Genomic DNA, 144,179 nt, shown 5'->3' with positions numbered 1-144,179 from the left:
GGGGGGAATCTGTCTTGTCTTGTCATCGCCTCCATGGGGTAAGTCAGGCCGTTCTTCCGTTACCTGACGGATGGTCCTGTCCCACATTGGTGTGGAGATAAAGTTGAGTCCTGGCTTGTCCAAGTATAAGTCCTGGCTCTATGTCTATGTACTGTCCAGTCTTGTTTTAGTGTCGTGTTAAAGCTGAGTCCTGGCTTTACGAAAGATAAGTCTCGGCTCTAAGTTGATGTACAGTTCCCAGTCTGTCTCCGAGGTCCAGCCTCTGAGTTACCAGCCTCCAGCCTCAAGACTCAAGCCTCAAGAGCCAAGACCCCAAGCCTGTCTCCAAGCCTCAAGCCTCGACCACAAGCCTGTCTCCCAGCCTCTAGCCTCATGACCACAAGCCTGTCTCCAAGCCTGTGGCCTCAAGACCCCAAACCTCAAGCCTCAAGCCCCCAGCTTCCAGTCCTGCAGTCTTGTCATGTCCTTGCCTGGTTCTGGGGTCCGAGCCCGAGGCAAGATCCAGGTTCTGGGTCCTCGTCCAGTCTCTGGCTTGGGGTTCAAGTCCGGGCTCCTAGTTCATAGCTCCTTGTCCGGGTTCCCGGTGTCTAGTCCATCTCCTAGCCCAAGTCTGCATTCTTGTCCCTGCTCCTTGTCTATATCCAGTCACGTCCCTACTCTAGTCAATCCTGTTCCTTGTATTTCAGTGTCTGTGTCTTGCATTTGGATCTGTTCCCAACGCCCCCATTGTGACAGAACGAACTAGCCAACCATGGACCCAGCGACACAGACACTAGAGAAGAACTCTCGCCATCCAGGATTCCCTCGTGCCGAAACCTCCATACCACCCGCCCGGATCGCAGTTAATCTTGGCAAACCTGTTCAGTCACCAGGAGGCTCCTTAGGGGGAGGGGCGGAGGATACTGTCACAGTCCGGTCCATGAAGTCCGCATTCCGGTTCACGGTCCAGGTCCGTGGACTCAGGACTCCGGGTCTTCCAGCTGTCCTTTATTTTGGTTGGGTTAATCATAAGCACCTGATTCCTATCTTGGGGGTTGGAATATGTGGCCTTGGGGTCGAGTGTGGGCTGCTAGTTTGTCTTGTCAAGATTTCGTGGGAGCAACCTGCCGATGGAGGGCTGGAGTGGCCACTTGTCATCTTTGGGCTGTGTTGGAGAACCATCGTTTCATGGAGCCTTGCTGTCAGTAGTCGCAGGTGTCTTTGTGGTATGGATTCGGCTGTTTCCCGGACCAGCTGAGTGGCTGCCAGCCACTCTGAGCTAGGTAGGGATCCAGCTGTTTCCGTAGCCAGCTGAGGTTGCTGGCCGAACTGCGACTTGGAGCAACCCCGCTGCAGAGATGGAACTGTCTGTCGTTCTTTGGTATTTGTCTCTTCTTGTCCTCGCCTCCGTGGGGTAAGTCAGGCGGTTCTGCCGTTGCCCTGTGGGGGGATCTGTCTTGTCCTAGAGTGCTTAAGGAAGTAGCCCAAGAAATAGTGGATGCATTAATGATAATTTTTCAAAACTCGTTAGATTCTGGACTAGTTCCTGAGGATTGGAGGGTGGCTAATGTAACCCCACTTTTTAAAAAAGGAGGGAGAGAGAAACTGGGGAATTATAGGCCGGTTAGCCTAACGTCGGTGGTGGGGAAACTGCTGGAGTCAGTTATCAAGGATGTGATAACAGCACATTTGGAAAGCGGTGAAATGATCGGACAAAGTCAGCATGGATTTGTGAAAGGAAAATCATGTCTGACGAATCTCATAGAATTTTTTGAGGATGTAACTAGTAGAGTGGATAGGGGAGAACCAGTGGATGTGGTATATTTGGATTTTCAAAAGGCTTTTGACAAGGTCCCACACAGGAGATTAGTGTGCAAACTTAAAGCACACGGTATTGGGGGTAAGGTATTGGTGTGGGTGGAGAATTGGTTAGCAGACAGGAAGCAAAGAGTGGGAATAAACGGGACCTTTTCAGAATGGCAGGCGGTAACTAGTGGGGTACCGCAAGGCTCAGTGCTGGGACCCCAGTTGTTTACAATATATATTAATGACTTGGATGAGGGAATTAAATGCAGCATCTCCAAGTTTGCGGATGACACGAAGCTGGGTGGCAGTGTTAGCAGTGAGGAGGATGCTAAGAGGATGCAGGGTGACTTGGATAGGTTGGGTGAGTGGGCAAACTCATGGCAGATGCAATTTAATGTGGATAAATGTGAAGTTATCCACTTTGGTGGCAAAAATAGGAAAACAGATTATTATCTGAATGGTGGCCGATTAGGAAAAGGGGAGGTGCAACGAGACCTGGGTGTCATTATACACCAGTCATTGAAAGTGGGCATGCAGGTACAGCAGGTGGTGAAAAAGGCGAACGGTATGCTGGCATTTATAGCGAGAGGATTCGAGTACAGGAGCAGGGAGGTACTACTGCAGTTGTACAAGGCCTTGGTGAGACCACACCTGGAGTATTGTGCGCAGTTTTGGTCCCCTAATCTGAGGAAAGACATCTTTGCCATAGAGGGAGTACAAAGAAGGTTCACCAGATTGATTCCTGGGATGGCAGGTCTTTCATATGAAGAAAGACTGGATGAACTGAGCTTGTACTCGTTGGAATTTAGAAGATTGAGGGGGGATCTGATTGAAACGTATAAGATCCTAAAGGGATTGGACAGGCTAGATGCGGAAGATTGTTCCCGATGTTGGGGAGGTCCAGAACGAGGGGTCACAGTTTGAGGATAGAGGGGAAGCCTTTTAGGACCGAGATTAGGAAAAACTTCTTCACACAGAGAGTGGTGAATCTGTGGAATTCTCTGCCACAGCAAACTGTTGAGGCCAGTTCATTGGCTATGTTTAAGAGGGAGTTAGATATGGCCCTTGTGGCTACAGGGGTCAGGGGGTATGGAGGGAAGGCTGGGGCGGGGTTCTGCGTTGGATGATCAGCCATGATCATAATAAATGGCGGTGCAGGCTCGAAGGGCCGAATGGCCTACTCCTGCACCTATTTTCTATGTTTCTATGTTTCTATGTCTTGTCTTTGCCTCTGTTGGATAAGTCAGGCCGTTCTTCCGTTACCCAACGGATGGTCCTGTCCCACACTGGTGTGGAGATAAAGTTGAGTCCCGGCTTGTCCAAGTATAAGTCCTGGCTCTATGTCTATGTACTGTCCAGTCTTGTTTTAGTGTCGTGTTAAAGCTGAGTCCTGGCTTTACGAAAGATAAGTCTCGGCTCTAAGTTGATGTACAGTTCCCAGTCTGTCTCCGAGCTCCAGCCTCTGAGTTACCAGCCTCCAGACTCAAAACTCAAGAGCCAAGACCCCAAGCCTGTCTCCAAAGCTCAAGCTTCAATACCCCAAACCTTTCTCCAAGCCACAAGCCTCAAGACCCCAAGCCTGTCTCCAAGCCTCTAACCTCGACCCCAAGCCTGTCTCCAAGCCTAAAGCCTCAAGACCCCAAGCCTCTCTCCAAGCCTCAAGCCTCAAGACTCCAAGCCTGTCTCCAAGCCACAAGTCTCAAGACCACAAGCCTGTCTCCAAGCCTCAAGCTTCAAGACCCCAAACTTGTCTCCAAGCCACAAGCCTCAAGACCCCAAGCCTCTCCAAGCCTCAAGCTTCAGGACCCCAAACCTGTCTCCAAGCCTCTAGCCTCAAGACACCAAGCCTCTAGCCTCAAGATCCCAAGCCTGTCTCCAAGACTCTAGCCTCAAGACCCCAAGCCTGACTCCAAACCTCTAGCCTCAAGACCCCAAGGCTGCCTCCAAGCCTCTAGCCTCAAGACCCCAAGCCTGTCTCCAAGCCTCTAGCCTCATGACCCCAAGCCTGTCTCCAAGCCTATAGCCTCAAGACCCCAAGCCTGTCTCCCAGCCTCTAGCCTCAAGACCCCAAGCCTGTCTCCCAGCCTCTAGCCTCAAGACCCCAAGCCTGTCTCCCAGCCTCTAGCCTCAAGACCCCAAGCCTGTCTCCCAGCCTCTGGCCTTAAGACCCCAAGCCTGCCTCCCAGCCTCTAGCCTCAAGACCCCAAGCCTGTCTCCCAGCCTCTGGCCTCAAGACCCCAAGCCTGTCTCCCAGCCTCTGGCCTCAAGACCCCAAGCCTGTCTCCCAGCCTCTGGCCTTAAGACCCCAAGCCTGCCTCCAAGCCTCAAGCCTCAAGACCCCAGCTTCCAGTCCTGCAGTCTTGTCATGTCCTTGCCTGGTTCTGGGGTCCGAGCCCGAGGCAAGATCCAGGTTCTGGGTCCTTGTCCAGTCTCTGGCTTGGGGTTCAAGTCCGGGCTCCTAGTTCATAGCTCCTTGTCTGGGTTCCCTGTGTCTAGTCCATCTCCTAGCCCAAGTCTGCATTCTTGTCCCTGCTCCTTGTCTATATCCAGTCACGTCCCTACTCTAGTCAATCCTGTTCCTTGTATTTCAGTGTCTGTGTCTTGCATTTGGATCTGTTCCCAACGCCCCCATTGTGACAGAACGAACTAGCCAACCATGGACCCAGCGACACAGACACTAGAGAAGAACTCTCGCCATCCAGGATTCCCTCGTGCCGAAACCTCCATACCACCCGCCCGGATCGCAGTTAATCTTGGCAAACCTGTTCAGTCGCCAGGAGGCTCCTTGGGGGGAGGGGCGGAGGATACTGTCACAGTCCGGTCCATGAAGTCCGCATTCCGGTTCACGGTCCAGGTCCGTGGACTCAGGACTCCGGGTCTTCCAGCTGTCCTTTATTTTGGTTGGGTTAATCATAAGCACCTGATTCCTATCTTGGGGGTTGGAATATGTGGCCTTGGGGTCGAGTGTGGGCTGCTAGTTTGTCTTGTCAAGATTTCGTGGGAGCAACCTGCCGGTGGAGGGCTGAGGTGGCCACTTGTCATCTTTGGGCCGTGTTGGAGAACCATCGCTTCATCGGGCCTTGCTGTCAGTAGTCGGATCTGTCTTTGCGGTATGGATTCGGCTGTTTCCCAGACCAGCTGAGTGGCTGCCAGCCACTCTGAGCTAGGTAGGGATCCAGCTGTTTCCGTAGCCAGCTGAGGTTGCTGGCCGAACTGCGACTTGGAGCAACCCCGCTGCAGAGATGGAACTGTCTGTCATTCTTCGGTGTTTGTCTCTTCACGTCCTCATCTCTGTGGGGTAAGTCAGGCCATTCTGCCGTTGCCCTGCAGGGGAACCAGTTTTGTCTTGTTTTTGCCTCTGTTGGGTAAGTCAGGCCGTTCTGCCGTTACCCGACGGATGGTCCTTTCCCACCTTGGTGTGGAGATAAAGTTGAGTCCCGGCTTGTCCAAGTATAAGTCCCGGCTCTATGTCTATGTACTGTCTAGTCTCATTTAGCGTTGTGTTAAAGATGAGTCCTGGCATTTCGAAGGATAAGACCCAGCTCTATGCTGATGTACAGTTCCATGTCTGTCTCCAAGCTCCAGCCTCTGAGTTACCAGCCTCCAGCCACAAGCCTCAAGCCTCAAGACCCCAAGCCTGTCTCCAAGCCTCTAGCCTCAAGACTCCAAGCTTGTCTCCAAGCCTCAAGACCCCAAGCCTGTCTCCAAGCCTTTAGCCTCAAGACCCCAAGCCTGTCTCCAAGCCTCTAGCCTCAAGACCCCAAGCCTTTCTCCAAGCCTCTAGCCTCAAGACCCCAAGCCTGTCTCCAAGCCTCTGGCCTCAAGACCCCAAGCTTGTCTCCAAGCCTCTAGCCTCAAGACCTCAGCCTCCAGTCCTGCAGTCATGTCATGTCCTTGCCTGGCTCTGGGGCCCGAGCCCGAGGCAAGACTCAGGTTCTGGGTCCTTGTCCAGTCTCTGGCTCAGGGTTCAAGCCCGGGCTCCTAGTTCATAGTTCCTTGTCCTGTGTCTGGTCCATGTCCTAGCCCAAGTCTGCGTTCTTGTCCCTGCTCCTTGTCTGTATCCTGTCACGTCCCGACTCTAATCAGTCCTGTTCGTTGTACTTCAGTGTCTGTGTCTTGCATTTAGGTCTGCTACCACCGCACCCCTGTGACACATACAAGATGAAGGAGGAGAGATTTAAGAGACCAGAGGTATAACTTCTTTACACAGTGCAGTGAGTACCTGAAATGAGCTGTGAGAGGAAGTGGTTAACTTGTGTACAAATGGCATTAGGATAGGTACATGGAGGGGAGGAGCTTGAAGTGTTAGGGGCTGAATATGCATTTAGACTAGCAGGGGGGATGTTGTCATTGGCATGGACCAATTGGGCTGAAAGACTTTGATGTTTTAGAAAAGGAAGAGAGGAAGGTAAGAGAGAGGGGGAGAGAACTTGCACTACTAATCAGGGATAACATCACAACTGCACTCAGAGGGGACATAATAGAGTGCTCTTCAAATAAGTCCGAGTTAAAATAGGAAGGGTGCAATCACTCTGGGAACCTCCAGGATACTGAGGAATAGATATGAAGACAGATTAAGGAAAGCTGTAAATGCAATAGCGTTGTTGTCATGTGGTCTTCAACTTCCCTAATATAATAAGGGACCTTCTTAGTGCAATCGGGCAGAATTTGTTAGGTGCATCCAGAAGGGATTCTTCAATCAATATGTAGGAAGTCCAACAAGAGAAGGGGTTGTAATCGACCTGGTGTTGGGTAATGAGCCTGGCCAGGTGACTGACCTTTTAATGGGTAAGCAGTTAGAGAAGAGTGACCACAACTCCTTTAAGTTTTAAGAGAGCTATAGACAAGGATAAGTATGGACCTTGCATTAGAGTATTAAATTGGAACGGGGAAAATTACAAGAGCATTAGACAGGAACTTGGGAGAGTTAATTAGGAGCAACTCTTTTTGGGCAAGTCCACATCTGACCAGAGTATAGGACAATATGTTCCATTCAGAACGAAATGCAGGGATGGCAAGGTAAGAGAACCTTGGATGTTGTTCCTGCGTCCTTCTTCGTGACATTAGTTACTCATCAGCTAGGATTCAATAAACTTGATGTGACTCCCCTTCACCCTAATAGAAACATGCTGCATCTGTACTCTTGGTATGACCCTCTTAAAAGCTACCCTATTGTCAACTGTTTCTTTGCTTTTTCTTAGAGTTGCCCAGATGACCTCCACTAGATCCTATACCTCAAAGTTGTCCCTGTTCCAGTTCAGGACTTCAGCCTGTGAAGCTATTCTATTTTTTTTTTGGCAACAACTTTAAAACTAATTGTAATTGAGCACTAGACCCAAAGATCTTCCCAGCCGCCACATTCATTATTTGGCCCACATCGTTCACTAAGATCGTTCTGTGTTGTTCCTTCCTCAAAATAATACATGAGGAATCTGCATTTAATGCATGACATAAATTCTGCCCCACACTCTGGGTGGCCCAGTCAATGCCAGGAAAACCAATCTCTCACTCGCACTTTCCTATTACTCTCACAACTGCGTGCAATTTTTCGACACATCTGATCCTCAAGTTCCCACTGATTGTTATAGGTCTATAATACCAGCCTATCAAAATGACCATCCTCCTTTTTATTTCCAAATATTACACAAATGACTCCATTAGATGACGCCTGAAGAATATCCTCTCTCAGCTCTGCTGTCCTCCTTTATCAAAGCGGACACACGCCCTCCACACTTGCCTGTTCCTGTCTTGCTGAAAGCGTTAATGTACCAGTCCTCCCTTCTTCCACGTTTCTGTTATTGCTCTAACATCCCGGTCCCTGGAGGTAACCCATGCCCTCAGTTCATCCCCCTGCCTGCCTGCCTATGTGCATTGAAATAGATGAAAATTAAAGCAGTGATTCTATCTGCCCACTTACTGTAAAGTATCACAACTGTTAGGCACACCCACTTTGGCTGTTGCAAATTTCTTGTTTTTCCATTGACTCTGCTCTCTCATGTCCCAATGCACAGCCTATCAAATTCAAACACTTGCTGATGGGCAAAACAAATTTCACTGCCAGAATATTGAACCCCTCTGGTAGATCATGCAAACCTATTGATTCCTGGAGTCACCAGCATGTGGCATGGGAGCAACCCAGAGATCACTAACCTCAAGATCTTGCAGTTCAATTTCTTACAGAACTCACTATACTCATTCTGAAGGATTTTGTCCTTTGTTCCCCCGATGCCATTTGTACCAATGACCTCAGATTATTTACCTTCCCCCTTGAGAATTTTCTGCAACCACTCAAATATCCTTGACCCTGGCAACCAGGAGACAACACGTCAATCCGGTATCTCTTCTGCAGCCACAGAACCTCCTGTCTGTCCCCCTCACTAGCAAATCTCCTATTGCTTTACCCTTTCCAACTGTTCCCTTTACTTCTGAGCATCAGTCAGTCTCAGTACCAGAGACCTGACTATTGCTGCTGGCCCCCTATAACAGCATTCTCCTGAACAGTATCCATGGGGTACAATTTGTTGGGGGAAGTGGCCATTTTGTCTTGGGAGGTCACCCATCTGAAGCTTGTACCTTGGGTGTGACCAGCTCACTAAAGCTCTCATCTAGAATCTCCTCAGCTCCATAGGGGAGCCTGAGTACATCCACCTGCAGCTTCATTTCCTTACCCAATCTGTCGGGAATTAGACCTAGGTACACTTTCCACAGATGGACTCAGGGAGACCATGAAGTTCACTGATTTCTTACATTTGCAGGAGTAGAATTCCACTGCCCTAACTACCATCATGCCTTCACTGAACCAAAGAAAAATGATCAATAACAAAAGAAAACATTATTTCTGCCTTCTCATTGAAGCCTTTGCTTTATAAAGAGTTTCTGTCACCTTCCAAACATCAGACACTTCATGCTGAAGCCTGTTACACCACAGCCTCAGCACATCCCAATCTAACACTGACCCACTCAACAATGGCCACTCTTCTTGACACCAACTTCTTTATATTGGCTGGTATTAAACATTTAAATCAAGAAATCAACTACCAACTAATGGTTTACAAAACTACCTGATTTAGGCTCCTGTTCAAGTCCTGACTCCTGAGCAACATATACAAGCTGGAGGAATTCAGTAGGTCAGGCAGCATCTATGGAAATGGATAAACAGTTGACCTTTTGGGCCGAGACCCAACACTGGGACTAGAAAGGAAGGGGAAAGATGCTAGAATAAGAAGATGGAGGGACGGGAAGGAGGACAATTTGGAAAGTGATGGTTGAAGCCGGGGGTGTGGAAGAGGGGGACGAAGGAAGAAGCTAGGAGGTAATGGGTGGATAATGCAAAGGACTGGAAAAGAAGGAATCTGATAGGGGAGGAGAGTGGACCAAGAGAGGTAATTTGATGAATGCCTACAAGATGACTTTTTTAGGGCAGCTTGTGCTTGAGCCTACTCAGGGAAAGGCTATCTTAGATTGGCCGTTATATAATAACCCAGATCTTATTAGGGAGGTTAATGTAAAGGAACATAATTCTGCTCCTGCGTCTTATGGTCTTATGGACCATGGGAGAAAGGGAAGGAGAAGGGGCACCAGGGGAAGGTGATAGGCAGGTGAGGAGAAGAGGTAAGAGTACAGAGTGAGGAATATAAAAAAAAGGGAGGGAAAAGGGGAACAACATTTATTGGAAGTTGAGAAATTGATGTTCATGCCATGTGATTGGATGGTACCTAGATGGAATATGAGATGTTGATCCTCCACTCTGAGAGTGGCCTCATCATGGCAGAAGAAGAGGGCCTACACGTCAGAACAGGAAAGCGGATAGGAATTAAAATGGTTGCCCACTGGGAACATCTACTGTTTGCGAATGGAACAAGAAGACCCCCAATCGACATTGTAAATCAATGTAAAGGAGGCCATATCAGGAGCACTGGCTACAGCAGACAACCCCAACAGATTCACACGTGAGTTATTGCCTCACCTGAAAAAGCTGTTGGAACACTGAATGGAGGTGAGTGAGGAGGTGAGTAGGCAGGTTTAGCACTTCTGCCATTTGCAAGGGTAAGTGCCAGGAAGGATGTCAGTGGGGAGAGACGAATAGACAGGTGAATCATGGAGGGAGCGATTCCTTGATTCCTACCCAAAGCAGAGAGTGTTGGTGGGGAGGTAAAGAGGGAAAGATGTGTTTGGTGTTAGGGTCATGTTGAAGATGGCAGATGTTGCAGAGAATGATGTATTGGATCTGGACTCTCATGGAAGTCTATCCCTGTAAAGCAACCGGAAGATGAGGTGTGTATGAATGCCCAGGAAAAGTAGCACACAAAATGCTGAAGAATCTCAGCAGGTCAGTCCTGGCTCCTGTTTAATGAAATTCACCAGCAAGTCTTGATATTTACTGTACCTATTTTAAACTTTCTAAATTTTGCACTTCTAGCTCTCCATTTGTATTTTGTCCCTTCAAGAAATAGTCCCCGGGTGGTCTATGGCAGGGGTCCCCAACCTTTTTTGCACCGCGGACCGGTTTAATATTGACAATATTCTTGCGGACCGGCCGACCGGTGGAGTGGGGAGGTGTTCAAGTAGGGTTAAACTCACCTCAACATGTCTTTTACAGTTAGGGTTGCCAACTTTCTCACTCCCAAATAAGGGACAAAAGTAGCAAACAAATCCCGGGACACTTTACCCCAGGAGAGACTACCATGACCATGAATCCTTGCGCGGGCACCTGTGTGCATATGCGTGACATGCGCATGTGCGTACGTGCCAATTCTTCCCCCCACAAATCGGTTTTGCCTTCATCTTCCCGACTATACTGTACATACATTATTTCTACTTTATATAGGCTGTGTACTTATCATACCATTCCTGCTTTTACTATATGTTAGTATTATTTATTTTTGGTTTTATGCGTTATTTGGTACGATTTGTTAGGTTATTTTTTGGGTCTGGGAACGCACAAAAAATTTTTCTCATATAAATTAATGGTAATTGCTTCTTCACTTCACGCCATTTCGACATGAAAGGTTTCATAGGAACGCTCTACCTTAGCGGGGGAAATACGGGACAAGGGCGGTCCCGGATGGGATAAACCAATTTAACCCAATATACGGGATGTCCCGGCAAATACGGGACAGTTGGCAACCCTATGTTCAAGTTCAACAGTGTGTGACAGGTAGCACATGTTTTGCGGCCCGGTGGTTGGGGACCGTTGGTCTATTGCTTATTTGTACCCATGTCGTCTTCCCACCACTCCAATCAAACTCATTCCACCTCACAATCCACTGTAACAATGTCACTCTTTCCCTCTGCATTGACAGTTTCTTTGATAAATAACACACCTTGTTTTCCTTTTTTGCTCATTTGTTTAGAACATCAGATGTTTTGGAATATTCACTTCCAAACCTGCTCATTCGGCAAACACTTCTCTGAAATAGCTATTAACGGTAATGAACTGTACTGTATATCTATACTATCCTTTGGCCTTAACAGTCACATACTTAGAAATACTGATTGCAATATTTCAACAGTAAACCCAACTGTCTTCCTCAGGCACAAGTTAATCAACTGACAACCGGAGACACCTCCTTATATACCCTCTCGAGTGAGCACAGCATGGACGGGGCTTAATACTCGATCCTGATTGGCTGAAACAGAATTTCCTACTCCTGATTGGTTAGTTTGAATTGACCTAGTTCTGATTGGTCAAATTTTTAGGCCGAACTCTTTTTAGGAATGTGTGGTGCCAGGCTGGAGCTATCTCTACACTCTTAGAACATACATTTAGGTCCTCCTAATGCCCCATCTCTGGTGATTCCTTCATCTTTCTCTTGTAAATATTCTCATTCTTGCCAAGGATGTTGGCCTCATTAAACCTTGGTCTGCTTGTTCAGCGATCCCATTTCATTCTGCTCGCAAGTTTTTCAAGGCACTCTTACGTTCTACTATCCTGGTCTTCAATGGCCAGCTCGTCTCACCAATATATACTTTCTGGCACGCTACCAGAGGTATGGAGTACACAACTCCCTAACACAGTTTCTTAGGTCTTCTAAGTGCCACTTTCCTTAGTCTTTTCCTCATTGTATAATAGGACACCATACTTTTGGCAAATTCACCTTAGCTTTCCAGTTAAGCTGCCACTGTCTGACACAATAACCATTCTGTCTAGAGGTTGTCTTTGTTGTGGTGTTGTGTTGCACTCCATTCCTTTCTAATTTATGCAACAATTATTTCTCAATCCGGTAGCACTGTAATTGGTGGGCCCTAGAATCTGTTTCTGTGCTGTGCAACTCCATGACTTAATGATCTTTTATAATATTTGCCACGTTCATTTGCTTATACTCTCAGCCTCTTTTGATTACATTCAAACATCTGTCCACCAAACATTCTAATTCCAGACACTAAGCAATTATCAACAACAGATCACTTGCTATACCAGATGAAACAACACACTGGACCACTGTTACACCACCATCAAGAATGCCTACCGTGCTATTCCACACCCTCACTTTGGGAAGTCTGATCATCTGGCTGTACTTCTACTCTCTGAGTATAGGCAGAGCTGAAGACTGTAGCACCAGTACTGAGGACTAAGAAGGTATGGAGAAGGGAAGCATAGGAGTGCTTACAGAATCACTGGACTGGATTGTATTCACAGATTCATCTTCAAATCTGGATGAGTATGCTGCAGTTGTTACCGACTTCATTAAAACCTGTGTGGATGAGTTTGTGCCTACAAAGACTTACTGTACATTCCCAAACCAAAAGCTGTCGATGAACCAGGAGGTACGTCATCTGCTGAAGGTTAGATCTGTGGAATTTAAGGCTGGTGACCCAGGTCTGTACCAGAAAACCAGGTATGATTTGCAGAGGGCTATTTCAAGAGTGAAGAGACAATTTTGAACGAGCTTGGAGTCAACATCAGATGTGCGACAACTCTGACAGTGTTTGCAAGACGTCACTTCCTAGAAAGCGAAACCCAATAGCGTGAATGGCAGCGATGCTTCACTACCAGATGAACTCAATGCCTTCTATGCCCACCTTGAAAGGGAGAATATAACTACACCTACAAAGATCCCTGCTGTACCCGGTGACCCTGTGATCTCTGTCTCAGAGGCCGATGTTAGACTGTCTTTAAAGAAAGTGAACGCTCACAAGGTGAAAGGTCCCGATGGAGTACCTAGTAAGACTCTGAAACCTGTGCCAACCAATTAGCGGGAGTATTCAAGGACATTTTCAAACTCACACTGCTACAGGCAAAATTTCCCACTTGCTTCAAAAAGGCAACAATTATACCAGTGCCTAAGAAAAATAATGTGAGCTGCCTTAATGACTATCACGTGGTAGCAGTCACATCAACAGTGATGAAATACTTTGAGAGGTTGGTCATGACTAGACTGAACTCCTTCCTCAGCAAAGACCTGGACCAATTGCAATTTGCCTATCGCCACAACAGGTCAACGGCAGATGCAATCTCAACGGCTTCTCACATGGCCTTAGACCACCTGGACAACACAAACACCTATGTCAGGATGCTGTTCATTGACTATAGCTCAGCATTTAATACAATCATTCCCACAATCCTGATTGAGAAGTTGCAGAACCTGTGCCTCTGTACTTCCATCTGCAATTGGATCCACGACTTCCTAACCGGAAGACCACAATCTGTGCGAATTGGTGATAACATCTCCTCCTTGCTGACGATCAACACTGCTGCACCTCAGGGGAGTGTGCTTAGCCCACTGCTCTACTCTCTCAATCCCCACGAGTTTGTGGCTGGGCATAGCTCAAATACTATCTATAAATTTGCTGATGCTATAACCATTGTTGGTGGAATCTCAGATGGTGACAAGAGGGTGTACAGGAGCGATATGCCAAATGGTATCACAGCAATAACCTTGCACTCAACATCAGTAAGATGAAGGAGCTGATTGTGGACTTCAGGAAGGGTAAGACAAAGGAACACATACAAATCCTCATAGAGGGATCAGAAGTGGAGAGAATGAGTAGTTTTAAGTTCCTGGGTGTCAAGATCTCTGAGGACCTAACCTGGTCCCAACATATCGATGCTGTTATAAAGAAGGCAAGACATCGACTATACTTTATTAGAAGTTTGAAGAGATTTGGTATGTCAACAAATACACTCCAAAACTTCTATAGACGTACCCTAGAGAACTTTCTGACAGGCTACATCACTTTCTGGTATGGAGGGGCTACTGCACAGGACCAAAAGAAGCTGCAGAGGGTTGTAAATTTAGGCTACATCCACACTACGCCGGATAATTTTGAAAACGAAGCTTTTTCTCTTCATTTTGACCCTCCGTCCACACTAAAACGGCGTTTTCATCCCCCGAAAACGGAGATTTTCAGAAACAGTCTCCAGAGTGAATAAATCTGAAAATGCCTAATATCCGTTGTAGTGTGTATGGGGTAAACAGAGAGATTTAAAAACGCTGTCATGACAACACCACAACAACAATGATTTTTCTGCTTCTGCTTGGTACTGCGCAAGCACTGCCGTATGGCTGTTATAATGTGCAGTCGGTGTGAACAGCGTGAGAGTTAAATTGAGCTTTTTTGACTATTTAAAAACGCTGTCATGACGTGCCAGAACAGATGGCGGCAGTGCGGCATTTTGTAGTTTTCTTGAACGCAACCCACCACATAACCTAACAATTTCAGAACAGACGGCAACGCGACTGAAGCCAGAAGAGTTAGAAATGTACTCACCAAATACTTTGACCCATAGCTTACTGAATAAATAGGTATACTCACTTTGCCCTGTTTTCTGTCCTTGCTTGTATGACGGTGGTTTACCTATTTATGCAAGTACTTCTCTGACAATAGATGTGTAACAGCCTAATGTAACATTGTATGGAAATATAAGATAACACTGATGCAGACATGCTTTATACATTTAACAAGGTGCTTTATTAATGCAACAGAGTTAGTCAGTTTTTCAATGTTTGTCATCAGCCGGGTCATACTTTCCGTGAACTCCCTGTCGGTTGCCTCCATATGCTCCAGTATTCGTTTTTTTTCTAGTTTTGTCCTCCTGCGCGAGAGCCAAGAGCAATTCCTTTAAAGCTTTTTCACTCTGTAACTGGACAAATGCATAGCAAATATATCATTTCCTCTTCGCTTGTTTTCTGTGTGTCCTGCGCATGCCCAGTAGGAGGAGACTCGCTCAAATATCCGCCTAATGTGCACGGAGATATTTTGAAAAATGCTTGGTGTGGATGCCTGTCGTTTTTACTTGAAACCGGCATTTTCACAATTATCCGACATAGTGTAGACGTAGCCTTAGTTGGTTCCATCTTGGGTACTAGCCAACATAGTACCCAGGACATCTTCAAGGAGCGGTGCCCCAGGGAGGCAGCATCCATTATTAAGGACCTCCAGCACCCATGCCATGCCCTTTTCTCACTGTTACCATCAGATAGAAGGTATAGAAGCCTAAAGAAACACACTTAGCGATTCAGGAACAGCTTCTTCCCCTCTGCCATCCAATTCCTAAATGAACATTGAGCCAGTGAACACTACCTCACTTTTTTTAAAATATATAGTATTTCTGGTTTTTGCATGATTTTTAATCTACTCAACATATGTATATTCTAATTGATTTATTTATTACTATTATTATTATTATTATTTTCTTCTGCTTCTATGTTATGTATTGCATTGAACTGTTGCTGCCAAGTTAACAAATTTCACGTTACATGCTGGTGATAATAAACCTGATTCTGATTCCGATCATTTTGGGGTTAGCTCATAGTGCTCTCAATGATGAAGCATATCGCCCATTTTAAAAACAAAGCTTTATTTTGAGTAATGAAATGGGACTGAAGGTTGTGGTTCTGTGGAATGCTCTGCCTCAGAAGGCAGTGGAGGCCAATTCTCTGGATTCTTTCAAGAAAGAGTTAGATAGAGCTCTTAAAGATAGCAGAGTCAAGGGATATGGGGAGAAGGCAAGAAGGGTACTGATTGTGGATGATCAGCCTTGATCACAGTGAATGGCGGTGCTGGCTCAAAGGGCTGAATGGCCTACTCCTGCACCTATTGTCTATTGACTAATAGTAACCATTTATTTGCTCTCATTATTAAGTGGAGGTTCTATAGGTACTAGTTTGTAAATCCATTGGATTAAAGATTATGGCAGCCAAGGGTTAAGGCTACATTGGCTGGCTATCAGTACGCTTGAATCCCAGGTGGTGGTGGTGGTGGTGGTGGTTGTGGGGGGGGGGGGGGGGGGAAGAGAGAGAGAGAGAGAGAGAGAGAGAGAGAGAGAGAGAGAGAGAGAGAGAGAGAGAGAGAGAGAGAGAGAGAGAGAGAGAGAGAGAGAGAGAGAGAGAGAGAGAGAGAGAGAGAGAGAGAGACTGAGACTGAAGTGGGTCTATAGTTCACAGATTTTAATGCAAACAGGATTTTAAGGTAAAGGAAAACATTAAATGATAGGCCAAATGGGGCCATTAACTAACGGAAAACTAGATGCCAACACTGCGGCTGAAAGGAATATCTAAATATAAAATAAATACTACTAGTTTTCAGCGTCAGTCAACTCAATAGTCCACTTTCTCAGGCAAGGCCAAATGCAAGCAGGCACCGTAAATTGCTGTGCTTTGCTCGAGTCTTGATAGCACTGCAACGAAAAGAAGGGAGTTAAATACTGATGAAATAGTAATTAGCTGACGTGCATTCATTAGAGCATTTGCTGAATCTGCTGTGCAGCCAAGTCTGTGGTTATGACACTGTACTCTCTTGGAATGGGCACGACATACAGTCACAGAAAGACGACCCTCAGCCCATCTAGTCCATGCTGAACCTGTGTTATTATGTGTGTACATAATAAAGAACTTCAGTTCCCAGTGTGCAATGCAGGCGGTTCACAGGGAACTGCGGGTGACTCTGGTGAACTGTGAGTGTGTGTTAAAGTGTGGAGCTAGAAGCCGTGATTGATAATAAATGTGCTAGTGTTTGAAAATGCACACAGCTTGTCTTTTATCAAGAACAAACATGATGTCAGAAGTCAGCATGAGGTCTAAATATGAATCGTAACGGAATACCACGAAAGAGTAAGAAAGAGGAGTTGGTTCTGATGGAGAGAAACTGCTGGCAAGATAGCATGCTTTTAAAGTTCATCAAGAGAGAGACTCAGACGAGAGAAGACTGAGAAATTCTGTTATGGATAACCTAAGTCCACCCGCAGCTAAGCAGTTTACCGGCATTCTAGCTGGTAATTGGAAATGCTTCCAGCAGCGATTCAATATATACTTAGCAGAAAGCGGAGCCGGAGGGGCAGAGGTAAAATTGAAAGTGTCTGTCTTTGGACATCTACAACAGCTTTCCAATTAATGACACAGACTTTAAATTGATCACTCCGATGACAAAATTTGAGGAGTATTTTGTCCCAAGTAAAAACATGACATTTGAAAAATATTAATTATTTTCCTGTGATCAGAAACAAGGTATTAGCTTTGACCAATATTTAGCTGAGGTTCACACACTGAGTAAGTCCTGTGAATTTGGAGATTTGAGAGGCTCATTAGTCAGAGACAAAATACTTTATGGAATCCCAGATAATGGGCTCAGAGAAAGCTTGCTCTGTGAAAAAGATTTAATGCTAGAAAAGGCTGTGAATATGTGCTGGGCAGTGGAGACCACATGAGCACAAGCTAAGGAGCTGCATAGAGCAGAAACAGTGCATGCTGTGCAAACAGAATTGCAGCTGCTCTATGAGTTCCTCAAGGGGCTGCTGCTGAGGTCCCACGCTCCTCATATATGGCAGTGGTTCCCAACCACCGGGCCGCAAAGCATGTGCTACCAGGCCGCAAGGAAACGATATGATTTGGTGATATGAAACGATATGAGTCAGCTGCACCTTTCCTCATTCCCTGTCATGCCCACTGTTGAACTTGAACGCATGCAAGGTCATTACGTCCGCAAGATTATTACCCACACGTCATCCATGCCAGCCCGGGAAGAAGATCAACTCCTCGAGCTTGCAAATGACAGTGGGCTGAAAAGTACTGTATGTTTGACATAACATCTCTGCCGGCATTCTGGATCAAAGTCAGGGCTGAATATCCTGAGATAGCCACGAAAGCACTGAAAACGTTGCTTCCATTTCCAACATCATATCTGTGAAACGGGGTTTTCTGCAATGAATGCAACGAAAACTAAATTGCGGAATAGACTAGACATAAGGAACCCCCTTCGAGTATCGCTGTATCTCATCACCCCTCGACGGGACCGTCTTGTTGCAGGGAAACAAGCCCAAGGCTCGCACTAATTCAGCGATATTGGTGTGTTGCAATGATTTTACATGTTCATACGAGGAAAATATGCGCTGTGTTTAATATCCAAACGTTACTTGAAATGTTATGATGCTATTGGCTTATAAGTGACTTATAGTTTCATCTATATTCCGGTCGTGTTTAACACCCCCTCCCCCCCCCCCCATCGGCCGGTCCGCAAGAATATTGTCGATATTAAACCGGTCAGCAGTGCAAAAAAAGGTTGGGGATCCCGGATACACGGGCACCCAGTTCAGTAGGGGTCGGGGCCTGAGGAGGATCCCTTGGTGGGCTTGGTCCTGGCCCTGGCCAAGATGGCCAATCATGGGGCAGCAGAAAGTAGAGAGCACTGCTCGAGCCAAATGCCTGCCCCTTTTCCGAGGATACGTTCGTGCCTGGCTGTCCTTGGAGCGGGAGCACGCGGTCGCAATGGGCACACTGGGGTCTTCCAGGAGCGATGGGCCCCTCCAGGGTATTGACTATTTTATAGACGGTAGTAACTATATTTTAATTTGAGAATACTTACTGTCTTGTAAATATTTAATGTCTGTACCTTGTGTATATGTGATGTAAGTAAACTTCTGTAGTTTTGTTAATAAAGCAGAGGGGCAGAGCTCAAGGTGTTTCCCAAGGCAATGGCATAGAAAAAGAGATAGGCTCAAACAGCAAATGTAGCAAATATGGAGGCAGGCACATCCCAAAGATGTGTTCTGTTTATAGAAAATCCTGTAATAATTGTGGGAAGAAGAATCATTTTGTCAGGTGCTGCAAAGCTGGGGGCTACCACGAGAAAGGTGCACACAGTTGATAAGGAAATAGGGGAAGTCTTTGTAAATCCTCGGCAGACTGCTGGTGCTGGTAAAACAGAATGGATTGTGTCAGTGACTGTGAATGAGACAGTAATTCCATTCAAGTTTTGACACCGGAGCCCAGATGAATCTGTTGTCTCCGAATGATTATAAGACGCTCAAAGTAAAGAGCAAGAATTACCCAATGAAATTAAAAGTGACAGGTTATACTGGAAAGAACATACCATTAAAAGGGGGCTGTAGAGTGATCTTCAATCACAAGGGACAACACCTAAAGGTGCAGCAACTGATTGTTGAAAAGCAAATACAGTCAAGGTCTGACTGCATGCGAAAGGCTCAACCTGGTGGAAAGACATTTTGCAGTGGCCTCACAAACCAAAGGTGACCAGGCAACATTCAATAGAGTACGCAGATGCACTTGAGGGGCTCGGACGCTTATGCAATGTAACTCAAGAAACTCGTAACAGCACCCAGGAGAGATCCAGTGATGTTATGAAAGAGAAGCACAGAACTCCAACTTCCATAGACATCTGTACCAGTTACACCAGCATGACAGTCAGATTGTCAGTGCTGTACAGAGTGATCATGATGAAGAAGACATCAGACTTACTTCCACATTTTTAAGAGTGATTTTTGGGTTTAGGACATACACATTTAGCAATTGACCTTGGCTACCGATATTCACATCTGAAAATATATTATGCATTTAATTTGGAGTGTAGTTCTGAACAATGGGTTCCTAAAAGTTGTGAATTCCAGTCCAGACAATGCTGATTAAAATTCGTTTGGATGTCTGTGGTGTGGATGTGAATCAGGAGGTGTGAAGGTTGAATGTAGTTTCAAAGAAAGCATTGTCCATAAATTGTAAATTTAGAGATATCATTTGATGTTTGATACATAAAATATGGAGCCCCACGTTGGGCCAGCAGACCTTTTCACCGAAAGCGTCTCCATATGATGCCTGCCATACCTTGTTTTGTCGAATAAAGAAGCTGTTTTGTATCTGCCAGTAATTTTCTCTGGTGACCTCGTTCACGCAACAACATACATCATGCAGCTCTGGGTCGAAATCTGTCTCTCATCGACTTCCAGATAAAGACTGGAAGTCAAAAATATTTCCACAACCCTCTCCAAAGTTGAAGAGGAAAAATAAAAAGGATGATGGGGAGACCACACAGACCCAAATGTTAGAACGACAGCAACAGTTCAACACAAACTAACAGGAGGAGTTGCTATCTATCATACACAGCAAGCAGAAGGAGCTCTGTGAGTTGAGACTGAACCAGTTGGAACTTGTGCAAAGACTCACTGATCATATGGATGTAGTCCATTATGAGGCACGTGGAACAAATTATGATCACACAGTAAGAACAAGAACAGAAATAAACAGGATCTTAGCAGAAGGATGTGAAAGAATTGTACATTTTGATCAGAGTTCTCAGAAAGACTCTAATATTAACACGGCAAGTGAAAGCAATATACCTGTGGAAACAGAAGTCTAAAAGGGATAATTAAGTCACCACAGAGATGGATTGAGAATGGCCAAGTGAATGGGGGACTGTATTTGCTCATTACAATTGAAATTAATGTAAATACCTGTGTTGGAAAACTCATTACAATTAACATTAATGTAAATAATTTATTGGAAAACATTATTGTTTCTTGCAGGTTTGAGGACATAGTATTATGGTTTTTTTTGCTTTAAAGGGGCAAGATGTATTATTATGCGTGAACACAATAAAGAAATTCTGTGCCCAGTGAGCAATGCGGGCAGTTCACCAGGAATCGGGATTGAGATTGATAAACTTGGATCACGCACTAAAGTGTGATTATTAATAAATGTGCCAGTGTTTGAAAACTCAATGCAAACTTTGTTTTTTTTTATCAAGAGCCAGGATAACAGAACCATTAATCTGCCTAGTCCCAGCGATCTGCACCCGGACTGTAGCTCTCCATACCCCTCCCATCAAAGTACCTATCCAAATTTAGAGTCATAGAGAAGTACAGCATAGAAACCGACCCTTTGGCCCATCTAGTCCATGCCGAAACCATTTAAACTGTCTACTCCCACCAACTTGCACCAGGACCATAGCCCTCCATACCTCTACAATCCATGTACCTATCCAAACTTCTCTTAAACATTGAAATCGAGCTCGCATGGACCACATGCTGGCAGCTCATTCCACACTCTCATGATCTCTGAGCGAAGAGGTTTCCCTCCATGTTCCTCTTAAACTTCTCATCTTTCACCCTTAAGCCATGGCCTTTGATTGTAGTCCTACCCAAACAGAGTGGGAAAAAGCCTGCTTGTATTTACATTACCTATATCCCTCATAATTTTGTATACTTCTATCAAATCTCCTCTTGTTCTTCTACGTTCTGAAGAATGCAGTCCTAACCTATTCAATCTTTCCTTATAATTCAGGTTCTCCAGACCCAGTAACATCCTTGTAAATTCTCTCTGCACTCTTTCAACCTTGTTTACATCCTTCCTGTAGGTAGGTGAGCAGAAATGCACACAATACTCCAAACAGGCCCCACCAATGTCTCATATAACTTCAACATAACATCCCATTTTCTGTATTCAGTATGTTGTTTTATGAAGGCCAATGTGGCAAAAACTTTCCTTACAACCCTATCTACCCGTGACACCACTTTCAGTGAACCTATATTCTCAGAGCCCTTTGTTCTACCATACTCCTCAATGCCCTACCATTCACTGTGCAAGACCTACCCTCGTTGGTGCTACCAAAGGGCAAAACCTCACACTTGTCTGCGTTAAATTCCATCTGTCATTTTTCAGCCCATTTTTCCAACTAATGCAGATCCCTCTGCAAGCCATGATAGCTTTTCTAACCATCCACTACACCCCCAATCTTGTTGTCATCCACAAATTTGCTGATCCAGTTGACCACATTATCATTGATATAGAGGACAAACACCAAAGGACCCAGCACTGATCCCTGCAGCACACCAGTAGTCACAGGCCTCCAGTCAGAGAGGCAATCATCTACTACCACTCCACTGGCTTTTTGGGAGAAGCGATGTCTAATCTAATTTACTGCATCATCTTGAATGCCAATTGACTGAACTTTCCTGACCAAACTCCTAAGGGGGACTTTGTCAAATGCCTTGCTAAAATCCACATAGACAGCATCCACCACCTTGCCTTCTGATAGCTTCCTTGAAAGTGGCTAGTGGTCGTTAGACATGACCTGCCACACAAAAAAAGCCATGCTGACTATCCTTAATCAGTCCATGTCTATCCAAATACTTATATATCCTGTCCCTCAGAATATCTTCTAATTCTGTTAAATGCTGAAATTGAACCCACATCTACCACTTGCACTGGCAGCTTGTTCAACACTCCCATAACACTGAGTGAAGAAGTTCCCACTCAGGTCCCCATAAATGTTTCACCTTTCACCCTTAACTCATGATCTCAGTGAAAATACTTGCTTGCATTTACCCTATCTATACCCCTCATGATTTTGTATACCTCTATCAAATCTCCTCTCAGTTTTCTCCATTCTAGGGAATGAAGTCCTAATCTTTGCCTTTAACTCAGGTCAAGTTCAATCAATGTCACAGTAACCTTTTCAGCATTCTTTCTACTGGAATAGCATCTTTCCTATAATAACATGAAGAAAAACCATACACAATACTCCAAGTGCAAACTCACCAATGTCTTATATAATTGCAACATAACTTCCCAACTCCGATACACAATGTCTTCACTGATGAAGGCTAATATGACAAATGCCTCCTCCACCACCCTATCTGCCTGTGATACCACTTTCTGCAAACTATGCCCACACATTCCTTGGTACTTCTGTTCCGAAACACCACACAAGGCCCTAACTCTATTGTATTGTAAAACTCCTACCCTGGTTTGATCCCAAAACTGTAATACCTCACACTTATCTGGATGCACAAGTCACATTCCCAGCTGATCAACAACTGCCTATAATATTTCACAGACTTCACAATCTGAGGCAACTCCTATTTTAGTATCATCCACAAACTTATGAACCATGCATTGTACATTCACAGTCAAATTGTTTATGACTTAGCACTGACCTCTGTGACACATCACTTTCCACAGCCCTTCAGTCAGATAAACAATCCTTGACAAGCACACACTCCTTCCTACCGCTGAGTCAATTATGCATCCAATTCTCTTTCTCCCCCTGTACCTCATGCACTCTAACTTTCCATACTAGACTGCCATGAAGGACCTTGTTAAAGGCCTTGCTAAGGGATAGTAGGCAGGATAGGCAAAGAAGAATCAGTGGATGTTGCTTATTTGGATTCTCAGAAGGCCTTTGACAAGGTGCAACACTGAGTCAGCTTAACAAGAGCCCATGTTAGTAACAGGAAAGATACTAGTATAGACAGAAGATTGCCTGAGTGGCAGGAGGGAAAGGAGTGGGTATAAACGGGCCTTTTCTGGTTGGCTGCTAACTGACTAGTGGTGTTCCACAAAGGTCGATGCTGACACCGCTTCTTTTTATAGTGTAGGTCAATGATTTGGATGATGGAATTGATGCCTTCATGGCCAAGTTGCAGATGATATGAAGAAGGATTCAAAGTTCAATATTCAAAGTAAATTTATTATTAAAGAACATATGTCACCACATACTAATTGAAGATTGATTTTTTTGCAGACATTCACAATAAAAGCAAAGAAGCACAATAATATCAATGAAAAGCTGCATGCAACAAAATGGACAAAAACTAATGTGCAAATACAACAAATCATGCAAATAGTAAAAAAGGTAATTAAACTAAATAATAATAAATAGTGAAGGCGTGAGTTGTCGAGTAGTTGAAAGTGAGTACGTAGGTTGTGTAATCAGTTCAGAGTTTGTGTGAGTAAAGGTATCCATGCTGGTTCAGAAGTATGATGGTTAAGGTGTAATATCTGTTCATAAAGCTGGTGGTCTGGGACTTCAGTCTCCTGTACCTCCTTCCGATGACAGCAGCAAGAAGAGAGCATGCACTGGATTGTGGGGTCATTGATGATGTGCTGCTTTCCTGCGACAGTGCTCCTTGCAGATGTGCTCAGGAAGTTTTGAGGAAGCAGGGAGTCTGTAGAAGACAGATTAAGAGAATGGGCAAAGTAGAGGCAGATGGAATACAGTGCAGGGAAGTGTATGGTCATGCACTTTGGTAAAAGGAATAAAGGTAAAGGCTATTTCGTAAATGGGGAGCAAGTTCAGAAATCAGAGGTGCAAAAAGACTTGGGAGTCTTAATGGAGGATTCCCTAATGATTAACTTGCAGGCTGAGATGGTGGTGAGGAAGACAAACGCAATGTTATCATTCATTTTGAGAGGACTAGAATATGAAAGCAAGGATGTAATGCTGAGGTTTTATCAGGCATTGGTTGGACCACATTTGGAGAGGTGTGAGTAGTTTTGGGCCCATTATCTGACAAAAGATGTGCTGGCATTGGTGAGGATCCAGAGGTGGTTCATGAGAATGATTCCAGGAATGAAAGTGTTAACATATGAGGAGTGTTTGATGCTTCTGGGCCTGTGTTCACTGGAATTTAGAAGAAAGAGGAGGGATCCCTTCGAAACCTATAAAATATTGAAAAGCCTAGACTGAGTGGACGTGGAGAGGGAGTTTCCAACTGTGGGGGTGGGGCTCTAAGACCAGAAGGCACCGACTCAGAATAGACAACAGAGCAGACGTGAGGTGAAATTTCTTTAGCCACAGGGTGCTAAATCTGTGGAATTCCCTACTGCAGATGTAGACCTAATGTAGGTGAAAGGGATTAAAGTAGATGGGGAAAATGTTTGCACAGTAATTGGTGGGCCCTATGCTCTTTCCATGCTGTACAACTCCATGACTTTACGACGTTGTATAATATTTGCCACGTACATTTGCTTATACTTTATGCCCTTTTCTGACATATTCAAACATCTGCCAACCAAACATTTTAATGCCAGAGTTCATTTTGGGGTTAGCTTATTATGCTCTCAATGAAAAAGCAAATCACCTGTTTTAAAAATAAAGTTTTATTTTGATAAAACAATACAATGGGACTAATAGTAATCATTTATTTGCTCTCATTGTTAAGTAGAACGTCTATTGTTATATATCTAAATCAATTGGATTAAAGGTTATGTTTGCCAAGCGTGAAGATTACATTGCCTGGAAATACACAATGTGCTTTTCTTAAGCAACACACACAAGATGCTGGAGGAACTCAGCAGGCCAGCAGCATCTACAGAAAAAAGTACAGTTGACGTTTCAGGCCAAAACCCTCTGGTAGGATTGGAGAAAAAATGACGAGGAGCAGATTTAAAACTGGGGTCGTAGGCTGGCAGGTGATAGGTGAAACCTGGAGGGGGAGAGATGAAGTAAAGGGTTGGGAAGTTGATTGGTGAGATGAGGTGAGAGAGGGAAAAGAGGATGGGAAATGGAGAAGGGGGGGCGGGTTGGGGGGGAACATTACCAGAAGTTTGAAAAATTGATATTCATGCCATCAGGTTGGAGGTTACCCAAACAGAATATAAGCTGTTGTTCCTCTAACCCAAGTGTGGCCTCATCACAACAGTGGAGGTGGCCATGAATGGACATATTGGAATGGGAATGGGAAGTGGAATTCAAATGGGTGGCCACTGGAAGATCCGCTTGTCCTGGTGGTTGGAGCGTGGATGCTCAGCAAAGCAGTCTCCCAATCTATGTCGGGTCTCACTGATGTATAGGAGGCCGCACTGGGAGCATCGAGCACAGTAAACGACCCCAGAAGGCTCACAGGTGAAGTGTTGCCTCACCTGGAAGGACTGTTTAGGGCCCTGGACTATAGTGAGGGTGGAGGTGTAGGGGCAGGGATAGCACTCCTTCCAAATGCTCTGCTCTCCATTTCCCCTGTACTAATCCTAACCCCAAACAGCAGGTAAGGGAGGTGCTGTAGTAGTCTGGCAGATCAATCTCTACCTTGCTGAGGCCCAGCACCAACTCTCAGAAACCTCCATTTACCTACCCCTTGAACAGGACCCCACTAAGGAACACCAAGCCATCGTCTCCCACACCATCATCAACCTCATTGACTCTGGGGATCTCCCATCCACCACCACCAATCTCATAGTTCCCGCACCTCCCATTTCTACCTCCTACCCAAGATCCACAAACTCACTTGACCAGGTAGACCCATTGTTTCAGCTCGTTCCTGCCCCACTGAACTCATATCAGCATACCTCGACTCTGTTTTATCCCCCCCCCTAGTTCAGTCCCTTCCTACCTACGTCTGCGACACCTCACATGCTCTTGATCTTTTCAAGGATTTCAAGTTCCCGGGACCCCACCATCTCATTTTTACTGTAGATGTCCAGTCCCTATACACCTCCATCCCGCACCAGGAAGGCCTCAAAGCTCCATTTTTTTTCTGGACACCAGACCTAACCATTTCCCCTCCACCACCACTTTCCTCTGCCTAGCAGAACTTGTTCTCACTCTCAATAATTTCTCCTTTGGCTCCTACCACCTCCTTCAAACAAAAGGGGCAGCCATGGGCACTCACATGGGTCCCGGTTATGCCTGCCTGTTTGTCAGCTACGTGGAAGTCTATATTCCAAGCCTACACTGGTGACCACCCCACACTTCCCCTACCCTACATTGACGACTGCGTTGGTGCTGCTTCCTGCACCCATGCTGAACTCATTGACTTCATCCACTTTGCCTCCAACTTCCACACTGCCCTCAAATTCACCTGGTCCATTTCCAACACCTCCCTTCCCTCTCTCTATCTCACTGTCTCTATCTCCGGAGACTCTCACAGCTACTTAGACTTCACTTCGTCCCACCCTACTCCTTGTAAAAATGTCATCCCCTTTTCTCAATTCCTCTGTTAAAATTAACATTGGGTTTATGTACCTCAAGGATGAGATTGAAGAATATTTGCATCTATTTAATTTACTAATTATGTTTACTTACACTTCTTAAGTATGCCAGATTATAATTCTAAATAAAATTCTTCAGGATTACGTAAAAGATCAATAATACTTACATCAAGCTGAAAGATGATTCTCAAAAACCACTCAACAAGGGCAGTTAAGAATGTGTTAAATTCAGTCTGTGAGAGAGGTGGAGCCAGTGAAGTTATAAATTCATTACGAGTTAAGGACTTGTTCATTTCAGTCCAACAGTTTAGCAGCAGAGAGGAAGAGCCAAAGTGGTTTAAAAGTTCATTGACACGGTAAAGTGTTTACTTTTCCTTACATCCACTAAATTGGTAAACTAAATTGTTTTATTATTGTCACATGTAAATAGATACAGTGAAAAAACTGTCTTGCAAATCATCAGTACAAATCAGTTCGTTGTGGTAGTTAAATTTGATCTGGAACAACCCTCTTCCATCGATCCGATTAACTAGAGAGTTGAAATCTGCTATCTCGGATGTAGAGTGTGCTCGTACTTTGCGATGAGGGAATGTGTTAATCGTTTGCAAGTGTGAGAAGACATTATGTTTGAAGACATTGCTTGGCAAAAAGATAATATTTGTGTTTCCTTATGAAAGTAGAGGTATCGGAGGTGTCATATTGGGTGTTAGATAGAGAGATAGATAGACATACTTTATTGATCCCGAGGGAAATTGGGTTTCGTTACAGCTGCACCAACCAAGAATAGAGCATAAATATAGCAATACAAAAACCACAAACAATCAAACAACAATATGCAAACTATGCCTGATGGAAATAAGTCCAAGACCAGCCTATTGGCTCAGGGTGTCTGACCCTCCATGCAAGGAGCTGCAAAGTTCGATCTCCACAGGCAGCAACGCCCAGTGTCGTATCTCGGTGGAATATAGCCGGAGTCCAACAGCAAAAAGTTCAATATCCGGGCTACAAACACGTTCCTCGATCGTAATATGACCAGGACTGCAACCCCAAATCCCCCACCACGGTCGACCTCCAAGGGTGTATGTAATACTTTGTTTAGCGATTTTGTCTAATCTGTAAACCAAGTTGGGTATATGCAGAAAATGTGGCATTAAAATATGTACTCATATTATATTATATTATCATGTTTATTCTATTACAACTTTAAGCAAGTCTACGGGGAGTTTGGCCTCATCAAGTAGGGCATCAGTAGAGTAGCTCCTCAGCAGCTAGCCAGCTAGTTTAAATAACGTTAGCTATGCTAATGAACGAATGACACCTGTTAAACTCACCTCAACATGTCTTTTACATTTTAACCCACCATGGGCAATAGAAAAGTCACTGTTGCGAACAGTGCAGCGAGCAACACTGTCACTATTTTTGAGGTCGACTGTAAAGCTCGCCCACAGAGAAAACTGACAGGTCTACTTAGCAGGGGTCCGCAATCGTTTTTGCACCGCAGACCGGTTTAATATTAACTATATTCTTGCGGACCGGCCGACTGGGGGCGGGGGTGTTAATCACAACCGGAATATGGGTGATAAGTCAATCGCATCATAACATTTTAAGTAACGTTTGGATATTAAACACACAGCACATATTTTCCCCGTATGAACGTATAAAGTCCTTGCAACACACCAATATCGCTGAATTAGTGGGACCCCTGGGCTTGTTTTCCTGCAACAAGACTGTCCCATTGAGGGTTGATGCGAGACCGCGATACTCGAAGGGGGTTCCTTATGTCCAGTCTATTCCGCAATTTGGTTTGCGTTGCATTCATTGCAGAAAACTCAGCTTCACAGAGATATGTTGGACATGGAAGCAATGTTTTCAGTGCTTCCGTGGCTATCTCAGGATATTCAGCCTTGTCTTTGATCCAGAATGCCGGCAGAAATGTTATGTCAAACATACTTTTCAGCCCACCATCATTTGCAAGCTCGAGGAATTTATCTTTGCACGTCTCGGGTCACTGATGACTTCGTGTGCGTTAAAGTTCAACAGTGCGTGATGGGGATGAGGAAATGTGCAGCTGACTCATATCGTTTCATATCGCCAAATCATATCGTCTTCTTGTGCCCGGTGGTTGGGGACTACTCTTAGCACGAAGAGAGACCAATCAGGATGCTCGCTGTCGCTGTCCCTGTCCCTCTCCCTCTCCCTCTCAAAAAAATCTTTCCGGGATATTGTATATAATTTCTGGGGGTCAGGGAGCCGCTATCAATATGCGGGAGACTCCCAGAACTTCCGGGAGAGGTGGGATGTCTGTCCATGGAAAAATTTTGGTCGGGCATGTCCTTGTGCAGCCAGGTTTCAGTAAAACACATAACACTGCTCTCCCGAAATGTTCTCTGACTCCCAGCTAGCGCCGTCAACTCGTCCATTTTATTACCCACCGAACTCCTCTTCTTCATAAGTCTCTGTTGTCTCGACCTGGTCATCTTTCCTCGCCTTTGTGATCCCCCTCTGCATCCTCTGTGTGTTTTCCTCCAGATTTCAGCAGGCGTGTCTGCTGCTCTGTTCGCTAAACCGGCCAGCATAAGCACAATCAGCTGGTCCCTGGAATAAACAATGCGACCATACTGCTGCCCCACTAATGAGACATGTCCGAATGTAACTATTTCCAGCGCTAAAAACCCAAATAAAACTCTCTCCACCTGCATGTTCGAGAGGGTGCAGCTTCAACGTGTTACCGTAAAAAAAAATGCAACAAATAACGTAAGTTAAAAAAGTAAGAAAACTAGTCGGAATGGCTGTAACAGGCTGCGTGCACGACCAGTGTTCTGGTAGAGGTTTCAGCAGAGCAGGTTAAATCTCATTGGGAGGTAAAGAGATTGCAAGTAGTTAGAAATGAGGAAAGGTTGGATAGTTTATCTGTATTGATTTATTTTGATGAGGTCAACCTCCCTGAATTTAGAGTATGTTAGTTATAACGTATGAACCTGTCGTTGTAATGTGAGAGCTTATAGTCCATCACCACTTAGACGTTTTAAGTGTCAGAGGCTTGGGCATGTTGTGGCAGTATGTTGTAGGAAACAAAGGTGTATTAAGTGTCGGGGATAGAAACCTAAATGTAAGACTGTGGAGAAGGTGTAAAGTGAGACTGTTCTAATTGTGGAAGAGAACATAGTGCAGCATATAGAGAATGTGAAGTGTTTAACAGCCGCAGTTCAACAGGTTAAAGTACATTTGGGTGGGTCTTATGCAGCGATCTTGCAAAAAATTAAACAAAATGTTGATCAAGTATTACTGTTTAACAACCTGACGGTGAAGTCAGTGGATATATGTCAGCATCACCGTTCTCTTACTGAAGATAATTTACTTGGTGATTAAACTGATCAGCGGGAGTATTCAAGGACATTTTCAACCTCTCACTGCTATAGGCAGAAGTTCCCACTTTCTTCAAAAAGGCAACAATTATACCAGTGCCTAAGAAGAATGAGATGAGCTGTCTTAATGACTATCGCCCGGTAGCACTCACATCGACAGTGCTGAAATGCTTTGAGAGGTTGATCATGACTAGACTGAACTCTTGTCTCAGCAAGGACCTGAACCCACTGCAATTTGCCTATTGCCACAATAGGATTGCAGATGCAATCTCAATGGCTCTCCACGCGACTTTAGACCACCTCGACAACACAAACACCTACGTCAGAATGCTGTTCATCGACTATAGCTCACTCCCACAATCCTGATTGAGAAGTTGCAGAACCTGGGCCTCTGTACTTCCCTCTGCAATTGGATCATCGACTTCCTAACCAAAAGACCACAATCTGTGCGGATTGGTGATGACATATCCTCCTCGCTGACGATCGACACTGGTGCACCTCAGGGGTGTGTGCTTATCCCACAGCTCTACTCTCTATATACCTATGACTGTGTGGCTAGGCATAGTTCAAATACCATCTATAAATTTGCTGACGATACAACCATTGTTGGTAGAATCTCAGGTGGTGATGAGAGGGCATACTGGAGTGAGATATGCCAACTAGTGGAGTGGTGCTGCAGCAACAACCTGGCACTCAACGTCAGTAAAATGAAAGAGCTGATTGTGGATTTCAGGAAGGGTAAGACGAAGGAACACATACCAATCCTCATAGAGGGATCAGAAGTGGAGAGAGTGAGCAGCTTCAAGTTCCTGTGTGTCAAGATCTCTGAGGATCTAACCTGCTCCCGACATATCTGATGTGGTTATAAAGGAGGCAAGACAGCGGCTATACTTCATTAGGAGTTTAAAGAGAATTGGCATGTCAACAAATACACTCAAAAACCTCAGAAGTTGTACGGTGGAGAGCATTCTGACAGGCTGCATCACTGTCTGGTATGGAGGGGCTACTGCACAAGATGTAAAGAAGCTGCAGAAGGTTGTAAATCTAGTCAGCTCCATCTTGGGTACTAGCCTACAAAGTACCCAGGACATCTTCAGGGAGAGGAGACTCGGAACGGCAGCGTCCATTATTAAGGACCTCCAGCACCCAGAGCATGCCCTTTTCTCACTGTTACCATCAGGTAGGAGGTACAGAAGCCTGAAGGCACACATTCAGCGATTCAGGAACAGCTTCTTCCCCTCTGCCATCTGATTACTAAATGGACATTGAATCTTTGGACACTACCTCACTTTTTTAATATACTGTACAGTATTTCTGTTTTTGCATGTTTTTAAATCTGTTAAATATACATAATTGATTTACTTGTTTATTTTTATTTTTTAATTTTATTTCTCTCTCTGCTAGATTATGTGTTGCTTAGAACTGCTGCTGCTAAGTTAACAAATTTCATGTTACATGTCGATGATAATAAACCTGATTCTGATTCAGATTCTGAAATGAAGTTTGTGATGTTTATAACGGATGTGGTAAATTATACTGCTTAGACATTTAGTAGTATTGAGAAAATTAAAATTATTGTGAAAGCTGCTGAAAATATCTTGATATAAAGGACTAGATAGAACATAGACCATAGAAAACCTACAGCACAATTCAGGCCCTTCGGCCCACAAAGCTGTGCCGAACATGTCGTTACCTTAGAAATTACCTAGGGTTACCCATAGCCCTCTATTTTTCTGAGCTCTATGTACCTGTCCAGGAACGTCTTAAAAGACCCTATCATATTCGTCTTCACCACCGTCACCGGCAGCCCATTCCACACACTCACCACTCTGCATAAAAAACTTAGCCCTGACATCTCCTCTGTACCTACTTCCAAGCACCTTAAAACTGTACCCTCTCATGCTAGTTATTTCAGCCCTAGGAAAAAGCCTCTGACTATCCACACAATCAATGCCTCTCATCATCTTATAGAACTCTGTCAGGTCACCTCTCATCCTCCGTCACTCCAAGGAAAAAAGGCCGAATTCACTCAACCTATTCTCATAAGGCATGCTCCCCAATCCAGGCAACATGCTTGTAAATCTGCTCTGCATCCTTTCTATGGTTTCCACATCCTTCCTGTAGTGAGGCGACCAGAAATGAGCACAGTACTCCAAGTGGGGTCTGATCAGGGTCCTATATAGCTGCAACACTATCTCTCGGCTCCTAAACTCAATCCCACGATTGATGAAGGCCAATGCACTGTGTGCTTTCTTAACCACAGAGTCGACCTGCGCAGCAGCTTTGTGTGTTTTCTATGGACTCGGACCCCAAGATCCCTTGATCCTCCACACTTCCAAGAGTCTTACCATTAATACTATATTCTGTCATCACATTTGACCTACCAAAATGAACCACCCCACACTAATCTGGGTTGAACTCCATCTGCCACTTCTCAGCCCAGTTTTGCATCCTATCAATGTCCTGCTGTAACCTCTGACAGCCCTTCACACTATCCACAACACCCCCAACCACTCTGTCAACAACAAATTTACTAACTCATCCCTTCACTTCCTCATCCAGATCATTTATAAAAATCACGAAGAGTAGGGGTCCCAGAAAAGATCCCTGAGGCACACCACTGGTTACCAACCTCCATGCAGAATATGACCCATCTACAACCACTCTTTGCCTTCTGTGGACAAGCCAGTTCTGGATCCACAAAGCAATGTCCCCTTGGATCCCATGCCTCCTTTGTCACAATAGCGGGGGCATTGGGAGCAAGGGTGGACCCAAATGCAAGACACATCTTGTGATGTTACTTAAATTTAGTTTATTGTTCGAAACCAGGAAAGCAAGGCAGGAGTAGGAATAGCAAACTGGACGAGGACTGAGGACTACGAATAGGCTGGGACCAAGGGTCTGGACTAGGACTCGGAGTCGGCTCCCAGAACTAGAGGAGACATGAAGAGGCTAGGGTATGGACTCTGAGCCAGAGACTGGGCAAGGACCCAGTACCTGGGTCTTGCCTCGGGCTCAGACCCCAGAACCAGGCGTGGACATGACATGGGCTAGGGAGAAGAGGAACATGGAAAACAGAGCCTCGGTCTCGGGAGAGCAGGTACATGGAACCATGGACACATACACAGAACACAGAGTCAGGACCCCTCCTTGGGTACAGGACATAGGGCCTGGACTCACACACAGACCAGAGAGCCGGGACCCCTCCTTGGGTACAGGACATAGGGCCGGGACTCATGACCCTCCACGGGGTGACGGCAAGATGGCCTGACTTACCCCACGGAGGCGAGGACAAGACAAGACAGAACATGACCCCCTGCGGGGCAACGGCAAGACGGCCTGACTTGCCCCACGGAGGTGAGGACAAGACAAGACAAGACGTGACTCATGACACTCCGCGGGGCAATGGCAAGACGGCCTGACTAACCCCACGGAGGCGAGGACAAGACAAGACAAAACATGACCCCCCGCGGGGCAACGGCAAGACGGCCTGACTTACCCCACGGAGGCAAGGACAAGACACGACATGACTCCCCACGGGGCAATGGCAAGACGGCCTGACTCACCCCACGGAGGCGAGGACAAGACAAGACAAGACGTGACTCATGACACTCCGCGGGGCAACGGCAAGATGGCCTGACTAACCCCACGGAGGTGAGGACAAGACAAGACAAGACAAGACCAACACGAATGAACACCAGACAGTACCTACCTAGCTCCAGTGATGGTACTAGACCGAAGTGCAGGTGGGGGCTGCAGACGAGGGCTAGAGGCTAGAGGGGCAGAGAAGGGATTCAGACAAGGGGGTAGGACAGGAATCACAGACCGCCAGGGCCAGGAATTGACTCAGAACTGGAAAGCCACCAGGACCAGGACTTGACTTGGTGCTTGAATGCCGCCAGGGCCAGGACTTGACTTGGTGCTAGAATGCCGCAAGAGCCAGGACTTGACTTGGAACCTCCGGGTAGTGGCGAGCTCTCGACTCGGCCCAGGAACATTAGACAGCAGTTCTTGATTCCCTCCCGCGGGTTAACTGATGGACCCACCTCGGTGAGGGAACTTCGTAGGCTCGCTTTGGCGAGGTAATTTGACCAGGTTACTCCGGTGAGGAAAGGCGAATTACCGGCACTCACTTCGGGCGGAGACTAGGCTTGCTCCGGCCAGATGACATTGGCATGCCGTACCTTGATGACTTTGCAAATGCTCCCGTGCCGAACAGCTGAAAGCCGAAGACTATAAACTACCGGTTCAGCAGAGCATTAATTGCCTCTAATTACCAAAGTCGAGGGACACGGGAAAACAGGGAATCAATGGTCCAGATCGTAACATAAACAAGGTAAATTTAAAGGGACCCCGATCTCAACCATGACTTCCTTACTTTCTCACTAAGCCTTGCATGGGGCACCTTGTTGAAATCCATATACACTACATCTACTGCTCTACCTTCATCAATGTGTTTAGTCACATCCTCAAAAAATTCAATGAGGCTCGTAGGGCACAACCTGCTTTCACAAAGCTATGCTGACTGTTCATAATCATATTATGCCTCTCTAAATGTTCATAAATCCTGCCTCTCAAGACATTCATCAGCTTACCAACCACTGAAGTAAGACTCACTGGTCTATGATTTCCTGGGCTATCTCTACTCCCTTTCTTGAATAATGGAACAACATCTGCAACCCTCCAATCCTCCGGAACCTCTCCCATCCCCATTGATGATGCAAAGATCATCACCAGAGGCTCAGCAATCCCCTCCCATGCCTCCCATAGTAGCCTGGTGTACATCTCGTCCAATCCCAGTGAGTTACCCAACTTGATGCTTTCCAAAAGCTCCAGCACATCCTCTTTCTTAATATCTACATGCTCAAGCTTTTCAGTGCACTGTAAGTCATCCCTACAATCACCTAGATCCTTTTCCATAGTGAATACTGACACAAAGTACTCATTAAGTACCTGTGCTATCTCCTCCAGTTCCATGCACACTTTTCCACTGTCACACTTGATTGGTCCTATTCTCTCACATCTTATCCTCTTGCTCCTCACATATTTGTAGAAGGCATTGGGGTTTTCCTTAATCCTGTCCACCAAGGCCTTCTCATGGCCCCTTCTGGCTCTCCTAATTTCTTTCTTAAGCTCCTTCCTGCTAGCTTTATAATTTTCTCAGTCTCTATCATTACCTTGTTTTTTGAACCTTTCATAAGCTCTTCTTTTCTTCTTGACTAGCCTTTGTACTCCATGGTTCCTGTACCCTACCATCCTTTCCCTGGCTCATTGGAATGTACCTATGCAGAACTCCACGCAAATATCCCCTGAACATTTGCCACATTTCTTCAGTACATAACCCTGAGAATTTAAGCTTCCGAGTTCCTGCCTGATGGCCTCACATTTCCCCTTACTCTAATTAAACGCTTTCCTAACTTGTCTGTTCTTATCCATCTCCAATACTATGGTAAAGGAGATAGTGTCGTGGTTTCTCGTTTCTCACAAATGACAAGGAGACGCAGAAAACTCGTCAAGACGTTTTAAACTTTAATTTGCAAATCAAAGCTGAGACAATCAGAAAGCTAATAGCTGACTGCCCATCGAGGCTTGTATACAGCATTTTTATAGCAATTTCCTATCTTAGCTACATTATCATATCCAGTCGGCCTGTGATTACGTATCATCAATATATCCGCTCTCGACTTTCTACTATTGTTTTACTCCCCAACTTAATTATGTCCTAGTTTACATTTTAGACCATATGTCCTCTCATCCCTAACCACAGTTAATTCTTAATTAGCCTTGTGTTGACATACCGCCACATATTTCATCACCTTACTCGCCACCGTTATCTTTCTACTTGGTTTCATTCTAGTTCTCTTCATGAATTAATAGTGAACGGGTCAAAAGTCATGGCTACATAGTGAATACCTATTGAGCTAGCGGTGGTTACATAGTAAATATAGAAAATACAATGTGTACATTTGAGTAAATACTGTAATACATAGAGATTTCAATGCATTTTCCAATATAATCTGCCCTTTGAGATCCACAGGGTCTCATACAGAGAGAGAGAGGACTGAGAGTCTATGCACAAAAGCTCAAATAAAGCCCCGCATTTACTCCCAAATTTGGGTTAAACTATAGTTTCCTGCGCTTAGGGCTCAAAGTGTTCTCTCCCTACCTCCCTGGGCCGCTGAGCCAAAAACCCATCCCTTCGTATCTGAGACAGGGAAAAAGACTCAGGAGCCTTCACAGTCTAATCCCCACATATTTCATCTCTCTCCTGTTCGCCTTGCGTGTCTCATAGACTGTACGAATACATCATCGGTGCTTCTTTCTCCGTAGGGCTCGACTCAATAATTTCCAGGAGCATCGGAAACCGTTTCATTCCAGCACGCACTCAAGCGATTTGAGGCATGGAAGAAAACAGCACAGAATGACCGCACAGCTTAGTAATACAATACCGATGGTTACTGCAATCTTGGTCAGCCAAGTTTACTATTTAACCAGTCAAAGAACTGGTGTCCAAACCCTGCATTTTGTTTAACTTCCTTTCTTAGATTTTTCAGTTTATTCATTGCTCTGGTAAACGATCCCTCCGGACTAGTGTTATTCGGTATAAAAGTACAGCACTGTTCCCCAAACATTACACAAACCCCTCCGTTCTCTGCCAATAGCCAGTCTAGTACCTGTCTATTTTGCCACGCCACTCTGCTGGTTGCATCTAGCTGCTGTCCCAAAGCCTCTAGTGCATCATCAGTGTAGTTAATAAATCTCTGTTGATTACAATATATATAATTTATCCATTCAACATTTTTGCTAACCCCTATCACAGGTATAAGTGCTTCCCAGCCCGCAGCAATCTCATTTCTTGCCTTAAGCTCGTTAGGTATACCCCTCGGCTGTCCTATACTGTCGATCCGAATCGTCAGGTCGGGCTCATATTTTCTCTTCCTCCGTTTTAGTGTCTGTTGCCTCGAGGTGTCAAACTGTATTTCAGGGGATACTACAACTTCTTGAATCAGCATAACACACGTACATGTACCTGCCCAATTAAGGGGAAGTGTGGATCTCAGACCCCCCTCCTGTCCACACAGCCACCAGGTATCTGCTAACGGGATAGTCTGGGAGTTCAGTGCACCCTCGGGCAGAGGGGTACCTGTCTGGTATCCTCGGCCTGGGGTTACATCCCAAATCTTAACACAGTTGCCGCTGAAATGCCCAACCGAGAGGTGACCCGTCCGTGTGAAACATTCATAACTCAAATGTTCCTGCATTTTAAGCTTTCCCAATGTGGGTATCTGGCTTCTTTTATTTATAGCCCACGGTCTGCTGTAATTACAGTTAGAGGCAAGCTTGTTTTGCTCAAACTGCGAGGAAGTCTGGTATAACATACACCAATAAGGGCACATTGATGTGTTATCAATACATTTCTGATAACAAGGATCCGTCCCGTTACAAATTCCCATACTGCAGGTCTTGACTACACTTGGACACTGCCGCGCACACTGCTCCCTCCGCTCCTTTTGCCATTGCGTGCAGATGGAGGAGTTATAAGGCATTGGGGCTACATGTTGCACCGGGCTTGCCCTTGAGCATAGATAACAATTCTGTCTCTTCATCATCCCTGCTGTATAATTTGCCCACTGGTACCACATGTTCTGGTACCATGGTACGGAGGTAACCGCTGTGCCCCTCTTACTCCTTTCTCTCTGGTTTTGTGGGATCCTAACAGTCCCATGCCACATCTGCCAAATTAATGGTCTCCAAATCTGCACAAGAGTATCTGAGTGTATCATCCCGGGGGGCAAGACTGGTCACCCCCAAGTTGTCCCCATTATCTGAAAAAGTACTACCATCCATCACCCCATCCTTAGGGTCTTCTGGCCTGTCCTCAGGACCAAAAATTTCCCTTATTACTTGGTCAAGTTCCTGCGGTTCAGTGTCAGCTTCTTGTTGCTCTTGTCTGTCCCCTACTGTTTGTTCCTCTTCACCACTTACCTCGGGTGGCCCACCTGACTGTACCTGCGGGATTGCTCTAGTGCAGTGATTGAGATGATACCAGGTGGAGCGTCCTTCCACTTGGAGCTGCGGTGGGTAATGCTTTGGTTACTGTAAAGGGCCCTTCCCTTCTGGGTTCCTTCCACTTTCTTTGAAACGCTCGCACGTAGACCTGATCACCTGGCTTGATTGGTCCTTCCCCTTGATCGATCTCTGGCTCTTTCTGTTCTTCCTGTGCATAAATAGACTTATGTATCATAGTTAATTGCCGCATGTATTGTTTTAATTCCACTTCCAATTGTTCCAAACTAGGCCCTTTATATGGTCCTCTCCACTGGGGCACTGGCATGGGCCTTCTGGTTAGCATTTCATGCAGTGTTAGACATGTCATCCGATTAGTCTGCATGCGGTAACTCATTAATGCTAACGGTAGTGCATCGACCCAGTTGAGTTTAGTATCTGCACAGATTTTGTTTAGTTTGGTTTTTAAGGTCCCGTTAATTCTTTCCACCATACCCTGCGACTGAGGGTGATACACACATCAAAATCTTTTCTTTATTCTCAGTGCTTGCAGTACTAACTTTACCACTTTTTGGATGAAAGCTGAACCATTGTCTGAGCTAATTTCTGTCGGTATCCCAAACCTTGGGATCACTTCGTTTGTCAGGAATTTCACCACTGTTCCTGCCCCTTGATCTTTTGAGGGTACTGCCTCTACCCATCTGCTGAATCTGTCGATTACCATCAACATGTATCTTTTCCCTCTTACTGTTTTTATCATGTCTACGTAGTCAATCACTAGGTGTTTAAATGGCCCTTCAGGTACGGGTATATGACCTATTGGGGTTGTAATTCCTTTCCGAACATTATTTTGCGCGCATACCTCGCACTGTGACAATACATGGTCTACTGAAGCCTGTAAATAAGGCGACCAAAATCCATCCTTTTTTATTTTCCTTATTACTTCCCCCCTTGCACAATGATCCATCCCATGTGCTTTTGAGATCAGGTTGGTCAGTAAAGGGGTGGGAGCTACCAGTAGGCCATCTTCCGTGGTCCATAGGCCTTCTGGGTTCTGCTTGGCCCCCCTTCGTCTCCACAGTGTTTGCTCTGCCAAAGTTGCCTTTCCCTGTATTTCAATTAGGTCCTCTACCATAGGTTCCGGCTCTAGACTTACCTGGGGTGCGATAACAGCGGATGTACACCCAGACGCTTTTCTGGCTGCTTCATCTGCAGCTTGATTTCCCTTTGTTACTGCATCATTTCCTTTTTTATGTGCCTGGCATTTTACTATAGCCAGTGCTTTAGGTTTCATCAGTGCTTTCATTAGATCTAAAATCTGCTGACAGTGCTGTATGGGATCTCCACTGCTCTTTTTAAAACCTCTCTGTTTCCACACTGCCCCAAACAAATGACACACTCCATGAGCATATGCTGAATCTGTATAGATATCTACTTTCTCTCCTTCCATCATTTCACACGCTGCCGTCAAAGCTCTGATTTTTGCTAGCTGGGAGGAGCACGGTTGGGGACATGCCTCTATTCTGATGACCTCGAAGTCTGCCTGATCCTGTTGCACTACTGAGAACCCTGCATGATTCCCATCGTGATCTCTGTAACAAGAGCCATCCACGAACAGGACCTTTTTATCTTCGTCCTCTAATGGTTCTGATCGTAAATCTGCTCTCAATTTAGCGAATGTCATTGTTTTCCCTACACAATCATGGGGTTCTCCTTCATACCCTAAAGGGACATAATCAGCTATGTTACTGGTGGTGCATCTCTGTATAGTTATATCTGGAAATGTCAGTAGCATCTGATATGCTGCTATCCTGGCTGGTGTCAACACGAATTTCCCTCTTTCCAGTAATTCTGCTACCTTGTGGTGTGTGTACAGGATCACAGGATAGCCCATGGTTACGGATGATGCCTTTTCATATGCATAGTATAGTGCCACCAATCCCTGGTAACAAGGTGGGTACCCCTGAGCCACCTCATCCACCTTCACACTGTAGTATGCTATCGGTTGCTTTGCTTTACCTGTGCCAGTCTCCTGCATTAGAACTGCCGTGGTATAACCTTCCTGTCGGTTGGATACGTACAGATGAAAGGCCTTCTTGTAGTCAGGCAAAGCTAATGCTGGGGCTGACTGCAATTCCTGCTTTATAGTATTGAAAGCCACTTCCACCTCCTCATTCCACTGTCGATTATTCCTCAAGCTTGTATGTCCTGCTTCCTTCATTATTTTCCTTAGTGGCATTACAATTTCAGCATAATCCCCAATCCAATCTGAACTATATCCTGTCAGTCCCAGAAACGTCATCATCTGTCTCACTGTCTGGGGCTTGGGAGCTTTAGTTATAGCCTCAATTTGATCCGGCACTATCACCCTCGCTCCCTTGGATATCACCCTACCTAGGTATTCTACCTGTTGCTTGCAAAATTGCAGCTTCTTTCTAGATACTTTATGCCCTCCATGCGCCAGTCTCTCTAAAAGGGTTTTGGTATCCTGTTCACACTGTCCCTCACTTTCGGAGCAAATCAACAAATCATCCACATACTGTATCAATGTACTTTCCAATGATATACTCTCTAGGTCCGCCTTTAACACTTGATTAAATACGTGTGGTGAATGTTTAAATCCTTGCGGCATTCTAGTGTAGGGATACTGGTTGTCTCTGTATGTAAATGCAAATAGGTACTGACACTGATCTGCCAGGGGAACGCTGAAAAAAGCCGAACACAAATCAATCACTGAAAAATAGTCTGCCTCTGGTGGAACATTAGTCAAGAGCGTGTGTGGGTTGGGAACTACCGCTGGCCAGTCCTCCACTACCTCATTCACCGCTCGCAAGTCACGCACCAGTCTCCATTTGGATTTATCCGCTTTAAGGACAGGTAACAGCGGGGTATTACATGGGCTGTCTGTCCTTTTGAGTACTCCTGCCTCCAGTAGCCCCTGTATCATTGGTGCTATTCCCTCTTCTGCCTCTGGTTTCAAGGGATATTGTGGTCTCCTGGGTGGAACTGCTCCCTTTTTCAGCTGTATTTCTACCGGACTGGCTGTTCTTATTCTCCCTACATCCGTGTCATGTTGTGACCACAGAATAGGTGGTAACCTATCCAGCCTGTTATCTCTCTGCTGGCCTTCCTCCTTTCCAAATAATGTCAGGTGTGGTCGGGGAGTTACTTCGACCTCCTTTGTTGTTCCTACTATATCTATATCTACCTCTATTTTAAAATAGTTGTTGTCTCCCAATACCCACACCTGTGGCATAATTTTCCTCCACACCACTACGGTTCCAGCGTGCTTTACTAAGGGTCCTAGGTCTTTAGACTGATGTCCCTCAATAGCATTATGATCACTATCTCCAAAATGCTCTCCCGCTGAGAGATCTGACACCTGACCAGGTTCATTTCCCAATACTAGATCAAGTACAACCTCTCCTCTTGTAGGCTTATCTACATATTGGGTCACTTCCTGAACACGCCTAACAAACTTCACCCCTATCTAAACACCTCGCTCTAGGGACATGCCAATCGATACTTTATACTTTATTGTTGCCAAACAATTGATACTAGAGCGTACAATCATCCCAGCGATATTTGATTCTGGTCTTCGTGCTCCCTGGAGTACAAATCAATAGTAAATATTAAAATTTGAAATTATAAATCATAAATAGAAAATAGAAAAGGTAGTGCAAAAAACTGAGAGGCAGGTCCAGATATTTGGAAGGTATGGCCCAGATCCGGGTCAGGATATTTGGAAAATTAAAATCTCCCACCACGACAACCCTGTTATTATTACACCTTTCCAGGATCTCTCCCCCTATGTGCTCCTCAATGTCCCTGTTACTATTAGGTTGTCTATAAAAAACACCCAGTAGAGTTATTGACCCCTTCTTCTTCCTAACTTCCACCTACAGACACTCTGTAGACAATCCCTCCAAGTCTTCCTCCTTTTCTGCACCCGTGACACTATCTCTGATCAACAGTGCACGCCCCACCTCTTTTGCCTCCCTCCCTGTCCTTTCAGAAACATCTAAAGCCTGGTGGATGTGGAGATGATGTTTCCTCTCATGGGGGTATCCAGAACTAAAGGGCACAGCCTTAAAATTGTGGTGTAAAGTTTTAGAACAAAAGTAAGGAGGAGTATTTTTAGCAAAGGGTGGTGAATCTGTGGAATTCTCTTCCAAACTGTGGTGGATAGTCTGTTGATATATTAAAAGAAGAAGTTGATAGATTCCTGATTGGTCGAGGCATCAAGGGATATGGTGAGAGGGCAGGTCTATGGGGTTGAATGGGATCCGGGATCAGCCATGATGAAATGGTGGAGCAGACTCGATGGTCCGAATGGCCTAATTCTGCTAATATGTCTTGTGGTCTTTTAACTGGTGGTACATGGGAAGCTGCAAATGAAACTCTGATGGGTGGGGTATCTGTATTCCAATCTACTTGTGAAGGTGAGTAATGGGATTACTTGTGAAGGTGAGTAATATTGCAGCGGAATGTGAGAAGCCTGATTTCCATCGACAAGATTTTAAGAAGTTTATTGCTGATTTGTCAAATCATCCCGATCTTATATGTATTCAGGAAACCTGGTTGATTCCACATTTAAGTTTTTCTTTGTAGGTTTATATTGTTATCAGGCATGATTAGTTATTTTGTAAAGTGAGTGGTGGTGTCAGTTTCATAAGGAAGGGGGTAGAGTAAAGAATTGTGAATGTGACTGAAACGCGACGCATTTATTGCCAAAATATTAGATGCAACAGTGTTGTTGATGGTTGTAATGCACTTTTAAGTTGGAATGCCAACGATCAAAAACAGCCAGTGGAAGAAGAGGACGATTGAAAAGGCAGGCTGTCAGGACGAGGTGAGGATTGGACCGTCTGCTTGCTGCTCCGCGACGCTTACTCCGCTACGTTTACTCGCGATGTTTACTCCGCGACGTTTACTCCGCTTTGTGATGAATGGAGTCTGAGGCTGTGGGCTTGCTCCCACCGCTCCAGCCTTCCTGTTTGAGGACTCGCTTTCGTTCCAAATGCTACTTGCCCACTTTTATTGCTTGCACCATTTCTTTTCTCTCTTTCTGCACATTGCGTGTTCATCAGTCTTTTTATTAATGGGTTCTTTTAGGGTTTCTGGTTTTGTGGCTGCCTGTAATACAAACATGAAGTATGGAAATAACAGAATTTATCAGTTCCTGTTAGAATTAAAGGTAAGAATAACAGGTTTAGGGAACCTTGGTTTTTGAGGAATATTAAGGCCATGGTTAAGAAGAAGAAGGGATAGAGGCTTCATAAAACGATTGTGGTAATTTACCTAAACTGATTGCTTCTTTGAATATTCTAGACAACTTCAGAGAAAGAATGGAGGAAAAAATTTTTTTTAATTCCACTGTAAACCCATCTGGACCGGGTGCTTAACCAGAATTCAATGATGAGATTGCAGTTATTATTTCTTCCTCTGTAATGGGAGTTTCTAATAATAAGCAATCTTCGGGTGATAATTTTGGAAAATTCAGCTTATCTAAAAAATCATGCATGAAATTGGAATCATGAGGAAAATCAGAGTGATATAGAGAGGTATAAAATTCTTGAAAGGTTTTGTTTATCCCAACATGATCAACTGTCAAAGTATCATCATGTTTACGAATCTTAGTAATTTGACGTTTAACCGAATCGAATTTCAATTGATTAGCCAATAATTTACCCAATTTATCACTATGAATATAAAAATCACTTCTAGTTCTCATTAACTGATTTTCAATCGAGGATGTTAATAATAAGCTATGTTCCAATTGAAATTCAATTCTGTGTTTGTATAGCTCCTTACTGGGAGAAAAAGCATATTTTTTATCGATTTCTTTAACTTTATCAACCAACAAAAGTATTTCATTCTTAACACGTCTTTTCAAACCAGCCGAATAGGAAATAATCTGGCCACGGATATAAACTTTAAAAGCATCCCAAACAGTTCCATTGGAAACTTCTTCCGTAGTATTAGTTGAAAAGAAGAAATCAATTTCGACACTGCGGACATCTTTGTAGTTCTAAATCGCCCAATAGAAAAAATTAAAAAAGAAAAAGACTAGCCCACCCACCAACCGCAAGAACTCCGAACTAAGCCAAAGGAGGCTGAAGAAAGCACTAACTAATACTAACTCTAATCCCGTTTCTGCAGGAGGCAACTCCAAATTTATATGTTATATAGATGACCCCCCGGAAACTGATAGCTATATATAAGAAATAAACACTATAATAAAATAATCTACATAATATAATTACTAAAATATATAAATAAGAAAATTAGTATCAATACGTATGATTAGTTAATTATAAATAAGTAAAATATCGCTTCCAGAAAAGAAAAGGGATTATGGGAAGAAGAAACATAGGAACATGGCGTCCCAAAAAGAACAAAGATTATGTAAAAAGAACAAATTCGCCATTTTAATTTCACGGAAACCAAAAATAAAAAACATATTACTAAAAATGATCATCAGATCAAATCGTTAGTAATAATAACGAAAAACAAGAAGTTAAAAGAAAAAATTAAAAGAAAATGATATTCACAAGAAATAAGTATTCTATATAGGTTATACAATAATAACTATAGTAGTAAGCACAAAACACAAATCTTGAGCTTATAAAAAACCTTCATCGTACGATGGTAGAAGGTTTATTTTTAAGAAAAACACCAGAGAAAAAAGCTGGCGCAGAAAGCACCGGGCATTAATTAAAGAAGGGTATCTGTGTCAGATGGGTAGTTATCATTCAAAAAGCTTCGAGAGGCGGTTATGGAATGCAAGACACGACGAGATCCATCAGAAAGAGAAATTCTGAGACGTGCAGGATACAAAAGTGCCGGTTTGAGATTTTTTTGATAACATTCCAACATTAGAGGTTTAAAAGTCAGTCGCTCCTTCACCACTTCGGGACTATAATCTTGAACTATCCCGAAGGAATGCTGGCGATACTTGATCATCCCTTGTCGACGAGCAGCCTGGAGAAGTTGTTCTTTAACATTAACATAACGGAAACGAAGAATAACTGGTCTCGGTTTGGATACAGCCGATGCCGACTTCATCCTCGGTATACGATGAGCACGATCAAGTAATGGAGGGTCGTTGGCAAAAACTGAACTGAACGTATCCTTTAAAAGTTGAGCAAAGAATATTGCAGGGTCTCCAGCCTCAACATCCTCGGGTAAGCCAATTAAGCGTAAGTTTTGTCTTCTCGATCGATTTTCAAGATCGATAACTTTGGATTTAAGGTGTTGCAGTTGTTTAGTAGCCGAAGCTAAGTTCTTCTCTAAGTTCTCAACTTTTGAATCCGTCTTCTGAGACTTAATATCCAGTTCAGAAATTTTACCTCCATGTTTTTGAACTTCGCAATCCAGAGATTTCAAAGATTCCGTGATTGATTTTAAATCTTCATTAAGGCTTTGGCGATGTTGTTCAAGTTGAGCTGAATAAAGATCCTACTGATTGTGCATCATATAGACCGATATCTCTTTTGAATGTAGAATCAAAAATGTTTTCAAAAATTCTAGCAACTAGGTTAGAGAAGGTATTACCTCAAATTATATCTATGGATCAAACCGGATTTATTAAAAATCGTTATTCATCTTTTAATATTAGGAGGTTAATGAATATTGTTTATACCCCCTCACTTACTACCCCAGAATGTATTATCTCATTAGATGCTGAGAAAGCCTTTGACAGAGTCGAATGGCCTTGTTAATTTAATGTCCTTGAGAAATTTAATTTTAGTCTGACATTTATATCTTGGATTAAATTGTTATATTACTCCCCGGTAGCCTCTGTTTGTACTAATAATCATAGATCTCCTTTTTTTCGTCTTTTTCGTGGTACTAGGCAAGGATGTCCTCTTAGTCCTTTACTTCTCAATATTGCCCTTGAACCTTTCGCAATTGCTATCCGTGACTCACCCAATATTTTTGGTATTACCCGCGGAAACGAAACACATAAATTATCACTATATGTAGATGATTTGTTGTTATACATCTCCAATCCGGAGAAGTCAATTCCTGCTACTCTAGGTTTGTTGGCTCAATTTAGTAATTTTTCTGGTTACAAATTGAATCTTAATAAGAGTGAATTATTCCCCCTAAATAAGCAGGTACCTATTTATGGACGTTTACCATTTAAATTGGTTACTGATTCATTTATATATTTAGGGATAACAATTACGAAAAAGTATAAAGGTTTATTTAAAGCTAATTTTTTACCCTTAATTGATCGCATTAAACTTTTGTTTACTAAATGTTCACCAATCTCATTGCCTTTGATTGGTGGGATTAATGCTATTAAGATGATCATTTTGCCCCAATTTTTATATGTATTTCAATCAGTTCCAATTTTTATCGCAAAAACTTTTTTTCGATAACGTAGAGTCAAAAATTTCCTCATATATATGGCAGAACAAAAATCCTAGGTTAGGTAAAAGGTATTTACAGAAACCTAAAAAGGAGGCGGGACTTGCCCTCCCGAATCTTAGATTCTATTATCGGGCAATTAATATACGATATTTAAAATTTTGGTTACAAGATTTGGATGTATCTTTAAATCCACATTGGGTAAATCTTGAACGTAATTCATTACAAGGGTTTTCCTTGGGTTCGGTTTTAGGAACTTCCCTTCCTTTTACTTCTTCCAAATTGTATAAACAAATGAATAATCCAATAGTTAAGCATACTTTACGTATATGGTTTCAATTTCAAAGATTTTTTGGATTTAATCAATTTATTTTATCAAGTCCTATTATATCTAATTTCCTATTTCAACCCTCCACTATGGATCAAGCTTACTTTGATTGGAAAACCAAAGGTATAATACGTTTTCGTGATTTATTTCTGGATAATTGTTTCATGTCTTTTGATCAACTTTCTAATAAATATAACTTACCCAGATCTCACTTTTTTTTAGATATCTACAGATTAGAAACTTTTTAATTACTGTTTCTCCTAATTTTCCACACCCATATCGAATGGACACTTTGGAAAAAAAGTTTTAGATTTAAATCTCTCTCAGAAAAGTGTTGTAGCAATTATATATAATATAATTATGAATTTATGTCCTGATGTTTCCAATAAAGTTAAAGCTGACTGGGAAAGAGAACTTAAGATTATTATACCATTTGAAAAATGGGAAAAAAATCTTCAGTTGCTTAATTTATCCTCTATATGTGCTAAACATGTGTTAATACAGTTTAAAGTAGTGCACAGGGCTCACATGTCCAAAGATAAACTATCTCGTTATTATTCTTATATAAATCCTATATGTGATAGATGTCATTCTGAGATAGCTTCTTTAACTCACATGTTTTGGTCATGTCCTTTGTTGGAAAAATATTGGAAAGATATTTTTGACATTATTTCAACGGTTTTGAATATAGACTTACAACCTCATCCAATTACTGCTATCTTTGGATTACCAATGATAGATTCAAATTATTTAGCCTCCAGCACGTAGGATGATTGCATTTCTTACTCTAATGGCTAGAAGATCCATTTTGCTGAATTGGAAAGAGATTAACTCTCCGACTGTATTTCATTGGTTTTCACAAACTATGTTGTATTTGAATTTGGAGAAAATTAGAAGTGTGGTTTATGACCCTTCTATTAGATTTGAAAAAAACTTGGAGGCCATTCATTCAGCATTTTCATTTGATGTAATTTGACCATTTCCAAACTTGTTTTATTTCTCTGTACTGTTGGTTGAGAGGAATGGAGTCGTCAACACTAAGGTTTTCTTCTTTCCCATTTTCAAGTTGTTAGTATTGCCCAAGTCTTTTAGTTTAGTTGACTAATTCTGTTTAGTTTAGTTTTCTTTTGGGATGGGGTTTGTTTTTTTTCCTCTTTTTTTTTTCTTTTTCGTGATTTTTCTTCAGTTTTTTTTGCTTTGTATTATTCATTGTTATTCTACACGATTGGGAGCTTCGTCAATTTATACTATTTGGTTTTACAATTACTCATTTTAAGTGTAACAATGTATCTCCTACTACTTGTATTTTTGCTTTGTTATGTTCTCATGCTATGAAATTAATAAAAAGACTGAAAAAGAAAGAAAAGAAGAAGGAGGTGCATATTTATTATAGACAGTTAAGATCAAATGAGGTGCTTGAGGAGTATAAAAATAGGAGAGAAATCAGGAGGGCTGTAAGAGGAAATGAAGTTGCTCAGACAAACAAAGAGAAAGAGAATCCCCAGGGCTTCTATACTGAGTTCAAAAGGACAGCAAGTGCCAAAATAGTCCGCTTGAGATGTGTGGCTATCTATGCCTGGGGCTGAGAGAGATGAGAGGTTCTCTGAGTTGTGGAGCGACCAGTCAGCAAGAGGGATTCATTAGAAAGGGTGAATAAAAATAACTGAAGTGCAAGCAGAGTGGGCATTCATTGTGTGGCCATTCTTTTCAGTGTGCCAGTCTTTAGAGTGGCTTTGATTGATCAGGATTGGCTGAGGTAAAGTATCTTGTCAGTTACTCTCTCTCTCTCTCTCTCTCTCTCTCTCTCTCTCTCTCTCTGCTCTTATTTGTTCATTCCTCATCTGTTAGGACATGGAAGTTCAGTGAGAATGGCTCCCGGGGTGGTGTTTTGTACTCTGCGTGGGATGTGGGAAGTCTGGGAGACCTCCAGTGTCCTAGATAAACACATCGGCACCAGGTGCAATGAGCTGTGGCTCCCAAGCGAACATATTAAGAAACTGGAGCTGCAGCTCGATGACCATTGACGCATATGGGAGAATGAGGAGATGATGAACAGGAGCTACAGAGATGTATTTACCCCTCGATTATAGGAGGCAGGTTAACTGGGTGACTGTCAGGAGAAGAAGGGGAAAGGTACAGTCAGTTCAGAGTACACCTGTGGCCATTCCCCTCAGTAATAAGTATACAACTTGAGATATTATTGAGAGGGACGACCTACCAGGGGGAGCCACAGTAACTAGGTCTCTGCCACTGAGTCTGGTGCTGTGGTTCAAAAGATCAGAGAGGTGAAGAGGAGTGTAATGTTGATAAGATATTTCATAGTTAGAGGAACAGAGAAGAGGTTCTGTGGGCACAATAGAGACACCCGGATGGTATGCTGTCTCCCTGGTGCCAGGATCAGAGATGTCTCAGATCAGGTCCATGGCATTCTCAAGGGCAAGGGTGAGCAGTCAGAAGTCTTGGTACATATTGGCACCAATGACTTAGATAGACAAGATGAGGAGGTCCTGAAGAGGAATTTTAGGGATCTGGGTAGAAAGTTGAGAAATAGGGCCTCCAGGGTAGTAATCTCTGGATTGATACCTGTGCCACATGCCGGTGAGGGTAAGAAATGGATGATTTAGCAGTTGAATGCATGACTGAGGAATGGGCACAGGGGACAAGGGTTCAGATTTACGGATCATTGGGATCTCTTCTGGGGAAGGTATAACCTGTACAAAAGGGGTGGATTACACCTGAATCTGAGGGGATCCAATATCCTTGCGGGCAGGTTGGCCAGAGCTGTTCGGGTGGATTTAAACTAATTTGGCAGGGGGGTGAGAACTGGAACGATAGTGCTGAAGGTAAGGTTGTTTGGTTTGTAAACAAAGGCAATGTTCAGTGAGACTCCAAGCAAGGAGAGGAAGGTGGCTTGCCCACCTGGACAAGCCAGCGAGCACTGTGAGGGTCATGTTTTTTGACTTCTCCAGTGCATTCAACACCATCCGCCCTGCTCTGCTGGGGGAGAAGCTGACAGCGATGCAGATGGATGCTTCCCTGGTATCATGGATTCTTGATTACCTGACTGGCAGACTACAGTACATGTGCTTGCAACACTGTGTGTCCAACAGAGTGATTAGCAGCACTGGGGCTCCACAGGGGACTGTCTTGTCTCCCTTTCTCTTCACCATTTACACCTCGGACTTCAACTACTGCATGGAGTCTTGTCATCTTCAGAAGTTTTCTGATGACTCTGCCATAGTTGGATGCATCAGCAAGGAAGATGAGGCTGAGTACAGGGCTACGGTAGTCACATGGTGTGAGCAGAATTTTCTGCAGCTTAATGTGAAAAAGACTAAGGAGCTGGTGGTAGACCTGAGGAGAGCTAAGGTACCGGTGACCCCTGTTTTCATCCATGGGGTCAGTGTGGACATGGGGGAGGATTACAAATACCTGGGGATATGAATTGACAATAAACTGGACTGGTCAAAGAACACTGAGGCTGTCTACAAGAAGGGTCAGAGCTGTCTCTATTTCCTGAGGAGACTGAGGTCCTTTAATATCTGCCGGACGATGCTGAGGATGTTCTACGAGTCTGTGGTGGCCAGTGCTATCATGTTTGCTGTTGTGTGCTGGGGCAGCAGGCTGAGGGTGGCAGACACCAACAGAATCAACAAACTCATTCGTAAGACCAGTGATGTTGTGGGGATGGAACTGGACTCTCTCACAGTGGTGTCTGAAAAGAGGATGCTGTCTAAGTTGCATGCCATCTTGGTTAATGTCTCCCATCTACGACATAATGTACTGGGTGGACACAGGAGTACATTCAGCCAGAGACTCATTCCACCGAGATGCAGCACAGAGCGTCATAGGAAGTCATTCCTGCCTGTGGCCATCAAACTTTACAACTCCTCCCTTGGAGGGTCAAACACCCTGAGCCAATAGGCTGGTCTTAGACTTATTTCATAATTTACTGGCATAATTTACATATTACTATTTAACTATTTATGGTTCTATTACTATTTATTATTTATGGAGCAACTGTAACGAAAACCAATTTCCCCCGGGATTAATAAAGTATGACTATGACTATGATAGGGCAAAATTGCAGTCAATAGAATGAGTTGCAAAGTAAAAGGTGAACATAATCAAAAAATGCAAATACATGACTGAAGGTGTTATATTTGAATGTGCACTGTATATGGATAATGTAGATAGACCGACAGCACTGTTACGGATTGGTATGTATGATGTTGTAAGCATCACTGAATCATGGTTCAAAGAAAATTAAAGCTGGGAGCTTAATGTCCAGGAATAAACATTGTATCAAAGGGACAGGCAGGAAGCCAGAGGAGGTGGCTGTGCTAGTAAAAAATGAAATCAAATTATTAGAAAGAGGTGTCATAAGGTCAGAAGAGTTGAATCGTTGTGGATAGAGCTAAGGAACCGCAAGGGTAAAAAGACCCTGATGGGAGTTATATACAGACCCCCAAGCAGTGGTAAGGATGTGGTCTACAAATTACAACAGGAGATAGAAAAAGCAAGCCAAAAAGACAATATTACAATAGTCATGGGGGATTTCAATATACAAGTAGATTAGGAAAATCAGGTTGGTGCTAGATTTTGAGAGTGGGGAATTCCTAGAATGCCTATGAGATTGCTTTTTAGAGCAGCTTGTGGTTGAGCCCACTTGGGAATCGGCTGTTCTGGAGTGGGTGTTGGGCAATGCCCAAAACTGATTAGGGAGCTTAAGGTAAAAGAACCCTTAGCAGCAAGTGATCATAATATGATCGAATTCACCCTGAAATTTGAGAAGAAGCTAAAGTCAGATGTATCAGTATTACAGTGGAGTAAAGGGAATGATAGAGGCTTGAGAAAGGAGCTGGCCAGAATTGATTGGAAAAGAACACTGGCAGAAATGATGGCAGGGCAGAAATGGCTGGAATTTTTGGAAGCAATTCGGAGGCACAGGATATATACTTCCCAAAGAGGAAGTTTTCAAAAGGCAAGATGACACAACCATGGCTAACAAGCGAAGTCAAAGCCAACATAAAAGCCAAAGAAAGGGCATATTAAAGCAAAAATTAGTGGGGTTAGAGGTTTGAGAAGCTTTCAAAAAGCAACAGAAGGCAACCAAAAGATAATTATCAATAAGATAAAGGTGGAATGTGAAAGTAAGCTAGCCAATAATATCAAAGAATATACCAAACGTATCTTCATGTACATAAAGTGTAAAAGAGAGACAAGAGTGAATATTGCACTGCTGGAAATCGATGCAGGATAGGTAGTAATGTGAGACAAGAAAATGGTGAATGGTAAGTATTTTGCATCAGTCTTCACTTTGGAAGACACCAGCAGAATGGTATAAGTTCCAGGTGCCAGGGGTCATGAAGTGTGTGAAATTACCATTACTAGGGAGAAGGTTCTTGGGAAACTGAAAGGTCTGACGGTTGATAAGTCAACTGGACCAGATGGTGTCCACCCCAAAGTTCTGAAAGAGCTGGCTGAAGAGGTTATAGAGGCATTAGCAATGATCCTTCAAGAATCACTAGATTCTGGAATGGTTCCAGAAGACTGGAAAATTGCAAATGACACTTCACTTGAAGAAGAGAGAGAGGCAGAAGAAAGGAAATTATAGGCCAATTAGTCTGACATCTGTGATTGGGGAGATGTTAGAGTCAATTGTTAAGAATGTGGTTTGTGCAGGATTCCCTAAAGGTTAATTTTCAGGTTGAATCTGTGGTGAGGGAGACAATTATGATGTTAGTATTCAGTTCAAGAAGACGAGAATATAAAAGCAAGGATGTGATGTTGAGACTTTATAAGACACTGGTGAGGCCTCACTTGGAGTATTGTAAGCAGTTTTTGGCCCTTTATCTTGGAAAGAATATGCTGAAACTGGAGAGGGTTCAAAGGAAGTTCATGAAAATGTTTGCAGGATTGAATGGCTAGTCATATGAAGAGTGTGACTATTGGAATGCTTCAGGGATTGGTGCTGGGCCATGATTGTTTTCCATTTATATGAATATCTGGATGATAATGTGGTAAACCTGATAATTAAAGTTGCAGATGACGAAAAGAACTTGTGTGAGACTAGACGCAAAGGCCATAGGTTTCATTAATTGATTTTTTTTGAGCAAACCCAGAAAACCTGGAGTGGATTTACTGTATCTAGATTAGAAGATAATTGATTTCTCAAGACATACAAAATTCTGAACCAACTCAGCAGGTGAGGCAGCAAAAAATGGCGAGAAATTATTTTCCTCCTGGGCAGAACTGGAAGAATGGATTTTCACACAAAAGGCAGGAGGAAAATTAACAGTTAACAGTTGGTGTTCCACGTTGAGACTCCCCATCAGGACACAGTCATTTCCCTTCATTGATGCTGCCTAACCTGCTGAGTTCCTCTAGCATTTTGTGTGTTGATCTAGATTTCCACTGCCTGCAGTCTCTCCTATGTCTCTGAAATGGATTTAGTCCTGGAGAGGATTATGTTGCACTAGCAGGTAAATGTAGGCTTCAAGAGGAGCCTTGGTCTCAAGACCCAGACCTTTTCCTCTGTGGGTCAGGTTTTGGGTCTCGGCCCCTGTGGCTTCCAATGGTCAATGTCTGTTGCTCCTGCTATTGGGTCATCATTCTAGTAGGTCGACGGCATTGGATCTCCTCATCATGTTTTAAGACTGTATTTAGCCGGATAGAATGGCAGTCAGAAGAGGGGCATGCTGCTTCTGTCAGATATGGGAGTTCAAGAATTAATTGAGGATCATTCTTGACTGTCTGGAAGACATGCATCTGGTTACAGCTCCTCTCAGACCGATGGATCAGCTAGAATTGCAGTTGGACTGACTGAGAATCAGGCTGCAAACAATAGTGGGTTATAGATAATGGATGCAGTTTAGTTCGGGGAGGTGGTCATAACAAAGTCCCAGCCAAATAGCTGAAAGGAGGAAGAGTTGTAGCATTACTAATCCAGAAAAATGTGAGAGATGCACGCAGTAAAGAAATACTGGAGAGCTCCTCCACTGGCAATATGGGGAGAGCTCAAAAATAAGAAAAATGCAATCACTCTGGGGGTTATCAGAAGCTGTAGGAGGCTAAATATGAATAAAACATGAAAGAAATTGGGGGGGCATAAAATATTCTTGGCAAGTAGGATTAAAGAGAATCCCAAGGTGGTGTGTGTGTGTGTGTGTGTATATATATATATATATACACACACACACACATTAAAAGAAGAGGATAGCTAGGTGAGGGTGGTACTACTACTTAGGTATAAATCAGAACATTTATGCCTAGAGCCAGAGGAGGTGGACAACATACTAAATGAGTAGTTTACATCAGTATTCATTGAGCAGAAGGGCATTTTGAAATCAAGAAGGAAGTGATGTTACTTCTTTTTAAAGAGTGTCAAAGTGGATAAATCTACCAAAGCCTGATGGGACCTATCCCAGGATACTAAGAGAGGCAAGAGGGGAGATTGCTGGGTCCTTCATGAAGATCTTTGCATCCTCTCATACAGAAGTGCAGTCCAGGAGGACTAGAGAATAGCCAATGCTTTTCCTCGCTTCAGAAGAGCAACAGAGATAATCCAGGAAGTTGTAGCTCCATGAGCCTTGCACCAGTGATCAGAACAATGCTGTATTCACTCAGCAGAAGACAAAGCTGTATTGTGGTCGACTGCAGATTTCTGTAGCACTCGTGGACTCAGAGTCTAGGCTTTTTATTTGTGTGGCTGTATTTTACTGATATTTTACATGTGTTTGCTATCTTGTACGTGCTATGTGTGCTTTGTCCTGTGTATGACTGTTGGTACTGTGTTTTGCATCTTTGCCTCGGAGTAACACTGTCTTGTTTAACTGTATTCATGTCTGGTTGAATAACTCTTACACTTGAATTAAATTCAGTTCAATTGAAGATAATGGAGAGGATTCTTAGTGATTAGATTTGCTCAAGTATGGAAATTCATGGGCTAATTAAGGACAGAGAAAACTATGCTGATCATATCATATTTTACAAACTTGCTTGAATTTCTTGAGGAGATGGCAAAGATGATTGATGAAGGTAGTGTAATTGATGCTGTGTCTCTATGGACTTTAGTAAGGCACCTGGCAAGGACCTTCAAGGTAGGCTGATGCAGATTAAGGTGCACAGTATTTTGGTCGCTCGTGGTAAGAATAGTCTTTCCACAAAAGAGGGAGTGTGGTGCTGCAGGGGTATTATTCTGCCTGGACTTCTGTGACAAGTGGTATTCCACAGGGGTAAATGCAGGTACCTCTTTTGTTTCTGATGCAAATATAAATGACTTGGACAAAAACATTGATGAACTGGTGACCAGAAGCACACATTAATCTGGAACCTATATGCACACACTCAGGTGAGTCAAGTGGTGGCATTGCAGACAGTAAAGAAGGATGTGGACTGTTGCAGGTATAAAAGGAGAATTGCCAGTGATCAGAGTGTCTAAACTGACCTGATCTAATTGTATCAGCTATAAGAAGCAGGACAAACTTGGATAGTTTTCCCTGGAATGTAGGAAGCTGAGGGAAGACAAGAATAGAAGTTTATAAATAAGAGAGGCATGGATAGAGTAAATTGTCAGGATCTTTCTTTCAGGGTAGAAATATCAAATCCAGATAAATGCAAAGTGTTTGTAAATAACAAATGGTGGAAAGTATAAGTCATCCTATGTGCATCAGAAATGTAAGGCAAGTTAATAAAAACTACCGCAGAAAATTAATCATCTCAAAGAAGTGCTGATAGAACTGATGATGATAGTAAAATATTCTTTTTATAGGTACTGTAATCGACAAAAGAATCAAAAATGATAAAGAATAAATTACAGGGCTCGGGGCTTTAAGTCAAGGGTGAATGTCACCGATGGGGTTGCCCTGCCTAGAACAAGCATAGACTCAATGAGCTGAGAGCCCTCCTAACGTGTTACAATGAGAATGTCATCTTCTCTTGGAGGAAAATAGTTCCTAAATAGGTAATACCAAAAATAAAGACAAATAGATCACAACTTATCATAAAAGGAAGTAGAGAGACGTAGTGTTTTTGAATGCAGTTTAAAATCTCTTCATAACACCCTTAAAACTTTTGCATTTTGACCTCCTGTGGATGAATAAAAATAGCTACCATTAATCATATTGGTGCCAGACATAATCAGTCATTCTGTCACTGTTTACAGGAAGTCCTGGAGAAGCCAGAATCCGAGGAAGAAGATGAGCATTGAAATCATTGACTTTGGCTCATTTGCCTTGGGTAAAGCTCAACCCTCAGACAATGAAATGAAACGATTATCCACAGAGTTCATGAGGGAATTAAATAAAAATGGATTTGTTTACCTCAAAAACACTGGGATAAAAGAAGAGCAAGTATGCATTTCAGTATCTCATTGTATATATTGGTCATACTTCTGCTGTATTTAATATGTACTGTAGATGTGAACATCCCACTATTCAGGACATTTACAAAGACAGATGTGTAAAAAGGGCCTGAAGGATCATTGGGGACCCGAGTCACTCCAACCACAAATTGTTCCATCTGCTACCATCTGGAAAATGGTAGCATAGCATAAAAGCCAGGACCAACAGGCTCCGGGACAGCTTCTTCCACCAGGCCATCAGACTGATGAATTCATGCTGACACAATTGTATTTCTATGTTATATTGACTGTCCTGTTGTACATACTACTTATTATAAATTACTATAAATTACACATTGCACATTTAGATGGAAACGTAACGTAAAGATTTTTACTCCTCATGTATATGAGGATGTAAGTGATAAAGTCAATTCAATATGCATGTTAAGAAAAAATGTGAGCAATCTTGGTCTGCTAAGTAACTATATGAGAGGGCAATTACTTTTCATTTACATATATGTTAAGTTTACAAGAAAATTATGCAGCATGCTTACTCATCTGAGAAGATAACTCATTTATATGAAAATATATTGTATATAACATCCTTAAAAGTTTAAAATGCCATATGATAATTCACACATACAGTATAAAGTTTGATAAATGTCAGCTGATGCACTTAAATATCAGGTGCAATAAATAACATATGTACCGAGCAATGGGTTAGAAGGCAGGAAAAGGTAGCTGTTAACTCATTGGATTGTGAGCTTGAGAATGGGAAATGATTTTGAATTGGGGCCCCAAAGAGATACTTTTTCCTCCAATCCTTCCCATATTCTACATTCATGGCGAAAGGGGTGGAAGATTTCTTTAGCAGCAACACTTTAGTGACCTTCCTGGGTTATTGGTAAATTGAAGATTGAATAGTGTGGGAAATACCACTAAGATTAATCTGAAAGAAGTTATCAACTTAAAGCTGTTTCACGTGTATGACTTAAACGGGAAAAATTCTTGGCCTTTAACTTATATGGATCTTGTCTGTAGATTTGCCTTCAATGGATGAAATTACAATGTTGTACCTTCCTGGTGAAGGAGGTGTTACAAAAGCCAATGTTTAACTCCTCTGAGCTCAGTACAGAAGGATTATGGTGTGCAGTTACTCAAACAGTTGTAAAAAGGCAGCTTTAAGAACCTTCGTTTTTAACGTGTCATTGAATCAGAACTGTAGTGCTACTAGCTCTCTGGTTTTACCTGAGCAATTTCATGCTAATTTGTGGGGACAAATCCCAAGTACAAAATATAGAAATGAAGCTTATTATTGGTGTAGTTTCTCTCCTTCCTGTCACTATAAAATTTGCAAAGTTCTTTTGATAATTGATTGAAATCAGAATTTCCACAAAAAAAGAATGAAGAATGAAAAGGTCACAATGTTTTACAATATTGCTCTTTAAAGCAACTGGATAAATTCTTATCCAACTTCTTCAGTTTTTTGTTCACAGTGAAATATCGTTTTTTATAAGAGCAGAAAAGAGAAACTGTGGAAAATGAAGATGCTGGAAAATGGAGAGGGATCTTTATGGTGATAGCAAATGTCATAGAACATAAAATGTCGCAGAGTTGAGACACAGTAAATTAGCTTTTAACTTGCTCATACAAAAAATATTTATAAATATTTATTAAATCAATTATACAGAATTCATAATTCTAAACAATTGCTCCTCAGGTGTTTAGAACAATGGACAACTGCACAAAGTTCTTTCTACTTCCTGAGGAGATTAAACAACAATACGCCACATCAAAAGACTCTGACATTCCACACCATGGATGGTATAATTTTGAGACTGAGAGGTAATATTCCCAAAACTCCTCCTGAAGCATAACCCCAATTTTGACACTGTATCTACTCTTAGGGAATCAGACAGGGCAGGTAACAGAATTGTGTGTAGGGGAATATTTGGGATCTAGTGATAGTAATTCCATTGGTTTCAAGATTTGACTGGTAATCCCATACTGTAAAAGGACTAGGTGGGATACAGTTTGTCAAATGCATTCAGGAATGTTTCCTTAATTAGTACACAGAAGTCACAATATACTTGATTGGCTATTAGAGAATGAGACGGGGCATGTGGCAGAAGTTTGTGTAGGGGAAACACTTTGCATCTAGTGATCACAATGCCATTAGTTTCAAAGTAAATATATATATAAAAAAGATAGGTCTGGTCCATGAGTTGAGATTCTAAACTGGAGAAAGGCCAATTTTTATGGTATCAGAAATGATTGGGCAAGTGTGGATTGGGACAGGCTGTGTTCTGGCAAAGGTGTATTTGGTAAGGGGGTCCTTCAAAAGCAAAATTTTGAGAGTACAAAGCTTCTATGAACCAGTCTGAATAAAAGGTAAAGGTAACAAGTGTAGGAAACACAAGGCCCTGGTTAAGAGATGATTATGGAGTATAAGAAATGCAAAAGAACACTTAAGAAAGAAATCAGGAAGGCTGAAAGAAGGCATGAAGTTGCACAAGCAGGCAAGGTGAAGGAGAATCCTAAGGGATTCCATAGATATGTTAAGAGCAAAAGGATTGCAAGGGACAAAATTGGTTCTCTGGAAGATCAGAATGATAATCTATGTGTGGACCAAAAACTGATTGGGAAGATCTTAAATTAATTTTTTACACCTATATTTAATCAGGAGATGGACATAGAGTATATAGAAGTGAGATAAAGCAAAACACAATTTCATGGAACCTGTAGAGATTTAAGAGGAGGAGATGTTTGCTATCCTGAGTCAAGTCGGGGTGGATGAATCCCCAGGGCCTGACAAGGTGTTTCCACAGACATTACAGCAATTGCAGGGCAGTCGCAGAGATAGTTAAATCATGCTGAGCAACAGGAGGGGTACCAGAGCACTGGCGAAGGCATACTTGGTAAGTAGATAGTATTCAAAAGTGAGATTTTGAATTTTAGGGTGAAGAGCAAGTCTAACAGGTTTTGAGAACTGTGGTTTTCAAGAGATATTGGGGCCATGGTTCAGAAGAAGAAGTTGGTGCATAGCCGGCATAGGTAGCAAAAAACAAATAACGCACTTGTGGAGAGTAAGAAATGCATTTGAAATCAGGAAGGTAAAAGAAGGCATAAAGTTGCTCTAGCAGGCAAGGTGGAGGAGATTCTCAGGGGATTCTACAGATATATTAAGAGCAAAAAGGTAGCAAGGGACAAAATTGGTCCTCTTGAAGATCAGCATGGTCATCTATGCATGGAGACGAAAGATGGGAGAGATCCTAAATGGATTTTTTCAACTATATTTAATTGGGAACTGGACACAGGCTCTGTAGAGTTAAGGCAAAACACCAGTGAAACCACGGACCATAGATGGATTACAGAGGAGTAGGTGCTGGCTCTCTGTGGCAAATTAGAATACTTAAATCAAAAAGACCTGATGGACCCAATCTTACAAAAGGTAAGCAAGATTGGTCCCAGGTAAATCCAATCCCAGACATTCACTATTAGTCACTTCCTGCCACCCTGAAAAAGGCCCTGGTCTAAAAACTCCTCAGCTATTTTTCATAGTTAAGTGTTTATGCACTTTAGTTTACTTTTCTCTTGGCAACTAAAGAATATTGGTGCAATACTTTCTCTATCAGTGGATTAGCTCGTAAGAGTTTTAATTCTGATAAAGTTGTATCATCTGTGAGATTAATGGGAGAAATAGATTGCATAACAATTCTACATGTCTGTTTAAACAAATATAAATATTCTTCTTTTTACAGATTAAACAGAGAAAATTACATTGAACTGAAAGAAGCCTTCAATTTATCAGCTTTGACTCCAAGTGATGTAAGATCTCAGAATTCAGTTTGAGTTTGCTTCGGTATTCCATGTTGTTGTCTATAGGCCAGAAATGAAGCATGTCCTGCTATGTCACTGGAGCAAATTTTACTCTCCAACATGTGCAAGCACATGAAAATTGCAGAAAACCTTTCATTTTAGCCTAATATTCAAGTTTTCCAATACAAAAGGAAAAATAATGTAAAACAGATACGAAGTCAGGAAATTGTAAAAATAAGCTTTGCTGGCCAAACAAGATTTGTGGAGAGTGAAATGGAGTTAACACCTCTGATCAATGACTGTATTTTGTTTTCTTTGCTCACCTCCAGGCCAACATGTAATATATTCTTGCAACCCTTTATAGTTTAAATTAGCCCAGAAGCTTAAGCATTGGTGCTTAGCACTGACATGCAAAAATGCTCGTAACAGTAATCCTCAGTGATCGTGGTGTGACTTTCCCCTTTCTCAACACAGTTATTTATGCCATACAACAATGAAGACTTCAGTTTAGATGAACATTTAAAAAATTGCTGGGATGAGTCATTTAGAAATATTCAAAGTTTAACACAATATGACAATATAAACAGATTTCAACATTCACATTGCTAAAGCAAAAGCTTAAATATAAAAGAAATACATTAAAATATTTTAGAAATACTTGACTTTAGAATATTCATAGAATGAACATTCTAGGTCTAGAAAATTGTTTTAATGCTACTTAATTTGCTGGGCAGTAGTCATATGCTCTTAGTAACTCACTTGAACTTTGAAAAGAAGTGTAGAACAATCAGGTTTGAATTGGTGCTGGTTCAAAATCAATCCTAGTTCAGGATCTGAGGATATTTTCAATGGAGAAGGCTGCAAACAATGCATCTTGTGAAGGAGTCTGGATGCAGCTTTAAAATTTGCAGGTTTTTCTCAAAGAAGAATCCAAAGTTGCTGTCAGTTACAAATCATACTGATGGTCACCACAGATAGTCTGACATCCCAGAGCTACTTCCAATTTCAGAGACCTGCAGGAGCAGAAATTGCCTTCCAGCTATTGTTGTGTAATGCCCTGGTTCATTTTTTTTATTACTGTTATGCTGCGTATATTTCATTTTGTGCTGTCCTGTGCAAGCTGCTTGTTTTCCACTTACGTTTGGGTTAATGTTGAAGATGAGTGATGAGGAGACAGGTCTGTATCCAAATTAGGATGGTCGAATTGAAGGGGAAGTTTCTCTGGTGAGGGACACTCAGGCTGGGCTTGGGGTTGTTTTCTCGTGTGGTTTGAGGGAAAGGAAGAGAGAAGACGCCAGAGAGAAAAGAAGAGGTCATAGGATTCGACCCGGAGCAGGACCGGGGTGAGATCGATTGAGGATCGGTGATCTGTGGGAAACCGTGAGCTCCAACTTGTGCATCTTAGACTGTTGCATTAATCTGAGCCCTTTTCTGTTTTTGTTTCTTTTCTTTACTAACCCTTTAGTCAAATTAAGAATTATAAAGCTAAATCGTTTAATTGTTTGCAGTGCACTGTCTGTTTTCTCGTGGCACTCATTTGTAACAGGGTACCGAATTACTCAGCATCCACACAGATAAGGGGTTCGGGGTGGGCTCACGCCTCAATCTGACACGTTTGGCGGGACTGGAGATTGTCTTCCATAGACTCACGCAGCCAATGGAACCAGAGTGTTTCATTGTGGGGGCTCACCCGGGATCGATTTTGTTGGATGCTGTGTGATACTTTATACTTTATTGTCGCCAAACAATTGGTACTAGAACATACAATCATCACAGCGATATTTGATTCGGCACTTCACACTCCCTGGATTACAAATATTAAATATTAAAGATATTAAAATAGTTAAAATTAGTAAATATTAAAAATTTAAGTTATAAATCATAAATAGAAAATAGAAAAATGGGAAGTAAGGTAGTGCAAAAAAACTGAGAGGCAGGTCCAGATATTTGGAGGGTTACGGCCCAGATCTGGGTCAGGATAAGTTCAGCAGTCTTATCACAGTTGGAAAGAAGCTGTTCCCAAATCTGGCCGTACGAGTCTTCAAGCTCCTGAACCTTCTCCCGGAGGGAAGAGGGACAAAAAGTCTGTTGGCTGGGTGGGTCGTGTCCTTGATTATCCTGGCAGCACTGCTCCGACAGCGTGCGGTGTAAAGTGAGTCCATGGACGGAAGATTGGTTTGTGTGATGTGCTGCGCCGTGTTCATGATCTTCTGCAGCTTCTTTCGGTCTTGGACAAGATAACTTCCATACCAGGTTGTGATCCACCCTAGAAGAATGCTTTCTACGATGCATCTATAAAAATTAGTGAGGATTTTAGGGGACAGGCCAAATTTCTTTAGTTTTCTCAGGAAGTAAAGGCGCTGGTGGGCCTTCTTCGCTGGGAACTCTGCTTGGTTGGACCAAGACAGGTCATTTGTGATATTGACTCCAAGGAACTTAAAGCTTTTGACCTGTTCCACTTGCGCACCACCGATGTAAATTGGGTCGTGCGATCCGCTACTCCTTCTGAAGTCAACAACCAATTCTTTCGTCTTGCTGACGTTGAGGGATAGGTTATTGTCTTTGCACCATGCCACCAGGTTCTTAATTTCCTCTCTGTACTCAAACTCATCATTACCTGAGATACGGCCTACAATGGTTGTGTCATCAGCAAACTTATATATTGAGTTTGATGGAAACTTAGCTACACAATCATGGGTGTACAGTGAGTACAGCAGGGGGCTGATTACACAGCCTTGTGGGGCACCGGTGCTCAGAGTGATTGTAGAGGAGAGCTTGTCCCATATATTTACAGCCTGGGTCCTGTCTGTGAGGAAGTTGAAGATCCAGCTGCAGATCTGAGTGCTAAGGCCCAGGTTCCGGAGCTGAGGAATCAGTTTATTTGGAATGATGGTATTAAAGGCAGAGCTGTAGTCAATGAAAAGCAGCCTTATATATGCGTCTTTATTCTCCAGGTGTTCTAAGGAGGAATGTAGGGCCAGAGAGATGGCATCTGCCGTTGACCTGTTGCTCCGGTAGGCGAATTGCAAAGCGTCGAGGTTGACCGGTAGGCTGTGGTTGATATGTGCCATAACCAATCTCTCAAAGCACTTCATATGAATTGGTGTCAGAGCCACAGGTCGATAGTCATTCAGGCATGCCACCTTGCTCTTCTTCGGCACTGGGATTATCGTTGCCTTCTTAAAACACAAGGGGATCTTAGACTGAAGCAAAGAGCAGTTGAAGATGTCAGCAAACACTCCAGCTAGCTCGCTTGCACAGGCCCAGAGAACTCGTCCTGGGACGCCATCTGGGCCCGTTGCCTGTGCATTGATCCAGTGGGTTGTGCGTTTAAGTCTGTGCTAAACTATGGCCCAGTAAAGTAATTGCAATACCTGGTTATGGCTGTCGCAGGGGTTGAGCCGTGTTTCAACTGCTTGTGTTACTGGTAATGAATTTGTGTATATTGAGTAGGGTAGACATTCAAATCCCTGATGAATTATTAATTCAAACTTTAAGTACTGTTAAAATCATAGGAACAGTTATGATTGTGGAGTGGAGATTTGATAAAATGGTGAGCAAAGACTTTATTTTATTCCAGACTAGTGCTGACGTAATGGCAGTGGAACTGCCTGTTACTACTGGGGCCCCAGGAGATGGGGGACCGTGGGCTGTCCATACTTTCCAGGAGGAGAAGAGTGCAGGAGAGCAGGCTGGATTGCAACCTGAGTCTCCCCTAGCTGGGGGTGGAGACTTCAAGGACAGGTTGGTCTCGTTTCTGCAGAGTGAGGGGAAAGAGTGGTCTGATTTGGAATGTCCAATGGGTCTCCCAGTGAAGAGTGGTACACCTCAGTTGGTATCAGACCTTACCTCCCTGGCGAATAAATGGCCCAGTGCCCAGGCAGAGGGTCCTAGCAATCAAAAGCTGAGAATATTCTCTGGGGTGAAGCCCACCCCCAAGGGGGACGAGGAGTATGAGACTTGGGTGGGGCAGACCTCTCAGTTGCTAGATGAGTGGCAGAGCTCTGATAATGTAAAAGGACAGCAACTAGTTGAAATTTTGAGCGGCCAGGTTGCTGATGTAGTTAGAACCTTAAAGGCACAGAACCCCTTTGCCACCTCTGTGGCCTACGTGCAAGTGCTAGAAAAGGATTTTGGTGCGACAAGGAGCTTAATGGAGCTCATGACGGGGTTTCAGAACATGTATCAGGATTTTTTGGCTAGAGAGGCAGCTAAATTGCTCGCAGCACAGAGGAGCCATTCAGACAGCTGCGGCGGATCAGTTAAGAATGGACCAAAAGCGAAAGGCGCCCAGTCCCAGGACCTGATCCTTTGGAGTCTCTGGCTGTCTTGTAAGACGAGCCTCCCTCCCTTGCTTATGGAGCTGATCAAAGAAGTACGAGAGGGGGAGAATGCGTCAGAGCCGCACGTGGGGAGGGCTCCGTCAGCAGGGTACCGTCCTTGGCAGTAGCCCTTGCATTGAAGTGACTACGGATAGCCCACCCTGGGGAGCAGTAGAAGAGATTGTTTCAGAGTTGAGAACTGAGATGTCCCAGTTGTTATCAATGGTTGTGCCCCCTCCCCCATATGATGGAGCTGACAGGGGACAGACTACATAGAGGGCTGCTAGTAGCTGGGGTCCTGCAAGAAGGGGAACAGCCGGTATTGTTTGTTATAACTGTGGTGAAGAGTGTCACTTCAGGCGGGAGTATAAACGATAGGAACCCCCTTAGAGAGTGAGCCCCAGGTATCTAAGCAGAGAGAGATGTCGGGAAACTTAGAAGAGACCCAATGAGGGAACAGCCCGGCACCTCGGGGGGGGGGGAACACGTTCCCAGCAATATATCAAGGAACACCATGAAGCAAAAAACCCTATTCCTGAAGGCTTAGTGGGACCAAGCACCAGGATATTGCTACGGATAGAGGGGTTTTATGCTAGAACCATACTTGACGCAGGGTCACAGGTCACTTCGCTGTACCATTCATTTTACAACTGGTATTTGACACATTTACCATTTACATGACTCAGTGCACTAGAGGGCTGGAGTCTTAGTGCAGGTGATTGTCCGTATGATGGTTGTCTGTCAGTGAAGCTGGAGTTTTCGGAGGCAGATATGGTAGTGGCTGAGGTCCTTGATATTTTAGTGCTGGTTTGTCCGGACCCCGTTGAGAAGGGCGGAGCTTCAGTTCTTCTGGGGACAAATACTCGTATTGTGAGGAGACTAATTGGAGCCTGCAAGAAGAGAGCTGGAGAGAGCTTTCTGAAAACAATGTCCATTCATTGTCCATTCATACTTCGAGCTGCTTTCGAGGAAATGTATAGCCACACTGGGCCAGATAATGAGCTTAGATGAGGGACTGTGGTGGATGCTCCAGAAGACCATGAAGAGGAGTTGGGTGTGCCTGCTGGGGTATTGGTGAGGCTCGAACTGCAGAAGCCCTCAGTTGTACGGGTGAACAGGATGGCAGTGATTGTCAGGAACGCTACGAAGAGGGAGGTCACCTTCAAGTGGGGGATGCCCCTGGTGCACCTCTTCCTGGTGACAGTAACATCTAGTATCCCTCTGAGACAAGTCGGGGAGAAACTATCTGCAAAAGGGGGAAAGTTCACAGCCGAGTCATTCAACTTTGGGGACTCCCCAGTACCTGCAGGTTGGAAGAGGAAGTTGGTAGAGAAGATGTTGAAACTGGAAGGTGTCTTTTCCACTGACGAGTTTGATGTGGGTTGTTCCAAGAGCACTCGTCACACTATCCGGGTGACCGAAGACACCCCGTTCAGAGAGAGGTTGCAGTGACTGGCCCCTGCACAAGTGGAAGAAGTTTAGCAGCATTTGTGGAAGCTGAAGGAAACTGGGATCATCACTGAGTCCAGAAGCCCCTGTGCATCCCCAATAGTAGTGGCCAGGAAGAAGAATGGGAAGGTACGGACGTGTGTGGACTATTGAACTCTGAACAGGTGTACTGTCCCCAACCACTATACAGTCCCAAGGATCGAAGATGCACTGGCCTGTCTGAGTGGTGCAAAGTGATTCAGTGTGCTGGACTTGAGGAGTGAATATTACCAGATACCCATGAATGAGGCTGACAAAAAGGAGACAGCATTTATATGTCCACTGGGATTCAGGGCATATCAGGAGCCCCTGCAGCTTTCCAGCATGTCAGGAGAAAATGGTGGGAGATATGAACCTGCTTGAGGTATTGGTGTACCTGCATGACCTCATAGTGTTTGGGTCCACCTTGGAGGAACATGAAGTGAGACTACTGAAGGTGCTGGGCTGCCTGAAAGCTGAAGGGTTAAAACTTTCCCTGGACAAGTGCCAGTTCTGCAAGATGTCTGTTAACTATGTTGTGCACATAGTCTCACGGGATGGAGTAGCCAAAGATCCATATAAGATAGAGGTGGTGACCACACGGCCAAGCCCCCAGACTGTGAGTGCTTTACACTCATTTCTTGGGTTCTGTAGGTACTATCAGAGGATCGTGAAGGACTACACAAAAGTGAATCACCCTTTAAATCAGCTGCTGTGCGATTACCATCCCTTGGGGAAGAAAGGTAGAAGGACAAAAGGAGAGGAGGGTAAAGATTATCTTAGCCCTTCGGAGCAAGATGGGATGCGAAATGTGAAGAGGTCTTTCTGTCGTTGAAGGAGCTGCTGACACAAGTGCCTGTGCTGGCTTTTGCAGACTCCCAATTCCCATATGTGCTGCATACAGATGCCAGCAGAGAGGGTTTAGGGAGTGGGCTGTATCAGGATCAGGGCACAGGGTTGAGATCTGTTGTGTTTGTCAGCTGGAGTCTGTCACCCTCTGAGAAAAACTATCCCACGCACAAGTCGGAGTTCCTGGCATTGAAATGGGCTGTGGTGGATAAGTTGAGTGACTACCTCTCTGGTGCCAAGTTTGAGCTGAGGATTGACAACAATCCCCTAGCTTATATCCTGACCTCGGTGAAATTGGATGCTACAGGCCATCGGTGGTTGGCAGTGCTGTCTGCCTATGATTTCAGCCTGAAGTACCGGCTGGAAAGTCGGAACATTGATGCTGATGCTTTGTCCCGATGTGCGCACGAAGGGCCAGACAGGGACAGAGAGTGGGAGAGTGTTCCTGCCTCGGGAGTGAAAGCCATGTGCCAGTTTTCCATCACGGTGAAGGCAGAGGGAAGGCAAGGATAGGATCGAGTGGTAGATCAACTGGGAGCTTCTGATGACGCCATTCCACAAGCTTACTGTAACCTGACTGCTCTGAAGATAAACCGCATACCGAAATTGAGTCCCAGAGAAGTGGCAGCTGCTTAGCGGGATGACCCGGGCATCGGTACCATTTGGACAGCGGTTGAAAAAGGAGAGATGGCCCAAGTGGAGAGGACGAAACACACTGCGGTGTCTCAATTACTGAGAGAATGGCCCGGACTGGTGTTGAGGAACCAGATCCTATACTGGGTCACGTTGCCTCCCGACCAACCTGGGCGTTCTCAGCTGGTTCTGCCTGCGAAGTATTGTTGAAGTCACTTCATGATGATTCGGGACATTTGGGGGTTGAATGAAACCAGACGTCGAAGATTACTGCATGTCGTGCATTCGATGCATATGGAGGAAGACGGTACCTATGGGGGCCGCTTGCAGAGTGTGGGGCCCCTTGACTTGGTGTGTATGGATTTCCTGTTGATAGAGCCAGATGCCAAGAACATGGCGAATGTCTTGTTCATCACAGATCACTACACCAGATATGCACAAGCTTTCCCTACCAAGGATCAGAGGGGATCCACTGTGTCCAAAGTGTTATGGGAGAAGTATTTCATTTATTATAGCCTCTCCAGGCGTACACATAGTGATCAGGGACGGAATTTTGAGAATAGGCTCATACATGTGTTACTGAGTATGCTTGGAGTCGAGAAGTCAAGGCCTACGCCTTATCATCCACAGGGTGATCTCCAGCCAGAGAGCTTTAATCGGGCCTTGCTCAGAACCTTGGAGATCAGCAAAAAGAACAAGTGGAGTCAACATATTGGACACCTGGTCCACTGCTACAACAGTGCATGAAATGAAGCTACTGGGTACTCGACATATTATCTGATGTTTGGGCGCAAGGCGAGGTTGCCCATCAACCTTTGTTTTGGGACTGGCAAGGAAGATCTACCACCGAAGACCTGTCTGAAGTATATGCCTGGGAAGTTCCACCTGCTGCTCAATGGAGTAACATACAAATTCTGTGGCTGCCTTTAATTCCTCCTTTTCCCCAGTTTAATGCTTGAATTATTCAACTTTTATTTTCTGGATCTTGGAGGAAAATAGCAGTTATTATGTCATATCCTTTAAGAAGTGGAAAACACCCTTTGAACCCAGCAATGGAAAGGGAAAAACTTCGAAAGAAAAATCAGAAGACATGCCTGTCTGGGCTGAGCATTTGGAACGTATGTTGATGGATCTCAATAATAGAATGGATAATAACACTCCTGAGTTGAAGTCGTTCCGACAGAGTATACAGACTATTGAGGAAAATATTCTTTCCCTGAATACTCAGCTTAAAGAATCGAAATGTCAGATTGCGGATATTTCAACCCGACTGGAACAGGCTCAACGCAAAATTGTCGATTTAGAGGCAAAGTCTCGAAGAAACAACATTCGTATTTTAGGTCTTCCGGAAGGTTCAGAATCTGGAGATCTATTGGATTATTTTGCCAACATGTTTCAATCTCTGTTCCCGGATATTCTATCTCAGCCTCCCGATATTGAAAGAGCTCACAGAATTTTCACTGCATCAGGTAAAGCTCGACCAATTTTAGTCAACTTTCTTCGCTTTAAAGTTAAAGGCCAAATTATAAAATGTGCAAGAAAACAAAAAGTTTTTAAATTTAACGGTTCCGAGATCCGTTTTAATGAAGATTATCCTCGGGAAGTTATGCAACAACGGATTAAATTCATACCGGTCATGAAGATTGCTTACGAAAAAACTCTGTTTCCATCCCTGAGATACCAGTGAGATTAAAGCTATTCCCTAACGACTCTAATCCTCGTGTCTTCTTGGATCCCCAAGCGGCATTGGATTTTGTCAATTCTATTGTGGAATTGCCTGATGTATGAAAGATATTAGAGTCTCTGAATAATTCTCTGAAAGAAAACATGTTTTTGAAGATCTCGGTATGCAGAAGATATATTTTGATCGATGGATTACTTAAAGAAGAGGTGGTCTTCTTGGTTTGATTAAAGAATGACTTTTTTTTTCGAAGGCTGTTTCATACACAGAATGAATTAATACAGCGGATAGATTGTGAACCGGTTTGATTATCTGTTTCTATTTTTCTTTTTCTTTATTAATTAAGTGATAGGTTGCTTGCAGTTTATATAGATCTTTTATTTTTTGGAGTGTTTAGTAATAGATAATTAGCTTTAATTCTTTTGTTAAATAAGGTAGTAAGTTAAAGAATAATGGCGCGGCTTTTCTCTCTTAAGAGATTAAACTGTTTGGGTTAATAGTATTGTTTTGGCGCCTTTGGATACTGTCATTGCATTCCTTTAGCTTATGTTCATTGATTAAGTATAAACTTTTTTTTCTTTGCTGGGCTTTTTTTTATCTTAAGGTTACGTATTTTCTTTGTAAGGGGGAGGGGGGAATTGGGAGAAAAAACTTAATCATTATGTAAATTGAGCGGCACGCAGAAATCCGTTCTTATGTCTCTTTTCTTGGGGATGCCTTCTGGCTTTTTCTTTCTTTCGCCGGGTTTTCTTCCTTGGGGATGGTGGGACGTTTGGGGGTATTTTTGTATCTTGGGGTTTATTCTGGGATTTTTGTTTCACACACACTTTTTGTATTTTTTCCCGTTATGGAGTTCCAGAGCATGTGCGTTTTCTATTTGGTTATGTTCATCACTGCCATCTTTGATTAGCCCACGATGGTATGCGTGTATTGTCGTGTTCAGAATAATATCCAATGGTATTTAAACAGATAAACGTTATTAGTAGGAATGTACGTGGCTGGAATCACCCTATTAAGCGAAGGAAGACATTTAAAGTTATTAATCGATTCCAGCTCGATACAATTTTTGCTCAAGAAACGTATATCAGAATGGGCTATCAAAATAGATTTTTTAAAACATGGAAGGGCCTTCAATATCATGCCACTTGTCAAAATAAAACAAAGGGAGTATCTATTTTTATTAAATCTAATATTTTATTTATTCAAGAAGACATTGTTTCAGATAATAATGGTAGATTTTTAATTATTAAAGGAACTATTTGTAATAGAAAAATTGTCCTGGTTAGTCTATATGGACCTAATGTAGATGATCCTCCTTTTTTTAAAAAATGCATTTGGTTTATTACCAGACTTAAATGAATATATGCTGCTGATGGGAGGTGACTTCAACTGTTGCTTAAATCCTTTGATTGACAAGAGTTCAACCAATCAGCAGCTTCTGAGTCGTTCAGCAACACTTATTAATTCCTTTTTAACTGATTATGGTTTGATAGAAATCTGGAGAAATTTACATCCTAATGACAGAGATTATTCTTTTTATTCACATGTTCATAATAAATATTCGAGAATTGATTATTTTATAGCTGATTTCCAATTTTTGTCCAAAGTTCAGAAATGTGAATATGATGCTATTGCAGTCTCGGATCATGCGCCTTTAAGTTTAACTTTCGAGTTAAATGATGTTAGTAATGTAAACTTGCCTTGGCGCTTTCCAGAAAATTTATTACAAAGTTCGGACTTTATTAAATTTATATAGATTCAGATAAAAGATTTCTTTCTTTTTAATAATACGGGAGATGTTTCGAAATTGATTATATGGGATACACACAAAGCATATTTGCGAGGTCAGATAATATCTTATTTGGCTAAATTTAAGAAACAGAAAAAAACAGAATTTCCAAACTAATTAAAGATCTAGATAATACTTATGCAGTTTCTCCTAATGTTGATCTATTTAAACAAAGGGTTGAACTTCAATCTCAATATAATTTACTATTAACTTATCCGATTGAAAAAAATTTGCTTAAATTAAAAAGTCAATTTTAAATGTCTGGAGATAAAAGTAACAAGCTATTAGCATCTCAATTTAAGGCAGTTAGAGCTAAAAGACAAATTTTAATAATTCGTAAGAGAGATGGTAGTTTAGCTTGTAATTATGAAGATATTAATAAAATTTTTCAAGACTATTACAGTGAACTCTATAAATCTCAGTTTCCAGCTGACCCTTCTAATATGCATGCCTCTTTACAAAAGATTGATTTTCCTAGAATATCTGTTGAAGATCAGCAAATTCTTGATGCTGCTTTTACTGAAAGAGAAATTCAGAAAGCTATTCTTTCAATGCAATCTGGTAAAGCTCCTGGATTGGATGGTCTTACTGTAGGATTTTATAAAAAATTTGAACATTTGCTTACTCCTTATATGTTGGAAATGCTTCAAGATTCTTTTATGTCAGGAGAGTTACCTTCCACATTTTATGAAGCTTCTATTTCCTTAATCCTTAAGAAAGATAAAGATCCTACTGATTGTGCTTCATATAGACCTATCTCATTATTAAATGTGGATGCCAAAAGTCTTTCAAAAATAATGGCTAATCGGATGGAGAATACACTAGCTAAAATTATCTCTCAGGATCAAACAGGTTTTATAAAAGGCCGTTATTCTTTTTCTAATACTCGGAGATTGTTAAATATTATATAGTAATCCCTCTCTAAGACTCCCCAATGTGTTGTTTCTCTAGATGCTGAAAAGGCATTTGATAGAGTTGAATGGAAATATCTATTTAAAGTTTTAGAGAAATTTGGCTTTGGTACTAATTTTAATAAATGGATTAGATTGATATAAAAAAGCCCTATTGCCACTGTTATCACTAATAACTGTAGATCCCCCTTTTTCCAACTTTCTCGGGGTACGAGACAAGGATGTCCGTTAAGTCCTCTGTTATTTAACTTGATGTTGGAACCCTTGGCTATTGCACTTCGTGAAGCTAAAAATATTCAAGGAATTTCTATAAATGGGACTATTCATAAGATCTCCCTTTATACAGATGATCTTTTGGTTTATATTTTGAATCCCGAAGAATCTATTCCTAGCTTATTGAAATTATTAAATGAATTTGGATTGTTTTCAGGATATAAATTAAACCTGCATAAAAGTGAATTATTTCCTTTAAATGATTCCACTTCTATATATGATAACATTCCTTTAAAAGTTACGGATTCTTTTAAATATTTAGGTATTACCATTACTAAAAATTATGGAGACATTTATAGAGCTAATTTAGTTCCCTTAGTGGATTTTATGAAGCAATTTTTTTCTAGATGGAATCCACTTACACTTTCCTTAGTAGGTTGAATTCATGCAGTTAGAATGATGATTTTTCCAAAATTTTTATATGTATTTCAAAACATTCCTATTTTTCTAACTAAGGAGTTTGTTGATCAAGTTGACTCTATTATTTCATCTTTTGTTTGGAATAATAAAAGACTAAGAATTGGAAAATGTCATTTACAAAAATTAAAAAAGGATGGAGGTCTTACTTTGCCTAATTTAAGAATGTATTATTGGGCAGTTAATATACATTATGTGTGTTCTTGGTTGTATTTGGACCGATAAAAAGGAACGACCATCTTGGGTTGACTTGGAATTGAAAACTGTGAAACAATTTCATTTAGCTTCGTTATTAGGAGCTCCTTTACCTGTACAATTAGCCAAAATTTCTATTCTAAATATAAATCCTATGATTAATCAATCATTACAAATTTGGTATCAGTTTCGTAAGTTTTTTAATCTTAAAAAAATTAACCTTCTCAGTTTAATTTATCGAAACTATTTACTTAAACCTTCACTTAATGATCCTACCTTTTCTCTTTGGAGGAATAAAGGAATTTTTTCCTTTATGGACTTGTTTCAAGAAGGTCGATTGATGTCCTTTGAGAAATTAGTAACTAAATACTCTCTCATATTCACATTTTTTGCAATATCTTCAGGTCAGACATTTTTTACAAGAATATTTAAGTAATTTTCCATATATACAAGATTCTGACCTGTTAGACATCATTTTAAAAATGAACCCTTTAGTGAAAGGCTTTATTGGGAAAATTTATAATTTACTATTACAACAGGACAATTATCCTTTACTTAAGATCAAGCAAGATGGGGAAAGAGAACTTAATATGACCTTGATAACAGAGGATTGGTTGTGAATTTTGAAGCTGGTTAACTCTTCTTCGATTTGTGCCAGTCATTATCTAATTCAATTTAAAATTGTACATCATTATTCTTTGACGAAGGATAGATTGTCTAAAATATTTCCTAATGTAAAAAATCAGTGTGATAAATGCAAAACTGAGATAGCTACATTGACACATATGTTTTGGTCATGATCTGTATTGAAACAATTTTGGAAATCTATTTTTTCTATAATCTCTAAAGCTTTAAGAATCAATTTACAACCTGATAAATTGACAGTCTTGTTTGGTATAATTCCTCAACATATTCACAATATTTCTCTATCTGACCAATACGTAATTGCATTTGTCACATTATTGGCTAGAAGGGCTATTTTATTACAATGGAAAGATGCCTCTGCTCCCACTTTGATACAATGGTTCTCTCAGGTGATGTTATGTCTTAGTTTGGAAAAAATTAGGTCGAACTTTTGATGCTAAATTTGACTTTGAGAAAAGGCGGGTATCTTTTGCCCACTATTATCATTTGATTTGAATTAATACAGACGGTCCTTTTCTGATGCTTGGTTATATGAATTTGGTTGGCGGTTTGATGTCTTTTTTTTATGGAAGCTTGTATAGCTCCCGGTTTGTGCTCCAAATGGGTTTTTTCCCCTTTTTTTTTTAAATTATTAGGGGTTTTTCTCTGTTTTAATTAGTAGGGGTTCTTTTTTCCTTCTTTCCTTTTTTCCATTAAAAAAAAGCTTTAATACTTTGTTTTTTGATTATTATTGATATACTGTTTAGCCTGGTTGATAGTTTAACTTTTACTCTACATATGGATATGTTATCTTGATTATTTTGATGTATTTTTCTCTGTTGTTGATTTTCAATAATAATTAATAAAAAGGTTTAAAGTATATGCCTGATATGAGAAGGGAGCTGAAAACAGCTTATGAATTAGCCAAGGTTGTGGCTGCCAAGCAGAATCAAGGAAATAAGAGGAGGTATGATCAAAAGGTTAGCTTCTCCCAATCTATTCTGGGAGACCAAATCCTCATAAAGAATTTGGGGCTACCTGGGAAGCATAAGTTGGCTGACCACTGGGCAGCTATGCCCTATGTACTGGAGAGTCAGATGCCAAACGTACCAGTTTTCTGGGTGAAATCAGAGGATGGGAATGGGCCTGTCAAGATTCTCCATCGGAACCAACTTCTACCTCTGGATCAAGAGGTGCGGGTTCGGAGCCTGACCTGGTCCCTACACCTAATAAGAGGACTTAGCAGCGATGTGGAGAGACTGAAGGACCAGCAGCTGGAAAGCTTAGACCAGCCCCCGCCCCTAAATGGGATTCGGACTCGAAGGATGAGGATGTGGTATATGTTGCCTTTTGCTAGCTCCCCACTGATTGAGGAAGAGATTCCTAACCCTTCTCATGCTGAGACACGTGAAATCGGGGGGACTATCTGTGGACCAGCTAGGTTTCAGCGGGATCGTGAAGAGGATTAAGCAGAGCTCAGCCAAGTAACAGGTGATCCGAGTTGCAGGAAGACGCAAGTGATAGACCAGAGGAGGCCTCACAATATAGACCAGAGGTATCCCAAGGATTGTCTGCAACTGAAGAAGTAGATGATGGGGTAAGGAGGTCTCAAAGAATCAGGATATCCCCAGATAGGTTGGCCTATGTAGCACCAGGGGAGCAGAGTGCTATGGCTATATCCCTAGTGATATATGACACTACCCTTTACAAATGGATTGGAGGTGCTGGCATCACGGAATTCCTTTGAAAGCGGTGGAATTAAGATGAGGTGACAAATTATTTCAAAGTCATGAAATAATGGAGAGTGTAATGTCCTGGTTCATATTTTTTAACTGTTATGCTGTATGTATTTCATTTTGCACTGTTCTGTGCGAGCTGCTTGTTTTCCGCTTACGTTTGGGTTATTGTTGAAGATAAGAGACGAGAGACAGGACTGCCATCCAATAAGGATGGTCGAATTGAAGGGCAAGTTTCTCTGGTGAGGGACACTCAGGCTGGGCTTGGGGTTGTTTTCTCGTGTGGTTCGAGGGAAAGGAAGAGAGAAGATGCTGGAGAGAAAAGAAGAGGTGATAGGATTCGACCCGGAGCAGGACCGGGGTGAGATCGATTGAGGATCGGTGACCTGTGGGAAACCGTGAGCTCCAACTTGTGCATCTTAGATTGTTGCATTAATCTGGGCCCTTTTCTTTTTTTGTTTCTTTTCTTTACTAACCCTTTAGTCAAATTAAGAATTATAAAGCTAAATCGTTTAATTGTTTGCAGTGCACTGTCTGTTTTTTCGTGGCACTCATTTGTAACAGGGTACCGAATTACTCAGCATCCACACAGGGGGTTCGGGGTGGGCTCACGCCTCAATCTGACACATTTGGCGGGACTGGAGATTGTCTTCCCTAGACTCACGCAGCCAATGGAACCAGAGTGTTTCATTGTGGGGGCTCACCCGGGAGCAGGACCAGGGTGAGATCGGTTGACTGGAGATTGTCTTCCCTAGACAATCTCCAGTCAATCTCCAGAGTGTTTCAGTAGCAAAAGGGCGAATGTAACAGATGTTCCACTATGTCAAAGTTCAAACTATAGTTATTATCTTAGTACTTACATATCACCACATGCAACCCTGAGATTCTTTTTCTGCAGGCATAGTTAGCAAATCTATAGAACAGTAACTGTAAACAGGATCAATGGACAACAAACTATGCAATCCAAATACAAATAAATAGCAATAAGTAACAAGCATGAAATAACAGGGTAAAGAGTCCTTAAAGTGAGACCATCGGCTGTGGGAACACCAGAAGTAGAATGAGTGCAGTTAACCCCATTTGTTCAAGAGCCTGATGGTTGAGGGGTAGTAACTGTTCTTGAACCTGGTGGTGTGAGTCCGGAGGCTCCCCTACCTTCTACCTGATGGCAGCAGTGAGAAAAGAGCGTGGCCTGGGTGGTGAGGATCTTTGATGATGGATGCTGCTTTTCTACAGCAATATTTCATGTAGATGTGCTCAATAGTTGGGAGGGTTTTACCTGTGATGTACCGGGCTGAATCCACTACCTTTTGGAGGATATCTGCTTGAAGTTATTGGTGTTCCCACACCAGGCCATAATGCAAAAGGTCAATACACTTTCCTCCCCACATCTGTAGAATTTTGCCAAGGCTTTTGCTGACATGCCAAATCTCCTCAGACTCCTGAGGAAGCAGAGCCATGTCGTGCTTTCTTTGCTATTATATTTAAATGATGGTTCCAGGACAGCTCCTCTGAGATAGTGACACCCAGGAATTTAAAATAACTGACCCTCTCCATCTGTTATCTTCCAGTGATTATTGGCACATGGACCTCTTGCATTAAATCCTGAAGTTCATTTTCATTGACTTCAGTGGAATTGGAGTCCGTCATTTAAACTCTACATCCAACTCTCAATCATTTAAATTTAGTCCTAGCAGCTGAGGATTAATTATAGCCATACAGCATGGAAATCGGCCCTTCAACCCCAGTGGTCCATGGCAACTGTATTGCTCAACCAGTTAGTCCCATCTGCCCCTGTTAGGCCTGTAGTCCTCAAACTCTCTTATCCATGTATTTAACTAGATGGCTTTTAAATGTTGCCAATGAGCCCACTTCAACCACTATTTCTGATGGCTCATTCCAAATATATACCACATTATATATGAAGAAGATGCCAAAATATCCTTTTTAAATATCTAGCCTCTGGTTTTAAACTTAAGCCCTCTTGCTTTTAGCACACTCTGTATTGGAAAATGTTTGTATTTTCACATTGTCTGTGCACTCATGATTGCCATTTTGCTTCCTACCACTAAGTCAATGCTGAATCCAATTCACTAATCTAGATTAAACCATGCTGTTTCTCTGCATTACATCTATAGCCTTTACACATTCATACTCATACTGAGAATAAAGATGACTGTGACTGAAAAGAAATGAACAAATTAACTTCTGATATTTTTTTAGATCAGAAAAATATTGATTCCATAAAATTGTAATTGCACAACAAGAAGTTGCAACTTTGTCTCCAACAAGCTCCATCCAAGGAGATCCTTCTTGAACATGCTGCTTCACGCTTGACTACCAGCTCAGTATTTAATCAGGACTCAAAATGTTTAACATATAATCTTAATCTTTAGCCTTTGTAATGATTATTGAACAATCATATATTTAGTAAGTCATTAAATTAAATGATCTGAAATACTAGAAATCTAAAATATAAACCAAATCTGTGACGTAAAATACTTTTTAATATTAAAATTCACATGATTACTTATTTTTCTGTATAAAATGAAGATTAAATGCAAAGTTGTGTTGTTTCTTATATATTAGAAGTGGCCCATCAAAGAGGCTCCTGAGTTTTCAAATTCGATGGAGACACTCTTCAGAACTTGTGAGGAACTATCTATTAGAATTTTGAAAGTTCTGGAACTGAGCCTGGGTGTGGAGACTGATTTCTTTGTCAACAAGCACCAAAGGATGGGAAGTAAGTATCTATTTCAATGTAAATAAATCCAGTGAGTTTCTTCATTAGTCACCACTTCTACAATCATTCAGTTACCAATTCCACAGTCATTTAGTCACCACTTCCACAGACATTCAGTCTATGAACTACTTGTTCACAAAAGTCATGGGTCTATAGTGTTTACAGAACAATGCCCAATAAGTAAGTGCCAGCTTCAGATGATGTGGGAAGGGTAGAAATTTGAGAAGAGTAAGGAAGGGAAAGATGACAATGTAATTATATAACACACACAGAATACTGTAGAAACTCAGCGGGTCAGGCACCATCTGTGGAAGTTAATAAACAATCAAAATTTCAGGCTGAGACCCTTCTTTATGACCTTTGACACCTAATTCAGCATGCATATAAACAGAGGAAAATCCAGAAAGTAGATCAGGACACATCAAATTTGTCCTCGCTTGCAGTTTAGGGATGACAACAGATTACATAACTGGCTTGTGTATCAGTAATCAACGGGAAATTAAACAGTTGGAGATAATGTTCACTGTTTTAGTTGCTGGTGGTTAATAGAGATTGTATTTCTTTGAAACATGTCTTTGACTTTCAGAAAAAAATTCAAAAATGTCTATTATGTAATTTCTTAAAGCTATAATAAATCCTACAACCTTGCGGGCTTTAAATTACCCACCAGTACGGAAATCCTCTCTGAAGGAAAATCAGACACGATGTGGAGAACATTCTGATTTTGGAACATTCACTCTACTTTTCCAAGATAAAAATGGAGGATTGGAGGTATTTGTGATTCTTCATTTAGTTTCTCTGTTTATAACAAAAGAATAAACAAAATAAGTTGTAACACCTGTGCAGCACCCGTCTTATTGCGTGTGACTAGTCACCGCACTCTTTAAGAAAATCAGACTACACAGTACTACACTAGGTGCTAGTCCGCCATCAGAAGATTCTAGGTATTGGAAGGAGGCAGTGAATAGAAACCACACAATTCTGGAGGTAAGTTTTGTTTATAAGAAAAAAAAACAATATGTCCAAAATATTTACATGAGCAAGAATAATTCAAAATTCAAACATTCTGTTTAGGTTCCAAATCATGGATACCAACCCAAAACAAATTCCTTTTTACTTAGTCATAGTCATAGTCATACTTTATTGATCCCGGGGGAAATTGGTTTTCGTTACAGTTGCACATAAATAATAAATAGTCATAGAACCATAAATAGTTAAATAGTAATATGTAAATTATGCCAGTAAATTATGAAATAAGTCCAGGACCAGCCTATCGGCACAGGGTGTCTGACCCTCCAAGGGAGGAGTTGTAAAGTTTGATGGCCACAGGCAGGAATGACTTCCTATGACGCTCAGTGTTGTATCTCGGAGGAATGAGTCTCTGGCTGAATGTACTCCTGTGCCCACCCAGTACATTATGTAGTGGATGGGAGACATTGTCCAAGATGGCATACAACTTAGACAGCATCCTCTTTTCAGACACCACCGTCAGAGAGTCCATTTCCATCCCCACAACATCACTGGCCTTACGAATAAGTTTGTTGATTCTGTTGGTGTCTGCTACCCTCAGCCTGCTGCCCCAGCACACAACAGCAAACATGATAGCACTGGCCACCACAGACTCGTAGAACATCCTCAGCATCATCCAGCAGATGTTAAAGGACCTCAGTCTCCTCAGGAAGTAGAGGCGGCTCTGACCCTTCTTGTAGACAGCCTCAGTGTTCTTTGACCAGTCCAGTTTATTATCAATTTGTATCCCCAGGTATTTGTAATCCTCCACCATGTCCACACTGACCCCCTGGATGGAAGCAGTGAGATTCCTTTATTACTCTAATCTCTCTAACTAATTAGATCTAGTGTTACTTAAAAGTTTACAGACTAAACTTTCCATTTTACTTATCCCTAGTTAGTTAGAAAACTAAATATAATTGCTATTCTTAGGTATTAGAGTTAACTTCAGTTTCAGTTCCAGGCAGTATATCTACAAGTTTAAATTCAAATTCAAAAGTTATATATACATAGTTTAACTCTTTTCACAATTCTCCAACATCACAACTTTTAAACAAAGTAAATCTCATTCAGTAACATATCAAAGTCTTTGCAAAAATAATCAGTTCTTGCAGAAAATCAAATTCAGATTCTTTGAATGAAAATAAACTTATACATCCAACTGTATTAAATCCTCTGTGTCATTACGCATTTCGTCCCCGCACTGGTTCGTGGAATCTTGTGTGGCTCGCCATCTTCTTTCTTGGTTCATTGGAACGAAATAGTTTATCATCCATGGCATGTCAATTCACAGACTTGTACAAAAACTTGACCAAATCCCTTGGTACGATTTTACAGAGCTGATCCCCATCTACACGGTAGGGATTTTGGACACTTGCCTCTGCCAATATTGTCTCGTTATAGCTGCTGCATGTTATAGCTGTAGCTTCAATAAAGTAGTAAAGATACTCACTACTAATTCCATTCCTAACGGTTCATGCCTTCAGCTTCTAATCTTTGCTGCGCTTCTCCTTGTCCACCCTGCGTCAGCCATGCACCGCTCTCGCATAGCGTCTTTTTCCCAAATACTTCTTTATCAAAAAAAAATTGGTAAACTTCGTATTCAGCCCTCTGCAGGAGGAGCTTTCTAACATTACATATCTGGGTTTAATTAGCCAGGTTACAAAGTCATCTCCAAAGTGCAAACATGTTCACAGACTTTGACACCTAATCTAGAAAACATGCAACCATAGGAAGGGCCGAAGTAGATCAGGAGCCACCATATTCGTCCTGGCTTGCAGGTTAGGGCCCTACAAGAGAAGCTGTTAAGTCTTTCTCTCAACCATACATTACAATGAAGAGGTAGGTGGCTTTCGAACTCCAGGGCATTTATTTGTGTTGTTGTGTTGAACTTGCTGTGAGTGTGAATCAACAAGTGTTTCAAGGTCAAGGACAAAAGAAGTGGAACATAGAATATTACAACACAATAAGACCCTTTGGCCTACAATGATGTACCGACCTTTTGGCCCTCTCTAAGATCAATCTAACCCTTCCCTTCTACAAAGATCATTTTTCTATCATTCATGTGCCGATTGAAGAGTTTCTTAAATCCCCTTAATGTACCAGCATGTAGACATGCAATAGGATAAGCCTTTTACTGTCTTCAGCATCATTCACTCAACATGTCCGAGCAACAGGGGAGCACACGGGCAACGTCTTGACAAACTTTATTTTTGGGAATTCCAATCTTACCAATGACAGTGAAAATTATCACAATTAATAGGTTAAGGTAACTAAACTGGAGTTTTGGCAGTAAGCAAGAGTTTTAAATTTTCCCCAAAATTTAAAGAAATGGAAGACACATAAAAGATCATTGGAATGGTTATTTCCTGCACTGATTATGTTAGTGTCTCATTATTTGTGATATGATAGTAAATACCCTTATTCAGCAATAAATTTAATTTTCTTCTCCAAATATTATATTTCCTAATATACATTTTGACAAAAAAAAACCTGGTTACACTGAGGCACACTTAGCTTTGACCAGTGACCAATCGGTGGGATCAGAAGCTTGAGACAACGTAATCCACTAAAGTTTGCTGATCAAGTATATAAAGACAGTCACTCATGGCTGTTTTTTGGAGCTTTGACCAGTCAGCATTTGGGATTGATTTGCAAGAGCATATTAAAGCAAAGCAGGGGAAGCAAAGTGACCATTGTAGGAGTGGATTGGTTTTGAGGCTTCAGTCAGAGAAAGCAAAGTAAAGGCTGGGTAGAGTTCCCCCTCCCCCCCCCCCAGTTTATTGTTCTTTGTTCTTTATATTTGCTCATTCAGAACAGTAGAGATGCCAGGCAGGATAGCTGAATGCTCCTCTTGCAGGATGTGGAAAGGCAGGGAGTCCTCCAGTATCTCTGACAACTACACTTGTGAAAATTACATTCAGCTGCAGCTTCTAACAGTCCGCAATAAGGAGTTGGAGCTGGAACTGGATGAAGTCCATTTAGGAGGCTGGGGGGTGATAGATGGGACACATAGAGAGGTAGTTGCACCCAAGGTGCAGGGCACAGGAAACAAGGTGACAGTCAGGAAGGGGAAAGGGGTTAAAGAGCTAGTACAGAGTAACCCTGTGACCACCCCCCTCAACAACAGGTGTACCACTTTGAATAGTGTTGGTGGGGGCGGCGGGGTTGCGGGGGATGAGCTAGTGTGCGTCTCACAGCTGATGCACGATCATCTATCTTCGCTGTCGACAGAATTTGAGCATTATTTCCCCACCACAAATGACCCAAGACGTGCAAAGGAATGGGTCCGTGACCCATTTGTGAATGTCCCCAGTGAATCATCCATGTCAGTGTGGGAAGAATCTTTCGGAGGGTAGGCCTCAAAATCCCCGGCTTTGCCTGCTGTTGGCGACCGAGAAGGAGGTCGAATCGTTCGGATAGTGATGGCACTCAGTACTCAGTGTCGGAGAGCTGAGATAGCCACAAAAGCACTGAAAACGTTGCTTCCATTTCCAACATCATATCTCTGCGAAGCGGAGTTTTCTGCAATGAATGCAATGAAAACTAAATTGTGGAATAGACTGGACATAGGAACCCCCTTCGAGAATAGCTGTCTCCCATCACCCCTCGATGGGACCGTCTGGTTGCAGGAAAACAAGACCGGGGCTCCCACTGATTCAGCGATATTGGTGCAAACAATAGGAATTCTGCAGATGCTGGAAATTCAAGCAACACACATCAAAGTTGCTGGTGAACGCAGCAGGCCAGGCAGCATCTCTAGGAAGAGGTGCAGTCGACGTTTCAGGCTGAGACCCTTCGTCAGGACTAACTGAAAGAAGAGCTAGTAAGAGATTTGAAAGACAAGGGGGGGGGAACCCAGAGGATGGGCAAGGGGTATCCTCTGGGTTCCCCCCCACCCTGTCTTTCTTCCCGGACCTCCTGTCCCATGATCCTCTCGTATCCCTTTTGCCTATCACCTGTCCAGCTCTTGGCTCCATCCCTCCCCCTGCTGTCTTCTCCTATCATTTTGGATCTCCCCCTCCCCCTCCAACTTTCAAATCTCTTACTCACTCTTCCTTCAGTTAGTCCTGACGAAGGGTCTCAGCCTGAAATGTCGACTGCACCTCTTCCCAGCGATATTGGTGTGTTGCAATGATTTTATATGCTCATACGAGGAAAATATGTGCTGTGTGTTTAATATCCAAACATTACTTAAAATGTTATGATGCTATTGACCTATAAGTGACTTATAATTGACTTATCACTATATTCATGCAGGGAAAATATGCGCTGTGTGTTTAATATTAAATTCGTTTGATAAACCCTTTTAGAAACAAAATTGAGTGTATTAGCCACTTATAAGTGACTTATAGTTGACTTATCACCCCGTCGGCCAGTCCGCAAGAATATTGTCAATATTAAACCGGTCCGTGGTGCAAAAAAGGTTGGGGACCCCTGACCTAGCAGAAGAAAGTCGCAGCAGTCTGGTCTCTGGCACAGAGTCTATCTCTGTGACTCAGGACGGAAGGGAGAGAAGAGTCGAACTGTGGTGATGGGGAATTCATTAGTCAGGGGAAAAGAAAGGAGGTTCTGTGGACAAGAACTAGATTGCCGGATGGTATGCTGCCTCCCGGGTGCCAGGGTCCAGAACATCTCAGATCGCGTCCTTAGCATTCTTAAGTGGGAGGGTGAACAGGCAGACGTTGTGGTCTGTGTAGGTGCCAATGACATGGGTAGGATGAGTGAAGAGGTTCTGCAAAGGAAGCTACATGCTAAGTTAAAGGGCAGGACCTCCAGGGTTGTGATCTCAGAATTGCTACCTGTGCCACGTGCTAATAAGGCCAGAACTAGGAAGATCATACAGTTTAACATGTACCTAAGGAGTTGGTGTGGGAGGCAGGGCAAAAGATTTTTGGATCATTGGGCTCTTTTTCAGGGAGCATGGGACCTGCACAGAAGAGACTGTCTACACCTGAACCGGAAGGGGACTAGTATCATTGCAGGAGGGTTTGCTAGTGCTGCACGGTGGAGTTTAAACTAGGGTTGCAGGGGGATGGGAACCAGAGTGCCAGAACAGCTAGTGGAGAGGTTGTGCAGTAAGATGTTTGTAAGATCTCAGACAAAGTCAGGAGTCCAAAGGTTGAGCATGGTGCGACTAGTGTCCTGAGCTGCATATATTTCAATACAATAACTATCGCAGGAAAGGTGGAGGAGCTCAGGGCATGGATCAACACCTGGAATTATGATATTGTAGCCATTAGTGAGACTTGATTGCATGATGGGCAGGAACGGTAGCTCAATATTATGGGGTTCTGTTGTTTTAGATATGACAGAGTGGGAGGGATTAAAGGAAGAGGGGAGGCATTACGAGTCAGGGAAAAAGTCACGGTGGTGCTCTCAGAAACAAGAGGTTATCTGCAGAAGCCGGAAATCCAAACAACACGCACAAAATGCTGGAGGAACTCAACAGGCCAGGCAGCAACTATGGAAAAGAGTAAAGAGTCGATGTTTCAACCGAGACCCTTCAGCCAGTCCTGATGAAGGGTCTTGGCCTGAAATGTTACCTGTCCTCTTTTCCATAGATATGGCAGTGCTCCATCAGTTCAGACTGGAGAACTTGTCCAGTGAGGCACTATGGTGGAAATGAAAAATCAGAAAGGTATGATCACATTAATGAGGCTATACTACAGACAGCCCAACAGTCCAAGGGATTTAGAGGAACAAATTTGTAGAGAGATTGCAGACTGTTGCAAGGTACATAAGGTTGTTATAGTGGGTGATTTTATCTTTCCACATATTGACTAGGACTCCCATCCTGTAAAAGGACTAGAGTTTGTCAAATGTTTTCAGGAAGTTTCCTTAACCAATACACAGAAGTCCCAACAAGGGAACGTGCAATACTGGATCTGCTATTAGGGAATGAGACAGGTCAAGTAACAGAATGATCATAGTGCTATTAGTTTCAAAGTAAACATGGAAGAAGATAGGTCTGGTCCGCACGTTGAGATTAATGAATTGGAGAAAGGACAATTTTGATGGTATCAGAAGTGATCTGGCAAATATGGATGTCAAAGGTGTATTTGGTAAGTTGGAGGCCTACAGAAGTGAAACTTAGAAAGTACAAATCTTGTATGAGCCTGTCAGAATAAAAGATAAAGATAACAAGGTATAGGGAACCTTGGTTTCAAAGATATATTGAGGCTCTGGTTAAGAGAAACAAGATGCATAACAGGTACAGGCAGGTAGGAGGAAATGAGGAGAAAGAAATCCAGAAGGCTAAAAGAAGGGATGAGGTTGCCCTGGCAAACATGATGAAGAAGAATCCTAAGGGATTCTACAGGTATGTTAAGAACAAAAGGATTGCAAGGGTCAAAATTGGTCCTCTAGAATATCAAAATGGTAATCCATGTGCGCAGCCAAATCAGATGGGGGAGATATTAAATGAATTTTCTGCATCTGTATTTATGCAGGGGACGGTCACAGCGTCTATAGAAGTGAGGCAAAGCAGCACCAACTTCATGGATGGACCATATAGAGCAGCGGTCCCCAACCACTGGGCCGCGGACCAGTACCGGGCCGCAAAGCATGTGCTACCGGGCCGTGAGGAAACGATATGAGTCAGCTGCACCTTTCCTCATTCCCTGTTATGCAATGTTGAACTTGAACATAGGGTTGCCAACTGTCCCATATTTGCCGGGACATCCCGTGTATTGGGCTAAATTGATTTGTTCTATACGGGACCGCCCTTGTCCTGTATTTCCCCCGCTAAGGTAGAGCTTTCCTATGAAACATTTCGTGCCGAAATGGCGTGAAGCAAAGAAGCAATTACCATTAATTTATATAGGGAAATTTTTTGAGCATTCCCAGACCCAAAAAATAACCTAACAAATCATACCAAATAACACATAAAACCAAAAATAAATAACACTAACATATAGTAAAAGCAGGAATGATACGATAAATACACAGCCCATATAATGTAGAAATGTATGTACAGTATAGTCGGGAAGATGAAGGCAAAACTGATTTGTGGGGAAAAAATGGGCACGTACGTGCATGCGCACATCACATGTGCACGTCACGCATGCACACACAGGTGCCCGCAGAAGGCTTCATGGTCATGGTAGTCTTTCCTGGGGTAAAGTGTCCCGAGATTTGACTGCTACTTTTGTCCCTTATTTGGGAGTGAGAAAGTTGGCAACCCTAACTGTAAAAGACATGTTGAGGTGAGTTTAACCCTACTTGAACATCCCCCCCCCCGCCCCCAGTCTGCTGGTCCGCAAGAATATTGTCAATATTAAACTGGACCGCGATGCAGAAAAGGTTGGGGACCCCTGCTATAGAGATTACAAAAGAGGAGATATTTGCTATCCTGAGGCAAATCAGGGTGGATAAATTCCCTGGACCTGACAAGGTGTTCCCTCAGCCTCTATAGGAGGCAAGTGCAGAGGTTGCAGGGGCCCTAGCAGGGATATTTAAAATACCCTGAATGACAAGAGAGGTACCAAAGGATTGGAGGATAGCCAATGTTGTACCACTGTTTAAGAAATTCTCTAAACATAAACCAAGAAATTATAGGCCATTGAATCTGACATCAGTTGTGGGAAAGTTACTGAAAGGCATTTTATAAGTATTTGGATGGACATGGACTGATTAAAAATTGACAGCATGGCTTTGTGTATCATAGGTCATATCTAACCAATCTTATAGATTTTTTTTGAGGAACTTATCAGGAAAGTGGATGAAGGCAATGTGGTGGATGTTGTCTACATGGATTTTAGCAAGGCATTTGACAAAATTCCCCATAGCAACTTGGTCAAGAAGGTTCAGTCACTTGGCATTCAAGATGAGGTAGTAAATTAGCCTAGACATTGCTTCTCCGACAAAGCCAGTGGAGTGGTAGTAGATGATTGCCTCTCTGACTGGAGGCCTGTGACTAGTGGTGTGCCACAGGGATTGAAACTAGGTCCTTTGTCATTTGTCATCTCTTGCAACGATCACAATGATGAGCCGTTAACTGGATCAGCAAATTTGCGGCTGACACCAAGAGTGAGGGTGTAGTGGGAAGCAAGGAAGGCTATTATGGCTTGCAGGGGGACTTGCATCAACTGGGAAAGTAGGCTGAAAAATGGCAGGTGGAATTTAATGCCAGCAAGTGTGAGGTTTTGCACTTCAGTAGGACCAACAGGGTAGGTCTTACACAGTGAACGGTAGGGCACTGAGGAGTGTGGTAGAACAAAGGGATCTGGGAATACAGGTCCATAATTTATTGAAAGTGGCATCACAGGAAGATAGGGTCATAAAGAAAGCTTTTGGTACATTGGCCTTCAAAAATCAAAGTATTGAGTACAGGAGATGGGATGTTATGTTGAAGCTGTATAAGACATTGCTGAGGCCTAGTTTGTAGTATTGTGTGCAGCTTCGGTCACCTACCTACAGGAAAGATCTAAACAAGGTTGAAAGAGTGCAGAGAAAACTTACAAGGATGCTACTGGGTGTGGATGACCTGAATTATAAGGGAAGATTGATAAGGACTCTATTCTTTAGAATATAGAAGACTGAAGAGATTTCATAGAGATATACAAAGTCATGAGGGGCAGAGGAAAGGTGAATACAAGTAGGACCTTTCCCCTGAGTTTGGGTGGGACTACAACCAGAGGACATGGGATAAGGAGAACATGAGGGGTTGTGAGAGTGTGGAATGAGTTGCCAGCACAAGTGGTGCATGTGAGCTCAATTTTAACATTTAAAAGAAGTTTGGATAGGTACATGAATAGTAGGGTTATGGACGGCTATGGTCCAGGTACAGGTCGAAGGGAGTAGACAGTTTAAATGCTTCCGGCACGGACTAGATGGGCCAATAGGCCTGCTTCTGTGCTGTACTTTTCTATAATTCAAAGACTCTATATGTAAACAGGAAAAATTAAACCAAAAAAACCCCAGAAAATGTTGGAAATAATCAGATATGGCAACATGTGTGGAGGGATAAACAAAGTTATAATTTCTGATTTGTCATCAGAATTGGAAAGAAATAAAGTGAATGCTGCTGCTGTTTAACCTGTTTGAATGTTTGTGTTCCAGGTAAACTCCAGGTCTGGCCAATACATCACTGCTCCCTACATTCCAAATACAGTTCTCTTCAACATAGCCAACATTCTGCAGAGGTGGACATCTGACAGATGGACTTCCACAGTGAGTCACACAACTGTCATTTTATTACAGTGATTATAGAATTGATATTATTTTAGCAATAGTATTAGGTAATTTATTTTATTGATTGACTTTCAAACGCTTTCTCTTCATTGAGAAATTTATCCATATGACACTCTTTGAAAATTTTCCCTTTAGATTAACTAGTCAGGTTTTTTTGAAATTTGTTTTAAACCTCAACTTGAATTTTCCACTTGGACACAAGTGCCTGTTAAGAGGAACGCGAGTATCTGATCAAAAAAGAAAATAAATCCCGGACAGAAGCCTGACCTGAAAATTAAGAATGGAGAACAATGGGGATCCAGCCTTATTAAAACAGCAAAATCAGAACAATCGATTATAATGGGAGCTAAGGTTGCAAAGCAGAATATGTTGTTAAAGGTAACCAGTGTAATTCCTTACGAGTTTTTTGTTCAGGAAGTACAATGCATCACAATTCATCAGATCACTTGACACAATTTGAAACTAGTGCAGAAGGTAACAACAATTGTTTAGATCCTCAGAATGCATTTGCTCTGCAGTCCATTTATCCAAGGTCCTGACCACAGATTGAAATGAACATTTTCAATTGGAAAATTAATGTTCTGGTTGTCACAAAATCATCTGGCAAAGTGAAGAATGGAAAAAGGACTTCAATGATACTGAAAATCACAAAATACCATCAGGAGAGTAGAAAACCTCCTTTACATCTGAGAGACTCTGTAGCAAAGTAATAAAAATACAGGGAGCAACAGAATTGTTTTACTACTAAACTCAAGGCTATTGAGGGTGAGCACTTCAGTAAAATTCAGCCACCTGGGAAAATAAAGTAACTTTTTCTGGATGTGCCCATTATTAACTCTAAATATTATTACCTGTTCCAGACTCAGTAATGCAGGATCTTTACTATTCCTATGTTTTGAATCATATAATTCATCTCTATTGTTTTTACAGTTAATTGGGGTTAAAATAGCCAGTCAGGAACTGACAGTTAGTCAATACCTTAGCCACCTGATATGTAGCTAATGCTGAAACAGTGCATTTTTCAGTGGCTGGTGTGGGCCAGCAAATGGCTGGCACTACCAAAAGCGAAAAGAAAAGCATTGCTTAAGCATGCAGATGTGTATGTCCAACAGCAGCTGTGGAACTTCCTCAACGAGCTTTCAAATGGAAATGTGATTTTTTAAAAAGCTAATTATGTTTTACTCAACCCACATAATTGAAACTGGATATCTAGTCATTTACAGTACCTCATTCTTTTAAGTGGGATTCGGTTGCTTCTTGTCCTTACCTGTTTAATTGTGAGCATTGATGTGCAATTATCATCATGTATTGAGTTAGTTATCCAAAGAAAAAGACTGATATAACAGACAACTGTGGCAGTTTCAGAATGTGCTCTTCAAAAACAAAACTATGCATATAAGCATGATATCAAAAATAGTGGAATGAAAACCATTCACAGGATTCCCAACTTCAAATCAAGAAAACCTATTCAAATAAGAGTCAAGGAAATTTATCTAGAGAGGGAGCAGGTCTACAATAAGATATGGATAATGAAGACTTGGCAAGGTTACAACTGAGAAAATGTAGTATCGTTGATAATGATCCTATCAAATATAATTGATTATGTAAAATTGAGCAAAAGGATAATGAGAAACCAGGAACAACGCATCTGAACCAAGAAGAATTTTACTTGGCTGAAACATGATTAAATACTGTCAATTGAAGGTAAATTGTTGTCAGAGTTTCAGGTACAGTTGGATGATAGTTTCTTGAAACTCATTAAAGTTCGGGGAAATTGAACGAAACAAGGCAGTAGAATGAAAGAAAAGTTGGAAAAAGATGTGGAAATATTTTGCTAGAAAATGAAACAACATTCATAAAGTAAGGGCATATTAAAAGCAAAGGAAGAGAAATGTCCCAGACCTCAGGTGTGTAGTGTGTGAAATAATTTTGAGCGATGATGCTCAGAACTTTCCAAAATAATTCATTACCATGAGACAAAACGATTGAATTGAACCAAAACGCCAATGGAATGTGGCTTCTCAACATAAGTAACTGGATGTTGCAATAGTCTTCGGTGAAGGTACGTTGAAGCATCATATCTCCTGGCCTACTGTATTCCCAAACACAAATAACCATTTACAGAGGGAAAAAACTTAATAAAGCATTCAATGATAAATACCTTACATTTGGTCATGGGTGATAATGCAAATTTTATTGTTTACTTGAGCTATATTCATATATGCAGGGCTCATTCATAAAGAATTACAAGACTGTTTATTTCATAATTATCTTAAGTTTGAGTCCATTAAACCATTGAAACTCTCCTTGGCTTTTTAAAACAAGATGTAGAGTTGGTTACAAAAACAGAATATACAAGTGAAATAAATTGTTGTTTCTTTACTTCAGAAACATCGAGTACCAATTCCACAGACTGAAGACGCAATGAACAGGACCAGACAGTCCCTGGCTTTCTTTGTTCATCCATCTCATGATGCAACAATCGCATGTTGTGATGGACTGGATAAATACCCACCCACCTCTTCTATCCAGTACCTAAAGGATGTTCATAGTAATTTGTTTTGCAAGGAATTCTATCCAACTACTGTTTGATTGGGATAGCGACTTATAGACATCTATATGGCTTTGAAATTGCAGTAAAAGTTACCAAATGATTTCTTAACAAAACATTAATACACATATTCAACATGTTTTTCCAGCATATCGGGGCAACAGTGTCTGCATATGCAGGTTTTATCTTTTGTCAAATTTCTGAACTATTTAGTGTTTTGGTTTAGGTTTCTTCATAGGCATTTCTATTGTGGAACTAAAGAAAGGGAAAAAATCAAAGCTATTTTATATATATCATTCGGCTTTCTTGTAATTCTTGAAAGACCTGCTGTCGTTGTTGCAGAAGATGAAGGGTCCATTTGCCCAACCCGACAACACACCACCGTTTCATGGTAAATAGTGGTCACAACACACATTCCTCAGTATTCTTCAACAAAATTGCTAAATCCCTCACTGAGTACAGCAAAATGACTGAATGGTACAGTCCTTCAGTGTTCTTGTGACCAAATCACAAGTACTAACATCACTCAGCAGTGTACTATATTTCCAGTGAGGGAATGCTCACCTGTCTGCTCAGGCCCTAAATAATACCACAGCTGAGAAAGGCCGCCAGGATTTTAAATTTAATCATCTAGGAGAAAGAAGAAGCTTGAGAAAAGCTACAAATACATGTAAAAATAAACTCGTAAGATAGGCTTCTGCTACCATTTAACTATTTGCCCTGTTACGTACCCCGTAACTGGGTTGCCAACCCAGCAGAAATGGATCACTCAGTTGGAGTCTGGAGTACTAGAACTAAGAAAGTTTTATTAAAGAAACAAGCAACACAGTAATCGAAAGGAAAATAAATGCAACAGTTCAGCGATTATAAACACACATGTGCACAGAATTAAGATAGCAGCATCAATCAAGCTCTATCATTGTCTAGGGGTAAATGACCAAATTTCAAAGTGACTCAAAGTTCAGTCCAGTTTAGTAGTTCAGTTCGCAGTAATCGTTTCCATGGCGATGGACAACGTGGGGGGAGAGAGAGAGAACAGGAACAACTGATCATTCAGACATGGCTTCACTCACAGACCAGCGATTTTGGGCAGGTCCTTGGTGATGTCACCTGAGGTCACCGACTGTGACCCCTCCTCCAGATGCGGTCGATCCTCTGCAGTGAACCCGGCACCCAGGCAAGGGCGGACACACACCGGGTTCCCGCTGATCGTACCTTTCCACCCTGGCCGTTGTCTGGTACTTCCCACCGACTTGTGAGAAGCGTACCGCTTCCAGGGTCTCGTTACCTCGGGTGGCGTGTGTGTGTGCCTTAGCAAACCTGTCCCTTTTTATCCCCCTGCTGGGGCATCACCTGTCCATCACTTCAAACAGTTCAAGGTTCAAAGGGGGGAGCCGCTCCAGACAGCTCTCTCTCCCCCGTTCCTTCATTACACATCTCCAGACGCTGCTCCATTGTTCCTTATCTCTCCTTCCCCTGAGGGCAGGTGGCAGACCACTTGCTGATGTCACTGATGCTAACCTAGGCCAGCAAACATCTTAATTTTATGTGTATTCTCGTCACAGCCCCCAAATACTCTGGATTGTTGTCTGGTTCTGTACACCATTATTATTTCAATATGGAATATTATCCATTTTTTGTGGATAATAATCCTCAGATTCACTCACTACCCATCTCTCCCCACCAATCTGGAGGCCAGATTTTCATTGACCCTGACAAAGGCCTGGCTCCCTCTCAGTTTGAGAGATTCAGCACTTGGCCAACTACTTCAATAGATGAACCCCAGGTAGGAGTTTCCATTCCCAACAGCACAGCGCAGCACAACTGGCTTTTTGGTGACTGTGGAGTACGAAAATCGCTGACTTAATGAATAGTAAGCATCTCCATCAACACAGTAACATTCTGACTGACTGTCACTGGATTGGACAATCCAGCTCAAAATTATAGGAGATGAAGGCAAAATGAAGCATCATCAAAAGGTTTATTCAACACAAAATTTTACAAGTATTTGGAACCTAATTTCCCTTTTCCTTTTCAAACCATATGTATTTGTATAGTCTATTCGTAGAAGTTTGATTTAAAAATACAGAAATAGGTCACGTTGACTATAACAAATAGCAGGATTTAGCCATGATTTTTCTTGAATGGCAACAAAAGGCTTTGCATTTATATAGTACTTTTTCCATCCCTATGAGGACACCTACCCCCCCCCCCCAAGACAGAAAGACATTTTACAGCTGTCATAAACTCAGCACACAAGGCTTTCACAAACAACTGTGTGATAATCTAATTTTAATGATGTTGTTTGAGCAATAAATTCTGCCACTTGGCAGACACCAAATAATATAATCTAAGGTTCGTGAAAACAGTGGTCCTGCAAATCTCCAACTCCAAGATACGATGAAGTAGACAGATTTGTATGTAACAATATGCATGCATGAAAGTATAGATACCAAATAAATTTTTCATTATACTTGGAGTCAATGTGATCATTTCTACAGCAGTATAACTGATGGTACTCTTAGTGCCTAGCAAAGATTTACGTGGTAAGTGAGTGACCTCAGTTACTGGCAAGTATTCTAAGGGACCGGATGTATAAGTATTTGGATAGACATGGACTAATTAAGAATGTTGAGCTTGTCTTCATATGTGGTAGGACATGTCGAACCAATCTTACAGTTTTTCGATGAAGTTACCAGGAAAGTGGATGAAGGCAAGGCAGTGTATGTTGTCTACATAGACTTTAGCAAAACATTTGACAAGGTCCTGTATGGGAAGCTGCTCAAGAAGGTTCAGTAGCTCGGCATTCATGATGGGGTAGTAAATACCGATTGGGTGGAGGTTTAATAGTTATACAAAATTAGGATGGGCATAAATTGGGTAAATGCAAGCATTCATGATGAGGTAGCAAATGTGGTATCATTGTTTCAAAAGGGTAGAGAAAGCAAGCAAGGAAATGACAGGCTAATGAGTCTGACATTAGCAGTGGGAAAATTGCTAGAGGGGATTCTGAGGAACATTAGCTACGGATATTTAGAGAGACAAGGGTCTAATTCAGGACAGTCAGCCTAAATTATGCATAGGAAGCAGTGTCTAACAAATTTCTTGAACATCTTCAGAGGAGGTAATTAAGATGTTAGGTGAGCATAGAATTGTAGATATTGTTCCATGGATTTCTGCAAGGCCTTTGACATGATCCTTCAAAGCAGACTAGTCTGGAGAGTTAGATCACATGGGATCCAGGGGAAGATAAAGGAGTATCTCGGTGGTAGGAAGCAGAGGATGCTGCATGAGGTTTGCTTCTCAGATTAGGCACTTGTGTCTCGTGGTATGCCCCAGAGGAAAGTGCTGAAATATAAACAATTTGGATGTGAATGTACAAGACATGGATAGTAAGGTTACAAATGTTACTAAAATTAGTGCTGTTGGTGATGGTGCAAAAAGTTATGAAAAATTATAGGTGTATCTAATCAGCTAGTTTTCTAGCCTGAGGATAAGCAAATGGCCTATCATCAACTTTGCCTCCAACTTCGACTCTGCCCTCAAATTTACCTAATCCACTTCTGACACCTCTCTCCTTTTCCTCAATCGTGTCTCCATCTCTGGAAATGGTTTATCTATCAATTATCTTTTGTAAGCCCTACTGACTCTCACAGCTATCTGGACCGTACGTCTTCCCACAGTCACTTGCAAAAATGCCATCCCTTTCTTCCAGTTCCTCCGTCTCCGCCAAATATGCCCTCGGGTTGAAGCTTTTCATTCCAGAATAACTGAGATATCCTCCATTTTCAAATAAAGGGGCTTTCCTTCCTTCACCATCAATGTCCTCACCTGCAACTCTTCCATTTTACGGACATCTAGTTTGTTTTCTTTTGGTTGGTTCATTTTATTATCGGAGATTGTATGCACAATACAACTCTGAAAGTTTTCTTCTCTAGATAGCCATAGAATACCGAAAGCCAAATAAGTAGTTACATAGAAACATAGAAAATAGGTGCAGGAGTAGGCCATTCGGCCCTTCGAGCCTGCACCGCCATTTATTATGATCATGGCTGATCATCCAACTCAGAACCCAGCCTTCCCTCCATACCCCCTGACCCCTGTAGCCACAAGGGCCATATCTAACTCCCTCTTAAACATAGCCAATGAACTGGCCTCAACAGTTTGCTGTGGCAGAGAATTCCACAGATTCACCACTCTCTGTGTGAAGAAGTTTTTCCTAATCTCGGTCCTAAAAGGCTTCCCCTCTATCCTCAAACTGTGACCCCTCGTTCTGGACCTCCCCAACAGCGGGAACAATCTTACCGCATCTAGCCTGTCCAATCCCTTTAGGATCTTATACGTTTCAATCAGATCCCCCCTCAATCTTCTAAATTCCAACGAGTACAAGCCCAGTTCATCCAGTCTTTCTTCATAGTTGAAAGAGAAACATCAATAACATCCCCCCCCCCCACGGAAAAGAAAAAGAAACAAAAACTCACAAATCCTAAACCCCTCAACCCCTCCCTCACACAGAAACTAACAGATCACCCAAACTCCCAGCTTGCTAATCCACAATAAGAAAGAATGAGTGAGAACACAAAGAAAACATAGAACCGAAAGAGGCCAATATGAATCACAGTCCAATCCATAAATCTCAAAACTGATAACATCCCCGAGAGCATTGGGACCCAAGAGGGCAGTGACTCGAACCAGCTACCCCTCCTACAGCACCAACTCAAACCAACAGCCTCTCCAACAGCAGCGACTCGAACCAGCAGTTCCTCTGAGAACAGCAACTCGAACCTGTGTCCCATCATGGGAAAAAAGTTAACAAATGGGAAAGAGTACAGAAAAGATTTACTGGGATGTTGCCTGGATCTGGGGATCTGGATTACAAGGTACGCTTGTGCAGAATAGGAACTTCTCCCCAGAATGTAAGAGTTTGAGGGGTGATTTGATAGGATCTATAAGATGATGAGGTGCACAGACATGATGAAAGAACATTACTTTGTTCCCCAGCAGGGAGTGTTAAAAACAAAAGGGCAAAGGTTTAACATCAGAGGCAGGTGGTTTAAAAGGCTATCTTTACACATGGAATGGTGCATATTTGGAATGAGATGCCATAACTCTCTTTCGCACCCTCTCCGTCTTGTCAATGTCTTTCCTACAATAGGAATCCAAAACTGTAAACAACACTCCAAGCATAGTCTCACTAATGACATATAACTGCAACATAATGTCCCTACACAAACTTGTTGCCCTTACTGGTGAAGATCAGCATGCTAAGTGTCGTCTTCACCATACTTGTGTGGACACTTTAGACATACTTGTACTCCGAGGTCCCTCTGTTCCTCAACGCTCGTCAGTACCCTACCAGTCACTGTTTGTGTCCTAACCTGGCTTCGATGCCCTCACAGTTATCTAAGTTGAAACCCATCTGCCATTCCTCAGTCCATCTTCATCACCGATCAAGATCTCTTTGGAATTCATTGTAACTGCTTCACTATCAATAACACAGACCACCAGTCAGAGAATCCGCCTTCAACCATCACTATCTGCTTCTTATCATTGAGACATTTTTGAATTCACCTTGCTAGCTCCCTGAGTTGCATGCAATCCTAACTTCTAGATAATGCTTCCCTGTGAGAGCTTGTCAATGGTTTTACTAAAGACAATATTGCCAACATCCACTGCGCTAGCTTCATTCAACAAAACAAATATTTCTACAAGGTCACTATGATTTCTTCCCTGACTCCTTCTCCTTTTTGCCCATTCATTTGGAATATCAGATATTGTGGAATATTCACTTCCCAAACCAGTTCATCCTGCAACCACCTGTCTGTAATCACCATTAAGAAAGTGCACTTCGACCCAAATCTATAATGGCTGTTAGTCATAGGCATAGACTCATAGAATGATAAACATGGGAACATGCCCTTTGAACCAGCTTGTCAATGCCAAATGTTCACATTTGTTCTGTAGCCCTCTGAACCTCCCCATGTACTTCGCCAGCTTTTAAATGTTGTTTCAACCACTTCCTGCCTCAACCATTATTTTGGGCAGCTTATTGTGGATATGCTTCACCCTTTGCGTGAAGAAAAGGTGATGTCTCAACCTCCTTTGTTGCAGTGAATAAAGTTCTAATTTGCTTGTAACTCAGGCTCCCCAGGTTCAGGCAAAATCATATTAATCTTCTCTGCTTTCTTTGTAGTTTAATAACATCTCTATCTCTATGCAATCCTCTGTCTTGCTCTATATCCCATGTGCTCTAACCTTCCAGACTCGCCTGTCGTGAGTGTCCTTTTCAAAGTCCTTGCTAAGGTTTATAGAGATAATTTCCGATGTCCTAGGCTCACCTTTATGTCCTATGCTCACCAATTACCTTCTTGAAGAACTCCAAGAGACACAACTTCCTAAACAAAAAAGCAATGCTGACTGTCGTGAATCAGACCCTGACAATGAAAGGTTGGTAGATCCTGTCCCTCAAAACCCTCCCCAGCACCCGTGTCAGCCTCCCAGGCTCGTAGCTTCCTGACCTGTTTACTGAGTCCCCTTTTAAACAATTGTACCCCTTTACCCACTTCTGGAACCTCTGTGGCCAGAGATGAAGCAAAAATCTCTGCAAGGGCCTCCATAGGTTTTCTGCCTTCCCCAAATTCTGTGGCTGCACCAGGTTAGGCCGGTAACAGCTAAAAATCCACATTGTTGATTCTCATTTGTGCAATCAGTTCATTACCTTGATACCAATGTCCCAAATACTCCAGTAGAGAGCCATAAGCTTGAACTTCTAGGCAAGGTAGAGAAAGATGCAGACCCAACGTAGACCAGTGGGATTCATTTGTTTGGGAGAAAGGTTGGCAATGTAATTGGTGGGCCCAATGGTCTGCTTCTGTGTTGTACAATTCTAAAACTTTATGACTTTTTAGAACTTTTCCCACATTCTTTTACTTATACTTTCTGCCCTTTTTCTGTCACATTCAAACACCTTTCCCACAAGCACTTTAATGGCACGTATCATTTTGGCGATAACTCCATTATGCGGTCAATGAAAAAGCAAATCACTTATTTTAAGAACAAAGTTTTATTTTAATTTCACTGAGTAGAAGAATAAAGTGGGGCTAACAGCAACTAATTTTTTGCTCTCATTGATCGGTAGAGCTTCCATTCGCATGTAACTAAATCAATTGAACTGAAGGGTTGAATGTCACGCTAACCTTATACTTTCCGATTGTACGAAAGCGGTCTCTCCTAGAAAATGCACGTTAATATGTTCCAACACATGGTGTAACATAGTGAAACATGACGCTGGAATGTGTGCCGATATTTGTGGGCTGCCCCCAGCACATCTTTGTTGTTTTGAAACGACACTGTATGTTTCAGTTAATAAATGAATTTGAATCTAAATCTGAATCAGAACTTTCATCAATATCCTATTCTTTAGTTCAGTCCACTCTGCATAAAACTGGTAAAAATGAAATTATTATCAGTATTAATACCTGCAGGTATCAGAATGGGCTAAAACATGCAATGAAGATTTAGTTCCACAAAGGCAGCTTTCTGAAGGATATGCCACTCACTCTGTGACATATAATCAGGAAACACTGAAAACACTCGCCATATTATGCAGCATCTATAGGAAGAGAAATGGGTGTAACATCTCATCTCTGAGGAGACTAAAACATTCCCAGATAGAAGATGAAGTTTTGTTCCCAGCGTTAGACTTCATTGCAACAGGACAGAAGGCTACAGTGTGGGAGTGGGACCATGAATTAGTTACAGGCAATCTGAAAATTCAGGATGACCCCTGTGGACAGAATGCAGTACTCTGATTGATCCTTCAAAGAAAAAGATTGGAAGAAGAGCAAGTGAATAGGGAAATGCCATAAGACAGTCAGCGGTTGAAGCAATCAGTCTCTGTGAAATACTGTTAAGGGTGCAGAAGGAAATACGTGGAGGAATCTTGTAAGCAGTGACAGAAGATGTAAAGAATGGCTCCTTGAATATGCATGCTTGTTGAGGGGAGGTGAGGGAGGGTGAAGGTGAGGAACAGGGGAACTCAGTTCCTACTCTGTCCTTGAGGAGATGGGATGAGAACAAAGGTATCAGAAGTGGAGGAGAAACAGTCAAAGCTCTATTCACTATGGTGGATGTGGTTCAGGAAGAAGTGTCATGGTAGCGTAGAGGTTAGAACAACTCTTAACAATACCAGTGATCCCAGTTCAATTCCTGCTACTGTCTGTAAGGAATTCGTACCTTCTCCCTGGAGGCAGTCTGGAAGGAAATATAGAGGAACATAGAACATAGAACATAGAACAGTACAGCACAGTACAGGCCCTAGGGCCGACAATGTTGACCCTTAAACCCTGCCTCCCATATAACCCCCCACCTTAAATTCCTCCATATACCTGTCTAGTAGTCTCTTAAACTTCATGAGTGTATCTGCCTCCACCACTGACTCAGGCAGTGCATTCTACACACCAACCACTCTCTGAGTAAAAAACCTTCCTCTACTATCCCCCTTGAACTTCCCACCCCTTACCTTAAAGCCATGTCCTCTTGTATTGAGCAGTGGTACCTTGGGGAAAAGGCGCTGGCTGTCCACTCTATCTATTCCTCTTATTATCTTGTATACCTCTATCAGGTCTCCTCTCATCCTCCTTCTCTCCAGAGAGTAAAGCCCTAGCTCCCTTAATCTCTGATCATAATGCATACTCTCTAAACCAGGCAGCATCCTGGTAAATCTCCTCTGTACCCTTTCCAATGTTTCCACATCCTTCCTATAGTGAGGCGACCAGAACTGGACACAGTACTCCAAGTGTGGCCTAACCAGAGTTTTATAGAGCTGCATCATTACCTCGCGACTCTTAAACTCTGTCCCTTGACTTATGAAAGCTAACACTCCATAAGCTTTCTTCACTACCCTATCTACCTGTGAGGCAACTTTCAGGGATCTTTGGTCATGTACCCCAGATCCCTCTGCTCCTCCACACTACCAAGTATCCTGCCATTTACTTTGTACTCTGCCTTGGAGTTTGTCCTTCCAAAGTGTACCACCTCACACTTCTCTGGGTTGAACTCCATCTGCCACTTCTCAGCCCACTTCTGCATCCTATCAATGTCTCTCTGCACTCTTCGACAATCCTCTACACTATCCACAACACCACCAACCTTTGTGTCATCTGCAAACTTGCCAACCCACCCTTCTACCCCGACATCCAGGTCGTTAATAAAGGTCACGAAAAGTAGAGGTCCCAGAACCAATCCTTGTGGGACACCACTAGTCACAGCCCTCCAATCCGAATGTACTCCCTCCACCACGACCCTCTGCTTTCTGCAGGCAAGCCAATTCTGAATCCACCTGGCCAAACTTCCCTGGATCCCATGCCTTCTGACTTTCTGAATAAGCCTATCGTGTGGAACCTTGTCAAATGCCTTACTAAAATCCATATAGATCACATCCACTACACTACCCTCATCTATATGCCTTGTCACCTCCTCAAAGAACTCTATCAGGCTTGTTAAGCACAATCTGCCCTTCACAAAGCCATGCTGACTGTCCCTGAACAGACCATGATTCTCTAAATGCCCATAGATCCTATCTCTAAGAATCTTTTCCAACAGCTTTCCCACCACAGATGTAAGGCTCACTGGTCTATAACTACCCGGACTATCTTTACTAGCTTTTTTGTACGAGGGGACAACATTCGCCTCCCTCCAATCCTCTGGTACCATTTCCGTGGACAACAAGGACATAAAGATCCTAGCCAGAGGCTCAGCAATCTCTTCCCTTGCCTCGTGGAGCAGCCTGGGGAATATTCTGTCAGGCCCCAGGGTCATACGTCCTAATGTATTTTAACAATTCCAACACCTCCTCTTCCTTAATATCAACATGCTCCAGAACATCAACCTCACTCATATTGTCCTCACCGTCATCAAGTTCCCTCTCATTGGTGAATACCGAAGAGAGGTATTCATTGAGGACTACGCTCACTTCCACAGTCTTCAGGCACATCTTCCCACCTTCATCTCTAATCAGTCCTATCTTCACTCCTGTCATCCTTTTGTTCTACACATAATTGAAGAATGCCTTGGGGTTTTCCTTTACCCTACTTGCCAAGGCCTTCTCATGCCCCCTTCTTGCTCTTCTCAGCCCCTTCTTAAACTCTTTTCTTGCTACCCTATATTCCTCAATAGACCCATCTGATCCTTGCTTCCTAAACCTCATGTATGCTGCCTTCTTCCACCTGACTGGATTTTCCACATCACTTGTCACCCATGGTTCCTTCACCCTACCATTCTTTATCTTCCTCACCAGGACAAATTTATCCCTAACATCCTGCAAGAGATCTCTAAACATCGACCACATGTCCATAGTACATTTCCCGGCAAAAACATCATCCCAGTTCACACCCGCAAGTTCTAGCCTTATAGCCTCTTAATTTGCCCTTCCCCAATTTAAAATGTTCCTGTCCTCTCTGATTCTATCCTTTTCCATGATAATGTTAAAGGCCAGGGAGCGGTGGTCACTGTCCCCCAGATGCTCACCCACTGAGAAATCTGTGACCTGACCCAGTTCGTTACCTAATACAAGATCTAGTATGGCATTCCCCCTGGTCAGCCTGTCAGCTGTGACAGGAATCCGTCCTGGACACACTTAACAAACTCTGCCCCGTCTAAACTATTGGAACTAATCAGGTGTCAATCAATATTAGGGAAGTTAAAGTCACCCATGATAACAACCCTGTTATTTTTGCACCTTTCCAAAATCTGCCTCCCAATCTGCTCCTCTGTATCTCTGCTGCTACCAGGGGGCCTATAGAATACTCCCAATAGAGTAACTGCCCCCTTCCTGTTCCTGACTTCCACCCATACTGACTCAAAAGAGGATCCTGCTACATTACCCACCCTTTCTGTAGCTGTAATAGTATCCCTGGCCAGTAATGCCACCCCTCTCTCCTTTCTCTCCCCTCTCTACCCCTTTTAAAGCACTGAAATCCAGGAATATTGAGAATCCATTCCTGCCCTGGTGCCCGCCCAGTCTCTGTAATGGCCACTACACGATAATCCCATGTATGTATCCAAGCTCTCAGTTCGTCATCTTTGTTCCTGATGTTTCTTGCACAGTACATGCACTTTAGGCCTTCTACCTTACTACCTTTACACCCTTTATTCTGTTTCTCTTTCCTCAAAGCCTCTTTATATGTTAGATCTGGCTTTACTCCGTGCACTATATTTGCAGTTCTCGCATGACCTTTATCCTCCTCCACCTCACTATCTGCTCTAACACTCTGGTTCCCCACCCCCTGCAAATCTTGTTTAAACCCCCCAGAGCAGCACTAACAAACCTTCCCGCAAGGATATTAGTCCCCCTCCAGTTCAGGTGCAACTCGTCCCGTTGGAACAGATCCCACATTCCCTGGAACAAGGCCTAATTGTCCAGAAACATGAAGCCCTCCCTCCTGCACCAACTCGTTAGCCACGTATTTAGCTGCATTATTTTCCTATTTCTAGCCTCACTGGCATGATAGCCGTGGGAACCATGTGGGTGTTTAATGTTTCTTTTCAAATGCCTGCGATGGAGCAGGAGATTCAAAAAGGGAAGGATCAGAGGAAGATCACGTGAAGGTGTGAGCAGGGTGGAAACTAGCAGCAAACGTGATAGCATTTTGAGATCTATATTAGTGCGGGATATTTAGTAATGTGTGCATTTGTGTGCATCTCCCATCTATACAAACATTAAGAAGTTCAGGCTGCTGAACTGTTCTCTGTGACCCAGCATTCATCATACCCTGCAAATCAGAACATAAACCATTTATGTCTATTCCCTACTTTTTGGTATTGTCAATCATTCAGCCACACTATTACATCATACATCATGACCTTTAATATTCTTTGCTCTAACTTCTCATGCAGAATATTTATTCACAGCATATTATTTCTTCAAATAAACATCAATAAACTTATCAAACATTATTTTCCTGTCACAAAACCAGAATGGCTTTCTCTGCCTAGCTTGAATTTTTCTCAATTCCCTGCTATAACATTTACAGTATAGTTTCCAATATTTTCTCAATAAGAGGTAATAAACTAACTGGACTGTAGTTTCCTACTTTCTGTCTCTATTCTTTTTTGGAATAAAGGAATGGCACCTAATATTTTCCAATGTAATTGAACTTTTCTTGAATCTGGAGGATATTGGTAAATTAGAACCTGTGCATCAGCTAGGTCACTTAATAGGCATCCGTTAATCTCATGAGACCATGGATTTGCGCCTTGGAAGGTTTCCAGGGCGTAGGTCTGGGCAAGGTTGTATGGAAGACCGGCAGTTGCCCATGCTGCAAGTCTCCCCTCTCCATGCCACTGATTTTGTCCAAGGGCAGGGCACTAGGGCCGATACAGCTTGGCACCGGTGTTGTCGCAGAGCAATGTGTGGTTAAATGCCTTGCTCAAGGACACAACACGCTGCCTCAGCTGAGGCTCAAACTAGCGACCTTCAGATCACTAGACCGACGCCTTAACCACTTGGCCACATACTAACACCAAGGTCACTAGCCACTTTTAGAATACAAGGAGCAATACTCACATGCTTATTTTTTCCAAATACTTACAGAAACTATTATAATCAAATTAATTTATTGGTTTAATGTCATGATTTAATTCTATTCTTGTTTATTATCTTTTGTAATTCTTTGCCATTTGTAGAACTGTCCAGTTTTCCCATTTGCAACACATTCTAGCATGATTAAAGATTGGTACTTTATTTATTTCAAGCAACACACATAAAAGTTGCTGGTGAACGCAGCAGGCCAGGCAGCATCTCTAGGAAGAGGTACAGTCGACGTTTCAGGCCGAGACCCTTCCTTGAAATTCCAGCATCTGCAGATTTCCTCGTATTTACTTTATTTATTTATTTCTTTGGAGTTAACCACTTTTAATGTATCAACCACGTCTTTTTTTCTCATTGTAAAATTTGTATTATTTGTGTACTTTTATTTACAGAATGCTCTGAGGAATCCGTTTCTCTGGAAGATGATCATTACAATGGTTGACTTTGATTCATTTGACTACAGATAAACTGAAAGGGAAAGCATGTCCACACAGACCACAATGAGGTTAACTGACGAGTCAGCTCTCCCTTCCATCAAGGACATCTGCAAAAGTCTCAGCAAAGTGATATCTATCTTTTGTGCCTTCTTGGCCATGTTCTCTTCTTGGTGCTGTGATTAGGCAGGAGAGACAGAAATGTGATGGCTTACACCAGTCTGAACAACAGCTTCCTCCTCACTGTTCTCAAGTTGTTGAACTGACCTGAAAAACCCAAACAACACCTCAGATGATATCTATTCTCTCTCAACTTGCAACAGTGTTGTCATGTTTAATTTGTTGTGTAGGTCGTGTATACTTCATGTAAATTTATGATAGCTTATTTTTGTCACGTTATAATTTACTGCACAAAGGACCCAAAAAGTTAACTTTCATAGCATCTATACCCTGTGCAGGTATGGCAATGATGATAATCCTAAACTTGAGCTTAAATCTGAATTTCAATTTGTGTACCCCACAAGGATGGAGTTGATGAAAGTGTGTATCCGTTTAATTCTCTAATATATTTATAGGTTTTAAGTAAAAACTAATATATTTTAATTAAATTCTTCAGTATTATACAAATGATCATTAATAATTATGTCAAGCTAAGAGATGATTCAGCAAAACTACTCAGTAAGGACTTGTTAATTTCAGTCCAACAGCCTTAGCAGCGGAGAGGATGGGTCAGAACGGGTTTAACACTCATCATCAAGGTAAAGTGTTTGTTTCTTACGTCCACTAGTGGTAAACTAAATTGGTTTATCATTATTAAATTGGTTGCATGTCATTACCTACAGTGAAAAATTACTCTTGCATACAGTTTAAGTCATTATAATGGTTCTTTGAGGTAGTACAAAGTCATGTCGAATGAAGTGTTACAGTACAGCGAAAGTGCACGACAGGTAGTCAAGGTGATCATGAGTTGGAGATCAATTACCCATCTTATCAAACCTGGAACCATTCAATTGTCTTATAATACTGGGATAGAAGCTGTCCTTCAGCCTGGTTGTACATGCTTCTACAAAATGGGAGTGCAGGAAACAGAGATGGTCCATGGTGAGTGGGAACTTTGATTATGCCTGCTGCCAGTTTGAGGCTGCAAGAAGTCTAGACAGAATCTGGGAAGGGAAGGTTGGATTCCACAAAGTGCAGGGTTGTGTCTACAACTTCCTGCCGTCATGTGCAGAGCAGCTGCTGTATCAAAACTGATTAACTGGACATTGACATCTTGGACTCATTCATCAATCACACTTTATTTACTCGTGTAGAAGGAGAACAGCCCATCCATTTCACTAAACTGTTCTGAAGCTAAACAAAGAATTGCCACTTTTATACAGAAACAGACTCATTGACCCAGCAGAAACTTGCTGCACTACTCAATTCCATCGCTTGCATACTTAAGTGCCAATCATAATACATATTTCAGGAGTTAATAACCAATTAAGCATTTGTGTTAAAGGCCTATAATACTTGAGAGTTAGTAAAGTAACTGTTTTATTCTAAGTGCAGCCCTAGAATCCTTTATTTACATCTTTATCTTGCCTTGGTGTGCTTGATGGGATTGGGTCCCAGGCCTGAAGGGATTGTCCATACAAGGGAGAGTTCGGCTTTCAGGGTCCACGTTCAGCCGGGATAACTGCACTACATCCGCACACTTCCTCTAACAACTTAACATCTTGGGCTTAATCGCAGCGGCAGGGTGAGGGCCCAGAGCCTATCACTGCGACAAGGCCTGGGTCTTGGATCGAGGAATGACCCAACGTTTCGACGATTTAAATGTCAGTCCAGAAGGATTGAAAAGACAAGGTGGAGGGACCAGAGGTGAGGGTCAGGCCAGTTCTGCAACATTTACTCTGTTCTTCGCTGTACTGAGGCTGAGGCTGAAGGCCTGCTCCAGGCTTCACGTCTGTGGGAACTGCAATGTTTACAAGTGTTATTTGCTTACGGTTATTGTTTGCACAATTTGTGTTTTTTTTTCTTTCTCTTTCTCTCTGCACATTGGGTGTTTGTCATTTTTTTTTTAATGAGTTCTTCTGGGTTTCGTGACCTGTGGCTGTCTATAAGGAGACAAATCTCAAGGTTGTATAGTGAATACATACATTGATAATAAATGTACTCTGAACTTCAATCTTGACTCCAAGGTTTTTTTCTGCTCGAGACTGCACAGTGTCTGCACTGTTCTGTTAACACGTCACTCAAACCTCGCCTTGCTGCAATTTCCACAGCAGTGCGAAGCCTTGATGTCTTCGCATCAAATGCTTTCGATGATCCATTGATAAAAAATGTTGAGGGTCAAAAGGGACATGCCAAATTCCTTTTAACACCTGAGGAAGTGGAGGCATTGCTGAGTTTTCTTGGCCATGGTGTCAACACGTTGGACCTAGAGAGGATATTGGAGACATTCTCTCCTAAGAGCTTGAAATTCTCAACTCTCTGCTTGTGATAGTAGGTGATTTTAACTTTCCGCAGATTGACTGAAACTCCCATACTGTAATAGAATGAGATGGGATAGAATTTGTCCAATGTGTTGAAAAGTAGAGGTTTTAACTAGAGAGAGTACGATACTGGATCTTCTGTAAGAGAATCAGACAGGGAATGGGACAAAAGAGTGTGTAGGCAAACACTTTGGATCTAGTTATCATAATTCTGTTAAGTAGTCACAGATTGAGGTTCAATTCCTGCCGTTCTGTGTAAGGAGTTTGTCCACCAGAAGCTACCTGGCAGGTCCGGTTCGGGTAAGTTGCTTTCTGGCAAAGGAATGTTTGGTTGGTGGAATACTTCCTTCATAAGTGAAATATTGACAGTAGAGAATTTTTTATGGTCCTGGTGGAATAAAAGGCAAAACTAGCAAGTGTGAGATGTTGCACTTTGGCAAGACAAACCAGAATGGGACTTGCACAGTACATGATGGGGTGGTGTATGGTAGAGCAAAGGGATCTGGGAATACAGATCCATTAATCCCTGAAAGTTGTGTCTCGGGTAGATAGGGTTTTGGCACATTGGCTTTCATGAATCAGAACATTGAGTAAAGGAGTTGGATGTTATGCAGAAGTTGTATCAGATATTAGTGAAGCTGAATTTGAAATATCGTTTGCCGTTCCATTCACCTACCTGCAGGAAAGATGTCAATAAGCTTGAAAGAAGGCAGAGAAAATTTACAAGGAAGTTTAAAAAAAACAGCATTTTCTGGGCTGCAATCTTGGGACTACTACTCATGTCACGTGCTAGTGAGGTAAGAAATAGAAAGATAGAGCATTTCAATGGGTGGCTAAGGGGCTGGTGCAGGAGGAAGAGCTTCAGATTGTGGATCATTGGGTTCATTTCCATGGCTAGAGGGACCTCTACAGGAGGGACAAGTTGGACCAAAAATGTGAGGGAACTAATATTTTTGCTAGGATGTTCCTTCATGCTATTCAAAAGGATATACATAAACTAAAGTGTCAGGGAGGTGGGAATCAGGTGAATGGATTGATGGGAAAGTAGAGGTTAGGTTAAGTAAGTCTGAAAGGAAGGACAGGCAGAGATAGGTTAAGGAATACTGTGTGACCAAAAAGCAAAAGTGTGTTTATTTCAATGCACGTGTATTATAGGTCAGGAAGATAAACTTAGTTCCATGCACTGATCCAGGCTCTATGAAGTTGTATCACAACAGAGACAAGGTTGTAAAAGGGCCAGGAATAGCAGCATTATTGTTTTGAGGTTTCAGATGTGATACTGAGCAAGGCAAAAAAGTGGAGCTGTTGCATTACTAATTCAAAATTCAAGGTTCAAGGTTCCAAGATTCAAAATTAAAGACAGTTTATTATCATTCTTCAATGGATGAATGTAAAGGAAGATGAAACAAATATTACTCTGGATTTGGTGCAGCATAAAAAACACAATAAGTATAAAGAACACAATAAAAGATACACAATAAATCTAACTATAAAAGCAATTCTGTAAAATGAAAATTACAAGTAACTGTTCTATACATTGACTGTACATAAAGTAATTCAAGCAGATGTGTACATAGTGGTGCTAGTGGGCGGTGGGGGGAGTTAATGGATGGAGGTGTTTGTCAGCCTGATGGTTTGGGGATAGTAACTGTTTTTGAGTCCAGTGGTCCTGGTGTGGACGCAGCATAGCCTTTTCCTGATGGGAGTGCAACAACTAGTCCGGAAGCAGTAGGGGTGGGATCATTCATGAAGTTGCTGGCTTTTTTCTGGCATCTTGACGACAGGTAGGCTGATGCCAGAAATGCGTTGAACAGTTATCACTACCCATTGTACAGCCCTGCTGTCCACCACAGTGCTGTACACAGTAAAGGCATACTGGAGAGCTTACCCACTGGCAACATGGGCAGGGGTCAAACACACGAAAGATGCAGTCACTCTGAGGCTATCAGAATCGTAAACGGTAAGGTTTTGGAAGCTGAAATCATACAGGAGCTTTGAGGAATATGAAGAAAATATGAAAGAACTCAACCAGGACCAAGGAAGGTCATCAAAATATCATTGACAAGTGGGATTAAGGGCAAACCTAAGGTAGTATACATATGCATTAAAAATAAGATATGTAGGGAGAGGATGGGACAATGCTGGGATAAAGGAAGAAAATTATGCCTAGAGCCAGAGGATGACAAAACAGCTGAGTACTTTGTGTCAGTATTCAATGAAGAGGTGGATGTGGAGAATAGTGAGATCAGTGTACCAATCACCGAGGGCAATTTGAGATCAGGAAGGAAGCGATGATGAGTATTTTTTTAAAGAGCATCAAGGTGGATAAATCTTCCAGGACCTAACGGGGCCTATCCCAGGTTATTGAGAGAGGCAAATGAGAAGATTGCTGGAGCTATAATAAAGATCTTTGTATCCCCTCTAGCCACAGCTGAAGTCTGGAAGGAATAGAGAGTAGCTAATGCTTTTCTTCTGTTTCCAAAGAACACAGAGATAACTCAGGAAACTGTATTTCAGTGAGCCTCACGCCAGTGGTAGGAAAACTATTGGAGAGGTTGGAGGATGGACAGCTGTTCAGTGCCACATGCCTGTATGTGGTGGGCTTCCTCTTCCTCTCACTAGTTGCTGTCGGAGGAAAGTGCAAGAGTCTTGGGATCCATGTTGCGAGGGTCGATTGGAGAAGCTCGTTTTGGGGAGCTTTGGGGTTCATTTTTCAAGTGTTCCAGGATTCTGGTTACTCTCTTTTCCCCTGTTTTTGAGTGGTTTGATCAGGGCAATGGATGAGGTCTGGGGCACTTCAGCGAAGAATGCTTTGTCCTGCGGCTTGCAGTGAGCGAGCCGTGTGAGATTGAACTGAGCTGAATACTTCTGGACTTCTGGCTTGATATTTGCTATGCTATGTGTTGTTCGCTTGCTTTTGGGTCGTTTGTTTTTTTTGTGCGCTGGGCGTTAGATGTTTTCTTCAATGGGTCCCCTTGTTAGGCGGCTACCTGTAGAAGGACGAATCTCAAAGTGTATATATACTTTGAGAATAAATGTACTATGCCTATGAATCTTTGAAATGCCTCTAATTACAAACGTATTTCACCACCTTCAGCACTATCTACACCAGTGGTCCCCAACCACCGGGCCGTGAGGAAACGATATGATTTGGCGATATGAGTCAGCTGCACCTTTCCTCATTCCCTGTCACACCCACTGCTGAGCTTGAACGCACGCGAGGTCATTACCTGCGCGTCATCCATGTCAGCGCGGGAAGGAGATCAACTCCTCAAGCTTGCAGATGACGGCGGGCTGAAAAGTATGTTTGACTTAACATCTCTGCCGGCATTCTGGATCAAAGTCAAGGCTGAATATCCTGAGATAGCCACGAAAGCACTGAAAACGTTGCTTCCATTTCCAACATATCTCTGCAATGAATGCAACGAAAACTAAATTGCGGAATAGACTGGACATAAGGAACCCCCTTCGAGTATTGCTGTCTCCCGTCACCCCTCAATCGGACCGTCTTGTTGCAGGGAAACAAGCCCAGGGCTCCCACTGATTCAGTGATATTGGTGTGTTGCTATGATTTTATATGTTCATACCGGGAAAATATGTGCTGTGTGTTTAATATCCAAACATTACTTAAAATGTTATGATGCTATTGACTTGTTATGTTATGATGCTAATTACAGCATGGAAACAGGCCATCTCGGCCCTTCTAGTCCGTGCCAAATGCTACTCTCACCTAGTCCCACCAACCTGCACTCAGCCCATAACCCTCCATTCCCTTCCTGTCCCTATACCAGTTTTTCTTTAAATGATAATATCGAACCTGCCTCTACCACTTCTACTGGAAATTCGTTCAACACTTACCTCAAGCTCCCCTGTCCTCCCCGATACAGTAATTGACTTATCACTGTATTCATGCGAGGAAAATATGCGCTGTGTGTTTAATATTAAATTCGTTAGATAAACCCTTTTAGAAATGAAATTGAGTGTATTAGCCACTTATTACCTATATTCCGGTCGTGATTAACAGCACCCACCCCCCACCCCCCACCCCCGGACAGTATTGCAAAAAACGATTTGTGGGAAAAAAAATCAGCACGTACACGCACGCATGCGCGCTGGTGCCCGTGTAAGGCTTCATGGTCATGGTAGTCTTTGCTCAACGTATTTGACTGCTACTCTTGTCCGTTGGCAACCCTACCCCCCACCCCCCCCCCCAGAGGTCGGCCGGTCCGCAAGAATATTGTCAATATGAAATCGGTCCGCAGTGCAAAAAAGGTTGGGGACCCCTGATCTACAACACCTCCTATGTAGTATGAACTACAAACGTACTTTGTACATTCACATTCAAATTGTTTATGTCTCAACACTGACCCCTGTGAAACACCACAATAAACAGCCCTGCAGTCTGAGAAACAATCCCTGACCAGTACCCTGTGCCTTCTACCACTGTGCAAATTACAAATCCAATCTTCTATCTCCATCTGTATAAATGTTTGCTGAATTAGTAATCAACAGGACCTGATAGGGTCCTTCCCACGTGCCTGATGGTTCAACTGCGCATGCAGCCTGTTACAGGCTAGTTTTCTTACTTTTTCTTACTTTTTTTAACTTACGTTATTTGTTGTATATTTTTTCACAGTAACACGTTGAAGCTGCACCCTCTGTAATGTGCTGGTGGAGAGAGTTTTATTTGGGTTTTTAGCACTGGAAATAGTTACATTCGGACATGTCTCATTAGCGGGGCAGCAGTATGGTCGCATTGTTTATTCCAGGGACCAGCTGATTGCGCTAATGCCGGCCAGTTTAGCGAACAGAGCGGCGGATACCCTTGCTGAAATCTGGAGGAAAACACACAGAGGATGCAGAGGGGGGTCAAAAAGGCGAGGGAAGAGAACCGGGTTGAGACAACAGAGACTTATGGAGAAGAGGAGTTATAAGCCGTGTCGTCCCTCTCTCATTATGGGCAATGTGAGATCGCTGGGTAATAAAATGGACCAGTTGACAGCGCTAGCCAGGAGTCAGGGAACATTCCGGGAGAGCAGTGTTATGTGTTTTACTGAAACGTGGCTGCACGAGGATATACCCGACCAAATGTTTCCATAAAGGGCTTCCAGATCGTTCGGGCTGACCAGAAGTGCACTGAGAGCGGTAAGCGTAAAGGAGGGGGGCTTTCTGTGCTGGTTAGCAACAGATGGTGCAATCCTGGTCATATTACAGTCAAGGAACGTGTTTGTAGCCCGGATATTGAACTTTTTGCTGTTGGATTCCGGCAATATTGTTTGCCAAGGGAAATCTCACGTGCAATTGTGGTTGTTGTGTACATCCCTCCCTCTGCCAATCTGACGTCAGCATGTAACATCATTTACACCATTGGGCACAGGAGTACATTCAGCCAGAGACTCATTCCACCGGGATGCAGCCCTGAGCATCATGGGAAGTCATTCCTCCCTGTGCCCATCAAACTTTGCAGCTCCTCCCTTAGAGGGTCGGACACCCTGGGCCAATGGGCTGGTCCTGGACTTACTTTCGTCTGGCATGGTTTACATATTACCATTTGATTGATTGTGGTTTTGTATTGCTATGTTTGTACTCTGTTCTTAGTTGGTGCAGCTGTTACGAAACCCAATTTCCCTCGGGATCAATAAAGTATATCTATCTATCTATCTACCCTTACTGTTAGGCAGATCTTTCACCGAAATCAATTAAACAGGTGATTCGAGGTTATGCTAACTAAGCATTAAGTTTACATTTCCCGGTTGTACACTATTTGCTTTTCTTAAGTTGACTCTTCTAGAAAAGGCATGTTAATATATTCCACCACCTTCTATAACAAAGTGAAAAACACTTTCACTAATAGTTTATTTTTAATCTAATCCAATATGCATAAAAATTGTAGTATTGAAATAATTATCTAAGGGTATCAGAATAGGCTAACTTATGCTTTAGTGCCACAAAGTCAACTTTCTGAAAGTTGTGTTAGTGGAATAAAAACAGAAAAACTTTTTTTAAAAATTATTTGCCAGAATTGTCCAGTTTTCAAATTGGCAACATGTGCTTGCATGATTTAAGATTCCTACTATATTTTTTATTAACTGCAGTTTATCAACCACATCTTTTTTCATTGTAATATTTCTATTTTGTGTACTTTTGTTTACACAAAGCACTTAAGAGCCCGTTTCTGTGGAAGATGGTCAATGGTTCAGCTTGGTTCATTTCGTCAGGGAAGTGACATTGTTCATGAGGCCACTGGGCCATGATATTTTCTTCGTGCTTGCACCAGGCAGGAGATACAGGAATGTGAAGACCAAACTTCAAGTTTCAACAAAGCTACTTGTGCACTGTCGTCAAATTCTTGAACTAACCTGAAAAACTTTACCTCAGACTATATTTTCTCTTTGAAATTGCACTGGTGTTGTCATGTTTAACTTTTTGTGTACATTATGTACAATATATGTTGATTTAAGTTTATTTTAGCAACTGTTTATCATGTTTATAATATACTGTACCATTGTCACTACTTAAGTATGTCCTAATATACTCTAAATAAAATTGCTTAGGATTATATAAAAGATCAACAGTATTTGGTTCAAGCTAAAAGATGATTCAGCTAAACTACACAATAACAGCAGGCAGTATCTTATCAATTTCAGCCTGGCAGACTTAGCAGCAGAGAGGGGGAGCCAGAGCAGTTATAAACTCGTTTCCAGGTAAGAGCTCGCCAATTTCAGTCCAACAGCTTTAGCAGCAGAGAGTACGAGCCAAAGAGTTTTCAAAGTTCATCGGCAAGGTAATGTGTTTACTTCTCCTTAAGTCTGCTAGACTGGTTAACTATATTGGTTTATTATTGTTAAATGTAATGAATACAGTGAAAAATATACTTGCATACCATCCATACAGATTAATTGGTTATAGTGGTGCACTGACGTAGTAAAAAATAAAATTTCTAGTGAGGCAGTTCTACTCTCTCGACTTCAGAAGTCAATAGGCTTGTAAGAAGGCAGAGGCAAATCACGAGCATATTTTTAAAAAAGAGCAGTTCCAGGGTTGTAATTTTGGGATTACTGCCCAAGATCCATGATAGTAAGGTAAGAACTAGAAAGATAGTGCATTCCAATGGGTGCCTTAGGAGTTGGTGTAGAAGGGAAGGCTTCAGATTATGGATCTTTGGGCTCTCTTCCAGGGCAGGTGGGACCTGTAAAAGAGGGATGAGTTGCACTGTAAATGTGGGGGAACTAATATTCTCACTCAACTGCTCATTTGTGTTGTTCAGCAGGATGTAAACTTGAGTGGCAGGGAGGTAGGAAGCAGGCAGGGGATTAATAGGTAAGTAGAGGTAGTGTGAAGTACCTGAAAGGAAGGACAAGCAGAGACAAGTTAATGACCACTATGGGACAGAGAGGCTGGAAGTGTGCTTATTTGAATGCAAGGAGTATTATGGCTTAGGGAGATGAACTTAGAATCTAGATCACTGCTTGGAACTTTGATGTGACCACAACAGAGACATGGTTGTGAAAGGGACAGGACTGACAGTTCACTGTTCCGAGGTTTCGATATTTTAGATGTGATAGAGAAGAAGGCAAAAGGTGTGGAGGAGTTGCATTACTAACCAGAAAACAAAAAGCCGCAGCTGCACCCAGTAATGATATACTGGAGAGCTCATCCTCTGGCAAAATGGGGAGAGCTCAAAAGTAAAAAGAAAATGCAATCGCTCCAGGGTTATCAAAATCAGAAAACAGAAGGTTTATGAAGCTGAAATCCTGCAGGAGCTTTGAGGAATATAAACAAACCATGAAGGGAAGCAAGCAGGAAATTTGAGGGAGGGGCATAAGATATCCTTGCCAAGTAGGATTAAGGAAAATTCCAAGGTTGCTTTTAACATGCTAAAAACTAAAGGATAAATAGGGAGAGAGTAGTACCACTCCTGACAAAGGAGGTCACACTCTACCTGGCAGGTGAGGCTTCTGGATGTGAAAACAATCTCAAGTTCTGGGGGGTCCTCCGTGGCAGGCGTGGCCACAGTTCTTTTACTATTCTCAGTCACGCTTCCTTTTCTCATCCTTGTTTCTCTCATGATTCCCATCACAGTCCTGGTCGTGATCCCGCTCTTGTTCCTGCTCTTTTCCTTCCTCACATTCCTTCTCCCTTTCATGCCTTTCATTTTCTTGTGCATATCTCCAAGGATGCTAGGGCCTTGGCAATTTCTGCACTTGCCTCCCTTAGGGTCCGAGGGAACACTTTGTCAGGCTCTGGGAATTTATACACCCTGACTTGCCTCAGGACAACAAAGATTCCTCCTCTAATCTGTACAGGGGCAATGAAGTTGATGCTGCTTTGCCTCACTTCTATAAACTGTGTCAACCTCCTGAGTAAATAAAGACACAAAGAACATATTTAAGATCTCCCCATCTGTTTTGACCAATTTTGTCCCTTGCAGTTCATTTGCTCTTAACATATTTGAAGAATCCCTCAGGATTCTCCTTCACCTTGTCTGCTGGAGCAACTTCATGACTTTTTTTTAATCCCTCCTGATTTCTTTCTGAGGTGTTCTCTTGCATTTCTTGTACTCCATAAACACCTCACACGTTGCTTCTATCTGCCATGCACATCCTTTTTTCTCTTAACCAGGGCCTCAATATCTCTGGCAAAGCAAAATTCCCTACACTTGTTATCTTTACCTTTTATTCTGACAGACACATACAAGGTTTGTACTCGCAAAATTTCATATCTGAAGGCCTCCCACTTATCAAATACACCTTTGCGAGAAAACAGCCTGCCTAATCCATACTTTCCAGATAATTTCTGATTCCATCAAAATTGGTCTTTCTCCAATTTAGAAACTCAACCTGCAGGCCAGACCTAGATTCTTGCGCATTTACTTTGAAACTGATGGCATTATGGTCACTGGATGCACAGCATTCCCCTGCACAAACCTCTGTCACCTGTCCTGTCTCGTTCCTTAATATCAGGTCCAGTATCGCATCCTCTGATGTTGGGACATCTCATACTATTGAAGGAAACTTTCCTGAACATATTTGACGAACTCCATCCCATCTAGACTTTAACAATATGGGATTTCTAGTCAATATGTGGAAAGTTAAAATCACTTACTATAACAACCTTATCTTTCTTGCAACGGCCTGCGATCTCTTTACAAATATCATCCTCTGATTCCCTAAGACTGTTGGGTAGTCTATCATACGCCCCTATCAAGAGCTTTGACCAGCGACCAATCCACATATTGGAAAGAGGGGATTTCACTCAGGTCCACTGCCTGAGTACAAAATCCAGCAGTGGATCACTACAGCAGAAAAGAACTTTGACCAGTGACCAATCGGGATTTGAGGGTGATTAGCCAGAGCAAATTTAAGGAAGGCAGGGGCAAGCGCAGAGGCCAGCATTTGATTGAGCCAAGTCAGAGTGACGATTTTGAGGCTTTAGCTCTTCAAGGCTTCAGCGAAAAGAGGCTTCAGTCAAAGAGAGCAACAGAAAAGAAAAGCTCCAGATTAAGGTTTTCTTTCCTTCTCTTCATTATATCTGCTCAGCTAGGACAGTAGAGATACCAGGCAGGATAGCTGAATGCTCCTTTTGCGGGATGTGGGAAGGCAGGGAGACCTTCGATGTCCCTGACAACTACTACTGCGAGAAGTGCATCCAGCTACAGTGTCTATGTCATAAGGGGGTGGCTGGGAACGGACCCAAGTGCAAGACACAGACACTGAAGGACTAGGGACAGGACTAGGATACAGGGTGAGGGCTAGGACATGGACATGAAAACCGGGAACCCGGAACAGGACTGGACAAGAGAGCTCGGAGCCTCGGCTTGGACTCTGAGCCAGAGACTTGTGGCGAGGCTTGAGACCAGAGACTTTCGGCTTGGGGTCTTGAAGTTTGGCTTGGGTTGAGGGTTGAGGCTTGGGGTCTTGAAGCTCCTCCTGGGCAGGAGGCCGAAGACCAGAGACTTGAGGCGAGGCTTGAGACCAGAGACTTGAGGCTTGGGGTCTTGAAGCTTGGCTTGGGGCGAGGCTCGAGGCTTGGGGTCTTGAAGCTCCTCCTGGGCAGGAGGCTGGAGACCAGAGACTTGAGGCTTGGGGTCTTGAAGCTTGGCTTGGGGAAAGGCTCGAGACTTGGGGTCTTGAAGCTTCTCCTGGGCAGGGCGCGGTACTCCTGGGCAGGGCGCAGATCTCCACCCGACGGAGGCGAGGGACAGGAAGGGACAGAACCAACTGCAGGGTAACGGCAATCTGACCTGACTTACCTGATGGAGGCAAGGAACAGAACCCACCACAGGGGTAAAAGCAATCTGGCCTGGTTTACCTGACTGAGGCAAGGGTCAGGAAGGGACAGGACCCACCACAGGGTAACAGCAATCTGGCCTGGCTTACCTGACGGAGGCAAGGGACAGGAAGGGACAGGACCCACTGCAGGGTAATGGCAATCTGGCCTGGCTTACCCAATGGAGACATGGGACAGGAAGGGAGCTAGGTTCAGGGTGGCTCCAAGACAAGACTTCAGGCGAGATGAGGCGAGAGTTACCAGCAAGACAAGGCAAATCTTCAAGCAATGCAAGGCGAGACAAGAACTTCAGGTGAGGCGAGAGTTACCGGCAAGACAAGGCAAGGCTTCAGGCAATGCAAGGCGAGACAAGAACTTCAGGCGAGGCGAGAGTTACTGGCAAGACAAGGCAAGGCTTCAGGTGAGGAAACAGAAGGCAGGGGAAGGGATACAAGGAGTAAGGACAAGAACAATCCAGCAGCCACACCCTGGTCTCTGGAGGTATTTATGCAGCCAGACCAATGAGCATCAGCTGCCTCAATTAGAGCTCAACAGGAACAGAAACAGGGCTAGACAGGAAAACCTGGAGCAAGGGTCAATGGACCAGAACGTGAACCAAAATGCGGACTTCATGGACCGGACCATGACAGTCTAACAATCTGCGTTAAGAAATTGGAGCTGGAACTAGATAAACTCCGAATCACACCAACTGATGGGGTGATAGATAGGACATATAGAGAGTAGTTACATCCAAGGTGCAGGACACAGGGGACTGGGTGACAGTCAGGAAGGGGAAAGGGATTAAGGAGCCAGTACAGAGTACCCCTGTGGTTATCCCCCTCAACAACAGGTATATCACTTTGTATACTGAGGCCAGGTCTCTGACACTGAGTATGGCTCTGTGACTCAGAAGGGATGAGAAGGAGAAGAGGCATGCTGTAGTGATAGAGGATTCGTTAGTTAGGGGAACGGACAGGAGGCTCTGTGGGCAAGAACAGGATTCCCGGATAGTACGTTGTCTTCCGGATGCCGGGGTCCAGGATATCTCGGATCAAGTCCTCAGTATTCTTAGGTGGGAGAGTGAACAGTCAGAAGTCATGGTCCATGCAGATACCAATGACATGGGTAGGACAAGTAACGAGATTCTGCATAGTGAGTTCAGGGAATTAGCTGCTAAGTTAAAGGGCAGGGCCTCCGGAGTTCTGATCTGCAGATTGCTACCCGTGCCATGTACTAGTGAGGTCAGAACTGGGGAGATTATACTGTTTAATACATGGCTAAGGAGTTGCTGAAGATGAGATAGCTGGTTTACCAATAGAGGCAATGAGTAGTGAGGAGAGGGTGAAGAGAGGGCAAAGTTGCCATCAACAGGATGAGTTGCAACATAAAAATGGACAAAATCGTAAAAGGTGAATACGGGACTGAAGGTGTTATATTTGAATGTGCGCAGTATACAGAATAAGGTTGATGAACTTTTAGCACAGTTAAATATTGACAGGCTTGATGTTGTAGGCATCACCGAATCATGGCTGTAAGATTGTAGCTGGGAGCTTAATGTCCAAGGATGCACATTGTATTGAAAGGACAGGCAGTAAGGCAGAGAGGGTGATGTTGTTGTGTTGGTAAGAAAATCTAATCAAATCATTAGAAAAGGGGTGACACAAGGTTGGAAAGTGTTGAATCACTGTGGATAGAGCTAAGGAAGTGCAAGGGAAATTCAAAAATCAGAGGTGCAAAGAGACTTGAGCCCTTGTGCATGATTCCCTGAAGGCTTACTTGCAGGTTGAGTCAGTGGTAAAGAAGGCAAATGCAATGTTAACATTCATTTCAAGAGGACTAGAATACAACTGCAAGGATGTGATACTGAGGTTTTATAAGGCATTGGTCAGATGCACTTGGAATATTGTGAGCAGATTGGGGTACCTTATCTAAGAAAATAAGTACTGTCAATAGAGAATGTCCAGAGAAGGTTCACGCCAATTATTCTAGGAAAGAAAGGGTTAATTTATGAGAGCATTTGGTGGCTCTGGGCCTGCAATTGTTGGTTTAGAAAAATCAGAGGGGGGAATCTCATTGAAACCTATCGAATATTAAAAGACCCAGATAGAGTACACTTTAAGAGGATGTTTCCTACTGTGAGCGAGTCCAGAACCAGCGAGCACAACCTCAGAATAGAGGGACGTGCACTTAGAACAGAGCTGAGGAGGAATTTCTTTAGTCAGAGGACAGTGAATCTGTGGAATTCATAGCCACGGGTGCCTGTGGAGGATAAGTCATTGAGTATATTTAAAGCTGAGGTTCATAGATTCTTGATTAGTGTGTAGGCAGGAGAATGAGATTAAGAGGGATAATAATGAATCAGGAATGGTGGAGCAGACTTGATGGACTGAATTGCCTAAATCTGCTCCTCTGAATAAGAGTCTTCTGCTCTTATGGTCAGAAATGTCAACGAGTTTGTTAATATCTATTAGCAGTCTATACACATGCAGGTGGCACAAATGGTGGAGTTGCAGGTAGTGAAGCAGTTAGTGACAGTGAAGAACCTTTACAGATATGGGAAGAAAAATGGCAGGGATCAGAGTTTGTGAGCTTACATGGATCAGAGTAATGAGCTATCAGGAGGAGTTGGACAAGTTTGGATCGTAGCGTGCTGAATGAAGATCTTTTAGAAGTTTAGAGATAGGCATAGAATTAGGGTAAACGGTCAGAATTTTTCTTTCAGAGTAGAAAACCCAAGTCCAAAGTGTTTGTAAATAACAATTGGTGGAAATCACAAAGCATCCAATGATGCTTTAAGTGGACTTCAGGAATGTAAGGCAAGTTCATATATACTACAGCGGAAATGTAATCATCTCAAAGATGTGCTGATGGGTTAGTGGTGACAGTAAATTATCCTTTTTATAGATACGGTACTTAAATGCAAGCTGTTGGATACCTGAGAAAGAATAAATTGCAGGGTTCAGGGCTTTAAGTCAAGGGTGAATGTCACTGATGGGGTTGCCCTGCCTAGAACAAGCATGGACTTAATGAGCTGAAAGCCTCCTACTATGTTACAATGAGAATGTCATTTTCTCTTGGAGGGAAATGATTCATAAATGGGTAAGACCAAAAATATACAAAGAGATCACAACTTATCATAATAGGAAGGAGAGAAACAATGTTTTTGAATGCAATTTTAGGTCTGTTTTACTGTTCTTCATAACACCCTTAAAACTTGGGCATTTTGATCTCCTGTGGATAAATAAAAATAGCTACCTTTAACCATATCGGTGTCAGATAGAATCATTCATTCTGTCATTGTTTACAGGAAGTTGTGAAGAAGCCAGAATCTGGGGAAGAGGACGAGCATTGCAATCATTGACTTTGGCTCATTTGCCTTGGGTAAAGCTGAACCCTCAGACAATGAAATGAAACGATTATCCACAGAGTTCATGAGGGAATTAAATAAAAATGGATTTGTTTACCTCAAAAACACTGGGATAAAAGAAGAGCAGGTATGTATTCTTGTTAATATCTCATTATATTGTGAGCCATCTTGGTCTGCTAAATAGTAATTATATAAGAAGGCTGTTAATTTTAGTTTACATTTATGTTAACTTCACAAGACTATTATACTGTATATTTACTCTTCTAGTCATAGTCATACTTTATTGATCCCGAGGGAAATAGGTTTTCGTTACAGTTGCACCTTAATTAAATAGTGATAAAACCATAAATAATTAAATAGTAATATGTAAATTATGCCAGGAAATAAGTCCAGGACCAGCCTATTGGCTCAGGGTGTCTGACCCTCCAAGGGAGGGTTTGTAAAGTTTGATGGCCACAGGCAGGAATGACTTCCTATGATGCTCTGTGTTGCATCTCGGTAGAATGAGTCTCTGGCTGAATGACTGAATGAGTAATTCTGAAAGAATTACTCATTTATATGGAAATATTGGATATAGCCTTAAAAGTTTAACAGTTTAAGATGCCATATTTGATCGTTCATACAGTATAAAGTTTGATAAAATGTCATCTGTTGCACTTAAATATCAGGTACATTAAATCACATATGTACCCAAGAGTGGAATAGAAGGCAAGAACAGGCTGCTGTTAACTCACTAGGGATTTGACTCCACACACAACTGATTTGTGAACTCAAGAACTGGAAGTTATTTTGAATTGGAGCCCCAAATAAATACTCTTTCCCCAATCCCTCCCATAATATCCTACATTTTATGGGGAAAGAGTTGTTCACGCTTGTTCTAGGCAATACTTCAGCAGCACCACCATAGTGATCAGAAAACTGAAGATTGAATTATGTGGTAAATATCACCTGAATTAACCTGAAAGAAATTATCAACATAAAGTTCTTCAAGTGGGTGACTTAAACAGTAACATCCTGGCCTTTAATTTATATCCAGTCTGCAGATGAGCCTTCATTAGATAAAATTACTCTGTTGCATCTTTCTTGCGAAGGAGATGTTGCAAAAGCCAATGTTTAACAGATACAGATGGATTATGGTGTGAAGTTACTCAAACATTTGCAAACAGGCAGCTTTAAAACTCTATGTTTTCTTCACATCATTAAGTCAGAATTGCAGTGCTACAGGCTTGCTGGTTTTACCTGACCAATTTCATGCTAATTTAGAAATATAGAAACATAGAAAACATACAGCACAATACAGGTCCTTCGGCCCACAAAGCTGTGCCGAACATGTCCCTACCTTAGAATTACCTAGGCTTTACCCACAGCTCTCCATTTTTCAAAACTCCATGTAGCCATCCAGGAGTCTCTTAAAAGACCCTATCATTTCCACCTCCACCACCGCCGCCGGCAGCCCATTCCACGCCCTCACCATTCTCTGTGTAAAAAACTTACCCCTGACGTCTCCTCTGTTCCTACTTCCAAGCATCTTAAAACTATACCCTCTCGTGCTAGCCATTTCAGCCCCGGGGAAAAGTCTCTGACTATCCACACAATCAATGCTTCTCATTATCTTGTACACCTCTATCAGGTCACCTCTCATCCTCCATCGCTCCAAGGAGAAAAGGCCGAGTTCACTCAACCTATTCCCATAAGGCATGCTCCCCATTGTGGGGATATATCCCAAGCACAACATTAAGAATGAAGCCTATTAATAGTGTAGCTTCTGTGCTCATAAATTTCTTTCAATAATTTCATGAAATTACAATTTCACCAAAAAAAAAGACCAACTAAAAAGGACTCAATTTTTTGGGGGGAGGGGTCTGTAAGAATAGAAAAGAGAAACTATGGTGAATGAAATAGCTGAGAAGCTGAGAGGAATCATTAAACTGAAAACAAAATGTCATAGAACATAAAATGCAAAGTTGGGACACAGTACATTAGCCATTAGCTTGTTCATATAAAAGAATAATATTCATATATATTTCACCGAGTTGGTCATACAGCATATATAATTCTAAACAATTGTTCCTCAGGTGTTTAGGGCAATAGACATTTGCAGAAAGTTCTTTCTACTTCCTAAGGAGATTAAGCAAAAATATGCCCATTCAAAAGACACTGAAGTGCCACACCATGGCTGGTATGATTTTGAGACAGAGAGGTAAGTTTTCCCTGAACTCGTTCTCCAGCAGAACCCTATTTTTGTGTCAACTGCAATGTTGAAAGGAAGATTCACTGCAGATACAAGGACATTTAGTTTGTGAGATCAGATTTTCATAATGTGTGGCTGAAACCCATAAATTAATATTTTCAACCCATTCCAGGCCACTTGCATTTATGTTTCAAACATAGAGCACAGCAAAATTAGAGCAAAGGCAAGTCAGCCCTTTGAGTCTACTTTTTCCATCCAACATGATCATCCATCTCAGTACCAAATTCCTGTTCACATTCCACACTGCTTTGTGACATATGAGCCAAGTTCAGAAACTCACCAGCTTGCATCTACATTCCTATGTGGTAGAGAAATTTCATGACCTATACCCTCTAGTGTGGGTTCTGGTTCTGGACACCTTAATAAGGGTAACCGTACTCCTTACATTGTTTACTGAAACCTGTCAGAATTCTGTACAGTTTGAGTTGAACTTTATTTCTTCTAACCTGCAGTGAATATAAGCTCAATGGACTCGATCTTTCCATATAGGATAGTTGCAGGTTAATCCAGTCCCAGGCGTTTCCCACTAGACATTTCCTGCCACCCAGAAAAAAAGTCCTCATCTTTGTTACTTAGTTACATGTTTATGTGTTTAATTCCCTTTACTCTTGGCAACCAAAGAATATTCACTTTTATATCAGTAGATTCAACTGTGAGAGTTTTAATAATGATAATGTTTTGTCAGTTACAGAAAAACTGGGATTAATGGGAGAGGTGGATTGTGTAACAATTCTGAATGGTTGTTTAAATAAATATAAATATTCTTCTCTTCACAGTTTAAATTCAGAAAATCTCAATGACCTGAAAGAAGCCTTTAATTTATCAGCGTTGACTTCAAATGATGTAAGACCTCATATTCAGTTTGAGTTTGCTTTGGTATCCCATGTCATCGTCTACAGGCCAGGAATGACGCAGTTCCTGTCGTGTCACTGGAGAAAATTTTACTTTCCAAAATATGCAAACACATGAAGGTTGCAGGAAATCTCTCATTTATGCCTAAAGTTCAAGTCCTCTACTGCAAAAGCAAAATAATGCAAAGTCAAGAAACTAGAAATACGGAAATGACAAATATATTCAACTGGCTAAACAGCATCAGAGATAAACTGTTAACACATCTGATCGATTAATTCATTCCAATTCTCACCTTCAAGCCTACATATAATCTATTCATGTAAACCTTTTCTCAGAGTCATGGTCAGTGGCTAAGTATTGGTACTTAAACTTTACATGAAAAAATGTTCTTCACAGTGACTGCTGATCATTAGTCTGACTTTCCCATTTCCCAACGGTTACTGATGTCCTACAGCTACGAAAACTCCAGTTAGGATAAGCAATCAAGACCATTAAAACATTTGTAAGGATGAATCATCTAGAAGCATGTTAGAAAAATTTTCTACTTAGTATAATGTTAAAAACACATTTGAATAGACATCATGAAAGTAAAGACTGAAGTATTAAAGATATGCATCTAACCATATAACCATATAACAATTACAGCACGGAAACAGGCTATGTTGACCCTTCTAGTCCGTGCCGAGCTCCTACTCTCACCTAGTCCCACCAACCTACACTCGGTCCATAACCCTCCATTCCCTTCCTGTCCATATATCTATCCAATTTAACTTTAAACGACAACATCGAACTTGCCTCAACCACTTCTGCTGGAAGCTCGTTCCACACAGCCACCACTCTCTGAGTAAAGAAGTTCCTCCTCATGTTACCCCTAAACTTTTGCCCTTTAGCTCTCAACTCATGTCCTCTTGTTTGAATCTCCCCCACTCTCAATGGAAAAAGCCTCTCCACGTCAACTCTATCAATTCCTCCTCATAATTTTAAACACTCATAATTTTAAAATAATTTTAACATTTTCAGAAATAGTTTACTTTGGAATATTCAGAGAATGAAACCATCCACATCTAGAAAACATTTTTTTCTAAGGCAAGTTAATTTCTGAGCAATAATTATGCACTAGTACGCTATTACTAACACACTTCAACTTCATGTAAAGAATTGCAAAACAATCAGGTAACTCTTAATTGGGCTGGTTCAAAATGTATTTTAGATCATGATTTCAGGATAATTCCAGTGGAAAAGACTGCAAACAATGTATCTTGAGGTCATCGTCCACAAAATGCTGGAGGAACTCAGCTGGTCAGGCGGCAAATATGGAGGGGAATAAGAAGTCAACGTTTCATTCTCAGACCCTTCATTAGGACTGGAAAGCAAGGGGTTAGAAGCTAAAGTAAGAAATTCCTTCCCAAGTTCTGCTGAAAAAGGAATTTAACGTGCATTTTACTTTGCATTAATTTCTGAAGTTCAAATCAAATTTAATTATCAATCATGCCAGACATAGAAAAAACAGATATATAGTCCAAGACTCTGAACAACAATATCTGGCTATCAATGGTACAGTCTCCTGGCACTGTGCAGATGCTGCAATCCAGCCTGTCATTCAACCAGTTGAACATTGGAAGGCAGAACCGACAGGAGACACCCTTCGACATTTCGACCAGCCCTGCCACCAACACCAATCCAGCTACTCTGATCAACGAGCAGCTCACTGATGGAGGAGCTCTGCAGTGCCCAAAGTTCGTGGAGTAGAATTGTCTTTTACAAAGTAAAAAGCACCTTTGGTTCACTTCTTAAGTGGAAGTAAAGTTGCCATTTTAATTCTCTATCCAACTCCCGCTCATTTAGTCCTAGCAGCTGAGGATCAAATTAGAGTAATTAGAAACAGGCCCTTCGTCCCTCCATGCTCATGACAATTGCAATGTCCAACCAGCTTGTCCCACTTGCCGACATTTGGACTGTGGTCCTCTAGTACCCTTTTACTTAACTGGATGGCTTTTAAATACTGCCAAAAAGCTCACCTCATCCACTATTTCTGGCAGCTCATTCCAAATACACAACGTATTTTGTGTGAAGAAGATGCCTTCATGTTCCATTTAAATATCTTGCCTCTGATCTGACATGCTGAGTTCTTCCAGCATTTTGTGAGTGTTAAGCTTATACCCTCTTGTTTTTAGCACACTTTGTCTGGGAAAAAGGTTGTAATTTCCCTGTTTTAGTCCTTCATGATTCTGGATGCCTGTATCAGGTCATCCTACTGCTTCCTGCCACTAAATGAATGCAATTCCCTTATCCAATTTAAACCATGCTATTTCTCTGCAAGACATCTATGGCCTTAGCACATTCATACTTGTACTGAGAATAGAAATAACTGAAAGAAATGAGGAAAGCAACTCCTTCTTCAGATTAAAGGAGATAAATACTTATACCATAAAACTGAAACAAAACAAAGAATAACTTGCTATCTTTATGTCCCCAACAAGATTCATCCAAGGATATCCACCCTAAATGTGCAGCACATTTTACCATTCCATACATAATTACAAACTCAGTTATGGTAATCAGAATGCCAACTACTTAGCATATGGTAGAAACAAAATTTCATCTTAATCTTTAGTTATAGCCTTTGTAAAGTTTATTGAACTTTAATAAATTAAGTTAAATGTTGTAAACTTCTTGAAATCATGTTGTTTTCATACATATTAGAGATGGCCTATCAAAGAGGTCCCTGAGTTTTCAAATTGTTTGGAGTCATTGTTCAGAACCTGTGAGGAACTATCCACCCAAATTTTGAAAGTTCTGGCGCTGAGCCTGGATGTGGAGACTGATTTCTTTGTCTGCAGGCACCAAGAGATGGGCAGTAAGTACCTGTTTCAATGCAACGAAATCTGATGAGTTGCTGCACTTGTCACCACTTCCACACTCTTTGAGTCTCTGGACTACTTGCTCAAGAAATCCATAGGTCTCTAGTGTTTAGAAAACAATGCAATATGAGGAATTGACAGCATCAGAAGATATGGAAAACGGTAGTACTCTGAGAAGAGATATAAATCATAAAATGAAAATGTGATTAGGTAGCTGGTCAATTAATTAATTAATTAAAGTGCCATGCAGAATAGCCCCTTCTGGCCCTTCGAACCATGCTGCCCAGCAAACCCCGATTTAAGCCCAGCCTAATCACAGGACAATTTACAATAACCAATTAACCTATTAACCAGTACGTCTTTGGACTGTGGGAAGAAACTGGAGTACCCAACAAGAATGTACGCATTCCATGGATAGGATGTACAGACACCTTACAGACGATATTGGAATTGAAATCTGAACTCGGACGTCCCCAGCCGTAATAGTATCATGTTAACCACTATGCTGCCATGGTATAACAATAAATTGTTTCTTTACATCAGTGATCAAACAGGAAATCAAACAGTTGGAAATAATACCTCTATTCTGGTTGCCAGTGGCTAAAAGCATAAGATCGAGGAACAGAATTAGGCCATTTCGCCCATCAAGTCTGCTCTACCATTTCATTATGGTTGATTCATTTTGCCTTTCAGCCCCAATCTCCTGCCTTTTTCCCATATCCATTTGTGCCCTGACTAATCCAGAATCTGTGGCAACAAATTCTACAGATTCAACACTCTTTGGCTTGAGAAATCACTACTCTTCTCCATTCTAAAAAGACGCTCCTCTATTCTCACGCTATGTCCTGTGGTCTTTGACTCACCCACCAAAGTAAACATCCTCTCCACATCCACTTTATACAGTCCTTTCAACATTCGATAACTTTCAATGAGATCACCGTTCATTCTTCTGAATCCCAGTGAGTAGCCCAGAGACATCAAACACTCCTCATAGGATAAACCTTTCAATCCCAGAATCATTTCTGTGAACCTCCTTTGAACCCTCTCCAATGTCAGCACATCCTTTCTTAGAGAAGCAGCCCAAAACTGCTCACAATATCTTAAGTACGGCCTCACCCATGCTTTATGAGGCCTCAACATTACATGCTTCCTTTTATATTCCAGTCATCTCAAAATGAATGCATTTGCCTGAACATTGCATTTGTCTTCCTCACCACTGATTCACCTGCAAATTAACCTTTAGGGAACCCTGCCAAGGACTCCAAAGAAGTCCGTATTCACCTCAGATTTTTGAATTTTCTCTCCATTTAGAAAATAGTCTACGCCCATAGAGATCTCTACATTAATAGAGAAGGTTTTCCTTTGAAAGATAATTCTGCATTTCAGAAAAAAATTATAACATCTATTATGTAATTTCTTAAAGATAAAGCAAATCCGACAACCTTGAGAGCTGCATACTACCCACCAATACAGAAATACTCTCTGAAGGGAAATCAGACACGATGTGGAGAACATTCTGATTATGGAACATTCACTCTACTTTTTCAAGATAAAAGTGGAGGATTGGAGGTAATTGTAAATCTTCATTCGGTTTCCATTATTACTCTATTTACAACAAATTACTAAATTAAACATGGCATCGCCTAAAGCTTTCCCTATTGTGCATATATATTCATAACCTTCAAGTGTTGATCCAGCACACTTCCAAGAAGACAACAGCTGAAGGGCCTGAAAGTAGATCAGAATCATCAATTTTGTAGTTCAGGGCCCAACAAGAGAGCTGTTCTTCTCTTGGACGACATAAGTCTTTTTCTCATCCACACATAGCCAGGATCAGGGAGGCTAAAGACAGGTATAGGAGGAAGCTTGAGTGGAAACTCCAGCAGAACAACATGAGAGAGGTCTGGAGTGGGGTGAGGACCATCACTGGGTTCTGGAAAACTAGCAACAGAGGAGCTGAAGGCAGTGTGGACAGGGCCAACAAACTTAACCTGTTCTTTAACAGATTTGACATTGTGTCCCCTGCCCATCACCCACATGAGTCATCTGTTGTCGGCCCCCAACCAACACATATTCCATTCTCCCCTCCTACCCCTCCTCACAGTCCCCGACCCTGCTCTCGTGACTATACCCCTTCCCCACACGAAACCACCACGGTGGGCTTCATAGCGGAACAGGTGAAAAGACAGCTGAAACGTCTCAACCCAAGCAAGGCTGCAGGACCGGATGGTGTCAGTACCAGGGTCCTCAAAGCCTGTGCACCTCAGCTATGTGGAGTACTTCGCCATGTCTTCAACCTGAGGCTGAGGCTCCGGAGGGTTCCTGTGCTGTGGAAGACGTCCTGCCTCGTCCCTGTGCCGAAGACGCCGCGCCCCAGCGGCCTCAATGACTACAGACTGGTGGCATTGACCTCCCACATCATGAAGACCCTGGAGAGACGTGTTCTGGAGCTGCTCCGGCCTATGGTTAGGCCACACTTAGATCCCCTCCAGTTCACCTACCAGCCCCAACTAGGAGTTGAGGATGCCATCGTCTACCCGCTGAACCATGTCTACGCCAACCTGGACAAGCCAGCGAGCACTGTGAGGCTCATGTTTTTTGACTTCTCCAGTGTGTTCAACACCATCCGCCCTGCTCTGCTGGGGGAGAAGCTGACAGCGATGCAGGTGGATGCTTCCCTGGTATCATGGATTCTTGATTACCCGACTGGCAGACCACAGTATGTGTGCTTGCAACACTGTGTGTCCGACAGAGTGATCAGCAGCACTGGGGCTCCACAGGGGACTGTCTTGTCTCCCTTTCTCTTCACCATTTACACCTCGGACTTCAACTACTGCACAGAGTCTTGTCATCTTCAGAAGTTTTCTGATGACTCTGCCATAGTTGGATGCATCAGCAAGGGAGATGAGGCTGAGTACAGGGCTACAGTAGGAAACTTTGTCACATGGTGTGAGCAGAATTATCTGCAGCTTAATGTGAAAAAGACTAAGGAGCTGGTGGTAGACCTGAAGAGAGCTAAGGCACCGGTGACCCCTGTTTCCATCCAGGGGGTCAGTGTGGACATGGTGGAGGATTACAAATACCTGGGGATACGAATTGACAATAAACTGGACTGGTCAAAGAACACTGAGGCTGTCTACAAGAAGGGTCAGAGCCGTCTCTATTTCCTGAGGAGACTGAGATCCTTTAACATCTGTTGGACAATGCTGAGGATGTTCTACGAGTCTGTGGTGGCCAGTGCGATCATGTTTGCTGTTGTGTGCTGAGGCAGCAGGCTGAGGGTAGCAGACACCAACAGAATCAACAAACTCATTCATAAGGCCAGTGATGTTGTGGGGTTGGAACTGGACTCTCTGACGGTGGTGTCTGAAAAGAGGATGCTGACAAAGTTGCATGCCATCTTGGAGAATGTCTCCCATCCACTACATAATGTACTGGTTGGGCACAGGAGTACGTTCAGCCAGAGACTCATTCCACCGAGATGCAACACAGAGCGTCATAGGAAGTCATTCCTGCCTGTGGCCATCAAACTTTACAACTCCTCCCTTGGAGGGTCAGACACCCTGAGCCAATAGGCTGGTCCTGGACTTATTTCCTGGCATAATTTACATATCACTATTTAATTATTTATGGTTTTATTACTACTTAATTATTTATGGTGCAACTGTAATGAAAACCAATTTCCCCCAGGATCAATAAAGTATGACTATGACTATGACTATAACCAATGAAGAGCTGGGTGGCTAAGGTGCTCTGGAGCATCCAGAAAGATGTGTTGACTTCATTGCCCATGGTGAATCAACAAGTGTTTAAAGATCAAGGACCAAGATTTAAAGTGCATTAGATAGCCTTTGTCCTAAAGGTCACTCATTCCACAATATCTCAGCATTCAGCAAAGCAAACATACAGTGAAAATGTGTCCTTTGTGTTAACAACCAACAACCTAAGGATGTGCTGGGGGCAGCCCGCAAGTCTCGCCACACCTTCTTGTACCAACATTCTACGCCCACAATGCTTGAGAGAACAACACAGAACACAACAAACACCAAAACAACGGTGAGTCAAATCCCTCCCACCCTGAGACACGGACTGTCTGCCTACCCCAGGGCAAGCCGTGCTTCGGCCATCAGACTTCAACTTCCAGACTTCCGACTGACTCTTGGGCTTCATTCTTGGATATCAAACCCTGGACTAGCCAATGATGGAACTACAAACTTCAGGCTTGAACATTTGGGAGTGCCAACAAATCAGTCCTCCTGCTTGCACAGACATCTAATCCCAGGACCCAACCACCTGGGACAGCCCAACATCCACGAATCTCCTTCGGCACCTGCCCTCATCACTGACCTTTAAGCATGGTGCAGAGGGTTAAACTGTGCCTGTCCTTCTTCACAAATCCACATCACGGCCTTTCAAACATGGAACATGTAGTGTGGAGCAGAGGGTTCAACTATGTCCTGTCCTCAAACTGATCCACGTCCCTGCCCATAAACACTAACCTGACCCTGCTCTCCCCCAGTGATTCAGGCTAAGACCCTTCATCAGGATTAGAAAGGAAGGGAGAAGAGACCAGAGTAAAAAGGTGGGAGGAAGGGAAGGAGTAGAAGCTGGCAGGAGATAGGTGAAACCAGTTGAGGGGGAAGGTGGGTGAAGATACGTAAAAGATTATTGGAATAGTTATTTCCTGCATTGATTATGTTAGTGCCCTATCACTTCTGATGTGTCAGTTAATATCCCTACTTTGCAACATATTTCGTTTTCCTCTCCAAATATCGAATCTGTTCGTATATACTTTGACGAAAACCTGGTCACTCTGAGGCATAAGTAAACAGGAAAATTTAATCCAGAAATTTCAGGAATGATCAGATAAGGCAGTATGTGTGGAGAAAAAAACGAAGTTATAGTTTTTTATTTGGCAGCAGAAATGGAAAAGATAAAAGTGGTTACTGCTGCTGTTTAACTAGTTTTAAACATTTGTGTTCCAGGTTAAGTCCAGGTCTGGCCAATATATCACTGTTCCCTACATTCCAAATACAGTTCTTTTCAACATCGCCAATATTCTGCAGAGGTGGACATCTGACAGGTGGATTTCCACAGTGAGTCACAACCGTCATTTTATTGCAATCAAAGTAATTGCAATCATGAGAGAATTGATATTATTGTAGCAAGTTTTTATGAATTCATTTCATTGATTAACTTTTAAAACATCTTCTCTTCATTGAGATGTATCTGTATGGACTGATTGAAATTTAGTCACTCCTTTACAGACAGAGAAAAGCTTTTCCCTTAGATTAACTGGTCAAGTCTTTGGAAATTACTTTTTAATTTCAACTCAAATTTTCTACTTGGATGCAACTGCCTGCTAGGACAAATGGAAGTATATGATCAGAAGAGAAGATAATTTCAGGGCTGAAGCTTTCTTCAGCTAAAAACCAAGCATAGAGAACAGTGGCAACACACACAAAATGCTGGAGGAACTCAACAGGCCAGGTAGCATCTTGGAAAAGAGTACAGTCAATGTTTCGGACTGAAACCCTTCAGCAGGACTGGAGAAAAAAGTTGAGGAGTAGATTTAAAAGGTGGGAGGAGGAGAGAGAAAAACACAAGATGATAGGTGAAACCTGGAGGGGGAAGGATGAACTAAAAAGCTGGGAAGTTGATCGGTGAAAGAAACAGAACACCATGGAAGAAAGAAAAGGGGGGACGAGCACCTGTGGGAGGTATTAGGTGGGCAAGGAGATAAGGTGAGATGGGGGAAAGGGGATGGGAAATGGTGAAGGAAGGGAGGTTGGGGGACATTACCGGAAGTTTGAGAAATTGATGTTCATGCCATCAGGTTGGAGGCTACCCAAATGGAATATAAGGTTTTATCCCTCCAACCTAAGTGTAGCCCCATCACAACAGTGGAGGAGGCGATGGATGGACATATTGGAATGGGAATGGGAAATGGAAGAGAAGCAGTTGAAGGCAGCATTGATGGTGGATGAAGGGAAGCCCTTTCTTTGAAAAACGAGGATATCCCCTTCTTTCTAGAATGAAAAGCCTCATCCTGAGAGCAGATACGGCGGAGACGGAGGGATTGAGAGAAGGGGATGGCGTTTTTTTACAAAAAACAGCGTGGGATGAGGTATAGTCCAGGTAGTTGTGAGAGTCCGTGGGTTTATAATAGACATCGGTGGATAAGCTGTCTCCGGAAATAGAGACAGTGAGATCGAAAAAGTGGAGGGAGGTGTCGGAAATGGACCAGGTAAATTTAAGGGCAGGGTGGAAGTTGGAAGCAAAGTGGATGAAGTCATGAGTTCAACAAGGGTACAGGAAGCAGCACCAAAGCAATCATTAATGTAGCATAGGAAAAGTGCGGGACGGTCACCAGCGTAGGTTTGGAACATAGACTGTTCCACATAGCTGACAAACAGGCAGGCATAGCTGGGACCCATGTCAGTGCCCATGCTGCACCTTTTGTTTGAAGGAAGTGGGAGGAGCCAAAGGAGAAATTATTTAGAGCGAGGACAAGTTCCCCTAGGTAGAGGAGAGCGGTGGTGGAGGGGAACTGAGAACATGACTAGTCTTATTTAGGTAGCAGAATCAGAACAGTGGATTGATTATGATGGGAGGTGAACTTACAAAGCAGAATACCCTGTTAGAGGTAACTAGTCCATTTCTTCGAGTATTGATTATTCAGGAAGTACAATGCATCACAGCTTACCAGGCAGAAGTCCACAGCAACCGCTCTGATCCTCTGAATGCATTTCCTCTGCATTATATTCATCAAAGCCCCTGACAACAGGTTGAAATGAACATTGGCAACTAGCAAATTAATATTCTGGTTGTCACAGAGTCATCTGGCAAAGTGATGAATGAAAAATATTCTATGATATTCACTGTTAAACTAACTCAGCAAGAAAATGCCTGGGAATTTCCTTGAAAAATTACTACACTCTTGACAGTTCTGGAAACATTTACATTAGTGTTTCTCAACCTTCTTTAGCACAATACCCCCCAAAGCATCTTCATACTTGCCAACGCCCCTCTCAGGCACAATATACTTTCCAGTGCCCCATAGTGCAAAAACATGTCTACCAAATGAGAAAAATTATTCTGCTTGAAATTTTTATTTTTCTTTAAACCTAGCTTACACAGTACCTGTGCACTGTACAGCAGCTTTGATTATTATCTTTGAGCTTGGTGGTCTTTAGCAAGAGTTGAAATATCTGGTTCAAGTTGTGACAGCAAAAGCCTTAAGTCCCCATGCATAACAATGTCCAAGCGGTTCCTATTTTTTGTGAGTATGTGGTTCACTGCACTGAAGCATCTTTCAACAAGGTAGGAGGATGGAAATGCAATGAAGAGCAGTTTGGCTCTTCTCCAAAGACCAGAAAACTTCATATAAGTGTGGCCACGCCCCACAAAAGCTGACATTTTTGAGAAGCATTTTTGCTTTTTCATCATTCTGAATTTCTATAACTTCTTCATGCAAGCTCTCTTCCTGTTCTTCTACCTGGCTGTGAAATGGGTTAATTACTCAATCCAGAATTTCCAGATCATTCAAATCCTTGAATTGATTCTGAAAATCCTTCTTCAGTGACTGCAGATGTAAGCAGTACTCTTGCAAATCACTGACTGTGAAAGAGAATGCCATACTTGCCATGCAGAGAAATTGTAAGAATATTCTTCTCCCAATGTTCTACTTATATATTTCCAATTTTCTGATAAAAGTGTACACTGCACTTTTTGCCTGGATTAAGGTGAAATTCTCACCCTGCAGTTTCCTATTTAGAATGTTCATTTTGTCACACAGATCGGGTAGGTATGCCACATCTCCTTGTAGAAGTTCAATTTGTTTCCAGACTCTTGTTGACTTTGAGCAAAAATTCAACCACAGTGTCATGAAGATCAAAGAATCGTTTTAAGCAGCAGCCTTTTGAGAGCCAATACACTTCAATGTGAAGAAGAAAGTGTTCAAACTCTTCATCATTATCTTGGCATAACTGGTGAAATATTCTGCTATTTAATGGATCACCTTTAATTTTGTTGATAGCAGATAATATAAGAGTCATGCTTGAAAAATGTTGCTGGCTGAGATTTTTGGCTGTGAGATGTTGACAATTAATTACACAATGGATTGCAAACAGACTTGGGATTTCTTTTTTCAGAAATGCCACTAAACCAACATGGTTACCTGTCATATATGGTGCTCCATCTGTTAAACCAAGAAATCACGTTCCTTATTGGAATACTTTCATTCTCAACATATATTTTGAGCTTGTCATAGATTGATTCTTTGTTGATATTTGTTCTTAGCTTTTTACAAAAGAGAATCTCTTCATAAACTTTTTCATTTTTGATAAACCGTACATATGCCATTAGCAAAGCCTTGTAGTCTCACACAGCTGACACATAAAGTTGTATCCCAGATTCTGTTTTTTGTGGCTCTGTGCATAGTTTGTACACAACGTCTTCACTCATTTCTTCAATTCGACAAGCTACAGAGTTATTACTCAGAGGAATTGATTTAAAAATACTGGTATCCATTTTGAGAACAGTGGTGAAGACATCTGATATAACAGGCATTATTTATCTTTCGCCAATTGTATGAGATTTTCCACACTTTGCTATCATTGTGGAAATGTTTTAAGTAGCAATGAGATCACTATCAGCTTTCTTGTCAAATGACTTGAGTGTGCAATGCTTTTCAAATGCTTCTTTCATCTTCTGGAACTAAGTAATACCGTAAGTAACCTTTTCAGGGTGTCTTTTTTGGAAGTATTCCTGCAATCTTGAAGGTTTCATGGCTTCCTTAGACAGTACAGTTTTACAAATAAGACAAATGGGGCATCGCTGATCTGATGGGAATGGAATAAAACCAATCTCCAGTTATGTAACATTGTATTGATGCACTTTTTGTAGTTTCTCTTTCTTAGCAGGATTAGAATTCAAGGCTTCATCACCTTCAGACTCATAGAGATCATGCCATACGTATTTATCCATCATTAACGGGGCTAGATTAAAATAATAAATTAACACAAACTGCGAATGCCTATCGGATGTTGACAAAAGCAGCAAGTTGATATGGATGGAACGAAGAATCTATTTCACCATCTGGTTGCCACCAGCACTGTATCATTGTAGATATGTTGAGAAAGTTGAGAGTGTGTAATTGACTTACCAATTGTTAGATTGCATGAATTAATTCTGTGCCACAAGTCAAGGGGAACTGCTGGGCACCCTGATTGTTAAACCATGCACCCCCAGTAATGTCTGTTTAGTTGGTAAGGGCGGATGAGACTGCCGAGTTTCAGATGCATTGTGACAATTAGTGCTCACCAGCTGCTGACCTATGGTTCTTCCTCTGTTTCAGTACCACATCCTTTTTTTGGATGAGCCTGCTCTATAAACAGTCAGTCTTGTCTCTTTCCTCAAGTTAGGGTGCCACTTACAGCCACCCCTAAAGAATCTTGAATGGTCCCAACAGCTTTCATTCCCCCTAATATCCCCTTAGGACATGTAACTGGCCCCATTGGGAATTGGACATGTAAATTGTATTCAAATCCAACACAGCATTCTACAATATCTCAGATAGTTCTGATACCCTTACTGAGCACAGTTTCAGATCAAAGTTCAAAGGTTCAAAGGTACAATTTAATGTCAGAGAAATGTATACAACATACATCCTGAAATGCTTTTTCTTTGCAAACATCCACAAAAACAAAGGAGTGCCCCGAAGAATGAACGACACTTAAATGTTAGAACCCCAAAGTCCCCTCCAGTTCCCCTCCCTCTTGCGCATAAGCGGCAGCAAGCAACAATTGGCCCTCCCCCCACTGGCAAAAAAAGCATCAGCACCTGCCGCCGAGCACTCAAGCATGAGCAAAGCAATAGCAAAGACAAAGACTTCGCGTTTCACCTGGTATACGGCATACCACAGGCTCTCTCTCCCCCTAGTAAGGGAGAAGGAGATGTCTCCATTTTCCCAGCGAGCAGGGGGGACATAACAAACAGCTCACTGGTTTATGACGTTAAAAGTCAGTTACGTTGCTTTTTTCAAGCTCTGTACCTGAAGATCTCAAAGATCTCGGGTCTCCGGGCACACAGTCGTAGATATTTCCACACCCCCAACGAGCCTGAGTCTCCTGCCGTGACACCGATCCTCAGTCCACCCATCTCCAGAGCTCCAAGATCCTCGGCTTCCAAATCCAAGCCAGACTCTTTGGCCGAGCCATGGCATGCCAAAAAACGGCCAGTTACGATACCCCAAGAGCGAGTCCCATTCCCACAAGGAACTGAAGTCAACATGTAACTCCAGGTCAGTGTCGTCAAAGGAACCCTGAAAGGAAAAAATAAAGATATTAGAGATGGAAATAGATCTGTTTCCAAAGAGGCAAGCAAAGGAGTCACTGTTTAGTTCTTCACGGTTTTGAGAATGCATTTCTCATGTCAACACCATAGCATTATATCTTTTTTTTTATATAGGCATCTGTTAGTCTCCTGAGACTATGGATTTGTGCCTTGGAAGGTTTCCAGGGTGCAGGCCTGGGCAAGGTTGTATGGAAGTCCAGCAAGTCTCCCCTCTCCATGCCACCGATGTTGTCCAAGGGAAGGGCATTAGGACCCATACATCTTCGCACCGGTGTCTTCGCAGAGCAGTGTGTGGTTAGGTGCCTTGCTTAAGGACACAATACACGTTGCCTCAGCCAAGGCTTGAACTAGCGACCTTCAAATCACTAGACAAACATCTTAACCACTTGGCCACACGCCAGCACAGCATTATATCTAGAAAGCACAAAATGCCATCCTTCATGGGAGCAAAAAACCTCCTTCTTCACATCCAAGAGATTTTGTAACAGAATGTTTTACTGATAGACTCAAGGCTATTAGGGTGAGCATTTCTGTAAAAGCCACTTGGGAAAACAAAGTAACTTTCTCTGGATGCATATACTGTGTTGCATATAAGCTACATAAATTTAAAAGAATTGTTGAAATATTAAAATCATGTTACTGTAAAATCATGTTAGTGGCTGTAAATATTATAGCCTGTTCTACACTCAGTAATGCACAAATTTGTTACTCCTTTGTTTGAGGTCATATAATTTATCACTGCCAGGACAAACAATTACACAATATGTTATTTATTTAGAAATACAGCACAGAACAAGCCCATCCAGCTCAATGAGCCGCGCCACCCTGCAAATCAATTATTTAACCGTAAGTCAATCATATGACGACTTACAACGACCAAATAATGTGGGACGAAACCAGAGCTAAAGGAGGAGTCCTATGAAGTCACAGAGAGAACGTACAAACTACTGACAGACGTTGCTGGAATTGAACTCTGACACCCCAAGTTCTAAAAGGGTCACTCTGATCACTATATTATCGTGGCATCTCTCCCCTGCCCCACCCCACCCCCACCCCCACCCCCAAATCTTGACCACCCAACTTATGGCTAAGATCTAACCAGTGCAATTTTCAGTGCTTCACGTGGATGAGCAAGTGGCTGGCACTGCCAAGAGAAAAAAAAAAGACATTGCTAAAATATCAAAATGACTGTCCTGCAGCAGATATGGGACTTACTGAAGGCAACTTTCAAATAGAAATGTGATTTAATTAAAGATATTTTAGAAAGCTAATTATATTTTACTTAACCCACAAAATTGAAACTGGATATCTCATCATATACCTCATTCTTTTATGTGGGATCCTGTTTCTAACAAATGATTTATTTTCAAGACCTGCTTAATTGTAAGGAGACTGGCGAGTGGCTAATGTTGTATCTCTATTTAACAAGAGAACAAAAGAAAATCCTGGGAACTATATACTGGTGAGTCTCAAGTCAGTTGTACAGAATTTGCTGGAGAAAATTCTTCGGGATAGGATATATGACAATTTGGAAACCAGTGGCCTAATTAGGGAAAGCCAGCATGAATTTGTGCAGGGCAAGTCGTGTCTTCTCAACTTGATTGAGTTATTTCACAAGGTAACGAGAGAGATGGATGAAGGTAGGGCAATGAATGTTGTCTACATGGATTTTAGTAAGGCATTTGATGAAGTTCCTCATGGGAGGCTAATCCAGAACAGTAAGATGCATGGGGTCCGTGGCAAATTGTCTATCTGAATTCAGAACTAGCTTGCACGTAAAAGACAGGAGGTAAGGGTTCAAGGGATTTATTTGAGCTGGAGGTCTATAATTAAGGAGGTTCTGCAGGGATCTATGCTGGGACCTCTGCTGTTTGTGATGTACATAAATTGCCTGGATGAAAATGTAGGTAGGTGGTTGTGGATATTGTAGAAGACGGGTAAAGAATACAGCGTGATATAGATCAGTTGCAGATATGGACAGAGCAGTGGAAGATGGAATTTAACCCAGAAAAATATGAGGTTTTGCACCTTGGTAGGCCAAATGCAAGGAGACAGTACACTGTTAAGGACAAGACCCTTAACAATGTTGCTGAGCAGAGAGATATTGGGGTCCAAGTTCATAGCTCCATGGAAGTGGGTACATAGGACAATAGGGTGGTTAAGGCAGCATAAGGAATTGCTTGTTTTTATTCGTCAAGGCATAGAGTTCAAAAGTCAAGAGGTTATGTTGCAACTTTATAAAACCCTGGTTAAGTCGCATCTGGAGTATTGCATACCGTTCTGGTCGATCCACCATAGAAAGGATGTTGAGGTTTTGAGGACAGTGTAGAGGAGGTTTACCAGGATGCTGTCTGGTTTAGAGGGCATGTACTACGATGAGAGGCTGGAAAAACTTGGGTCATTTTCTTTGGAGTGGCAGAGTCTGAGGGGAGATCTGATAGAGATTTATAAGATTATGAGAGGAATAAACAGAGTAGACAGGGAGTATCTTTTTCCCAGGGTAGAAATGTCTAATAACAAAATTCATGCTTTGAAGGTAAGAGAGAGTAGGGTCAAAGAGATGCGAGTGGTCCTCGACTGTCAAGATGAAGCCACACTCAGACTGGAGGAACAACACCTTATATTCCGTTTGAGTAGCCTCCAACCTGATGGCATGAACATTGACCTCACGCTTCGGCTAATGCCCCACCTCCCCCTTGTATCCCATCCGTTATTTACTTATATACACACATTCTTTTTCTCCCTCTGTCCCTCTCACTATACCACTTGCCCATCCTCTGGGCTTCTTCCCCCCCCCCTTTTCTTTCTCCCTAGGCCTCCTGTCCCATGATCCTCTCATATCCCTTTTGTCAATCAACTGTTCAGCTCTTGGCTCCATCCTTCCCTCTCCTGTCTTCTCCTATCATTTTGGATCTCCCCCTCCCACTTTCAAATCTCGTACTAGCTCTTCTTTCAGTTAGTCCTGATGAAGGGTCTCGGCCCAAAACGTCAACTGTACCTCTTCCTAGAGATGCTGCCTGGCCTGCTGCGTTCACCAGCAACTTTTATGTGTGTTGTGTGATGGGTAAATTGTGTTTTTTTTTTAAACGCAGAGCGCTGAATGCCTGGAATGCGCTCCCTGGTATAGTGGTAGAGGCAAGTGAATTAGAGGCTTTCAAGACTCATTTAGATAGGCACATGAATGTGAGGAGGATGGAGGGATAGGGATGTTGTGTAGGTAGGAGGGATTCGTTTTGGGGGTTTTTGGTTTACATTTTAGCTAGTTTGGCACAACACTGTGACCAGAAGGGCCTGTTCCTGCGCTGTACTGTTCTATGTTCCATCTTGTAAATGTTCATGTGCAGTTGCCTTCATGTTTTGAGCTATTTGTCCAAAGAAACAGACTGATAAGCCAACAGGAGTTAACAGTGACAGTTTCAGAATGTGCAACTCAAAGATGAACATATTCGTGTAAACCATATCAAGAATAGTGGAATAATGGAATACAAGTTACTCAAATTCCATTCAAGACAACCTGTTCAAATAGTATCAAGGAAGTTCAGCCAAGGAGGGAGTTATTCTAGTATAAGCTGTGGATAATGAAGCCTGGCAGGGTTACCGTTGAGAAAACATGCAGCATTGGTGATATAATGATCATATCAAATAGATTTAATTATGTATAATTGAGCAAAAAGATAATGAGAGACCAGGAACAAAACATCTGAACCAAGGTGAAATTTACTTGGCTGAAATTTGATTGAAAGCTGAAGGATTTGCCAAAGTTTCAGGTACAGCTGGATGATTTTTTTTTCCTTGAAACTTACTAATGTTCAGGGTAATTAAACAGAAGCAAGGCAATGCAATGAAAAAGAAGTTGGAAAAGATGAGGAAACATTCAGCCAGCAAAAGGGCTTATCCAAAGCAGAGGAAGAGCAATGCCAAAGACCTCAATGTGTCTTATGTCATGGGTCCCCACCCTTTTTTGCACCACGGACCGGTTTATTATTGACAATATTTTTGCGGACCGGCTGACCAGGGTTGGGGGGGTGGGGGGGAGGGTTGCCAACGGACAAGAGTAGCAGTCAAATACGTTGTGTTTACCCCAAGAAAGACTACAATGACCATGAAGCCTTGCGTGGGCACCTGTATGTCCATGCGTCACTTGCGCATGCGTGTACGTGCCGATTTTTTCCACAAATCGTTTTTGGCAATTCTGTTTTGGGGGGGCGGGTGTTAATCACAACTGGAATATAGAAGATCACTTTTTAGTGGCTAATACACTCAATTTTATTTCTAAAAAGGTTTATCTAATGAATTTAATATTAAACGCACAGCGCATATTTTCCTCACATGAATATAGTGATAAGTCAATTACTGTATAAGTCACTTGTAAGTCAATAGCATCATAACATTTTAAGTTACATTTGGATATTAAACACACAGCATGTATTTTCCCCATATGAACATATAAAAGCATTGCAACACACCAATATCGCTGAATCAGTGGGAGCCCTGGGCTTGTTTTCCTGCAACAAGACGGTGCATCGAAGGGTGATGGGAGACAGCGATACTCGAAGGGGGTTCCTTATGTCCAGTCTATTCCGCAATTTAGTTTTCGTTGCATTCATTGCAGAGATATGTTGGAAATGGAAGCAACGTTTTCAGTGCTTTCATGGCTACCTCAGGATATTTGGCCTTGACTTTGATCCAGAATGCCAGTAGAGATGTATGTCAAACATACTTTTCAGCCCACCGTCATTTGCAAGCTCGAGGAGTTGATCTCCTTCCCGCGCTGACATGGATGATGCACGTGTAATGACCTCACGTGCGTTCAAGCTCAACAGTGGGCGTGACAGGGAATGAGGAAAGGTGTAGCTGACTCATATCACCAAATCATATCGTTTCCTCATGGCCCGGTAGCACATGCTTTGCGGCCTGTCACCGGTCCGCGGCTCAGTGGTTGGGGACCACTGTCTTATGTGACGTTATTCTGAGGAATGATGCTTTGAAACTTTCCAAAATAATTCATTACCTTGCAACAAAACATTTGAACTTAACAGACAAGCCAGTCGAATGTGGCTTCTCAATATAAGCAACCTCATGTTGCAAAAGCCAAACGCAAAGGTACACTGAAGCATCATCTCTCCCGGCCTGCTGCATTTCAAAATACAAATCAATATTTACGGTGGGCAAAATTTAATAAACCTTTCAATAGTATATACCTTGCACTTGGTCATGGCTGATAACACAGAATTTATTGTTTATTTGGCTGAGATTCATATGTGCAGGTCTCATTGATAAAGATTTACATTACTGTTTGTCTCTTAATTTGAGTCCATTAAACTATCAAAACTCTCCTTGGCTTATTAAAACAAAATGTAGAGAGGTTACAAAAGCAGAATATACAAGTGAAATAAATTATTGTTTCTTTACTTCAGAAACATCGAGTACCAATTCCGCAGACTGAAGACGCAATGAACAGGACCAGACAGTCCCTGGCTTTCTTTGTTCTTCCAGCTAATGATACAACAGTCGCATGTTGTGATGGACTGGACAAGTACCCACCGGTCACTTCTATCCGGTACCTAAAGGATAAACACAGTGATATGTTTTACTAGGAATCCTATCCTTCTAGTGCTTGAATGGGATAGTGACAAATAGACATCCATGCAGCTTTTGAAATTGCAGAAAATTAAACAGTATAGTTTCTTATCAAAACATTAATGCATGAATTCTGCACATTTTACTGGCATATTAGGACAATAGTGTCCACATGTACAGGGCTTATCTCTTGTCAAACTTCTGATTTATTTAGTGTTTGGGTTCAGAAGATGACGGACATATTCACCAGACCCAATGACTTTCTGAAATTTCCTGGTCACAACACACACTGCTTAGTATTCCTCAACAAAATTGCCAAATTTTTCAGAGTTTACAGCAAGATGACCTAATGTTATGGTCTAAACCATCCAGTGTTCTTGTTACCAGCTTTCACATCCACTGACATCACTTAGCAATGTACTATTTTTTCATTGAGCAAATGCTCACTTATCTGTTCTGACCCTAAATAATACCAGAGCTGTGAAAAGTCAGCAGGATTTCAAATCAATCATCAAGGAGAAGCCAGAAGCTTCAAGAGGGTTTCAAATATATTTTAAAAATAAACCATTATAGTCAGCTTCTGCCACCATTTCTTTGTTTGCTCCAAATTATCACCAAATTGGTTGGTGGTTCGTAGGGCCATTATTATTTCAATAGGATATTGTGTGGATATTCAATCATTATGTGGATAATATTCATAAGATTGACTTGGTGCAGCATCACAGCATGAGCCTGGCTTTTTGGTGACTGTTCAGTCGGAAAGTGGTTGACTTATTGAATGGCAAGAAATTCAATACAGTCGCATTCTGTGACAGTCACTGGATTGAACAATCCTGATCAAAATAATGGAAGATCAAGATAAAGTGAAGCATTTTCAAAAAGTTATATTCAAACGTGCAAAATTTTCCAAATATCTAGAAATTTATTTCCCTCTTTCTCATAAAACCACATGTATTTGTACTGTTTGTTAGTACATAATTGATTTAAAATGTTGAAATAGCTCACGTAGACTCACACTTAACCATGTTTTTATCACGTAGGACAGCAAAAGCAAAAGGCTTTGCATTTATATACTAGAACATATCTTTTATTCCAAGAACACATCTGCCTTAAAGTCACTTGCAATATCAAAAACAATTTACAGCACACAAAGCTCCCACAAACAATTGTACGAGTATCTATTTTCAGTGAGGTTGATTGAGGGAACAATTCTGCTTTCTCTTTGAAATAGAGCCTCTGAACCTCTTAGAGATTCGAAAGGACTCAGGTTTCTTGTATCATTTGAAAGACCTTTGGCAATATCACACTCCCTCAGTGCCACACTGAGTCATTGGAGTTTTGTGTTCTGTAAGTGTGATGGGCTGTGAACACACACCTTCTGATTAAGGAGTGTGTGCTGACAAATGACCTATGGCAGACACTGATTGAAAGGACAGTGATCACAGTGGCCAGGCAAATTTTAAGCCCCAAGATGCAATGCAGTAGATCGATTTGTATGTAACAATATGCATACAGGGAAGTAAGGATATTGAATAAAGTTGACATTATATTTGACTCTGGTACCAGTGTGATTTTTTATTGTAATATAGCCTGCTACATCTCTTCATGTCACAATTGATCACCAGGAATTGTATTTAAAACAGCATTAAGGCTGCAAACTGACATCTCCACAATACGGGTGTTTATCTTTTTTGGTACAAAAAGCAGAGGGAATGGCAGTAATGGGAATAACAGTTTTCGAAGATTGAAATGAACCTGTGGATCACAACAAACTTAACCTACATTATGCAGGTAGGCTAGGACACTGATGGTAGTGGTATTGCTCAGAGCAAGTAAACTGTCATTTCCACATCCTGAGTTTTGAGGGTATTCTAGACTTTTAAAAGTGAATAGACAACAAAAGCTCAACAGATGACTACCCAGCCTTTTGTTATGTTTTGTAACCACGGTCATAATTAAATGTACAAGCAATGCTAACCCTAACTTACAGAAGCCTAGAGATGACATTGAAAACCAGAAAATACAAATAAACTTGCAGAATCAGAATCAGATTTATTATAACCAGCATGCATCATGAAATTTGTTAACTTAGCAGCAGCAGTTCAATGCGATACATAATACAGAATAAATAAATAAGTCAATTACAGTATATTTATATTGGAGATTAAAAATCATGCAAAAACAGAAATAATATATCTGGAAAAAGTGAGGTAGTGTTCACAAGTTGAATGTCTATTTAGCAATCGGATGGCAGAGAGGAAGAAACTGTTCCTGAATCGCTGAGTGTGTGCCTTCAGGCTTCTGTACCTCCTACCCGATGATAACAATGAGAAAAGGGCATGCCCTGGATGCTGGGGGTCTGTAATAATGGACACTGCCTTTCTGAGACACCGCTCCTTGAAGATGTCCTGGGAATTTTGTAGGCTAGTACCAAAGACTGAGCCAACCAAATTTACGGCCTTCTGCAGCTTCTTTTGGTCCTGTGCAGTAGACCCCCCACCCCACCCCCGCCATACCAGACAGACAGTGATACAGCCTGTCAGAATAGAGGTTCTTGAGCGTATTTGTTGACATACCAAATCTCTTCAAACTCCTAATGAAGTACATTCGCTGTCTTGCCTTCTTTTTAGCCGCATCGATATATTGGGACCAGGTTAGGTCCTCAGAGATCTTGACACCCAGAAACTTGTAACTGCTCACTCACTCCACTTCTGATCTCTCTATGAGGGTTGGTATGTGTTCCTTCATCTTCCCTTCCTGAAGTCCACAATCAGCTCTTTCATCT

At 42.3% G+C, this 144,179-nt stretch overlaps 2 protein-coding genes across 12 annotated transcripts; both read left to right on the top strand.

The window, feature by feature from the left end:
• Window positions 1-27,010: 27,010 nt before the first annotated feature.
• LOC134353695 (uncharacterized) lies at window positions 27,011-92,828 on the top strand. 8 transcript variants are annotated; one of them, XM_063061948.1, is made up of 8 exons: window positions 27,011-27,076; window positions 55,966-56,152; window positions 57,863-57,987; window positions 59,904-59,970; window positions 77,448-77,601; window positions 78,227-78,372; window positions 87,673-87,783; window positions 90,193-92,828. In XM_063061948.1, exons 2-8 carry the CDS (start codon window positions 56,000-56,002, stop codon window positions 90,394-90,396), a joined length of 960 nt encoding a protein of 319 aa, XP_062918018.1. In that variant the 5' UTR covers window positions 27,011-27,076; window positions 55,966-55,999; the 3' UTR covers window positions 90,397-92,828. The 8 variants fall into 8 exon arrangements, with proteins under 8 accessions (XP_062918018.1, XP_062918022.1, XP_062918019.1 ...); XM_063061952.1 differs by lacking the exon at window positions 27,011-27,076 and adding an exon at window positions 27,677-27,799; XM_063061949.1 differs by lacking the exon at window positions 27,011-27,076 and adding an exon at window positions 40,933-40,969.
• Window positions 92,829-112,537: 19,709 nt separating this feature from the next.
• Window positions 112,538-142,945, top strand: LOC134353696 (uncharacterized). 4 transcript variants are annotated; one of them, XM_063061958.1, is made up of 8 exons: window positions 112,538-112,642; window positions 119,435-119,621; window positions 121,570-121,694; window positions 122,522-122,588; window positions 125,301-125,454; window positions 126,882-127,027; window positions 130,444-130,554; window positions 141,232-142,945. In XM_063061958.1, exons 2-8 carry the CDS (start codon window positions 119,535-119,537, stop codon window positions 141,409-141,411), a joined length of 870 nt encoding a protein of 289 aa, XP_062918028.1. In that variant the 5' UTR covers window positions 112,538-112,642; window positions 119,435-119,534; the 3' UTR covers window positions 141,412-142,945. The 4 variants fall into 4 exon arrangements, with proteins under 4 accessions (XP_062918028.1, XP_062918025.1, XP_062918027.1 ...); XM_063061955.1 differs by lacking the exon at window positions 141,232-142,945 and adding an exon at window positions 135,929-136,886; XM_063061957.1 differs by lacking the exon at window positions 141,232-142,945 and adding an exon at window positions 135,929-136,890 and having other exon boundaries at window positions 112,542-112,562.
• The last annotated feature ends 1,234 nt before the right edge of the window (window positions 142,946-144,179 follow it).

Source organism: Mobula hypostoma, chromosome 11 (assembly GCF_963921235.1).
Source record: "Mobula hypostoma chromosome 11, sMobHyp1.1, whole genome shotgun sequence".
In the NCBI taxonomy this organism is placed as follows: domain Eukaryota; kingdom Metazoa; phylum Chordata; class Chondrichthyes; order Myliobatiformes; family Myliobatidae; genus Mobula; species Mobula hypostoma.
This window is presented reverse-complemented; position numbering and strand designations above follow the sequence as displayed.

Bases quoted from the DNA above. Each gene is read 5' to 3' on its own strand.
- LOC134353695 (XM_063061948.1), top strand. From the start codon at position 56,000: ATGAGCATTGAAATCATTGACTTTGGCTCATTTGCCTTGGGTAAAGCT. The intron at 56,153-57,862 runs GTATGCATTTCA...ATTGCTCCTCAG, and splicing joins CTGGGATAAAAGAAGAGCAA to GTGTTTAGAACAATGGACAA. The intron at 87,784-90,192 runs GTGAGTCACACA...TCTTTACTTCAG, and splicing joins CTGACAGATGGACTTCCACA to AAACATCGAGTACCAATTCC.
- LOC134353696 (XM_063061957.1), top strand. From the start codon at position 119,535: ATGAAACGATTATCCACAGAGTTCATGAGGGAATTAAATAAAAATGGA. The intron at 119,622-121,569 runs GTATGTATTCTT...ATTGTTCCTCAG, and splicing joins CTGGGATAAAAGAAGAGCAG to GTGTTTAGGGCAATAGACAT. The intron at 130,555-135,928 runs GTGAGTCACAAC...TTTTTTATATAG, and splicing joins CTGACAGGTGGATTTCCACA to GCATCTGTTAGTCTCCTGAG.